General features: G+C 43.7%; 1 protein-coding gene and 1 long non-coding RNA gene across 3 annotated transcripts; one reads left to right on the top strand and one right to left on the bottom strand.

Annotated features, from left to right (window-relative positions):
* The first annotated feature begins 1,552 nt into the window (after positions 1 to 1,552).
* LOC139078629 (uncharacterized) lies at positions 1,553 to 65,386 on the top strand. 2 transcript variants are annotated; one of them, XR_011531652.1, is made up of 4 exons: positions 1,553 to 1,847; positions 47,537 to 47,733; positions 63,479 to 63,634; positions 64,041 to 65,386. It is a non-coding gene; the product is annotated as an uncharacterized lncRNA (long non-coding RNA). The 2 variants fall into 2 exon arrangements; XR_011531653.1 differs by lacking the exons at positions 1,553 to 1,847; positions 47,537 to 47,733 and adding an exon at positions 56,737 to 63,397.
* Positions 65,387 to 101,051: 35,665 nt separating this feature from the next.
* On the bottom strand, positions 101,052 to 107,700 carry TMEM215 (transmembrane protein 215). The gene is made up of 2 exons (XM_008507136.2): positions 106,410 to 107,700; positions 101,052 to 106,154 (listed from the first exon to the last, which is right to left on the bottom strand). Exon 2 carries the CDS (start codon positions 106,094 to 106,096, stop codon positions 105,389 to 105,391), a length of 708 nt encoding a protein of 235 aa, XP_008505358.1. The 5' UTR covers positions 106,097 to 106,154; positions 106,410 to 107,700; the 3' UTR covers positions 101,052 to 105,388.
* Between the last annotated feature and the right edge of the window lie 14,196 nt (positions 107,701 to 121,896).

The raw sequence follows: 121,896 nt of genomic DNA, 5'->3' as shown, positions 1-121,896 counted from the left end.
GTCTGGGGCTCAGGAAGTGACAGCCTAATGAGCTCCCCAGCTGATTCTAGTGCAGTTGGTCCACAGACCCTATCATAGCTGTGGGCTATGAAAGCTTTTAAGAACAGGGAGTGACATGACCCAATTTATTCTTTAGGAAGATAATTCTGCCAACTGTGTGGAAAATGGACTAACTTCACCAGCAGGGAAAACATATAGGAGGTTGCTGCAGGCATCCTGATGAGAGATGATGAGGGCTGGGGCTAAAGTGTTAGTGGGGATGGAGAGAAGGGCTGAATCTAAGAGACCTGTCTGGGTTAGAAGACATAGTTGACCTGGGCAGGAGAAGAATGAAGGCTGATTCTCAAGTGTGTAGCTGGCAAGAATGAGTGGTCAAGAATGGCTGACACTTGGCAACTATTTGTTGAATGAATGGATGAATAAATATAGGATAAAAAGTAGGTGAGATGGGGTAAGAAAGGAAAATTCCATTTTCGATGTGTCCATTGGAAGTCAATACAAGAGCTACAGACCTAGTATTTGTGAGGAGAGTTCACTCAGGTTTGGAGACATGGATTTGGAAGTGGTTCACACAGAGAGATTTTTGAAGCAATAGTAGAATCTGAGTGCTCATCAGAAGGTGTAAACCTTAAAGAGAAGAAAGGCAAGGATGTGAACCTTTTGGGGCTTTTAAGGGGCAGACAGAGGAAAACTAGCTGGCAGAGGGGAAAGTGGCCAAAAAGAAGTTGGGGGATTGAGAGGAGGAATGTTTTGAAAAGTTTTGAAAATAAAGGGAAGAAACAGTTTCAGAAATTATGTGTGTACGTGTGTGAGTGTGTTTGAATGTGTGTGTTTGTGTGTTTGTTGGAAGGCTGTATTGAAAGTGTGTTGTCAATCTGAATGCTGAAATATGTTCCACCAAAACTCTGTTCTCTAATGTTGTTTGCCAGTAGATTTAGCTCTCTCTTAAGATCATCCCTGAATCGTGATAGAAAAACCAGGTCAACAGCATAAAGGAAGATTTGTGGTCTTCCTATTTGCTATAACTCGAGGGCAGTACTTATTTCAAGGAAGCCCCATTTCCACTTATTTAGACATGAGGTGGGCTAGTGCATATTAACCCCGTCCCCACAGCATTTCTTTCTTTATGGCATTTAGGTTTGAATTAGCCTCGTTAGGATCTCTTTCTTATCCCTTAAGCTCCTACAGATTTTAAAGATCTACCCAGTGCCCATCTCATGTTTCTTTTGAAAATGATTGTTAACAAAAAAAAATCTGCAAATATGTTTGGCATAAACAAGTAACTCATTTTAATTTTAATTTTGATTTCTACCCCAGGCAAATACTTTTCAGATGGTTATTGGACATTTGTATTAATATTTTTTCTGTAAATTCCATTTGTCTGTCGGGGGACTCTGAGAGGTCTTTAGGATTGAAACTTGTATGTTCCTTATCTATTAAGGGCATTAATGACCCTTCATTACACTTGTCATAGTCATTTTTCCACATAGTCGTTAGCGCAGTGGTGGAAGGGAAGTGGTCTTCAGAGCAGGCTCTCCATCAGATTGTCAGGCTCACCAGCCAGGCTTCTTGGCCTCTGGCCCTCCTCCTTTTGCCTACATTTCTGTGAGATTCTCCAGCCAGGCCCAAGGCAGGTCTCCTTATATGGTCAATGCCTCTTGTAAACAAGGGGCCCCTAAAAATAAGCTGAGGCTGAGCTTGTGGATAGGTCTCAGCTGTATAAGCTTCCTTTCTTCTCCCCCTGAACTCAGGCAGACACACCTGGAACTACTGTGGCACCTGGGATGCTCCTTGCAGCCAACGCCAGGAGAATCGTCCTGGAGGCTTGTCTAGAAGAATACACGCAGGTATGCATGTTTGTTGGATAAACAGAACTCCAATTGTTTAAGTATAGACCTTTTCTTATGATGACTTCCTCTGAAGTGTTAAATTCACCATCAGATGATTATTTTAAAAAAATTAAATCTGAGCTCCCTTGGGGAGGTAAGAGCTAATATTGTATCATTTTTCAAATTTCATTTTCTAATAGTTTATTTTTGGTATTTTGTTTTTGTTGTATATTGACCTTGTTTACTGGTAAACTTAAGAAATTCACTTATTATAGACTGTCTTCTTTGAGAGAAGTGTTCTTAGTATTTCCTCTCCTTAAATGGAAGAATTGATCGGTGAAACCAACTGGATCTGAAGATTCTTTGGAAAGATTTTAAATGATGGATTCAGTGTCTTTAATAGCTAAAGCTTTATTCAGATTTTATGTTTCTTCCTGCATCACTTTTGGTAAGTTGTATTTTTCTAGGAGTTTGTCTATCTCATCTAAACTTTCAAATCTATTGGCGTAAAGTTGTGCTAATATCTTGTTAGTATCTCATTGATGTTTGCAGGCTCTGTAGTGAGGTCTCCATTTTTATTTCTGCTATTGGTAATCTGTGCCTTTCCTCTTTTTTCTTGATTAGTCTTGCTAAATAAAGCATTGTCAATTGTATCCGTCTTGAAGGGAAATCACTGAATGTCGGTCTCTTTCCAGGCCTCCCATCTTCAGGAGTCTTGGCTATTTAAGTCCTGGCTGCCTTGGCAGGCCCCAGCTCCTCTGTTTTCCCTTCCTAACTCTGTGAGAGTACTGGTTTCCCTGCCTCTCAGCATACATTCTCTGCCTAGCTTCTCAACACCCCCATGCCTCAACCCCCTACAACCCCGGCCACTGTAAGAATCATTACTCCCTTAAGGGGAAAAGAGATCAACAGAATATTGGACTCACTTGAGTGAGTTTCTCTTTTCTCTAGAATCTTGGGGCTTCAAATCCTGGTTAATTTGACAATTCTCTGATGTCTTTAAGCAGATGGCTTAAACTTCATACCATGTAACTATCATCCTCTAGTTCCCTCACCCTGCCATTCCTAGGCCACCATTAATCTACTTTCTGTATAGATTTGCCTATTCTTGACATTTCGTGTTAATGAAATTATATAAGATGTAGTCTTTTGTGGCTGGCTTCTTTCACTTAGCATGACGTTTCAAGGTTTATCTATGTTGTAACATGGATCAATACTTTATGCTTTGGCAAATCGTCATAATCCTTTCTGAGTTTGAATCAGCTTTCAACATTTTATACTTTGTGCTTTCAATCTCATAAAATATCTCTGAGTGTTCCCTTAACCTGAGGTCTATTTTTTTTTTAAAGATTTTATTTTTCCTTTTTTTCCCCAAAGCCCCCCCAGTACATAACTGTGTACTTCCAGTTGTGGGTCCTTCTAGCTGTGGCATGTGAGACGCCGCCTCACATGCCATGTCTGCACCCAGGATGCGAACCGGCAAAACCCTGCGCCGTTGTAGTGGAGTGTGCAAACTTAACCACTGGGCCATGGGGCCGGCCCCTAACCTGAGGTCTTTTTGCCAGTGTCATTTCTGTGACATCCTCTTGCTTTTGTCATAGCCATTTGTATTTGAGAGCATCATAATCACCTGCCATAACTAATCCTTGGCATCTAGGTTCCGATTTCCCAGCAGCCTCCTTATTTGTGTTAGCTGCTTCATCAGATAGCTTAATGTTAATCAACTCCTGCCGACATCTGAAATGATGAAACCAGCCTTAACTGGCAGTAAAAAGTTCTTCTTTGATCTCCCTGTATTTACTGTTTTCTTTCAATATGGTGGCTAACCTTAACTCTTTGGCCTGACTGCTCACCAAACTGATTGGGATTATTCTGTATTGCCTTCAATCCAAAGAAGTAAGTGCTCCATTTTAACCATAATTGGCTTGCTGTTCCTACTACAATTTAAACTAAAATATGTTGAAGCAACTTTACCTTGTTTTTATGCTCACTGAATTTTGTCAATGTAGTTTCTGCTGTAGGTTCATGAAAGCCTAGATCTCGTCCTGTCCTCGCTTTTCTGTTGTCATTTTAAAAAATCTTGGAATTGCATACATTTCCACTTCCAGCATCATCACTTCTTGTTTCTTTGCTGCACTTGAATCTTTGTTGTAAATGTTTCATGAATGTATCAGTGGGAGACAAGGAGGCAACACAATTATACTCTTTAGCGTCTGTGCAAGGACTGAATGACGGTACACGGTGGCCAGTCATGGACAGACCTTGAAAGAAGTGATGTGACTGGTCACTGGTCATGATGCCCATCTGTTACTTGTGTAGTGATTTGTGGACTGAAGGTTAGCAGCAAAGGTTGTACCTTATGTGATTACTCAGGTTAATGTACGTGGTAACTGAAGTTTGAATTGTCTTATTGAATGACTGGTTTATTTAACTAAACCATGGTAACAGAAATTTGTACATTTTGGGACTGTGCAAAGCGAGGGATGCGTGTAATCTATTTCAATGAATCACCTGTCTTTAAACCTCATCTACTTAATATCTTGCGTCTCAAACTCACTCTAAACATTTTGAGTTAGAGTCTTGAGGCTGTACCATTCTAGCCTTTGAATTTAAAGGTTGTGATAGCTGTTCTGATCCCTGTGATTGTCCTCTCAAATGAGGTCTGCTCCTTGCCTTCTATCTCCATTGATGAGGCCTTGAAAAGCTCTGCCTCTGATATATGTGGTTTCCTTCTGTGGATGAAACAGCAAATCCTTCTTTATCTCTGATATCTCCTGTCCTCTCTCTGTTTATGTCCTTGTGGTTTAGAACTGCCCTCCAGAAACACATGGCAGCCTTACTTGGCTTTATAGCTCTTCTCTTCCAGCCAGGATCAAAGTTTTGCCTCAGCACCCTCAGCGTCAGCTAGCTAGACCCTGCCTTTCTAATGAATAACTCATAAACACCAAAGGCATTGTCTTCCCTGAAGAATGCCTCATGGCAGCTGTTACAACCTCTTTCAAACCTCAGGCCAATCTGGGTTTTTTCCCCCTTTAAGAATCTAAGTTTCAAAAACTCTTCTGTAGTATTTAACATGAGCTTCAAAGGCTCACAAAGGGAAAAAAAGTTCCTGAAGAGGTTCTGTCTCTCCTTTTTCTTTGGAACCTTTGAGACATTTTCAATGTGACAAAATCGGTTTTAAAGGGATCTGGAGAGATTCCCTGAGGTTCTTTTGTGCCTCCAAGCTCTCAGAACATAGCTAGGCACACGGGAAGCATTTAACAAATGCTTGTCACTTTACTGATTGACATGACAAGCTACAGGCATACTTTGATTTACACATAAATTTATTTCTGAAAATTGATTTTTGAGGATGAGAGGGAGACATGATGCTGGGTTGGCAGGAGATAAAGAAAACCTGCTCTGAGTGGATTCCTAACGTGAATCCTCCTCACCGTGAAAACTCACCACATCTTTCTCATGATGCTTTTGAAAATGAGTAGTTTGCAGGGGAAAATATCTATTGTTTAACTTCATATTTTAAATATTTGCTTTAAATGCGATAGCTATCTATTAGTGGAAAACTTTTGCAGTCAAAACAAAGGATTGGTATTTAAAAAGATAAAGCCATGAGACTTGGGAAAAGGTATTGCGGCTAGTTCTCTGGAGGGAAAAAGCATGAAACCCAATGGGAATTTCTCCTGGGGACATCCTGATGGCCACACTGTCAAGTCCTCCCACTAGTTGGAAGTTCGGGCTATTTTCCTTTTCCTTTTTACTCTCCTATGATAACTGTGAATGCGGTAGACACCTCAGTGGGTATGTAGTCGGGTGGCCTCCTCCTTCTGCTGTTATTTCTGAGCAGCCGAAGGGCTAGTTGAAGATGGGATCAAGTCCACTGAGCAGTCTTGTCTTTGTTTTCTAGACCCCCTCGCGGAGAAGGGGACCCTGCACACACGGGGTGTCTAGAAGTGTTTAGGGAGTGATTACATCATTCTTTCTTTAACAGTTGCTAAGATCCCCTCGGGGAGAATCAAAGGTCGGTTACAAGACCAGTTCAGGGCCCAACAGGAAAGCTCTGGGAGCTCATGGTGCCACGTCATGCGCTTGGATTCAGGAACAGAAAAGCATGACTCTGGGAACTTCTCTGTGACATGGTTCATCACCTGACGGATTATCCGTGGGTACAGTGGCAGCTGCACACAATGAAAGTCTCACGTGACACCAGCGCTAATTCCACGTCCAAGCAGCACGGTTCAGGGTTCCTCAGTGCGACCTGAATTCGGTTTTGTTCATTCATGTTAGTTTATGTTTTAGATGAAGAGTTTCTAGAAAGCAGGGTTCAGGGCTGTTATGGGCTAAACTGTGTACCCCCGCAATTCACATGATGAAATCATAATGCCCAGTACCTCAGAATGTGACTGTATCGGATCATAGGGCCTTTTAAAGATCTCCTTAAGGTAAGATGAAGTCATATGGGTGGGCCCTAATCCAAGTATGACTGGTCCTTATAACAAAAGGAGATTAGCACAGACATGCGCGGGGGAAGATCATGTGAAAAAACTGCACAAAGACGGCCCTCTACAAGCCAAGGAGAGACGCTTCCGAATAAAACTAACCCAGCTGACACTGCGATCTTGCGCTTCTAGCCTCTAGAACTGTGAAGAAAGAAATTCCTGTTGTTTAAGCCAGCCAGGCTGTGGTATTTCTTGTGACGGCCCTAGAAAATGAGTACAAGGTCCATCCAATTTCTATGAAGAGCGTCAAGTCTCAAGACCATGTATAAAAGAGATACATTTAATGGGGCAGGTAGAAATGCAACAGATGGACAGAATTTTTATTTCTTCTCCCTTTTAGTGGCAGATATGGCATGTAAAAGTCAGGAACTGAATCACACAGGATTGTAGATTTATTGTCCTTTATTTTACATCTGGAGACCTCTCAACTCCCTCAGAAATAAGTCTTTAGTGGGAGGTGGGGGCAGGAGGGACTTCCGGGCCACTTTGATCCCATTAAGGGCTTAGTGGAGATTACGTTGAGAAACGACTTTGGAGAGAGATTTGGGAATGATCGTTGTCTACTCTTGTCTAGGCTAAGCGGTGATTTTGAACAGCATAGTCTATAGCGGCACCTTGGTCTCATCGATGTTCAGGGAAAAATAAGGTGGTAATAACAGAACATGCGGTGTGTATCTGGCTTCCCCCCACTCCCTGTGGTAGGGCTTCCTGCCCTGCTGTCACTCTCCCTACCTCCTCTTTAGAGCGATTCTCCTGTATCTTCATGAACTCTATCACTGTCTATCGAATTACCATTCTTTAACAATTTAAAGACCTGTTTAATACACTTTATAAGTTTTAAATTAGTATGAATGCTAATTTGTTTACATATACTTCATAAGACTAATATAACCACAGTAAGAGAAAATTTGGAAAACAGATAAAAGAAAAAAACCCCACAACACCCAGAGTCCCCTCATTCCAAGGCAAGTGTTATCATTTGATTGATATTCCTTTCAACTTATTATCCCATGAATGGGAACTTTTCTCCAAAGCTGTAATTCTAATATATACACAAGTTTCTATACACCTTAAGAAGAAAAAAAAAGATGGTATCATGAGCCTTTGTCAACAGTGCAAAAGATTTTCTTCAACGTCATGTTAGTGATGGGTAATAGAACGTTGAGTTGACACAGTAGTTTACTTATCAGTTTCCCAATTCTTGGACATTCAGGTTTTTTCTAATTCTTTGAAGATAAAGGACTATAAACAGCATGGACCTCTTTGACAATGGATGTCTTTGAACATACTTTTGTTTTTTCTGTTTTGCATCTCTTGGAACACATCCCATTGGTCAATTCCCAGTGGCGTCGAGGGGCTTGCTCATTTTTGTGCAGGGCCTCAGAGTACGATCTGCTATTGGCAGTAGGCTGTCTTACAGAGAATTTCTATCTGGGGCCACTCTTCTTAGTCGAACCTCTGCCAAGATCCCCGGTGGCTCGGAAGACTGCTGCTGCCTTCGGGGGAGTCATCTATTTAGTTCACAGCTAGCGCGCTTTGCCTAAGGAGGTTGCAGGATTGGTCTGGTGAAATTCAGGGATAAAGATGAGACCAGATGGGGTGTGTCTAAGACTCACCTGAGGAGTTGCTGGAAGTGTCTGGGGTACTTCAGGTCCTCAGTGACACCAGGAATCAGTGAAGGGGAGTGTGAGCACAGGAAAGGGGGCGCAGAGCAGCAGCGCTGTCACACTGACCAGGGAGGAGACCCTGGGTGTGGGGGACTCAGTGAGCAGGTCACTGGGCTGTGAGTCTTGCTTGGGGAACAAGACATCAGATTTTCCCCAACCCACCATATTTCCTTTGTTCTGAATAACCTGATTGTTGTTTGGCTGCTCCAGTGTTTTGATACCAAGATGGTGGCGATGCACCATGTAACTCATGGTGTTTGCCTCTTTATTCCAGCTCTGAGGAGGCTGCTCAAGAAAGAACACAGGGCCCCCCACTATACTTGACGGGCTGACTTCACTCCCGAGGCCGTTTTACTTTCTTATTTTTATTTGCTCTTTGCTTCTTCTTTTCATTTTGGATTTATATTCTCCTGTAACAGGTTTGCATAGTTCTTAGTAGCCTTAAATTTGTTTTGGGATAAGTCAAGGTTTGAATGAAACATGAATGATTGGCTTTCTGGGTTGAAAAATTGGTCTGGTCCATGTAGTTTATATCCGTTTGTGGCCTGGATTATTCTGCTAAGTGTTACAATTTAATAATTTAGAATTTTGGAACTGAGCCCTTTTAATACTTAGTAACTATTGGGGAAGCTCTGGAAGGCAAGGACCTCTTCATCTTTGAAGTCCTCACAAAACTGAGACTAAGTCTTTGCACAAAGCGGGAGCTCCAGACATGTCTGTGGAGTCGAATACTCTCACCTCCAAACAAGCTTGAGAAATAAAGATGTCAAGGCGCCCTCATCTGAGAATCAGAAGCAATCCTGCTAATAAATATGTATAGGGTTGGTAACCTTTACCAAAGACTCCACTCACTCAGTGAGGGCAAGGGAAGCCCTGCCCACCAGAGGCGTCACACTAGGCTCTGGTCTAAATTCCGTCTGCAATCAGAGGAGCTTTGTTAACGTTCAGATCGAAAGGTTTTTGTATGAAGATCGCCATGAAGATTGTGCTTACTTTTAATTTGGTAAATGTCATTTCTAGTCAGTTGTTTGAAATTAAATCTTTTTTTTTAATGCTTCCTTTTTTTTTTTTTGGTGAAGATTGGTCCTGAGCTAACATCTGTTGCCAATCTTCCTCCTTTTTTTTTTCTCCTTCTCTTCCCAAAGCCCCAGTACATGGTTGTATATCCTAGTTGTAGGTCATTCTAGTTCATCTGTATGGGATGCCACCACAGCATGGCTTGATGTGCCCCGTGTAGGTCCGCGCCGAGGATCCCAACCCCAGGCCACCGAAGTGGAACAAGAACTTAACCACTTGGCAGCAGGGCCAGCCCCCTAAATCTTTATGACAGTAAGAAACATCCAAATATTTCATATATGATGAGAATAAGGGCCAAAGCTTGTAGTTATGGCAGGCTGAGAGTCTCTGACTTGAGGTGAAACTCTGATTCCTTTGGAAATCCCTTCTAACACTCCAGTACGTTTCTAAAATTTCCTCCAGTGGCTCAAATAATTTTGAGAGCATATGTAGGCCAAGCCATTTGAACATTTAAAAATAATAACTATAATTTGGGTATCCAGCTCATTACTGTGATATTCCTTGAGAACAAAGGCACAAAAAAGGATTTTTTTTAAAAAAGGTGAATTCCGTTCAGGAATGACTTCAATTCTTTCCTACACTAGATTGATGAGGGTGTTAAAACCCCCCCAGTGTCGGAGCTCTTCCGAGTGGTTTCCCTCCGCGTTTGCTGCGCAGTAGCCCTGATCAGGAGAAAGGGTTAAATAGCTCCGCAGTGGTCATGTTTTTCTCGCTTGCTCTTTGCTCTGCACTTTCTCATCGTTATCGCTCGTGCTTTCTCAGCCTGTCTCTATTGTTAATAAAACAGTGTCTTTCTTTTGGTGAAGGGTTTGGTGGGACACGTGGCCCCTGGATTCCTGATGGTGGACAGATATTCACTCATAGTCTGTCTGCTGCTGGCAAAACGGTGCTGTGAAACTGGGCAGCCAAGGTGCAGGGTGTTGCTGCCTGAGCATCTGCACAGGACACGCACTGTCAGCCGCGGTCGCCGCACAGGAAGTGAGGGCTGTATGAGATAATGTTCCACGCCTGTGTGTAACCCTGATGGAGTGGTGGCTATGACTGGAATAAAATTAACTCTGAGGTGAGACTAGAGCGTTAGCTCTACGTGTGAAAGTCCTTCACTGTTATTCATGTTCAATCTAGTGTAGGAAAGAATTGAAGTCAGAAGTGGTACAAAGTGCCACAGGATGTCATTGATGTGGTTAAGTTGATAAAAGCAAGGACTTTTCAAATAGTAGAATCATCCCAGACTTTGTAAAAAGAAAGGGAGTGACCATGAATATCTTTTGTATCACAAGTTTTCTGGTCATCTTGTGGCAAAAGAATGGTCCTTCTTAAAGATGAGTTATACATCTTTCTCTTTCAACAAATATTCCAAATTCACTGACGTTTTCTGTGATACTTGCAGCTATTTAAAAAAAAGAGTTTGTTCTGTTTCTTCGAGGCAAAGTTGACATTTTATCCAGGAGAGAGAAAGTATCTGCCTTCCAAAAGAACTCTTGCTATGGAGAGAACATCTTGAAATGGATGCTCGGAAATTTTTGTGTTGTAGAGTTGAAGGAAGTCTCTTAAGACAATGATAATAAATGAATAATAAAAAATTTAAATATTTTACTAATAATTTTGTTCTAGAGAATAAAAGGGTTTTTATATTAGTCATAAATTAAAATATTAAAAATATTTTAACTTGCATTTGAAATGTTTGAAAGATTAATAATTATATTCATGTAATTTACAAATAAATATAATTATGAATGCAATTTATAAATAAAAACATATCTATTGAAGGTATAGTTAAGCCTTTTTACTGATAGGGATGCACAATCAAAAAGGTTCAGAGATCACTGCTGTGTACACACATCTGTGTCTCAATCCCAGATTCCTGGGAAAGAGAAGCTGATTGGCCTGATTGGTCAGATGTGCACCTCTGATCCAGTCAGCTGTGGCCCCAGGAGGAGGCTGGCGTATTACAGGCATCCTGAGTATCTAAGTATCCTTGCTCCCAGTCACGACATTACATGATTTCATGAGGAAGCAACATTTATCATCACATGAAAATACTCACCGTTCAGCTTGCAGAATTTGTCTCCTCTCAAGTATCAACCCTGCTTAAGGCCAGCACTTGCCTCTCCTCGCCCATCAGCATAGTTTTCCAGTCAGTTTCACTGATGGATATTGCTACCTTCAACAGCGTAAATGCAAACTCAGTGAGAATAGGTTGTGACGTGAAATTGTCACTCTTGCAAACGTTGCAGGATTTCATGAAGTTGAAGAAAATGATATAGGAATACTGCTCAAATCACACACAAATGAGGTTTGGGAAAGTCAGGAAGGTTACAACTGAAGAGAAAACCAATAGGGTTATGACTTGACAGATCTTCAAAGCAAATGATTTGAATATCAAAGGATGTTGATTTTGATAAGTGAATATGTCCTTGAGTATTTTTTCTAGAAGTGACCATCTTTATATCTTATGACAAAAGCTGACCATGAAGTGAAGGATATTATATAAGGCTACTATACTCTTTTTCTTGGGAGAGTTATGTCCCCTCACATAAATATTTGAGTTGTTCAAAGACTTAGTACATAGTCATGTCAATTAGATTCTAATTAAAAAAAGTAAGATAAAACAAACCTATTTTCTTAAATTTTAATTTCATTTCTTAAAGAAGCAGCCCCAGTCAAATGTTCTCCCGCAGTCATCTACTACAGGATTTTTTCCGTATTTGAGGATCTGATGCTCAGCTTACTGGTTGTAGGGCTGGCCTTCCCAAGAGCTGTGGGCGGGAAGTGGTATTCCTGTACCCAGCCCTTTGCACCTTCTTTGAATAACCCCTGATCATTTGCCTCTTCAAACCTGACCCCGCTTGAACCCTAATCCTTCAGGGTCCTCCTAGGTGTCTCATTTGCTGATGTGAAAAATTAATTTGAGCCAAGGTGTTTATAAAAGACAATAGCTGAAAAGGTTATTCCTTCCTGAAAATACCTTCTCTTGAACAGCAGCCCTCAGCGTCTAAAACTGAGAGGGGGAAATAGGAGAGGCTTGGGGATTGTGAGAGAGGCTTATGGGCAGGGGAACCCTTTCTGCAACCTGCCATCTATAAGTGCCCTATCTTTGCCCTTTGCAGGAGGCCAGCTCTGCTGTCAGTTTGTCTCTGCACCATCAACTCCAATACCCCTGTGGACCCCTGAGGTGGGATCTTTGCACACTCATCCCTGCATTGTCATTTTGGCCTTAACCATCCCACAGAGCAGGAATGGGAAATAGATTTCATTTCATGTGCTAGCTCTGATCCACTGGGAGCGTCTGCCTGGAGAACTGCAGAGAGAAGGTTTCTGGGACGATGCCTGGCTCAGCAGGAAAGATTGTAGTGAATGATTAGTGATGTCTGCTGTGGTCACTGGAGATGGGAGGGTAGCACTCATGCCACGTTTTTGCTATCTTTGTCCTAGACTGTGCCATGGCAGTGAATGTTCCTGCACCACATCAGGGAAGTCATTTGTCACCATTTAGTTCTTGACTGTTTACCAAGACTCAGGGTTTACTGTTGAGTTCTTGTGACCCCCAGCAGGTCCCAGTGTGCACCTATGACTGTTCATATAAGATTACTAGCACCATCTTGCTGTACACAGAATGGCTCTTTATTCCTACTTATTATGGTAAATACAACTGACTTCACTAAAGAGAGCCTTGCTTTCATTAGAGAGCACCAAGGTATGAAATTGTCAAGCATCTTGCTCTAGATACCAAGAATATTGCAGATTTGGTCATTCATCCTTTAAAACATACCCAGAGCAGACATTTCTGTACAGCTCAAGCTTAGGAAAGATATTATCATTTTTTTCCCCCTGTCACTTCCAACACGATGTGCTCTTATACCTTCTCCACTGTCAGAGAAATTTGAGGAGCTTTCACAGTTAGGAGCTTCAGGGACAATTCTGTTAGGAAAAAACCCCAGGGGGAAACAATAAAGGTTAAAGGCCCTTATTTTAGCCAATACGTGCAAGGACGTTGGGAAGTAAAGGTTTGCTGTAGTTTTATCGGACTCTAGTTAGCTTCGCCCCTGAGCCCTAAGGTCCCTAGAGGAATGAGGTGTGCCTCATTGCTGTGTCATCTTTTTAAAGCCTGCACTCTCCTGGGACGGTCTCAGAGCACTGCTGTGGTTCAGATAATATACAGCCCAGCATTTAAAAGTAATTTCCAAAGTTCTCCGCCCTTTACTTGCCTTTCTTGATTTCCACAGTTGAGACACGGAAGCCACAGGAATATATCTTCAACACCTCCTTTTCTCTTCCCTCTATTTCCCTTACACTGCAGCAGCCCCATCTCCCTGACCGCAGCCTCCCTCCAACAACCACCCCATACCCCACCAGCTCTTGCCCCTATGCCTCTTGTCATCCTCACCACTCCTTCACATTACAAGGTCCCAAGAGCTTATTTAGCAAAGCAGGACCATCCGGGGTGAGGAGGATCAAGACAGAATTCTCTGAAGCATGGGAGGAGGAGAAAGGCTGGGAATCCACATCCGTGGGTGGTTTCCCTCTTACCGTGTACTGTGTACACTCACTCTCAGGTTGTCAGATCCTGGGTTGTGTTGTAGCCACTGGGGAAGGAGGATGGGGTGGCAGCTGTCCCCCTGGGCGATCTGCCTTTGGGCTGTCATCGCTCCTGCTGCGTCTCTGAGGGTAGAGCGCCATTGCTCTGGGCCATGTGTTTCGGTCACTCGCTCTGGGTGCCGCCCATCTGCTCCTGAGATTGTTTGTCACGGCCTCTTTCCCGCTGGCACTAGCGGATGTCCGTTTGGGACGGCTGTCTTTCTCTCCACTCCTCCTCCGCCCTGGTCTGGAGTGGGTCTTGAGTTTGCACATCCAGTTGGTAGTTCAGGTCCAAAGTCTAGATTATCACAATGTGAGGCGATTTGGAGCTACCAGTCCTCACAGGAGGGTCAACTACAGTTAAGAGCCTCACTAACTAGTCCATCGCTTTTACGGCCCCTGCTTTGTGTCACCCCCAGAACTGCCTCTCAACCCAACCCTGACCTCACTTTAGGTGCCGCATCTCAGGTGGATTTGAAGGTTTTCTCTACTACCGCCAGCCCCCGCTCCTTAACCGAGTCTTCTTCTGTTCGTCTGCTCTTCTCAGGGGGATTTCCCTTCGCCTGCTGATTCTTGATCTCAAGCCTTTTCTTTCTTTTTCTAAACAAAACATTTCCTTGTTATATAAGGAAGCCAAAGATGCATGCTCACTATAGAAATTAGGAAAATACAAAAAAGTGCTAAGACAAACCATCCACAGTCATCCACAATCCTAGAAATAACCAAAGTTCGGTGAACTTCCGTTGCTTTTACATAATTGCAAATTTGCTGTATATTCAGATCTGTATTCTGTTTTTTCTCCTTTTCTTTTCTTCTGATTTAGTCTGTACCAACCCCAGCAAAGTCCTGTTGCTGTTACTACATTGTTATTTGCGTGTGCACGTACATGTGCGTGCATGCACACACACACATATGTGTGTGTGCCCACACACACTGTAAGTGGTGTCTTTGGGTCTGGTGCTGAACTCCTGTCCACTCTACAACCCGATTCACAAAACTCTACATTTTGTCCTCCTTTTACCAGACAATAATTTTTTTCTTACCTGTTCGGTCCCCCCTTCTCAACCTTTATGGATATATATGGATTCTGCTTGATTAAAGGAATTATTATAGGATGTCTAAAGCCCAACTTTAAATTTGGGAACAGGTATTACTATGAACACATAAGAGGGAGGCCCATTTTTTCATAATTGCCTATTGATCCACGTCCTGTGGTATTTAGAACCTCAGTCTCCACTCTCCTCAGCCTTGGCTCAATTGCTTATTCCTCAGAGCCTGCAGCCTCCATCAATTGCTAGGAAACAGGGTCTGAGCACCCAAGGAGAGTTTCCTGTTATTCGCTTGTAAAATGACAGCACGGAGATTTGATAAAAGCTGAATGAATTTTTAGTCTAGGGTGTTCTGTTCTTAAGCTATAATTGCTGTTTTCCCTTTAACTCTAGAAGTGATTCTGCCAAACAAAAGAAACTTCAGTCTTCATGTGCATATTATTATTATTTTATAAAAAAAATTCTCCTTTAAATGTGTGATTTAAAAAAGATTTCTGTATCATTAAAGGCGATTTTCTTTTGTCTTGGGATTGGTTTTATAGGAATATCAAAGGGGGAAAATTCACCTTAAAAGTGAACCTCTTGGGGTGCATTTATTCCACAAAGTGAGGTACACCTGATTGCAGTAAATATAGAGAAGACCATGAAATAGCCAATTTGAAAGTAATTCCAGAATTTAAAAATGCTAAGTCAAACTCTTGGTTATTTAAGTGTATTACCTATGTGATCTTCAAAATTTAATATTGCCGAGAGCAGCATAAGAGAGTAAGGATTCAGTGGTATTTTGGAGGGATTTCGGTTAGACACTAGAAGCTTTGCAAAATTCAGAGAAACCAGTATCCACCGTCATTGACAAGAGAAGCCTAATCTCGGGCTGTGTAATCAGAGAGCAGACGACGTCTCCTTGTATTACCCTTCAAGGAATCAACTTCGTGATTCAGGCAGCCCTCATTCTAATCAGCCACATGCCCTGCAGGTGACAAATTGAGTATTTTAATCTGGATAAGGGATGTTGTTATAAGATTAATAGAAAATAAATATGGTTTCATGAGCTGTGTTTTTCTTGCTGTCATGTATGCTCCAATGAGCGAAATTCTACTTATTCCAGTGGAAAGATCAGGTTGGACGTGCACTACACTGAATAGCCATAGGGTATTTATTGTGTCCCACATTTTTTTCCTTTGCACTAGAGCTGTAACTTGAAGTGACTGATGGATAGATGCCGGAGATACCCATAGATCACGCATATCCTGGGGCATGCGTGAGTGAACTAGAAAGGGAATCGGGTAGAAGGGGTGAAATGAACCTTGGCTGTACTGAGTCCTTGCTGTGCTGAGTCCAGGTGGTGTTGGTCCAGTAGAGCGTAACCTCGCTTATTGCCCATGTCAGAATCAGAAAGATGAAAGCCCATCTGGAAGCCAAAACTACCGTGTCACCAGCAGTGGGCGTGGAGGGAGAATGTCTGTTCACCAGGGCAGAAGGTGACTCTAAGCTCTGTGAGGACAGGGCCCAGGTAGGCCTTGTTTCATGCTGTAGCCCAAGTACCTAGCATTGTTCCTGCATAGCGCAAGCACCAACGGGCACTATTGGATTACCAAAGGTGGTTTTCCTCTGTGGCCAAAACTGACCCTGTCCTCAAGAGTCCTGGCTGAGTCTCTATGTGGAAGCTCTAGAGGTCTCTGCATGAGAGCATCTAGAGTCTTTACTTGGACAACCAGAAGTGTGGCTGTGCAGCCCTGGCTGGGTTCTGGGACCAGGACTGCCTTTGGGAGTACAGACAAGGGAAGTGTGCAGACAGCACTGAGGGAAGCCAGGGTCAAGAGCCAAGCTGATTTCAACATCAATCTGAAGGGCCTGGGAGGAGAGGCAAACTATGGCTTGAGGCACAGACATGGACAAGCAGACGTGGGAGATTAAGTAGGAGGCAGCCCTGGACCAACTCTCGAAGTGCTAGATGCAGACAGGGAGCTTTAATGAGGCAAATTCATCTTCTCCCAGGCCTCTGAGCCTCTGAGACAGAGAGTACCTCTGGGTAGAAGCTTTTTCTACATGTCCTCTTGTTGAGGGCCCCGTGTCCGCTACCCATCTCTCTCAGGAACTTGCTTTAGCTCCTGCCTCAGGCAGAAAGAACTTGGAAGTCCCCCTTGAACCCAAATAAGGTTCAGGCTCTCCTTTCCCATGCAGGGTAGCAAGTTTTAGCACTGGCTGTGGCTTCACCAGGTCCCATCGATATGTCGCCTCAGTAATCCCGCTCCCCAGGACTCCCGGAAGGCCTGGGATTGAAGCCAAGAGTCACAGGCTCAGCCCTTCAGGAAGCGGGTTTGTCATCATTTCCAGCCCTCAGGACTCACAAGCTGATCCCCGCAGCTTTTCCCATTGGTGGCTTCTGAGGGCAGTGAGGGTAAAGACTTCACGCCAGATGGTCTCACCTTAGGCTCCATGAAGGCAGCGCTCCCAGAGCCTTTGAGCCTTTAAAGAATGGCCCATTTTTGATGCCAAGCGCATCACTTGAATGCAAGAAGTTTAACAGAATTAACAGCAGTCTCTTTGTCGGGATGCAAGCTGGTTTTTAACATACAATATTTTTAAGATCCTGCCAGTGCACCCCAAGGCTTCTTGCAGCAATGAAACCATGCCCTTGGCAATCTGCGGACTGCAGCGGCTCTCCTGGCAGAGTTACGGATTCTTCAGAGCGCTTTCTCATCACGTCTGGAGGACGGGTTTGGCTGATGCAGAGATAGGGAGCTTCCTCTGGGGGTCCTTTTGAATTCTTGATTGCCTACAATCTCTGGCACATTTTAGGCCCTGTTGGCAATACTGTGGCAGGGCCGCAATGCTCCCCACACTTTATTTTCTTCCAAACCAATGGGGTTCAATTTACTGGGCAAATCCAGCAACTAGAAGAAACTACAGACTGTTAGGCCACAGGGAGCAATCTTACTAGAAGGTGCCTGGTTGGTCTGCCTGGAGACTCAGGACCGTTTTAAACTTTCTGTAGACTTTTCCGGAGGCTTCATCACTTATACCAAACATATTAAAATACACCCACATCTCAATTAAGTGTACAATTGTCCATAAAAATGTTGAAAGGATTTTTATAATTTTGCTTTTGAAATTATTTGCCTATGAAAGACCTTAAATTTACAGTTGTCTTCTTATCAATCTTTGTGCCTACTCAAGAATTCTTGAAAAACAAGAGACTCTAATCCACAAATTGTTCTCACATGTAATGAAATTTGTTGTGAGTAATAAATTTAACAATTAATGAAGTTGAAATAATGTTGCATTTTGCAAGCAGTTAATTAAATGCTTATTACTTTCAGGGTGTTTTTCTGTAGCTTGGAGCCAGTTCAATTTTTTTTTTCCCATAGGCTTCAGTTAGATACTGGGCCTCTTGTGTCTAACAGATAAAACAGCTCTGAGGGAATTTGACTCTGATGTTTGGCTCGGGAATAAAGATTTAAAGGGTTCAGGACTGCTGTTTCAAACATTAGAAGATCTGTCATGTCAAAGAGGAATGAGACCAATTCTGTGGTACTTCACAGGACGGGAGCGGATAACTCTCAGGATGACACGTCGAAGAGGAGATGTATGACCCGGAAGTCTTCACTGGGAGCTGGAGGGGTCTTTTATAGAGACTGGGAAGTTGGAGAAGGCCAAGGGTTTAGCATCTGAAGATCAGAGTTCAGGTCCCTGTGCCCAGCATTACCTGTGTGACTTTGAACAAGTCACTTCATCTCTTTGTGTTTCTGTTTCCTCATCTGTAAAATGGAGACGTGCCCCTGGTTCACCTGTCACATGGGGTTGCTGAAGATCAAAGTGTGGTAACTTCAGTCTCTTAGTCAAGGTGATAAGTACTATACAAATGTTATGCCCTATTCAAATGTTAGAGTTATAAATCCAATTCTAGGATAGTAATGGAATGCCTAAGAGGATCAGAAGGAATCTGTAAAATGAGTTATTTAAAATTCATCAGTATTACTAACAATAATGTTACAGAGCATAAATGACTCTCAGTCAAAGATTAAGGAAAACTTAAAACACATTGGAGAACCCAGTGCTATTTACATATAGTAAGTCATCCTCATATGGCCTTTGAGCTTTAGAAGTCAGAGAAGAGAATGAACAGGATTGGGGCTGACAGGAATGTTGGATGTTGAGTCTCAAACTCTTATGTTACACATAGAGAAATGACGTGTAAAGTAATGGAGTGACTTGAAAAATGATTTCTATTTATTTATACCCTCCTTGTTTCATAAAGGATTTCAAGTGGATTATAAGAATAGCTATAATGAAATAGCAAAATCTAAAATAAAACAAAGCTGTGATCATGGAAAATAAGTTAAAGTATAATGGTCAAGTGAAAGGGCGAGTGGAGTTACAGTGACAATATATAACTTCTCTACAGTTATTAAAAATGAACAATAAATTTGACTATGAGCTTCCTGGTAGCCAAAGCAACATTGGAAACCAAGCTAGTGATAGAACCAGCATCAGAACCAAGTCTTAGACCAGTTTGCTTTGTGTTCCATTTAAAAATTGTTTTTTAATTGAATTTACTTATTTTGGTCTTAAAAATATTTTTTAAGTTCTCTTTTTCTTTCTCTCCATTGGTTCAGTCTGTGGGGGCGGCCTTTGTGAGGAAAGCGAGAGCTGCTCATTGTGCCCAGCTGACTGTGGGGTATGTCCACTTGCTGCAGATGCCTGTGTGATGATTGCCTTTCCAATCTGCTTGGTCTCTACTGCCTCTGCCGTGACATTTGGAAGATTGAGTCAACATCTCATGACAAAATTTCCTTAGCTATTTGTTCCTTAAGTTTATTATTCTCTGTCAGGATCAGATATCTTCTTAGAGTTCCCTATTGTCAAGAGTCTTTGAGATTATGTAATCTACCCCCATTACTTTACCAAGGAGAAAGATGAGGTTCAGAGATGTTAAATAACCTACCCAAGGCCACACAGCAGCAACTGACTTTTAGTGAGCACCTACATATATCTTATTTAATTCTTATGACAAAACCTGATAAGTAAATATTTCTGTTCCTTTTTACAGATGAGGAAAATGAGGCACAAAAAGGTCAAGTGCTTTGCCCAAGTTCACAAGAAGAGTAAATGAGGGAGCTGGGATTTGAGCCCAGTCTGTTTAGCTCCAAAGTCCATTTCTTTGCTCATCCTCTTGCCCAGTGTTGCCTCTTGGTAAGATGGCGGCAGAGCTTGGATTGAACCCAATCTCTGGGCTCTGTGTCTAGTGCTCTTCCCACACACTTTAGAGAAGACAGCCTTGGGCCCTAACTCCCCTTGGGCTGGAGAGGAGTGTAAGACTAGTCCTGGAGTTTGGAAAGGTCCACACTGAGCTCAACTGTTACTGTCTGGCCCTGCTTTTTGGGAATTGTTTCTCTGGCCAAAGGAGTATGGGTCTATAGACATTTCTGATTTTCAAATGGATTCTTCAGTTGCCTGAAGCAAATGGTTTCTATCCATGGTTCTCAGCCATGCTATTAAGATGCATTGGTGCAGGGCAATGAGTTGTGAGGTGCCAGCAATTAATAACAGTTAATGTAATCTGAGACTGGAGCACCTGGGGATTTCAGAATTGGCAGCTGGGACTTCTCTCCCAGAGCCTCAGTGAAGGGATCGGGGCATGCAGCACCTTCTGTTTGTTGTTAAATGGCCTCAATCCTATCTCTGCCTCAAGCATAAACTTTAATGAGCATGTCCTGCCACACCGTGTGTAGAACTCTGCACTTTGTTCTTATTTTACAAAAGGCAGAGTACGTGATGTGAAAGAACCTAGTGTCTAATAGAGGAGAGGAGAGCAAGCTAGAAAACACACTGCACCTTGTGGTCCGTGCAGCGTGGCATCCCGTTCAATGACTGCCTGACCAGCAAATAATAATTATAAACAAATTAAAGCATTCTTGCTGTTTCTTCTGAAAACGCCATAGCAGAACTTCTGAAAAATCCTATTTTTTCCATCTTAAAGTATGTCCTTAACACTGCAGCTTTCCAAAGTCTCTCTTCTCCCCCAGCACAAGCTGCTCCCCAAATCTCTACCCAACTGGACCCCCATAAACCTGCCTGTCTCTTCATTTCTCCTTCCTTGCTCAGCCCTTCATTACGTAGGTCAATGCAGCCTTTTTAGTGACTTTAATTTCCCTTCTTCCCCCGTCATCTTGGTTCTGCACAGTAAAGAAAGGTCTAGGAGCTGATGGAGAAGTTAAGATAACTCCCTCCTTAGATGGAGGTGGGGTGGTTTGAGGCAGAGACTGGGGCTGCTCGTGCATTTCTTTTTGGTCAAATCAGCTTTAAGTGCATCCGCATGGTATTAAATTTAAAGTCTCCAATTCTTACCAGCTCCTGCTCTAAAGTGTGGGCTCCTGCTCCCCTTGTCACTGGTGTGTATCTAGAAAACTGTGAAAGTGCATCTAAACATTATTCTAGAAACTGTTATTAGACAGGCCCATTTACCCCCCGAACCTAGACAGTATATTCTGAAACTGAAAGTCCATGGTTTGGCATTTTCTATTGTTTTGGATTGTTGATGCCACTGTTCCCCTCCCTGGGGTAGATAATAGAGCTTGTTGACTGTGGGGGCAGAGTGTGTGGGGGGTGTGAGAGAGAAATAGTTCCCCGGAGCCTTTAATAAGAGAATGGAAAGGAGTTCACAAGATTGCTAGAAAATGATTCCAGAGAAGTAGGGGCAGGACAGGGAGGGAGAACAGCAATAGCTTTTGAAGGGCGAGAAAATAGAATATTTTCCTTTATTTTGATGCTGAAATGTGCAATGTATCAGAATTAAAGATCTGATAAATCTGAAATAAAGTCATGTGATGTTTTAAAAATTGTATTGAATTCTCAAATCTTTGGCTTCTTGTTTATGTGACTTTTTAATTGAGACCCTTATTAAACCCACTGCAATCGACTTTGCTAATGAGTTCCATCATCTAATTGGTAGTCTGTTGCTAATGATGAATAATTAAGTATTGATTTTGTACTGAATGCTGTTTTAATTAATTTTTACTGCAAAACATTAAAATCATATTTCAATCTTTGTGTGTGTGTGTTTAGTGGTTTAAGTATCAGGAACAAAAGATATTTTGGGATGAAAGTTGGACAGTAGATTTCACTCATATCAAACAAGGTTTGTAAATGATCAGAATCAGAATTTTATTCCAAATTCCTCACAAGCCATGTTCCCAAATGAGGACTCAACATTGGTTGAGATTAGATTAGTGAGGGCCTGGGAGCCTAGGCTCGCGCTGTTTGGTCCTGATAGTCTGGGACCCGTGGTTCTTCGACCAAACTCACAGGAGGCGCCTGGAGAGTACCACCCAGATTGAGAGAAGACGAGAGCGAGAGTCGGGCCAGTGTATATTTAACTCACCTGCTGAGAAATGCTGACTGGTGGTAAAGATGCATGAGAGATAGCATTTATGTCACACTCCTAACTTTTGCAAGGACATTGTTGAAGGTTATAGATCTTGTTCCCTCTCTTATTTTTATAGCAACACACTAAAAAAAAATGGGAGAAGTGGACAAAAGATAAAATCTCCCTTTGGAGGCTGATGAAAATTGTCAGATTAGATGGGCTCTTTGGAAATCATTACTTATAAGGCTCTGCATGTACCCAGAGAGCACAGGAAGTTACATGTCAAGGGCACTCTGCTCAGCCGAAAATTTCCCTAATGCCACATAATAATGAGTGAAATAAACGCAAATAAGGCTTTGACCCCCCAGCCCGCCTCGTTAGGACTGCCTGCGCGCCCGCTCCACTTTCTCGGCCAGCCGCCTAGCCTCAGTTCAAAGGCCCCGGCGCTCCTGAAGTGATGGTTCCTGCATCTCTGCCGAAGTTCTGTCAGCTTAAGTGTCAGCCAGGTTCAGGTTGGTGCCTCCAGGTTAGAGCCCACCCTGTCCCCAGCGGGACCCCCAAGGCCGACCAGACTCCCCCTGGGATCACAGAAACTTGCTGTACTTAGAAATCCAACAGCAAGGGCTCTGCTGTTTCTATCAGCAGTTCTGTCTTGATGTTCAGAATGCCCATGTCTCCTAGTTATGGTTCAGATAATCAGGCTCCCAGCCAAGTGTGAAGAAAAACATGGTCCCAAATTCATATGCAGAACAGCTAGTGGTGGGAGTGGCTCCAGGGGATAAACCAGACACATTTTCACCAAGGAAAGCCGCGGGTCAGCCTTTCCAGGTTAGTTTACTTAGTTTACTCACTGCTCCTGTGGAAAAGGAAGGGAACTTACACTTATTAGGTGATTACTTTGTGCCCTTGCTGTGTTCGATGCTCTGTGTACCCTGTGTGTTCGTGTTAAGCCACAGCACAGGCTGTCAGATGGGTGTCATTGTCCCCTTGTAGAATGAAGAACTGGGGCTCAGAGAAGTTGTCACTTGGTCAGGAATCTACAAGTAGTGGAGCTGAAATTCTAGCTGCCTCTCATCTTCAAGCCTCGTTCTTTCTCATGAGTTTCTTTCCAGAAAAATATAAAAATTGCAGAATATTGCATTGGTCACTTCAGTGCTGTCTGACCATTCAGCTGGGAACTAACTCCTTAAGTAACAATCAGAAAGTCCCCTCACTGGAGATATTGAAGGGGACGTTGGCTGATCAAATTTTGACAGAGTTGTGAAGGAATCTGGGCATCTGTCAGGCAGCTCGTGCCGGTAGTAGTTTATGTATTACTGAGGAGAAATTAAAAAAGACTTTAACAGTTGTATGTTTACGTTAATGCATATTGGAAAAAAATTAACCAGTATATCAGCTTGTGATTTCACAGATATTACTGTTTAGACACAGCTAAGTAAAAAATAAGCTATTTTACAGAAACACATGAAGTAGATAATAGTGGTCCATAGATATTCCAAAAATTGTGAGGGTAGCATGTGACTGACTGATGTCTGGGAATCAGTAAGATGAGGAATGGACAAATAATGCTCCTGCCCCTCCCGACTCCGAGAGACAGTGAGTCTAACTAAGTAGCTTGCAGTCACTTCTCAATTCCCCGGAGATTGTGTTCAACAACGTAGGATCTCTAACCAGCTGCCTGCCACCCAGCCCGTTCTTGGGGCACCGAATTCCGCTGTCAGCTCATATGAACTCAGGTAATTCAAATTAGTTTGCTCCTCAGCCTATCCCAAACCTAATTACGCAGATAAATGTAACGCAACAAAAGTGAAAGAAAAGGGTTTTTAGATGGCCCCACTTTTGGGATTCTGAGGATCATAACTATTATAAATAGCTATATTTCTTTGCCAAGAAACTCTGCCTCTATCACCAACCAGGTGTTGTTGGGGCTTGTTCTCAAAGACAGTTTCCCTCTTCAGCCTCTGTGAACAAGCCGTAGGCAAACGCCTCAGCTCCCACGTGGTCTGGTATTATGAATCAGAGAAGCCCTACCTGAGGAAGGGATTTGCGTTTGTTAGTGCTGTCCAGTAGAGTCCGACTCCTTGCGCCATCCTCCCACCTTCTGGTGCAGTGCCAGACAGTGCTCTGCCGCTATTCATGGGGTTTTCATGGCTAATTTTTTTGGAAGTGGGTGGTCAGGTCCTTCTTCCTGGTCTGTCTTAGTCTGGAAGCTCTGCTTAAACCTGCCCACTATGGTTTTGTCTCATAGAGGCCTCTTACCATCACAGGAACACATAGCTGTCACATATGACAACCCACAGACGGGTGGTGTGGTTTCCTGACTGGAAACAAACCTGGGCCACAGTGGTGAGAGCACAGAGACTTAGCCGCTAGAACCCAGAGGTAGTGGGAAACAAATCAGGAACTCAGAGCTAGATCTTGGGTAGCGTCTGGGTAGGAGGCACCAGGGAAGACTTGAGTTAGCATTGGGTTAGGAGGAAAGTTTAAATGAGTTTGGGACAGGAGCTTAGATTTACTGAACCCTAAGTACATTCAAGGTACTTTATGTCCTACCTCACGGAATCCTCAAAATCCACTTTTATGCATAAGAGTATTGAGATTCAGTTTAAGAAACTTGTCAAGGTTACCCAGCTCCTAGATGGCGAACGTGAGACTGAATTCAAGTCTGGTGGGCTATCACCACTGTGCTTTACTGCCTCGTAAGGTTAAATAGGCTTGGGAGCGCAGCCTGTAGAGCCGGGTTCTGAGTCCTGTAAATTTAGTGCAGGTGAGGAGAAGGAGCCAGCTGTGGCAGACCCCCGAGCAGGCTGAGCTCAGCTCCTGCGGAGGCGGGTGACTGGCGAGGAAGAACAGATGGGGAGTGTTTTTCCAGGTAGACCTATTGGATTTAAGGGTTCAGGGGCTCAAGCACAGGCATGAGGGAACAAAGACCTCTGCTTGGTCAAGCAGGCACAGGTGGCAGTGGTGGCAGGAGAGCCTGGGGACATGGGGACCTGCCCTGACTGGGCAGTTGAGGTACAGCCTGGACGGCAGGGGCAGAGCTCAGGGCTGGAGGCCCCCGGAGAGCCCCCATCAGCCAGAGGCCTGCCCTGCTTGCCTCTCGGGAGAAGTCAGGAGGGCTGAAGGGGGTCCAAACAGAGACCCTCGCCTGCTCTGAGTGGCTTTATAACTGGCTGGCTATGGAAGGCGGCCTCATTCCTTCTGTTTTTGTCTGTTGGTTGAGAACTCAGAATCTGAGTCCCATGGGCCCAGAGTCACTTATTTACTCGTTGTGTGGCCTTAGGCAAATCACTTACTTGCTCTCAGCTTCAGTTTCCCCATTTGTAGAGTGAGGTAATAATAGCAGCTTCTTATAGGGTTGCGAGGACTAAATGAGATCACACAGGTAAAGCACAGCGACTCGCTCAGCACGTGGTGATTATTATTGCTGTTATTAAGTGATGATACTCACGTGGGATTAAGCTGTTTGGCTGCCCAGTGACGTGGGCTTAGCATAGCCAGCTATTTCATTTTAATCAACAGGACCACGACATTATTTGAGTTTAATCACAAGTTAATTTGAGTCCAAGTCCTTGTTCATAATTCTCAGATATTGAGGGAAATTATTATAATATGATCAAATCCCCACATCCTCAAAATCCACCAGCTCTCCTCCTCTGGGCCACCTCATGGCTCAGGAGTGGATGGGGCCTCCATTGCTCTGGGCCACGCCTAGTCTCTTAGAGGACAAAGGCCCGCCGTGGCTGGTGACTCCCCTTGCGCCCCCACATACAAACTGGCCTTCAGGCCCCTTCATGTTGCCTACCTAAACCTCCAGGGAGCGAGAAGGGTTATTCATAGTGTCAGCTCCAACCGTGGGGCCTGAGGACATGACGTATTTTTAGTATCTGCTCCCTGGAGTCTGGCTGAAAATGTTGTGTCTATTTTTTATGCCTAATGTCGACTTCTGAATAAACGGGGCGAAGAACTCATTTGTTAACAGGGCCCAAGCAATGTCAGGGTGTGGGTTTTTTCTCCCCCCTTTGGAATGCCATTTTGCTAATGAACCGTAAGGAAAGTGCTCTGTGAACCCCAAAGCAGTTTAGAGGAGTTCTCATGAAGGAGAGGAGAATGGGGGCCGTGTCAAAGCCTGCCCCGGAGAAGGGGGCTAGGTGAATTCAGGCAGCTTCGGGGGGCTGAACTAGGAGCACGGAGATATCAGGCGAGGTTGGGGCCATGTTTCTACTCATCACAGCGGGAGTGGAGCGGCAGAGTGACTAAAGTGAGCTCTTCACCCTGGCATGCTTTCAAGCAACCCCTGGAAGGCTCAACCGGGATGTTGGGGACTAGCGTCCCATGGGAGCAGGACACTGGATGAGAAGGGCTGAGGGCCCTTCCATTGCCCAGATCCAGTGATTCTGGAGGGGGTGGTGGGGGCTATTCTGCATGTTGGGACTGGGCACTGAACGAAGTGGACACCAAAAATGCAAGGTGCAGCCGCCCTGAGAATAAACCTATCTGTGACAATAAACTCCTCTTCCTGGGCTGATTGCATGTTTCAATTTCCCCATGTCTTGTTTGAATCAGGGAATTTCATTTGTCTGCTACAATGGTTAAATTAAATAGGACTAAAATACATTTTTTCTTTCTTACCCCAGATTTACATAATAATCATACTAGATTCATCTCACGGCATCTTAACCTATCGATTCCTTTGGGCACATGAGAAAACTGAGGTGGCGAAGTGACTCGCCTAAGTCGTATAGGGATGAGTGGCAGAGTCCAGATTTAAACCTTCTGGCTCCTGGTCTAGTGCTCTTTCTAGTAAACCAGACTGCTCCCGCTGTGCAGCACTGGGAAAGCTGTGGAAACCAGGGCGCTGTGCCGAGCAGAGGTCACACACGAGCCCAGAAGGCCCCCTCCTTTCGGCATGAGTCCTTCCTCTCCTGGAAGCATTTGCAAAGGACAGGACGGCCGCTTCCAGCAGCATCCCTGGCATAGAACCCATCAATCTCCTTCTGTGATTTACCGACTGCCTCTTAGCTGTGACCAGTGGAGCTCCCAGTCCAGGGAGCGGCTGGACGTCAAACCCAGCTCCTTGGAAGTGCTCAGCATGTATGTGCTGACTGTGTCAGTGCCCAGCACCTGGTTAGAGCTCCAGAGGTGGTTACTGAGTGAAAGCAATACACCTTTCAAAGGCTTTAGGGAACTGACTGCTCAAGCTCAAGACACGTGGAAAGGCCCATGGCTGGTTATCATCATGTTCTCTACCCCTGGATTTGTGGGTAGCTTCAACCCTGGGATGGTAGCAAGGCTCTGGCATGCTCTGAGGCCTTTGCCTTAACGTCCATTCTGGGCTTGAGCTAAGAGCTAAGATGAATTTCTCTGAGGATGCTTCTACAAACAAGGGCACTGAGCCCAACAAGAGCCACTGGTCATCTACGTTGAGTCGTTAGTAGACAACAAGCGGCTGCTACTCCCCCCATGGCCCCTCCGGGCAGCATCCCTGGCATGGAAGCCATCAGTCTCCTTCTGTGATTTACCGACTGCCTCTTAGCTGTGATCAGCGGAGCTCCCAGTCCAGGGAGCGGCTGGACTCCAAAGCCCGCTCCTTGGAAGCTCCTAGTTGGACTCCACCTGTCGGAAGGAATTAACGAGAGACTCATTGATGTTTTTGAAGTGCAGCTTTGTACTTTTCGATAACCAGTAAATAGCATATTGGAGTTTTCTCATTTTGCAGTCCAGTCTACAGGAGGCTTATGAAAGGTGTTCATAGCTTTCATACTGTGATCTTACTCCTTCCTAATTACCAAGCAGTCCTCCTCTGTTTTTGTCTGTGAATTGCTCAGGACTTGGAGTCATCATGATTGTCCTCCAGAGGGGCTTCAGTCATCCTGGAGATTCCTGGATAGCGTGGGAGACAAATCAGACAATGTCAGAGATAGCTGTGTTCTTCCCTTTTGGTTTAGGGACTTGGTTAAAGAAATGTTAGTAGGTGGAATGATATTTAGGTTTCTATTCTATGCCAGGAGTCCTAAGAAAACATTACCGGCTTCAAGAGAGCAGCTCTAGAAGGGGAGGGGGAGATCACACAGCTAGGAGCTCCACCAGCCCTTGAAGATGCGGAGATGTTTATAGCTCTGCGTCTCTCGGTTTGGGGAGACAAGACCCTGAGCACGGAGTAGGGGTTAAGAGGCCTGATTTTGCAGTTAGGCTAATTCAGTTCAAATTGTACCTCTGTTACTCATTAGGTGGGTGGCAGTGGGGAAATCACATGACTTTTAAGCTCCGATTTCCACATCTGTTTGGTAGGGATGATGGTATGTACCTCATTGGGTTGTAACACATTCTAAGTATGTAAATGGTGAATTAGAATTGTTATAAATTCTAACACTAACTGGCTATGTAAACTTAAGCAAGTCACAACTTCTCTGGGCCTCAGTTTCCTCCCTTAGAAGGCATTAGAGTAGATGATTCTTTGTGTCAGTTAGGGTCCAGTCAGGAGATAGGAACCAGGCCAGTTATTTTCACAGAGAAATTGGTGTAAACAATTCTAGGCCAGGCAGTGGAGAGCTGGAGATGCAGAGGGCACAGAGGGAGCAGCTGCAGAGGGCAGCTGTCGCCCTTGGGGCTGGGGAGCAGAGGGCAGACGTTGAGACCGTTGAAGCTTAGAAGCCTAGAGAAGGGGACCCATTCCTCTCAGCACCAGTAGGTCTTGGTGTCTCCGGAAGGGAGGGAGGGTGGTACAGTGTGGCTGGCACTGAGAAACTCCAAGCAGGATCTCTATGCTGTAGGCAGAGCCGCTGAGGTCCGGGGAGAGAAGGAGTGTTCCTGGGGCCGTGCTGACCTAATGGGAAGCGGGCAGGAAGTAGCAGGCCACCTCACCCTGTGTCTCTCCTTCTAGCACCACTCCCCGCCTCTTTGAAAAAGCCTCACAGGAAGCAGCTGGCAAAGGAGCAATGGGGTGTGTGGGGTCCCGTAGAGCATCACAAGACCGGAGGTGGAAGGTGCCTTGGAGCTGAGCGGCCACGCCTTAATAACTGGTGTAATCTCTCAGGTCCCTGCAGGTCAGAGTCTATGAGTCAGGTTGGGAAGCCCGTGTAGAAAACAGCCAAACTCTGTCCGTGGGCTCTTGGAGAGTTGGCGTGGTGTGGTAGAATGAGCTTTGTAGTCATACAGATGGGTGTTGGAATCCTATCTCTGACCCTTAGCAGCTGTGGGATGTTGGGCAAGTTACTTTGAATTTCTCTGAGTTTCATTTCCTCCTCTGTAAAATGATGATATCAATATCTATCTCTCAGGGTTCTTGTGATAATAAACAAGAAGAGGCCTATGAAGTGCCAGGCGGGAGTGTCTGGCACATAAATGGTGGCTGTTATTATTATTAAGGATTCTTGTTCAAGGAGTGTCTGCTGATTGACTTGTTTCCTTTGTTGGCTGCACAAACTGATGTGGTGGTTCGTTTTTTCCGCTGAGAAGTGGCTCACTGGACCGTGGTGTGGAGCCTGGGCAGCGGGTCTGCAGAGGCTGAGGAGTCCATGCCAGCTGGGTCGCAGGGCAGCATCTGCACGGCTGCTCCAGCTTCCTCTGGGAAGCAGCACTTCACCCGGACTGGGATCCAGTAGGCTGGATCCTGAGTGTGTGTTTGGCACGGGGCATGGGCGTGCTCCCATCCTCGTGCTAGGTTTGACCTGCCACCAGTGGACTCCTGCAGATGCATTTTAAGCCAGAGGAAGGGACTGGTTTCCTAGGCAGAAACTCTGAGGACTGGGAGAATTGTCTATAATCTTTTCTCCCCTCAGCATAGTTGATTTTCTTTTACTTTTTCCAGTGAGCAGACTATTCATATTATTGGTGGCATTAATAATGAGTATTAATTAGGAACCTACTTTATGCCAAGTATTGTGCAAGGCCTTTTTTTTTTTTTTTTAAAGATTTTATTATTTCCTTTTTCTCCCCAAAGCCCCCCGGTACATAGTTGTATATATTCCTCATTGTGGGTCCTTCTAGTTGTGGCATGTGGGACGCTGCCTCAGCGTGGTCTGATGAGCAGTGCCATGTCTGCGCCCAGGATTCGAACCAACGAAACACTGGGCTGCCTGCAGCGGAGCGCGCGAACTTAACCACTCGGCCACGGGGCCAGCCCCTGTGCAAGGCCTTTTATATGCATTATCCCTAAACCTTAAATCCTACAAAGTCAGTTTTATTTTCCAAACATTGTATACAGGGAAACTGAGGCACAGAGCTGTTAAATAAGCTTACCTAGGCCTTTCAAATAGTATAGAGTGGAGCCAAGACTAGAACTCAAGTCTCTTGGATTCTAAGCACATTCCCTTACTGTTAAGCCAGGTGTTTCCCAGCTCTGGTCAAAGTCGTACAAATTTAACTTAGAAATGTCTGGACTTCCGGGTCCCATGGGGGCAGGTTGCTTAGCAGAGGGCCTGGTGTGATCCCTTCTGCCTTCCCATTAGAGTAACGGTTATCGTGGTTAAGGCATCTGTTTCACAGACCTGACTCATCTTTACCTAGCTTCTTAAGAAAATCCCTAAAAAACAAAGAAAAGGATGAATGCTCAAAACTCAAATTGACAGTTTTGGGTATGATTTAAATCTGCTATGGAGACTATTTTATTTGGCCTTTATTCTGTCAACGATTGCGGAGGAAGTCTATTTAACTGAGAATATTCTCTTATCCCAAGACAAGGCAGCCAGGTTTTTGTAGTGAAACGATTCACCTTAAAGGTACCTCTCTGACACCTTTTTCCCTTTAGATTTCTGAGTAATTTTGAGATTGTCTTCCACGAGCGTCACAGGCATTGTGATTAAGCAGCGCCGTTTCTCAGAAATCCCCCGCGCTTACCATAACCATCCAGCTCATTCTAACCGGCCTGCTATAGCTTCAGCTAGAACAGGTTTTGGTAAGTTCTGCTTGATGTGAAAGAAGCTTCTGAAAATACAGATTTTCAAAAATTGTAGGAACAGTGAAGTTGGGTTGAGGAAAACGATTCGTGGGCTGACTATCTTTGCCTCAAAGAGCAGCTTCCCGGAGAGACGGGGAGGCGCCTGTGGGTGCCCATCGCTTGCTCCCGCCTTGGAAGCCTCGGGCCATGCTAACAAAATGATTCTCAACGTCATTGGGAAAAAGCAACAGATGAGAATATCCAGGGACATTTTCTTTTGGGAAAAATAGTACCAATGGAGAGTACTTTCACTCTTTGATATTTAAAAAAATAGGAAATTAAAGTAGTTAGAAGAATGTGTTACTGGAAAAAGACTTGGCAAATAGATTTGGAATAGAGTAGATAAGTTTGAAATGGACAAATGGATGCACATGAAATAAATGCACAAGTACCAGTGAGGGAAGGAATGTTTGTTCCATAAACTGTGCTGCAACAACAGATTAGCCTTTTGGGAAAAATCAAATTATGTTCTCACCTCACTCCATTTCCTAAGTTAATTTTAGATGGTTTACATAATCCACTGTAAAAAATGCAAGCCAAACAAATTTTTAGAAAGGAGTTTACAGGCTTTGGATAAACTCAAAAAGCGTTATGGATCAACTCAAAAGGAAAATATTGATTGTCTGCATTAAAAGATGAAAATATTTAACTCACTTGATTCTTCGAGGAAGATCAAATGAGATGAACATGTCTCGAAATGGTTTGCACCCTGCAAAGTGGAATAATCTAAAAATATTTGGAGTCACTGACAGTAGGACATAATCTTTTCACTTTGCGGTCCCAATTCAAGTTCTATCTTTATTCCAGTTTTCACTTGAGTGTGCTAGGATTTAGTTTATTAGAGCTGTTTTGTTTTAACAAAGCACAGCTGGAAATTTATTCCCTCTGATTTTCACAGCAAAGGTATTCATCATTTTTTTGAGAACGGAAGTATTACCCAGCTCATGTATACTAATTCATTCTCTTAGATAGTTCCTTCTTGAAGAGCACAGGAATGCCTCGGCTAGATCCTTGGGACCTGGAATTGTAGTAACACTAACAGGACTCTGGGTCGTTGGAGAGGCTGTAGGGACGGGGAGGGAGTCATGCAGAGCGGAGAGAGGGCAGAGCCGCCAGGGAAAGGGGTTGGGCTGGCTTCTATTTTCTCAGAGAAAACGACCTGGGCTTTGGAACAGGCAGGTGTGGGTGGATCTTGACTCCTCACTCATTAATGGTTATCTCTGGGCAAGCTACTTTACCGCATTGTTTTGTTCAAAGAAAATAATAATAGTGTCTGTCCTGGTTGGGTTCTTATTAGGAATAAACCATCACCCAAGAGAAAGTGTGGAAAGCAAGGAGTCCGTGCCCCGTGGTTGTTCCCTGCTCTTTCTTTCGTCCTTCCTCAGCCCGTTCGGCCCCGGCTCTCTATCCAATTTATTCGATGACCTTACATCAAAAGCGTACTCTGTACTTGGCTTTTGGAAGGTGCAGGGAATACAAACAAAATCCCCCACATAGTTCCTATCCTCAGGTTGCTTGCAATGTCTAGAGACCTGGATACTTAAGCAGACAGTCCAAAATAAGGCATTAAGAGGGATTTATACAATTCTGTGGGAGCGCTGAGAAGGTGACGCCTGGAGAAGCTGGAAAACCATCCAAGAAATGTTAGCAAAACTGCGGCCTAAAGGGGTAATCCCCACCTCTGCCTCCTCACCCCTGCCTCCCCTCAGAGGCTTGAAACTGACAACTCGACCCGTTAGTAAGGTTTGCAGCGGGAAGGGCTGCAGCGTGCTGTGTTCCAGCTCCAACGTCCTGAGCCTCCCCCAAACTGAGTGTTTCCCACACTCAGGCAAATGCTGTGCCCACCAAACCAGCTTGTCCTAGGAGGACACTGCTTCAGCTTTACCCATGGATGGGGGAACACAGTTCTGATCGCATACAAATAAGAGCTGAAGTGGCTTTTCTTGTTTCAGTGATGGTAGGACTGTGGCATCAGGAGGACCAAGAAGAAGACATTCACTCTCTCCAAGGTGCTCCGTAGGGAAGTGAGGCACGTGGGATAAGCAGAGACCTGGAGCTGGCGGCCTCGAGGAGGGACCCCTATTGGGAAGCCTGAGCTGCACGAAGATTGTTTGCCGTGCACAGGTAGCCTTCATCTGATGGAATGGATTAGGAGCCTAATTTTGGGGAGGGAACCATTGTCTTTGAACCTCTGGTTCCTGGGTTATCGTTTCTCCACAGCTGTGGTTTTGCAGAGCTAGTCTCTCTGTGGGGGTGCCTCTTCCACTGTTGGGCGATGCCAAGTTAGCAAGTCTTCCTTGTCCTGAACGCCAGTGGGTCTTCCTGCAACTTCCACCCACTGGTCCTTATGCTGAGTCTAATCAATCCTCAGCTGCCGTGTCAGCCACTGGGTGCTTTCTACGCACCGTTTCTTCTCCTTACCTCCAACTACTCGCCTCCTTTGATGGGTAGACGTGACGACTCCATCTTGCAGAGGAGGAAACTGGGATTCAGAGAGGTTTATCAACTTGCTTGAGGTCACAGCAGCCAGTAAGCGGCCCAGCCAGAATTTATGCCTCTCTCTGACGGACTTAAAAGCCTGTACTTTTACCCCTACACCACGCTGTTTTTTGTTTTTACTTTTCTGTTTATTGTGGTAAAATATACACGACATAAAATTTACCATTTTAACCATTTCCAAGTGTACAGTTCAGTGGCATTAAGTACATTCAAATTGTTGTGCAGTCCTCAGCTATCTATTTTTTAAGATTCGCGGGGCTGGGGGATCCAAGTCTAATGGTGGTGGATCGCGTGATCATTAACTAAGCTACTTAATGTACATGGGTGTGGGCCAGTGAATTTCTACTCGGTAGCAATGGTTTGGTGAACAATTATTTGGATGTGACCCAAATGCTCATTTGATTTTAGGAGCTTTATTTATATTTATTATCTTCTGTCAGGAACGTCAAAGTCTCCCGATTTCAGGAAATTAAACAGGAATATCTCACTATTGTGTTGTTAATTACATTCAGCTTTAATTACACTTGCTAATTGATCCCAGTCTACTCACTCGACATCTGGGCGCAGCAGGCAGACCATGGTAGTGACAGGCAGGTAAATACACCAGAGAGCTCAGGTGGGCTACCTAATTAGACAAATTAGTGGCGTTGGAGACCTCAGGCGGTCGACTTTGGGGGCTGCGGCATGCTGGGTTTCTGGGAAGGATGGGTATCAGGACTCCCTTAAGCTTTCTCTTCACCAGGCTGAACATCCTTGTTTTTTCTCATAGATCACAGATTGCAAAGCCCTTTATTGAGCGCTCTGCTCTCCAGCCTGTGGACTAACATCTCTTTCCAAGTGTGGCATCCAGACTGGAACCCAGAACTCCCACCATGACCCTGCCAGTGTGGAGCAGAACGCACCTCCCTAACTTTGGACTGTATGCCTCTGCCCGTGCCACCCTAAGGAGCACCAGCCTGCCTGTTGGCACCTTCACGTTGCAGGCTGATATTGAGCTTGTTATCAGTTCAAACTCTAAATCTTCCCTTATCTTATTGCAACATAGACCTCCTCACCTATGTCCCTGCGAATTTGCTTTTTGGACTCAAGGATGAGACCTGTTTCTATCAAGGATGGAAAATATGTGCAATGCCCGTGCCCATGGACCTTGCTTACATCCATGGACCCTCTTATTTCCACCTTTTCCTCTGAGCCTGAATAGGCCTCAGAATCCTTCTCAACATAATGCTTCGGTTAGTCATTACCAGTCGTCTCTCAGAGTTGGTACACAAGGACAAACGCAATAGCCTTTCTTATTTTTCATTGATTCACATTATATTTTATATTTAACCCATCATGGCAAAGGATAAATCAAGGCATACTGAGGATAGAAAACTGGTATAATGATCAACGTAAGAGAGCTTGATAAAATTAATACCACATGTGTTTAGAGAATTAGAAGGTTGGTGGCAGCAAAGGTGCGATAGTTTTTATTATTCAAAAAGTCTTCATTTTCTTTAATACCGAAGGCTTTATTTTGTGAACAGGTTGTGCCAGAAACCTAAACATTTGCAGAAATCATGATTGCATCTCCCCTCAGTGATTTAGCTTCTTTCTACTGCCTGCCACCCCTCCCCACCCTATACAGCTGACTTTAGATTCAGGAGAGGGAGGAGAGAAGGAAGCAGGCACATTGCTTTTTCCCTCCTTTCTTACTCCTAAGACTAATGGCACAATGTGTCAGTCTTCTTTTCTCTTCAAATAAAAAAAAGGCAAGTAGTGAGTGGTGGGACGCTGGGTTGGCAGCAGTTTATATTGATTAGGAGAGACTGGGTTGGGTGCAAGTTTGCAGTTTTGTGAAATAGTCCTGACACTGAAACTGGTCTTCCAGGTACGGAGCAGCCTGCAGTACCTGGCGGCCACACACCGTTTAACTCCCAGGTCTACACCTTTGCAAAGGGCTCTGTGTTGCCCGGTTCAGCAAACCAAAGCATCATTGACTTGATGTGTATACAAAAAGCAGATCATGGATTATAAAGCAGGGCATAAAAGATTGTTCTTTCAATATGCCATACTTCAGGTATTTTAAATATCTCATCTTGAGGTCAGGAGGGGTTTCCTTATGTGTCTTCACTCAGTGCCATGCTAACGTTGATAGAGAGTATTTTCAGAACCTGGTTTCCAAGAGCTCAGTTGTTAGATGTTCCGATTGCTATTCATCTCTCCTTCTCTTTCTGATTCTGACCATGAGAAATAATAGTCAGAGAGCAAAGTACCACTTTTTTCATAGACAGGCAAGCTCCTGATACTCAAAGTAAACTTTGATAATAAAAGTGGGATTGGAGAACCTGACTCGGGGGTGAAACTGAAGAGCATGCTTCCACCACGTCAAATCTAAGTCGTAAGGTTCACAAGCTCAGCCACGTGACAGAGTGAGCTAGTGAGTAACTGGGCCTGCAGAGCAGATGCAAAGTCACTTATCTAACCATCCACATGCCAGAACTACAGGCCTGCCACACCCGCTCAATGGTTGAACAAGAAGAATGGCAGGCCTGCCCCACCTGGAGAGACTGCCCGGGGTGCTTCCTACATGGAGCAAAACAGAAGAGGTGGTCTTTGACCCAGTGATGCTGCCCGCCAGTGACTGCAGCCCAGTGAGTGTGAGCTCTCACCCATCAGACGGTCTACTCCCTCAGTGGAAAGTGAGTCAGTGTTAAAGAACAAAAATTCAACCGAGTAAATTTAAAGATTGAATTCGCCTTATTCAGCAATTCGTGAATTGGGCAGCATCCCATCCAGCAAATAGATGGGAGCTCCTAAGAGTTTACAAAATGGAAGGTTTTTATAGGTAGAAAGAGGATGGGACAAAGAAAAGAGTGGCTTATTTCAGGCAAGGTCACCTTCCCTTAGGGCTGGCCAGGAAATTCCAGACTGATTGGCTTAAAATTTCACTCCTGGGAGACGCTGAAACTGCAGTCAGGTTCGGGATTAAGTCTTGGTGGGGTTCAGCACAAGGGACTCCATTTGGGGCCTGTTGTTTCTTTTTAACAGGAGAGACCAGAGCATTCCATCTAACCCTCCTAAGAGAGGGGAGAGGAAGCAGAAGGCCTTTCATCTACCAGCTGGAACTGTACAACAAGCATAAATAGTCCTCTCCTCACCAGCATTAGTTTTGAAAAATAATGCTGCTGTGCAATGTCTTGGAGGATGGCTCATTTGTGATCTAATCCAAGGACTGGTGATTGGGGAAATAAGCTTTCAGCCGAAAAGATGGTGGAATTTTGATTGGAGAACAGTGTTACGACTGGAGGACTCCCCATGGATCATCTGCAAGTCAATCTTTGGTTTATGCAAAGCAGCACCTGTGCCTCCGCGCTGATGGTGCAGATGTAGTAATTAACCACGCCGACACGCCAGCTGCACGCCTGGAACTCAGGGCGAGCCTTCTCCCGCTCTGGGAGTGGGGGTGGGGGACGCCAACCTAAAGAAAAGCATATGTCTGAGAGGCAGTTGTGGAAAGACTGAAACGTCTGTGACTACCTGGTTTGTGGAAATCGCCTTTCGTTTCCAAAGCAGCATTTTTGAGAAAAACTTTTCTCAATGTAAGAACTTTTCTCTTTGTATTTGTATTTTATCTTGGAATGCACAATGGCAATGTTGAAAAACCAGCAGTGAATTTTGGAATTAGGCCAAGTCAGGCTAGGATTTGGCTGTCTTACCCGTGGGGGAGCTCGACCAAGTCACTACCTCTCTGAGCCTCAGTTTCCTCGTTTAGAGAGGAGATAATCATCGCTGCCAGTCAGAGTTGTTGTGCAGAGTAGAGATATTGGATGTAAGGTGCTTGGCCTAGAATAACTTATGATGATGATGGCATTTTTTTTCTAGATACTTTATTCTGCATCACAGTAGGTGGATTTACAAGCTTTATTTGTGTGCACAACACTAAATCCAGGAGGATATATTTCCCTTTATGTGGTCAGAAAAACTAGGTCAATTTTAAAGTGGGAATTAGGAGATCGTGTTCCACATAATCCTTTCTGGCCTGTAGTATTGATTTTCCCAGAGAATTAGATCATGGAAACACTTGCAGATTCATTAGCGGCTGCCTTGAAGCACCAGATGGGGTTATTGTGAAAGAATACTGCCCAAAGGGAAGTGTTCTGTCAGTGAGGACGTTCAGTGAGGATGTTCCTCTCAACTGGGGTTTCCAACTGGAGCTGGGCATTTGAGTGGTAGGAGACACAACTAGTGAAATCCTACAAAAAGCTCTCTTTCCATCCACATGCCTAAGGATCTACTGCCATCTGAACGCTTATCTTGGAAGAGGATTTGTGTTATAACCTGGGGCATGCATGGGAATGGGTGGGTCATTGTATCTAGACAAGGAGGCCCAGAGGGAATAGGATTTTGAACTAGGCCCACTCACTGGTGCTGAGGGGAGACCTGGCTAGAGATGCTGTCAGAAAGTCCTGTTTGACTTCTGAAGAGTATAGCTATAGGCAACAGCAAGCAGTGCTGGCAAGTAGTAGGCACTGCCTAGGTCTAATTAATTTAACTAACAAACACTGTGCGAGACACTGAAGGTTACAAATATAAATAAATATCCCCTGCCCTCAAAAACATCTTAGACTGGCAGGGAAGACAGATAAGAAGAGTCTAGAACAGTTGATGGAAGCCCTAGGGAAGTGTCAGGTGCACAGGAGTGGCATCTAGTTCTGGCTGGGCATGGGGAATGGGCCACGGACGTTTTCTCAGGGGAGGTGAGCTGAGGAAGAATAGAAGTTTGTCAGGAGACGGAGAGAAGAGAGGTCATTTCAAGCAGACAGAACAGCGTGTGTAAGAAGTAAGAGAGGATGGTCCAGTCTGAGACTGTAAACAGACTAATATGGCCAGAACTTAGAGATGAAGTTGGGGAAGGGAGGTAGGAGTGGTGAGAAATTATATCAGAAAGATAAGCAAGGCCAGACCAGAAAGGGTACCTTGAACAGCCAGTCAAGTATTTAAAGTTAGGGTAATATCATGATCAGATTTTCATTTTAGAAAGATCACTCCAGCACAGGGAATAGCAATTGAAATGGGAAAGACAGTTGGCAGTGAGATGAACTATCAGTTCACTGCAGTCATTCTGGCCAACAGTGCTGGTGGCCAGAAAGGCAATGGCTTTGGAGGTGAAGAGAAAGATGCATTGGAGAGACACGAAGGAGGCAAAATTGAGAGGACCAGGTGACTGGCTGGATGTTGAGAGTTGAGGGAGAAGGAGGAGTAAGGGATGGTTTCTGTATTCTGGTGGGACAACTCGGGAGAGGGCAATGTCATTTATGAGGTAGGGTGAGATTTCTCTCAGTGTGCTTTGTGGAACGACCACTGGCTGAATGGGCCACGACGAGGTGTTAACTGAAACACTAGTTTCTGTGGAGAAATGTGTTTGGGAAGTACAATAGTAACAAACTTAGACAAGTCTTGCATGTTTAGTCCTGAATAGGCTAATGTTCATTGAAAATCTTCAAGACGGTGTTCCAAACTATTTGCTTCTTGCTTTCCTGGCCCATCTTGAGAGAGAGGTATTCTGTAGTACATGGTCTGGGACATGCTGACCTAGGGAACTCAGCAGGAGCAGAAGGTTGTGGACAAGATGGTGAGATCACCTATACATATGTTGAATTTAACTCTCTTGGACATTCGATTAGAGACGTCTAGTTTAGAGCTCTTTAGCATTTTGTCTGGAACTCAGGGGAGTGGTCTGGACTGGAGATAAATATTTAGGAGTCAATAGCTTATAGATGACTTTTGAGACACTAAGAGTCAATGAAGGGAAGCGTGGGAAGAGAAGAGAAATGAGTTTGGAACCCTAGGGAATATTAACATTTAAGGCTTGTGTGTGGGAAGACGAGAGAGAACAGAGGAAAGAGGTCCCATTTAAGAGCCTGAGAAGGGGTGGTTAGACATGGCAAGGAGGCCAAAAATGAGTATTTGGGGATGAATGATCCAACACTGTCAAGGGCCACAGAGGTCAAGATCATCAAGGAGTGAAAACTGTGTGTTGAGTTTGGTCACACGGAATTTGTTAGGAGTCTTAGCTAGATCCATTGCAGTGGAGCAAAGGTGGGCAAATTTTGGATTAGAGTGGGAAGTGGAGGAAGGAAGTGACAAGCCTTTATAGGATTTTGGCTGTGAAGATATGGCTGAGGGGAGATTATTTTAAGATGGAGGAGACATTTACATGCTTAGGAGAAGGAAGTACCGGTAAGGAATGAAGAGAGGCTGAAGACGCAGATCACTGGTAGGAAGGGTTAGGATTATTGTCAGTGACAGATGGTCTGAGGCACTGGCCATGTCCAGAGATCCATGCCAGGCTGGCACAAACACCCACTGGCAGAAGTAGGGCTGGATGCAGGCCTACACACCAGTCCTTCATGGGTTGAGGACTTTCAGGAACCGAGCAGGGTTCCTGATCTGGGGTTCTAGTCTGGGTTCTTAGATGTGCTCCAGCGCAGGACTCAGTTGCCTGAATAGGTGTGTGAGGTGGGGAACAGGCCAAGAGGCCAAGCCAGAACTTATGTAGGCACAAACTTGGAGATGGCCCAGAAGTCAGGGGGAATTGTCACTGAGTCCCACAGTGTTAGGCTGGAGATCTTGTAATGTCTTCTGCTTTGGATCAGGGTTGGCGCTTTCATGGCAGCTGTAAGTACACAGACAGATTCTGTTGGTTACTCTTCTGGACAATACTTTCTTTTGGAAACCCTTCCATGTTCAGGAAGTGGAAGAGATAGAGCTCAGTAACACCTTAAGAAAGCTGGATTCAAGGAGTTTCCTGAAAATGTCTGTGCCTGAAGCTCTGCTTCCTTTCTCTTCCTGCTCCTCTTTCTTTTCCTTAATCTCCCCCTCCGTCTCCTTCTTCTTTTCCTTTTCTCTGTCTATATCTGGTTTTGGAGCACCGTTGAGGGACGTCAGTCATTTATGCCATGTAAATTCCTCTTCAAAACACGTGGGGAGCTTTGTTCTTTTTGCACAAGCTCTTTGATTTTGTTCTGGCGTTGACTAAAGTGTGGCCCTTCGGAGAACATTTCAGGCCTGAATACCGCTCTTAGCTCACACAGGCCTTTTGTGTGTCTCAGGTTTTCCTTTGCCTTGGACGTTGCGCAAGGAATGGCCTTTCTCCATCAGCACAAGATATACTGTTGAAGCTAAAATCTACTAACTGTGTGATTGATGACGTCTGGGTTTCTAAAATTCCAGATAAAGGGAAAAGCATCATATTGGTATACGTATTTTCCCAGCTACAGGGTGTATTTCATTCAAGAACACTTTTTAGACATGGTCTGATCAGTTCTCATAACAGCTATCACTTATGGAATCATTCCTATATGCTGGTGTGGGAGGGGAGGTCAGCAAACTACAGCCTGTTCTTTTCCTTTGGCAACCTGTTTTTGTAAATAAAATTTTATTGAAACACAGCTATGCTCATTTGTTTACATATTTTCTGTGACTGCTTTTGTGCTACAATGGCAGAGTTCAGTAATTGATACAGAGCCTAAAATACTCAACTATTTGGCCTTTAATGGAAAAGTTTGCAGACCCTTGCTCTGTAGTAAGTGCACAGGGCTGCCATGTATGGCTGCTCAGGCTGTGCACTGCATGGAGAAGGGTGTGAAGGATGCCGCTTGGGCTTGTGCAGTGGTGGCCCTGCCGCTGAACTTGCACGTTTGTTGGGTATGGATTGAAATTCTTTTCAGGTGAAATGATAAAGTTCTTGGGATTTACTTTAAAATACCCCAGTAAAACAAAACGAAACAACTGGGTTGGAGGTTTGGATGAAACACAAATGCCAGACTGTTGGTGATTGTTGAATCTAGGTGGTGAGTATGTGGGGTTTATTTATGGTCTTTTTATTTTTGTGAATGTTTGGAATATTTTATAATAAAAAAGGTAAGACAAAAAGAGACATGCATCAATGACAGGTAAAAACTAAGTCCAAGGTGGGAGTGGAGGAGTCACCTGGAGGTTGGCGGATGACAGAATGCCGGGGGGACGAAGGAGAAAGGAGGTGTAGTGGATGCAGGGACTCTAAGGAGTAAGATGGTCTGGATGCATGGCCTCTCTTAGCTCATCCTGCTACATGTGTGAAGATTTAACCTAGTCTGTTCCTTTGCTCCCAGACCACTGTGTTCTCCCAAGACTTGTTTGGCTAATGTGGTCTGCTCAGAGTTAACAAAAGGGGGAAAAGCTGTGGATTACGGAGTCGGTGATAATTCCCTGGTAATTTTGGGGTGGCTCTGAAGTACATCGTGCACCTGGACCTAAGAACGCACTCTCTCTGCTTTGTTCAGATTTCCCCCTTCATCCCGGCTCTTGGGAACCTACAAGCTGGCAAAGAGGCAGATGAGTATTGCTATAGTAATCGTCTTAAAATACAGTCATGCAGATAATCTGGAGTTTGTGGATTAGCGCTTAGATTTGGACAATGCTCTTTGAATGAAAATGGACTCGTTTTTCATGTTGTCTTCTCGTTCCTCATATGTTACCTTTATTTTTAATTTTCATTTTGTTTGCGCATTGCCTTTCAGTCCAAGTTTGGTCAGGCACAGAAAGCTTCTCAGTTAGTTCAGTCTTAGGAGGTTCTTCTTCTTCTTCTGCTTTTTTTACTTCTCCATGAGTTCTGTCCTTTCCATTCTTCAGGGACTTAACATGACCTTAAATCACAATGACATCTAGGTCAATTATGATGATGATGCTTCTGATGCTCAGCAGTTTTACAAGATTGTACATCCTCCTTGAAAATGGACTTCTTTTCTTTAGTGGTAGACTTTGGTTTGCAATTGTACAGAAAAGAAAATTCCAATGAGAATTGTAGTTCATACCAACAGTGCCTGAAGCAGATGTATCTGGCCCCAGAAGCTCATTTCGTGTCAGATTATGAACAAGCCGCACCAGGAGAGGTGTACAGGTGGTCCTTGGTCTTTTTACTCCCTTTCTCCATCCATTAGCCCTTCTTCCTTTAATTATCCTTAATGAAGTCTTATTCTGAGCATGGCACAGTTCTGCACACTAGGAATAAAAAATCAAATAAGACCGGTTCTGCCCTTGGGGAATAGATGGAATTAGAGGAGTAAGCCAATGAACACAAGGGTGATAATTGCTCAGAGAGAGGTGAGTTCTGGATACTAGAGATGAATAGGAGGAGCTAAGGGAATTATATGAATCATAATAATGAAAATAGCTGACAATTATTAGCACACACCTGCCAGGTTCTATGCTCTATGTCATGACCTCATTTAATCCGTTCATCAAGCTTGTGAAGTAAACGCTGTTTTCATCTCCATCGCATTGGAATCTGTGAGTTACACAGCTGATGAGTGGCAGAGCAGGGATTCAAAACTAGGTCAAAGGCACACTTGTCCAACATGTTGTGGGTGCTCAGGGCAGAGGCGGCATCAAGGGTGAAGACTCAGGGATGAAACAGTATAATGTTGATGAACTCTGCGTGAATTCATAAAAGGTTGGTTAAACATGAGCACTGTAAGGCTATTATTCACAATTCCAAGATAATAAGAGAGTGTCTCCAGGCATAAAGTGGTTAGTTTTGATATAACATCTATTTTGATCTCTTAGAGACATAATCTCAGATTATCAGATAAGACTAAAGAAAAAGTAGAAGGTCAAAAAATTGGAATATATATTCTTGTAATAGAAGTGTAATCTTCATTTTTGTCTGTTGTCTCAGAGAAAAATTAAATGGTTAGAATGAAATTGCAACATTTTGGGTGAGAGGGTGCCATCATGAGTAGACTTCGTGTGGCTCCATTGGGTTGAATGTGGGAATCTTATAGACGGAAGCTTAGAAACACAGGCTGTTTGTTGTCTATCAGTAGAGAAAGTCTTATACAAACAGTTTAGCATTAGTATAATTATTCACTGAACACTGAGCAGGTGAATTAAAAAATATTCTCTTTTGTTCAAATGTTTTAAAAGTTCAGAAAGAAAGGACAAAGGCCTTTAACAGAGGAGGCATTTGGGAATGGAGATTACTTCTCAGCTGACAGAAGCCGAGGTCTGGGGAAGGAGGGTGTGGATCATGGGGCCATAAAGCTCTAAGCCTAATGCTCTGGAAGCACCGGGGGGCGGGGCGTACTTCTGAGTCTGGTTGCTAAGAATCCTTTTTCTGATTAAGTGACAACCATCAGAGGACTGGACAGCAAGGAAATGAGCCAAACTGCGACTTGCTTTGCATCCTTCTTTCTGCTTTCGCCATAAAAACAAAACAAACAAATGAACAAACCAAATTTAAAAAAGGGGAAAAGATGGAAGGAAGTGGATTTGGGACCACGTTATGAGGTTCTCAGAAGCTGATCATTGCTGTTTTCTGGGAGCAGAGGGCACAGATAAAGTTCACAGGTCAACATGAACTATGGGAGACTAACCAAGAAGAAGTTAGAAAATGACTAAAACATTATAAAATTATAATAATTAAAATAGCTTGATACTGCTGCATGACTCCATTTATACAAAGGACAAATATAGACAGATGGGTAGATGGATTGTCACGTGAACCTCTGCTGTTGGAAGGCCAGACAGTGGTTATCCTGTGCATGGGGAGAGCGAGTGGACGGGAGCTGGAGGGGGGGTTCTGGGGGGCTGGGGGTGTTCAGTTTCTAATCTGGATGCTGGTGTCACAAGTGTGTTCAGTTCATAAAAATTCATCGAGCTGTATACTTAAGATCTGTGCACTTTTCTACATATACTTCAGTAAAAAGTTAGAAAATTAGTATGATACGAGTGCCTGGATGGATAGATAAAGGGATCAGAAGACATAGTTCTGAATTGGCCAAAGCAGATAAGACAATTTAGTTTTTGCTAAAAATGGAATTTCAAGTGAGTGAGGAAAGGAGAGGTTGTTTGAATAAAGGATTCATGATAACTGACTAACCATTTGGCAAAAATAGCATTAGATGCCTAGTGCACACCTTAAATAAAATTAATTTGGGACAATTTTAAATTTTTAATATGAAAAAATGAAACACCCATATATGCTTATATCACACCACAATGAAAATTAACAGGCAAATGAGGAATTGGGAAAAGTATTTCTATCAAGATGTCTCACTGAGTCTAACTAAAGAGTTCAGGTTGTTATCCATAAAGTGTCGGATATTAGTAATGTAAATAGCATAACTTCTAGTCTGTAATTATAGACAAGTCTATGAACACAATTTTATTTAACAAATGTGACATATGTACAAGTGAATCAGATTTATTTGGAAGAAATATTCAGCTTTTTTCTGGACAATTATGACCTCACAGCATTCACAAATGTGGGTATAGCTGAGCTCCCCTAAAGCAACGTCTCCACTGTTCCTGCGAACAGTGGCTCCGCATTTCACAGAGAAGAGCAATCCATGCGGGTTCCTAATTTGCTCTGGATGAGGGATTTCACGTCAAAAAGATCTGTGTGTCTTTTCACAGCCCATCGATTTGTTGGAGATTGCCACACGAACCGACCCAGTCTCGGTGAGACTCTATTGATCATATTTTCAAGTGAAACATCAGGCAGTCTGTTTCTCCATTGCTCAGCAATGAATGGTGCACCCTACCCTAGCCAGAGAATGATGCTCTGGCTGAATTTTTCATATATGTTTAAGAGAGAATGAGACACATATTATCTATCTGTCTATCTATCTGATTATCTATCATCTATCTGTCTGTCTACATTTGAATAGCATATACTTTTGGTTTGAAAGAGCACTGAACGAAGACTCCACACTGTAAAGTCTTCTGGGTATTAAAGTGAATTCCCCCATCCAAATGTAGGCATATTGAGTTGAGGGCTAAAAATACTCTGGCTACATTTGGAACACGGGATCCTTTGGGATTTGTTTCATTTGACCACATTCTAATCATAATGATGTTAAAGTGTGCATTTTGTGCCTCAGGATAGGAGTCTTTAAATAAACTCTTCTCACCCTTAGGTTCTGTTTATTTATTTTAAGAAATTTCCCTCCAGGTTTATAAATTCCAACAGATTGCAAAAATTAAACACATTATCAACAGAGACCAAAACTGTCATAAAGACATTATCTATAAGAGAAATAGGAGGTGCGTGAGGGTGGTGTATGGTTCTTTGGAATTACTTTTTCATTTCATTATTTTAAATGTAAAACCTTGGGAATTGTTTTCCTTGACCAGTAGTTTCATGTGCTTCTGCTGTGTAATAAATAAATTAAGGGACATGGGAATTTCAACCAGAACAATCAAACATCATCGTGTGATCTTGCTGCTTTTAAATAAATGCAAAGAGGAACAGAAGGAGAGATGAAGGTATGTAGTGAGAAAAGCTGCCTCAACTTTCAGATCAGAGGAATCAGCACATTTTGACTGCAACGGAGAATTTACGTTATACCAATAAATATACTATTTGGGTTTGTAGACTATTCCCATGCCCCCAGTTATCTGGTTACTGCTCAGCTTTAATCTATGTTTAAGTAAATTAATTTTCAACATCAACTATGCATTTAAGTGTAATCCCACAAAGACCGAAGACAAAACCACACAACACACTACCACTCTTCATGGGGATTGGGACATCCGAGTCACCATTTGTCATCCATATCGCTTAGACAAGTGCAGATGAGCAAAGTCATTTCTACACTGAGCAGTAGCCTTATGTGGAGCTCGTCTAAGGCAGGGACTAGGCTGACATCACCATGTCCTCCACAGCAGTGTGTACGTGTTTGGGGAGAGAAGGTGTGGATTGTGGGGGCAGTGGGGAGTAAAGGGCCAGACCACCATTGTTAGAGTCAATCAGCCCATGTTGGGGAGCACTGGGAACGACTGGATGTCTAGGAGGATGGATTCTCAAATGCTATGTTGAGAAAGTCACATGTGATCAGAAAGGAGCACTGTCAGCTCTTGAATGGTGAGAATGACATGGTAGAAAGAAGAGAGAGACAGGTATTGGTGGCAGAATTGAATTTTCATTCCCTCCTAGTTAATTAAGGCACTTAGTAAGGGCTCCCAAGTGGATCTCATAAAGGAAAGCCTAATTCACAGTGTAATTTTAAATGTTGTTTAACAGATAAGTTGATACACTTGCTAATTTGGCCCTTTTTACCTGTCAGGAGGCCAAGGAGTTGTATCAACCCTCTCACTTTGTCCCTTTGTGGGCCTCCAACACTAGAGCTGTTAGCTGGAAGTCACCTTGTAGATTATTTATTTGTGCCATTTCATTTTCAGATGAGGCAACTGATACCCAGAGAGATTGAGGGACATGTTTAAAGCTCTAACTCACTCCCTTAGTCCCATTTAGTTCTCTGGTGGAGGAACACAGATTCAGCCCTGGGCTGTTTCTCTCCCTCCAACCCTACTTCCATTATAATTTGGGGTGATCTCAATATCTGTGAGGATGATGTGTCCAGTACTTGTCCTGTCAGGTCTTTGACCTCTATCTTCTCCCAAGATCTTGTCATTCACCTGCCTCAGCTACCCCTTTCTATATCACACCTGAGATATCATCATTACCCCTAACTGGATCCCCTCCACAATGTCCATGTAAGCATCTTGCTCTTTGATCCACCTCCTACTTTTCAGTTTCCCGACTCCACCAAAGTATTAGGCTGGGACGTCCAATTCACTGGCCTCACTCAGTGGATTCCTCCACACTCCCTTCCATAGCCCTCTTTCCTCTTCACCTGGCTTAGATTCCACAGTCCGTCTTTGATACAGACTGATTTTCCTAAGCTCTCTTCTTCTCTTGTCTTATCAAAAACTGACATAGATTGCCGTCTATCTCTTCCCTCTAGACTACAAGCTTCTCCGGGGCAGGGCCTTGGTCCGCTTGCTCCCTGCTGTATCCCGGGTGCCTAGAATGTGGTTGGCACAGGATAGGTGCTCGGTAAATACTAGTTGAACAAATGAATTAATAAGTCAGGGAAAGTGAGGGTAGCTTTCAGAGGTGTTAAGTTATATTTTGCTCTGGAAAAGTTTGGCACATGCTTCTGTTGGGATTATTTCTAATGCTAAGTTGTTTTTGTTTTTCTTCATTTCTTTTCTCCTCTCCCACAGGAAGAAGAGCCTCGTTCCTTGTGTCTCCCTCCTGAGGAGCTGATTACAGGGCAGCCTGGGAATAGCTGTCCCTGCCCTCAGAGTGTGCAGAGGGAAGGCGGTGAGGAGGGAGGGGAACTCGATGAGTGCTGACTCTGAAGCCATCACATCCACTGAGCATGAGCTCATGTTACATAGAAAGAGAGATATCAACAAGGGTAAGCTGTTGCCTCAAGTAACAACTTCTTGGCATTTTTCTGGCTTTTCTGAATCCAGCTTCAGGTGCAGATGATCCAGTAGGCATTTGGAATCAGGAACTTGGAACAGAGACTCATATGGAGACAGAAATTTGGGGATGGAGATAGATGGAGATGAAGCCTCCTAGGGAGAAGACATGGAGAAAAAAGAACATAGGGAAGGGACGTGGCAGGATCTTGAGATGGGAGCCCAGCTTTCCTGAAGAGCTCTGGTGCCATAAAAACATGGAGACCAAGTGACACATCTGATGATGAAAATAAAGCAAGCATGTTCACATGCAGCATGTCCCATCCACAGAGGCAGCCATGGTGCCATAATACCCATCACTTTGGGATTTAGTCACACGTGTGCACTTCTGATAATTTGTATCATTGATAGGAATTAACTTACTAAAACACAAAATGAGAATGGTGACTTTGAAAGGGTTAAGTACAGTTCATGGGACAGTGGTGGAGTGGAAAGGACTAGCCGGTGGTGTTAGAGAGCCCTTTGCTCTAGCCCAGCCATAGCATTATTTGCCCTCAAGAACTTAAATCCCCAGGCCTCTGGAATCCTGGCATCTCTGGGCTTTAGTTTCCTTACCTTTAAAATGAAAAAGGGATCCTACATCAATGAGTCCAAGGGGGCAGATACAGGTTGCATATCAGAACTGGAGATGGTCTCCTGAAAGAGCGCATATTGCGTGTGATCTGAGAAAGCATATTGGATTTTATCATCAAATTTCCTATTTGTAAAATGAACAAAAATCAGACATATTGATTTGGTAGTTCAAGCTACTGAAAATAAAGCTCAACCAAATCTTCCTGGTGGTGGGGCTAACGTTAAGAAAGACAGAGAAACTGGAACTAGATGATTCCAGATTGTTCAGTTCTGCAGTTCTGTTTAGAACCCCAGTGAATCAGTGCATGATTGTTTCTTTTGATCACTGCAGTTGATTGGGAGGTGCAGGGAAAAACAACCCATCCCAAAGACCCATGTTTGAATAGTAAAGAAACTCTTATACAAGACAAATCCAAACAAAGCTAGTCCAGTGGGTGTGATGATGTCTTTGGTAAGATGGGTCCTAATCCTCAGTAACTGCACCCATTCAGGTGTGGATTCACAAGAACATTCAGGGCAAGTCTCAGTGGTGCACCCCCTCATAGCTGGTTTGGTTATTGGATCCCAAAGGGGTGATAACTATAAGCCCAAGGGCCCCCTGTGGAAATCCCTCCTGCTTGCTAGGAGCTTTCAAAGAGTCAGAGATTAACACACAGGGAGCACAGTGTTCCCATGAAGTAATTTCTCTTTGTGATGGATGCTTAGATGGAGAAGTAAAGCAAACACCTGGAAGTACTTGTGGCAGAAAGAACCCAATACCTAGTGCATGAGAAACAAAAAACCGACTGCCTGCTCTACAGTTAGCAATGCCTTATTGAAATACAACGTCAGTAATAAAGACTGATTTGGTTAGCTCATGCATTTCTATTTAACTTGTTTCTCTGGAATGCTCTCTTCTGAGAGCTGATTGCTGAAGCCATGGAAATTACAATTTTCCATCTTTGTTTTAGAATTCTGCGTTCTGCTTATGTGGACTTTTAAGGGTCAGTTTTCACTTGCATTAGGATTTTGGTAACTCTGAGTTCCTTTAACAGAAGTTAACGTGTGTCAAAGGTTAAAGGTAGAAGATAAATCTTTACCTGTCATGCCAAGGAAAGGAGTTAATGTCAGCACTGGATCTTGGACAGCTGTGCACGAGTCTTACAAGGAAGTGCCCAGCCTAGGGGGGAGGTGGAGCTGGGAGAGTGGTCCTCCTAGGAAGCTGTGGGGTAGGGGGGTCGGGAGAGGCTCTCAGGCAGGTAGAGGATTCCAACCCCAGCAGAGGAGTGGAGCAGTATGCTGTAGACATGGCTCAGAGCTTGGGCTCTGGAGTGAGCCGGAATTGGATTAGTGTCCCAGCTCTGCCTTTTTCTAGCTTCCTGGCAAGTCCCTTATGAGCCTCACTTTCTTTATCCCATGAAATAAGGATTAAAAATGGCACCTATTTCATAGGAGTGTCATATTAAATGAGTTAATGCAGGTAATGCTCTTAGCAAGTACCTGGTACAATGAAGAGCTCAACAGTGATTATTACTATTATTGTTACTGTTATTATTATGTGAATAGACTAGGATCTTTGTTTGAAGAATCTGCCCAACCAAGGAAGCTAATAAACAGATGGTACCTGGCAGAGAGAGTGAGCATGATATCCCCAGGCTTAGGTGCCTAGGCAAGGTCCATGAGCATCCCAAGAGATTGTTTCCCTTATCCCAAGGACCAAAGCCTTCTGTCCTCTGCCCTGTTGGGTGGGGCTAGGGTTGCCCAAAATGTGCTAGGATGGAGGCTCCCCATGTAGTTATTGTAGAAAGCCCAGTTTCTCCTAGCATAGTACTTCTCAATCCTGGCTGTGCATTACAATCCCCTGGGGCTTTCATAATAAACTAATGCCTGGGCCCCACCTCTCGCACATTTGCTGTAATTATTCAGGGGGAAAATGTAGGCATTAGTATTTTAAAAGCTCCCTGGTGAATTCTAATGTGCCGCCCTGCTTGGAAAACTACTGATTAGCAGTTTAACAAGTAAACTAAGCATTGTTTTAGTGCAACAGAAGCAGTAAACATCTAGGAGCAAGATAATTGCCAAACCCATAATTCTTTAATAACCAACTGGAATAATTTGTTTTTCCTCCATTGGATCTCTTTCTGGCACTTGACACTGGTGACTCCTCCCTCTTTTTGAAACTCTCTCCTGCCTGTATTTCCCTGCTCTGTCTCTCCTCTTCCCCTCCTACTGCTCAGCAGGCTCCTTCTCCATCTTTTCAGCACCTCTGCATCCTTCATGCACACCTTGGACGTTGACAATTTTCTGGGGTGTGTCCTTGGTCTGTTTTTCACTTGTTCTAAGCCCTTGCTAATTTAGCTCCTGCTCCCAGCTTCCAGTACCACCTACATGCCAGTGATTTCCAAACCTGGAGTTTTAACCCTCCAACTATCTTGAGGTCCAGGTGTGTGAGTTCCAACCATTGACCTGGATGTTCTGGGCCACCTAGACTACAGCTGTGTGGCAATCTTTTTACTTATCCCTAATTGTCTTGGTGGCAATTCATAACCTTTACTCCTTTCTTCATATTCTTTCTCTCTCTTTTTTTTTTAAGATTTTATTTTTTTCCTTTTTCTCTCCAAAGCCCCCTGGTACATAGTTGTATATTCTTCATTGTGGGGCCTTCTAGTTGTGGCATGTGGGATGCTGTCTCAGCGTGGTTTGATGAGCAGTGCCATGTCTGCGCCCAGGATTCGAACCAACGAAACACTGGGCCGCCTGCAGCGGAGCACGCAAACTTAACCGCTTGGCCACAGGGCCAGCCCCTCTTCATAGTCTTTCTTAATCTCATCTATCCTCACTCTCAATGGATCACCTTGCTCCACCATCCCTCTTTCCCAATTACAGCCTCTGAAGTCTGAAAGTGACTAATGCCCCCAACTCCAACTATCACTAAACTTATCAAACAAAGGCCCATCTTCCTCTTGTTTCTTCTTTTCTGAGAGGAAGGGCTGTGCCTTCTACTTTCCAAGACCAACCTCTCGACTTGGGTTCTGGATCCCATCTTGCTGCCTCCTTTCATTTAGACATTGAACCACTACTTATTAATTACCTACTTTGTGCTAGGCATTTTCCTAGGCAGATAATACAGCAATACACATAACAGACTGAGTCTCTGCTCATGTGGAGCTCATAGTCTAGTGGAGGAAGACAGAAAATGGACAAACTAACAAATACGTACGTGATATGTCAGGTGGTGATACGTGCTAGAAGAAAAATGAAGCCGTGTAAGGAGTGAGGGAGTAACTGGGGCTGCTGTTTTCTATGGTGTGGTCAGAACCCTGAATGAAGTGAGGGACATCTAGGGGTAGAGGGAACATGGGGTTCACAGGCAGGAGCATGGCTGGTGTATTGGAAGGACAGCATGGGGGTCAGTGGAGTGGGACAGTGGGGCAGAGGAGTAGAAGATAAAGTAAAAAGTAAAAAGAAGGGCAGGCTTAGGCACGAGCTCTGTGGCCCATCAGTGTCGCAGGGAGGGAGAAGACAAGCCAGCAAAGGGGACCGAGAAGGATCAGTTGGAATCAAGATAGATGGTGTCCCAGAAGCCAGATGAGGATAGTGTCACCAGCAAGAGGGAGTGATCAACCGTGTTAAATGCTCGTTTTGGTCAAGTAAGATGAGGTTGATTCTTAAATCAACCAGTGGATGTGGCAATGTGGAGGCTCCTGGTTGCCTGAACAAGCGCAGTTTTGGTGGCGCATGGAGGAGAAAAAGCCTTTCGAACGTGTTCAGGGGACAATAGGACAAGAGGAAGTAGAGGCAGCAAGTATGGGCAACTCCTTCAAGGAGTTTGTTCTGAAGGGAACTAGAGTGTGGCTGTAGCTGCAGGAGTCAACAGGCTTTTTATTAAATATACGACATGTAATTGTTCAAGGAAAGACCCAGTAGAAAGGGAAAGAATTGAAGGACCTTGCTCCATCACTTGTCTCCTCTCTCCGCTGTACCTGTCCCTCCAGGCTGACCTTTGGCTTTAGCTCCTTCACCTTGGCTCACTAGTAAATGTAGCCCTCCTTTCCTTCATGCAAGTGAAATCTCTAGAGCTGTGGAGTCAGACCATCCTGAGTTCAGATTTGGTTTCTTCTGCTTCCTGGGCTGTGTGACTCAGTCTCTTTGAGCCTCTGTATTTTCATCTGTAAAACGAGGGAAATAATTCTAACAAGGCTAGTGTGAAAATGAAGCGGGATAATGAATATAAGGAATTTAGTGCCTGGTTCTTAGTAGGAGTGCCATGAATGGTGGTTCTCCTACAGAAGGGTGAGGTGGGGAGGTGGGGGGAGGAGTTGGGGTTAGGGATTGGGAGAAGGGTTTAATTGGAACTTTCTTATCCTGAAGTAAATTTGTTTTCTGTTCTCTTAGCTAAAGAACTTCTTGAAAAGGTAGCATATACTCAATGATTTATTTTTACTTCTCATTCACGCCTCACCCCATGGCAGTATGGCTTCCCTTCTCCTTCTGTAAGAATTGCCCTTACCAAGGCTGTGACTTACACACAGGTCACTTTTCAGTCCTCTCCCTAGGTGTTGTCTCTGAAAACTTTGTGAAGTGATCACTCTTTCCTTTTTTGTCCCTTGGCTTCTAGGACATTGTGCTCCTTTGTTTCTCCTTCCATCTACTCTGACTCAAGGAAGGTTTACGACATGGGCTCAAATAAGACATTCGGGCACCCTGGACAGACCAAAAATTTTCTGTCCTTTCAAAACGGTTTTACTTGAATGTTGTCAGTATCGCACTGTACCTGAGAAAGAGGGCTCTCAACTCCCTGTGTTTAAATCTCAGCTCTCCCACTCCTCCTCATCTGTAAAATGGGGATCACAATAGCTGCTTCACAGGGTGGTTGTGAGGATTCAATGAGTTAGTCCTTGTAAAGTGTTTAGACCAGTGCCTGGAGCAAAATAAGTGTTAGTGATGATGTCGGTGATGATGATGACGTTGATGATGGGGATGATGATGGAGAGGAGGGGCTGAGCACTAACTATGTAGGTTTGAAGACAGAGAAGCCTCCCAGGTTCCACCACCCCACCCTGACCCCAAGCAGTTCAGCTTTGGCCCCAAATCTACAAAACTTACTCAGCAAAAATAAAACTCTCGTAGTTAATCTGTGCTGCCTTCCCTAGGAGGCAGGTAGAGGACGATCTTTTATTTTAGAGCATGTCCTTTAGGGCTGTCACTCTCCTTCCCAAGTGGATTATCTAAGTATTCCATTTCAATCATATATGGTAAGCCCTTCTAGACGAGTTTTGGTGAATATGATTTTCTCCATCTTGTTGCGTTTGCACTGATATATTATCAACCACTGGTGACTGATGACACAGGAAGCTGCCCTGGATGGTCAGCCCCCACAGTCCAACTTAACTCTGATGGCGCCACAGTTTCCTTCAATGGCTCTTCTCTGGTTGGTGTCCCTTAGATGCTTTTTCATCCCTAAATATTGATGTCATTGAATGCCATAGACTATCGTTGTTGGCTCTTTGGTCCACTCATCTAAATTTGGTGCCCTAGGCAGACCAAGTACAGGGTTCAGGTAGTCCATGAATCCTTGAAATTGCAAGCATGATTGGGTGTATATGTGCATTTCTAGGGGAGGACCCATGTTTTCATCTATATTCTCAATGAGGGCTCAAGAATGAAGAGTCAAGGGCATCTGAGGGGTTTATTTTCATAAGCTTTTGGAGTCCTTGTCTGTCCTGCTCCATGCACACAGAGGAGTTACTCTCTTCCTTTTGCTGGGCTGAGTAACCTTCCAAGTCTTCCTGAAACAGTCCCTCTTTGAGCCGAGAGAATCAATACTTCCTGTGGAACCCTTTAAACCTTCTCCTGGCCAGAGGAAGCCAGAGTCGTGCATTTAACCAGGACACATACGTGATTAATTGTATATACTTCTGTTTATCCAGCAGGATTGTGTGTTCTTATTGTGTGAGGGGACTGAATTTTGTTCATTTGTGCATCCCCAGTGCCTAGCCCAGTGCCTGGGACATGATAGGTGCTCTGTAGATACTGATTGGAAACATGACCACATTTTATATTCTTCAATTAACAATGAATACAAGAAATAGCTAGATAGCCAGATGATGCTGCATTTAGAAGTATTTAGCATCTTACTGGGCTAGATTATGAATATGTATATCAAAAGTGGCCTATCGAGACAGAAATTCCTGAGGGAAATACAAAAATATCACCCTATTTCTTTTACTGAAAAAATACAGTTTGATTTTCCCACTATTATTAGACTCCAATAAATATTCATCTTTTATCGCTCCAGGGGGGTCCCCAGCTTCCTGCAAGTGAAAGGAGTGCCAAATGTGCCCAGTAAATCACTCTGATTGTTTTTACCCTGTAGCCAGAATGGAGATCTTGGTTTGCTTCTTCCAACAGCCTCAAGATTCAAATAACTTTAGAGTTTTAATCCCCAAGACTAGAGGAGGCTGGGTAAAATTGCTCATAAAAACTCCCCGTGAAGAAGGTCACAGCCTGCTCTTGGGGACAAAAGTTCCCACTATACCCCACCAGGTGCAAAGCCCAGGAACTCTCTGGGCTAACGATGCTGCTCGCAGCTCACAGCAGCTACATTGCAGATCCCTGCGGGCCGGCAGCTGGGCCTGCTTCCCTCACGCTGAGCGTCCCTGGTCTGGTGCTCGTTAGTGGAGGCGTCAGTCTCGGTGACCAGTGCTCGGTCAGGAGAGCCCAGTGCCAGTGACCAGTGCTCTGTCAGGAAACCCCAGTGCCAACTCTCCTTCTTTCTCTACCCTGACAGCACCTGTGAGCCCATCTCCACACTGGTGTCAGGGGAGCCTGGTTAGGGAATGTGCTCGACTTGGTACAAATCCATTATGTCCAGGCCAAGAATGTGAACAGTACCCTACAACTGTGTATGGAGGAGAGAACAATTGAGGGCGCCAACGGTTGACAAATGATGCTACAGACATGAAGATCGGACCCGGTGCATCCCTTTCCTTGAGGACAATTAACTGTCCTAATTCACACCTGAAAACAGGCATGTTCCCAAACAAGGGATGACGCCCTGAGACCAGGGTGACCTGCCAACCTCAGAGGTACTGGAGTGCCGCCATCTTTTTCAGGTAAATGAGCATGACTGGAGTTAGGATTTCAACTCAAAAGGCAGAGAGATGGAGCAGAAGACAGTATGAAAGAATTTGTGCATGACTGCTAGTAGCTGGAGAGTAGATAACATCTGCAAAATAAGAAAACGCGCGCTGCCGAGTGGAGCGGCAGGAGCTCAGCTGGGGCTCGCTGTTAACGAGGCCCGGCCCTGGGACTTGGTTAACTGCCTCCACCCCCACCACTTATTTATTTTTTTATCTTAAATCAATTTCTTAGAGCTAAAAGGCATCTGGTTTAGCAAAAACAGCGGGAAATTGCTTTAGAAAGGTATACTTCACTTCAGGGAACGCGTTTTAAAATCTGAAGTAAACAGGCCTATAGTTCTTCCCTTCCATAACAAAGGCTATAACGGCCGCCCCAGCGATGAGGCAGAAGTGAGGCTGTCTTGCGTGGGGGCGAGTTTTGAAAGCTCAAAGGAAACCCCATCCATCGAAGTTGTAAGCTGTGAGGTTGAAACATTCTAAACGATTTGCACACGAGCGGTTTGGGGCAGGCGCTCCGCGCGGTCAGTGCCTGGCTGGGGGTCCAGGGACCGTCCCTGTCTTACAGGTGGAGAAAGTGAGCAGCACAGAGTTTAAAGACACGCTCAGGCCCTGCCCTGTGGTTGACGGAGACTCTCTCCGAGGGTGGGGGGAAAGGCAGGAGAGCCTCTTCCCAGCAGGGTCTAGGATAAACTCAAAGCAATTTATTGGAAGAAATGCAAGCCCCATCAATAACCAAGAAATAAGAGATGGAGATTGTAGGTAGCAGTCAAGATACCTGGCACGCGATTTCACCTCCACCTGGGACTTCTCTAGCGGAGCTTTGCACAGCGTCTCAATCTAGGTAAATCTCTTACATAAACCCGCTCGCCTGATGGACAGAAACAGGGTGAGTCCACATGTTAAGGGGCAGAGTCTCATCAAACAAGCGGCGCTAGCTTTGAATATGCCGACACTGTCGAAAACAAAGCTAAGCAAACCAAAAAACAAAGCCCCCAAACCCCAAACCCAAAACTGAACACAAAAAGCCAACCTGGCTCAGAATTCTGAGAGCTTCAAAGGATTGTGCTGACCGAGGAGGTGCCACTGCTTAATCAGGTCTTGCCACTTATGTTTGCCCGATTGAGCCTTTTCCTACCTCACTGCCCTTTTCCAGCGACCTCGTGGGCTTCGCTCAGCTTTCCAGGGCCAGCTCGCTGCACGGGGGCGGGGGTGGGGGGGGGGGGTGGGGGACGACGACGGACTTCCTGCGCAAGCCGCATATCACCTTTGGTGACGTTATAGATCGTTGTGTCCACAAGGAGGAGCCGATCGGAGGTTCGGAGACGCGTGTGAGTGGTTACTGATGGATGGGCATTCCCTTTGAGTGGAATAATATTAAACTACAGCGGGAGCAAAGCTAGGAATGAACGGAAGCTAATAATTTATATAAAAATTCTACCTTTCCTAGGTCATAAGCTCTTAGGAAGCAAATCTTCTTCGCAGCCTCTGTGGTACCTGTGGCTTTTCTCATAGTGGGCACCCAGAAAACGTCCACTGATTCGATTCGAGCCATCTTGGTTCAATCATAAGGGAAACAAACTGGTTTTATACTTTTATTTTTACGGTCAGCGTCTCGGGCACTTAGCTCAATGACTTCTAAGCCCCATTTATTCACACTGATATTTCCTGTTCTCCAGAGCCAGTGAGGGAAGGAGGTGAATCCTGAAAGATGAGGTGGAAAACACAGAACAATCATTAGATGAAATGATATCAATAATCATTGCAATTGCTGATTTCAGTTGTAACTGTCTAAATTGAGAAGGGAACAAGGAAATGTTTCATTAGGCATCAGGCAAACTGAAAATAGATTTAGAAAATATTTACAATTCGTCTGTTCAATGCATAATTATTAGGAATCCAGTATGCAGAGGACATTGAGTTTGCATTGAGCTCTGGAGGTTATAGGGCTTCATTTGGCAGACGAGATCTCTACCCTCAGGGACCTTATAGTCTAGTGATAAACAGAAGGACAGGGACCAGTGACCATGTTGACGGGGACTGACACTCTCCCACTTCACCTTCCTTCCTGACCTGCGCTCACGCAGGCCCCTGCAGACTTCACTGCAACTCACCCAGCCCCTTTTCTTTCTGTTCATTGCTGGAAAATGCTGCATCATGAGGTTAATGTTGATGAAACTAGTGTGCTCGTACCGTTCCCTGTGTTTCCTCTCATTACTGGAAAACACCGCATTCTGAAATTAAAGTTACTATCATACATGACCGTGTAATTAAACCGCATTTGATCTGCATTTCACTTTTATCCCTGGTTGGGTTTTTCTTCCCTGGGCCTCTAATTTAGAACCAATGCACAGGCGTTTAGACCCACACATGATGCTTTTGAACAGATCTCAGTTAATGGGTAAATATAGGGCATGAGGTACATAGTAAGCATGGATGCTGATTTGCAATAATCCCCAGATTTAAGGGATTTTCCTTCATTCACCAAGGGTAAGCTCATTATACAGAAATGTGGATGAGGTCATAATACTATCTCTGTTGGCTGCTATGGAAGGGAAAAAAAGAAAATCGAAGTAATCCTTCGGCTAAATTCTAAGTAAATTTTGCTTGGAGTTGACGAAAAATGGCTTAAGTACTTGGGCATCTAGGACCTCATTGTAACCAAGGTTCTGCTTAGTTCCACTTTAGGGAGGTGCTGGTTCGCTTGAGTTTTGATCAGGTCCGCTGTGGTGCTGAGCCTCCTTTCTCGAATGTTGTCTGTTTTATTGTTGTTGCACAACCTGGTTATGTGTCGGTGTGAACTCCTATAATGATCGCATGTATCACCACACTCCGGACAACAACGACCGTCACAGTAGAATACAGGATGTATGTCTGCATGAGGGCAGCTGAAAAATGTTAGTTTCTTTTACACCTTTATTGAGAAGGATTGATAAATTAATTGTTCACCTTTGAATTTGGCCAGTGGAATTATTTGGAACGGCAGGATCAGGGCTATCAAGCTCTGTGTTATCTCATAGCTTGTTAGAGCTGGAATACGAACAATAAATCCACCAGGTACCAAATGCTTAGTCATATGCCGGGCATTGCGCTGAGGGCTCCACATGGATTGTTTCATTACAGTAAATATCCTCACAACAGCCCTGTGACCTGGATCTTATAATCCCTATTTCCCAGATGAGAATGCTGAGGCTCGGTTACTCGCCCAAGGTCGCAGAGCTCGTAAATGCAGAGGCAGGACTCAGACCTGCCTGATTCTAGAGCTCGTGCTTCTGGCTGCTCACTGTGCTGCTTCTCACAGCTGGCAGCAAATTTAGGGGTTGATTCCCACTGAAGACTCTGAGGCCAAGGAAAGTTAAGTGACTTAGTGAAGCTCCCTTTGTTAGTGGCACATTTGGGCCCATGCCTCAGATCTCCTGGGCTTGTGTCCTTTTTGCTCATGGTGAAATAGAAGTACCGGGCCGTAGGGGCATCCACATCTTTCTCTTTATCAAGGTGCTAAACCGTGGACCCGTCCTCTACTCTTCCTGACTTTCTCCTCTCATGTCCAGTTGGCCAGAAAATACTGTTGATCCTTTCACCACAGCATCTTGCATGAGGTAGAGCTCATGCAACAGGATGGTTACGGATAGGGCTCTGCAATCAGGTTCGAGCTGGGTTCAAATCTCTGCTCTGATACTTGCCAGCTGGGTGATTTGGGGCAGATTAAATAATCTCTCTGGGCTTCAGTTTTTTCATCTGTAAACTGGGGATAATAACATTGGCCACCTTGCAAGATTGTTTGGAGCATTAGAAGATATGGAGAGAAGCCAGGCCCTGCCTCAGGCAGCACAAGCTTACCTCTTGTCCCTAAATCTTTCCCATTAAAAACAAAACGTCTTTGTGTTTTGATCAAAGCCATTTTCAACAGTTGATTGGTGTTGTTTTGTTCTGAAGCCTAGGATAGTCTTTCAGCCTGTGAGCCCCTTGTTTTAAGCCTTTCTAATTCCTGATGTTTGGGTATTTTGTGACTGCGTGAGTGTGTTTTAAAGTGTGTGTGTGTGACTAAATGATAATAAACCAGGGACCATAAACGTTTTTTCTTTTTTCTTTTGGTGAGGAAGACTGGCCTTGAGCTAACATATGTTGCCAATCTCCCTCTTTTTTTTTTTTTTGCTTGAGGAAGATTGTCGCTGAACTAACATCTGTGCCAACCTTCCTCTATTTTGTATGTGGGATACTGCCACAGCGTGGCTTGATGAGAAGTGCATAGGTCCACACCTAGGATCCGAACCCGCAAGCCCCAGGCTGCCAAAGTGGAGTGGGAGAATTTAGCCACTACACCAGCAGGCCGGCCCCTGTGCACATTTTCTTTTTTTTTTTTTTAGATTTTTATTTTTTCCTTTTTCTCCCCAAAGCCCCCCGGTACATAGTTGTGTATTCTTCGTTGTGGTTCCTCTAGTTGTGGCACATGGGACGCTGCCTCAGCGTGGTCTGACGAGCAGTGACATGTCCGCGCCCAGGATTCGAACCAACGAAACACTGGGCCGCCTGCAGCGGAGCCAGCGAACTTAACCACTCGGCCACGGGGCCAGCCCCCCCTGTGCACATTTTCTTTTTAAAGGCAAAACAAAGCAAAGCAAAAAGGGTGCAGAGTACTTATGATGCCCGGCACACACATGCTCTCAACAAACATTTTTCTTCACACGACCCATCCCTTTCTTAGCCTTAGCCCTGATCCAGACTTCATCTTCCTACATCTAGACAAAAGCAGTCCCCTGACTAGTCTCCTAGCCTCTGTCTTTTACACTATTGTGAGATGAAACTATGCTTATCTTGTTCCCTTGCTCAAGAACTTAGTTGCCTGCAGCGTCATTTCCAAAGTCTCCAGGCTTGCAGGCAGTGCCCCACGTAACTGACTTCCTCAGCCTTTGCCATGAGTCTTGCCAACTGTACGGTCTGAGGGAGCAGTCCCCACAAGACTGCCCTCACTTCAGACACCAAGCACAGGTTCAGTGCTCCCAGGACCATGCTCACTTCGGACCAGCTGGCTACGAATTTGGGAGTCCCCACAATTACATTCAAGTTTGATAATTTGCTGGAAATATTCACAGAACTCAGGAGTGATACACTTAGTATTACACTTTTATTACAGCAAAAGGATACAAGTGAAAATCAGCCAAGGGAAGAGACTCATGGAGCAGAGTCCAGGAGGGGTCCAAATGCAGAGCTCCCAGCATTCTGTCTCCATGGAGCCATGCAGTCATGGACAGCGTCACCTCCTTGCAGTCACCATGTGTGACAATACACATAACATATTGCCAACCAGGAAAGTTCACTCAAGCCTCTGGTGTCCAGAGTTTTTATTGGGGCTCCATCACATACTGCTCACATGGCTGACCTTTATTTAGACTCCAGCTACTCCCAGATGTTGGGTTAATACCTTTAGTCATCAGTTCTTCTTCTTTCTTTTTTTCTGGTGAGGAAGATTGTTGCTGACCTAACATCTGTGCCACTCTTCTTCTATTTTGTATGTGGGATGCTGCCACAGCATGGCTTGATGAGTGGAGTGTAGGTCTGTGTCCAGGATCTGAACCTGCAAAGCCCCGGCCACTGAAGCAGAGTGTGCAAATTTAACCACTATGCAACCAGGCCAGCCAATAGTCATCAGTTCTTCTGGAGGTCATAACTGATACTGTGTGGCCCCGAGGTCCCCATCATGAGTCACATTGTTAGACTGTTTGTGGCCAAAACTCCCTAGCATCAACGACCCCCCTATCAGGCAGGACATTCCAGAGTCTTAGAGATCAACTCCTGGTAGCTGAGGGCAAAGGCCAGACCTCTCTCTGGTCAAGGTGAACTCTTCACTACACCGCCTTATTTCCCATTGCTCTTCTATAGGACATCACCGCCAAACAGGGCAACACCCAAACCACCCCATGCTTTCATCCAGCTTCTTTTATCTGTAACATTTCCTCCTTTACTCCCAGGGTGCTTAAATGTTATGCTTTTTATGAGGCTCAGCTCAAGTCTCATTTGCCCTATGAAATATTTGTCATTTTCCCCAAGCTTTCCTAATCACCCACTTTTCTAGCTAGTGGGTATTTGCCTTGTGTGGCCCTTGATGTGGCCTATATCTATAGACTTCCCTGAGCTTTGTGTCTCTCTGTAGCCTGTGTCCACCATAAAGTAATTGCTCAGAAGATGCTTTTTAATAATGACAATAATTTTCTTGGTGTCTGAGGCATTCAATAAATCTCTGTGGAAATGAACTGAACTAAGTTTCTCTTTGATTGTAAATTAGGCACATTTGTTAGCTGTATCTCACTCTTTCTGATTATTTGGGCTCTAATTTAGACGTGTAGCTACCTAAGTGAGTCAATAGATGCTGAGATAATCAAATTCAAATTGAGCTTCAGAATATTTACAAGTCAACAAAAGCCAGTGGTAGATCGACATTTGTGGACCCTAATGTTTCCCACAAAACAAAATGGCCAAAAATGTTTCCTGGGGGGCAAAAAAACACTTCCCAGAAACCAGAACTTTGTGCTAGATTGGTTTGGCACTTATTTTTACTGTGGTCCAGTTCCTATGACCCCTGGTGAGTTAGAACCTAGAAGAGATGGGCAAATCCCATCCAGAGAGTGCTTTTGAAGAATAATTGATGCCTTAAATACCAACACTTTAATTTTAGTATCTCAAGATCCCAGGATTCAGCACTTAGGCAGGATCACTGTCTGCTGTGTAGACAGATGGATGTTTATTGCTACTGGGCAGACAAAAAGTTCCCTTATCCACACCAAAACAAAAATGTTTTTACCAAAATGTCTGAATTACTGGCTTCATTCAGATATGGCCTCAATCTGTATTTTATTTAGACCAGGCCTCAATTGTCATGACAACCATGCATGTGTATATGTGTGTGTGTGTGTGTGTCTGCTGGATGGTGTCTGCAGGCAGCACCTTCAGTATGAAGGCAGAAATAGAGTGGGTGTGCTGAGCAGAGAGTGTCTCCCTATCCATTTAAATGACAGTGTCAGAAAAGGTTTAAAACTTCATTCAGCATCATTTCTTCAATTAAAATCCCCAACAATCAGCTATTGTCTCCAGCAGAGCAGAGTAGTCATACATTCAAGGTCGGTGTCTACGTGTCTAAATTCTCATTCTGTTTTGTATCAATGCCGGTTACGATTCAGCTATGTTCTGATCCTGCTGCCTCGCTATGTCAGCCTTCTTCCCCCCAATTTCTCCAGGCTGATCTCTTGCAGGAACCTCTGGCATCCTGGACCCCACTCTGGGGAATCACTTGCAGATTATACTGTTTCCAGCTTCTGATATTTTGTCACATTTCTCTAAAGAAGGTCAGCTTTTCAAGACAGGTCATTCATCTTTGAGCCAGGAAATCCATTTTGTTCACACTGAGCCCAGGACTTGATCTTTCTGAATTTTCCATATCTTTGGAAGCCCTGCTGCTCTTCCAAGCTACTGGGCTACTATTCCATAAGTACCCCTCTCACTGCATAAATGGTCTTGTGGAAGTCAAAGAATTAACATTTGATACATCAGTTCATTATTTCTTGTGACCCTCAGTAGCTTTGGCCCAGAGTCCCTATTCTTGATGTGAAGGCAGACATAAGAAATTGACTCAAATGTGGCTGGTTGCCCCAAACTCTTTCTCTTTATTGTCTTGAAACTGAGTATGAGAGGACAAGGCTGTTCCAGAACAATGCTACGTGAACTTAAGGAGCATTGACAGCAGCTGCCAAGAGGCGATCTATTCACGTCGTGGGACCAGAAAGATTTACTGGATCAGTTCGTGTCCAAATCACCCAAACATGGAGACTTTTGCTTTCAAAGACCCATTCCTGGAAGTTTTTCTGGACCCTATGCCCTACGTGAACTTTCCAAGCTGCACGGGAAGGTCCAGGTAAAGGTTTGGGATGGCAAGCCTTAAAAAATCAGTCTGCTTTAGTTGACTCAGGGGTGCCATTGTTTCATGTGTTTTCAGACATGATGGTATCTGGGGTGCCCAAGGTCAGTGGGAGCCTCCACGCTGGAGAAGTAGCAAGCACGGCCCCGGACCTGGTGACTGTGCAAGACCTTCGAGATTCCACACGAGCCCAACGTCCAGCTGAAAGTTCGCGCTGGGATCCACCGGAGTAAGGCAAGACAGGATGTATGGAAATCCCGCCCAGCACCTCCCCCATAGCCCACGACGCACCTGTTTGCAGGGGAGACAATGTGACCACCCCCCCCCCCCAGGCAGGCCAAAAAAACAGAAAAAGAGAACATTTAAACTCCATGATTGTAATGTTAACATTGTGCCAAACATTTCCCTTGGTGATGAAAGCAAGGGAAAGAAATGAACATCTATTAAGCACTACTTATTATGTGCCAGGTATAATGCCAGGCAGTCATACGTATGATCTCATTTGACCCAAGATTAAAAAATTTTATTATTATTATTATTTGCTTTTGACTTTTTTTATTGAGGTAAACATACGTATAGTAAAGGGCACTAATCTTAATTGCACATTTTGATGCATTTTTATCTATGTATCCCCTCACAGAACCAGCACCCAGATGAAGAGAGAGAACAGTTCCAGCATCCTGAGACTCCATCACAGCCCCGCCCACCCCTCCTCCCTGCACCTGTCATCACCACTGACCCCTGCGAGAGGCTATCACTCACCTGACTTTTGCCTCCCTAGATTAATTTTGCCTGTATTTGAATTTATGTATTCTTCTGTTCCAGATGCATGGATTCCCATCCCCTACATGTTGTCGCAAGGAGCCATAAACGATTATTTCTTAAAGAAAATCAAATGTCCTGGGGCTGGCCCCGTGGCTGAGTGGTTAAGTTCGTGCACTCTGCTGCAGGTGGCCCAGTGTTTCGTTGGTTCGAATCCTGGGCGCGGACATGGCACTGCTCATCAGACCACGCTGGGGCAGCATCCCACATGCCACAACTAGAAGGACCCACAACGAAGACTACACAACTATGTACTGGGGGGCTTTGGGGAGAAAAAGGAAAAAAATAAAATCTAAAAAAAAAAAAAAAAAACCAGAAATTTATTAAAAAAAAAAAAAAAAGAAAATCAAATGTCCTTAAGTCCACAGGGAAGCATTTTACATCGTCATGAAGATTTGATCTTACCTGCTGGGGAGATCTTGTTTAGAGAAAGCTGCATAGTTCTTGTGTATTTACATACACAGTACACAGTAAGACACCAAGTATTGCATGGGGAGAGAAGTTATATAAATCTTGGTCATTCAAATGGTAATTATATTCATTTATTCCAGGTTCCACTTACTCAGAAAGGTGATTCTTCCACATCCTAATTTTAAAAATGGGAATACATGTATCTGGAACAAAATTTAAAGGGTGCAACACAAAGGCTTACATGCAAATATTGACAACAGCATTATTCATAACAGCCTCAGACTGGAAACAACCCAAGCGTCCATCAACTGGTGAAAGGATAAACAAATGATTATAAATCCATACTATGGATTATTACTCATCCATAAAAAGGAACGAAATATTAATGCATGCAATAAGGTGGATGAATTTTAAAAAGATACTAAGCATATGGGTCAAATGCTACGTACTGTCTGATTTCGTTTGTAAGACATTCTAGAAAATGCAGAACAATCACGCCAGAGAGCAGCTGAGCGGTTGCCAGGGCACTGGCGGAGGAGGGGATTGACCATGAAAGAGCAGCGGGGAGTTTTCAGAGTGCTGGAACTGTGGTATGGTTGATTGAGTGGCTATGTGATTACATTATTATATACATGACCCAAACTCAGTAAACTATGCACTTAAACATGGATGGATTTTACTGTAGGTAAATTATACCTCCATAAAGCTGAAAAATTTCTAAGCATGCAGAAGTGTATAAACAGTGAAAAGTAATTCCCCTCCCACACCCGTCTTTTATCCCCTCTGTCCCCTGGTCTACACCCTCTCAAACCCTGTTTACCTTTTGTAGTGGTTCTTTGGATTTACAGAACGGGCACTTGAATAGTTTGAAAATTAGGCTAAGAATACTGAATTCAGATGTCAGTTTTAAGAAAAATTTTATTGAGGTCATAAAGTTTATAACATTGTGAAATTTCAGTTGCATATTGTTATTTGTCAGTTACTATATATATGTGCCCCTTTACCCCTTATGTCCACTCCCCAACCCCCTTCCCCTCCGGTAACCATTAATCTGTTCTCTATGTCTATGTGTTAGTTTATCTTCCACACACGAGTTAAATCATACCGTGTTGTGGTTTATTTTGCTTAACGTAATACCCTCAAGGTCCGTTTGCTTTGTTGCAAATGGGACGATTTTGTCTTTTTCTGTGGCTAAGTATTCCATTGTACATATATACCACATCATCATTATTCAATCATCAATCAGTGGGCATTTGGGTTGCTTCCACATCTTGGCTATTGTGAATAATGCTGCAGTGAACATAGGGGTGCATAAGTGACTTTGAATCGTTGATTTGAAGTTCTTTGGATAAATACCCAGTAGTGGGATAGCTGGATCGTATGGTAGTTCTATTTTTAATTTTTGGAGAAATCTCCATACTGTTTTCCATAGTGGCTGCACCAGTTTGCATTCCCACCAGCAGTGGATGAGGGTTCCCGTTTCTCCACATCCTCTCCAACATTTGTTATTTTTTGTCTTGGTGATTATAGCCATTCTAACGGGTATAAGGCTGTATCTCATTGTACTTTTGATTTGCATTCCTCTAATGATTAGTGATGTTGAACATCTTTTCATGTGCCTATTGGCTATCTGTAGATCTTCTTTGGAAAAATGTTCATATCCTCTGCCCATTTTTTGACCTGGTTGTTCATTTTTTTGTTGTTGAGTTGTATGAGTTCTTTATATATTTTGGAGATTAACCACTTGTCGGAAATACGATTTGCAAGTATTTTCTCCTATTTGATGGATTGTCTTTTCGTTTTGTTCCTGGTTTCCTTTGCCTTGCAGAAGCTCTTTAGTCTGATCAAGTCCCATTTGTTTATTTTTTCTTTTGTTTCCCTTGCCCGAGTAGACATTGTATTTGAAAAGATCCTTCTAAGACTGATGCCAAAGAGTGTACTGCCTATATTTTCTTCTAGGAGTTTTATGGTATCAGGTCATACCTTCAAGTCTTTGACCCATTTTGAGTTAATTTTTGTGTATGGCGAAAGATAATGGTCTACTTTCATTCTTTTGTATGTGGCTGTCCAGTTTTCCCAACACCATTTATTGAAGAGACTTTCCTTTCTCTACTGTATGTTCTTGGCATCTTTGTTAAAGATTAGCTGTCTGTAGATGTGTGGTTTTATTACTGAGCTTTCAATTCTGTTCCAATGATCTGTGTGTCTTTTTTCTTTTTTTTTTACCAGTACCATGCTGTTTTGATTACTATAGCTTTGTAGTGTATTTTGAAGTCAAGGATTGCGATGCCTCCAGCTTTGTTCTTTTTTCTCAGGATTGCTTTAGCTATTCGGGGTCTTTTGTTGCCCCATATGAATTTTAGGATTCTTTGTTCTATTTCCATGAAGAATGTCATTGGGATTCTGATTGGGATTACATTGAATCTGTAGATTGCTTTGGGTAGTATGAACATTTTAACTATGTTTATTCTTCCAATCCATGTGCATGGAATCTCTTTCCATCTCTTTATGTCATTATCTATTTCTTTCAATAACGTCTTATAATTTTCATTGCATAAGTCCTTCACCTTCTTAGTTAAATTTATTCCTAGGTACTTTATTCTTTTTGTTGTGATTGTAAATGGAATTGTATTATTGAGTTCTCTTTCTATAAGTTCGTTGTTAGAGTACAGAAATGCAACTGATTTTTGTAAGTTGATTTTGTACTGCTGCACTTTACTGTAGTTGTTAATTATTTCTAATAGTTTTCCAATGGATTCTTTAGGGTTTTCTATATATATAAGATCATGTCATCTGCAAACAGTGAGAGTTTCACTTCTTCACTCCCTATTTGGATTCCTTTTATTCCTTTCTCTTGCCTAATCACTCTGGCCAAAACCTCTAGTACTGTGTTGAATAAGAGTGGTGATAGTGGGCATCCTTGTCTTGTTCCTGTTTTCAGAGGGATGGCATTCAGTTTTTCCCCATTAAGTATGGTGTTGGCTGTGGGTTTGTCATATATGGCCTGTATTATGTTAAGGCAATTTCCTTCTATCTCCATTTTGCTAAGAGTTTTTATCATAAATGGCCATTGGATCTTGTCAAATGCTTTCTCTGTATCTATTGAGATGATCATGTGGTTTTTATTCCTCATTTTGTTAATGTGGTGTATCACATTGATTGATTTGCGGATGTTGAACCATCCCTGTGTCTCTGGTATAAATCCCACTTGATCATGATGTATGATCTTTTTGATGTATTGCTGTATTCGGGTTGCCAATATTTTGTTGAGGATTTTTGCATCTATGTTCATCAGCGATATTGGCCTGTAGTTTTCCTTTTCTGTGTTGTCCTTGTCAGGCTTTGGTATCAGAGTGACGTTGGCCTCGTAGAATGTGTTAGGAAGCATTCCATCTTCCCTAATTTTTTGGAATAGCTTGAGAAGGATAGGTATTAAATCCTCTCTGAAAGTTTGGTAGAATTCCCCAGGGAAGCTGTCTGGTCCTGGGCTTTTATTCTTTGGGATGCTTTAGATTACTGTTTTAATCTCTTTCCTTGTCATTGGTCTATTCAAAGTCTCTATTTCTTCTGGAATCAGTTTTGGGAGGTTGTATGAGTCTAATAATTTATCCATTTCTTCTAGATTGTCCAGTTTGTTGGCATATAGTTTTTCATAGTATTCTTTTATAATTCTTTGTATTTCTGTGCTATCCGTTATAGTTTCTCCTCTTTCATTTCTAATTTTATTTATTTGAGACTTCTCTCTTTTTTTCTTAGTGAGTCTGGATAAAGGTTTGTCTGTTTTGTTTATCTTTGCAAAGAACCAGTTCTTAGTTTCACTGATCCTTTCTCCTGTTTTTTTTTTTTTTTTGGTTTCAATTCCATTCATTTTGCTTTAATTTTTATTATCTCTCACTTTCTCCTGATTTTGGGCTTTGTTTGTTCTTCTTTTTCCAGTTCTGTTAGGTGTAGTTTAAGATCGCTTATTTGAGATTTTTCTTGCTTGTTAAGATGACCCTGTATGCTATGAATTTCCCTCCTCAGACCACTTTTGCTGTATCCCATGTGAGTTGGTATGGTGTATTTTCATTTTCACTTGTCTCCAGATATTTTTTGATTTCTCCTTTAACTTCTTCAATCATCCATTGGTTATTCAGTAGCATGTTGTTTAGTCCCCACATATTTTTCCTTTTCCCAGCTTTTTTCTTGTAGTTGACTTCTAGCTTCATAGCATTATGGTCAGAAAAGATACTTCATATGATTTAAATCTTAAATTTATTGAGGCTTGATTTGTTTCCCAATATGTGGTCTATCTTTGAGAATGTTCTATGCCTACTTGAGAAGAATGTGTATTCTTCTGTTTTTGGATGGAGTATTCTAGATCTATCTATTAAGTCCATCCGGGCTAGTTTTTTGTTTAATTCAACTATTCCCCTGTTGATTTTCTGTCTGAATGATCTATCCATTGATGTAAGTGGGGTGTTAAGTTCCCCTGCTATTATTGTGTTGCTGTTAACACTTCCTTTTAGGTTTGTTAATAGTTGCTTTATGTACTTTGGTGTTCCTGTGTTGGGTGTGTATATATTTATAAGTGTTATATCCTCTTGGTGGAGCATCTCTTATATCACTATATACGGCCCCTCTTTGTCTTGCGTTGCCTTTTTCATCCTGAAATCTACTTTGTCTGATATAAGTATGGCAACATCTACTTTCTTTTGTTTGCCATTAGCTTGGAGAATCGTCTTCCATCCCTTCACTCTGAGCCTGTGTTTGTCTTTAGAACTGAGATGTGTTTCCTGGAGGCAGAATATTGCTTTTTAATCCATCCAGACACTCTGTGTCTTTTGATTGGAGAATTCAATCAATTTACATTTAGAGTGATTATTGATATATGAGGGCTTAATACTGACATTTTATCACTTGTTTTCCAGTTGTTCGGTATTTCCCTTGTTTCTCGTCCCATGTATTTTGGACTTCCAATTCAGTTTGGTGGTTCTTTATGATGGTTTTCTCAGTTTTCTCTTTATTCATTATTTGTGTCTTTGTTCTTATTTTTTGTATAGTGGTTACTGTGAGGTTTGTATAAAAGATCTCATAGACTAGATAGTCCATTTTCTGATAGCCTCTTATTTCCTTAGTCCAAGAAGCTTCCATCCCTTTTCTCATCCCCTTCTAAGTTATTGGTGTCACATCTTATTCCATTTTCTGTTGTGAGTTTGTGCTTAAAAATGAAGTGATTATATTTGTTTTTGATATTTTCCTTGCCTTTATCTTTAACGTTGTAATTAAATGTTTTCTAACCTGTCCTGATAGAGAGCTGTAATTTTCTGATTTTTTTCCACCTATTGATCTCCTTGCTCAAGGCTTTGTAAAAGCTGTTCTTTTTTTTTTTCCAGGTATGAGGAGCTTCTTGATCATTTCTTGTATGGGGGATTTGGTGGTGATGAACTCCCTCAACTTTTGTTTATCTGGGAAAGTTTTTATTTCTCCATCACATCTGAAGGGTATTTTTGCTGGATAGAATATTCTCGGCTGGGAGATTTTGTCTTTCAGAATTTTGAATATATAATTTAACTCCTAGCCTGTAAAGTTTCTGCTGAGAAATCTACTGACAGCCTGATAGGGGTTCCCTTGTAGGTTATTTTCTTCTGCCTTGCTGCCCTTAATATTTTTTCTTTGTCATTGACTTTTGCCAGTTTTACTAATATAAGCCTTGGAGAAGGTCTTTTTACATTGATGTAATTAGGAGTTCTATTAGCTTCTTTTACTTGTAATTCCAGCTCCTTCTCCAGGTTTGGGAAATTCTCTGCTATTATTCTTTTGAACAAGCTCTCTGCTCCTTTATCCCTCCCTTCTCCCTCTTGAATACCTGTAATTCTTATGTTGCATTTCCTAATTGAGTCAGATATTTCTCAGAGACTTTCTTCATTTCTTTTTAGTCTTAGTTCTCTCTCTTCCTTCTGAAGCATTTCTATATTTCTGTCCTCTAAATTGCTAATCCTGTCTTCCATAACATCAGTTCCGTTATTTAAGGACTCCAGATTTTTCTTTATCTCATTCATTGTGATTTTCATCTCTGACATTTCTGATTTTTTTTTTATAGTTTCAATCTCTTTTGTGAAGAATTCCTTCTGTTCATTGATTTTATTCCTGATTTACTTGAACTGTCTTCCTGAGTTTTCTTGTAACTCACTGAGTTATTTTTCTTTTTTTAAAGATTGGCACCTGGGCTAACAACTGTTGCCAATCTTTCTTTTTTTTTTCTGCTTTATCTCCCCAAACCCCCCCCCCCACCCCCCCGTATATAGTTATATATCTTAGTTGCAGGTCCTTCTAGTTGTGGGATGTGGGATGCCTCAACGTGGCCTGATGAGTGGTGCCATGTCCGTGCCCAGGATCCGAACCCTGGGCCGCTGCAGCGGAGTGTGCGAACTTAACCACTCGGTGATGGAGCTGACCCCTCGCTGAGTTTTTTTTTATGATAGCTATTTTGAATTCTCTGTCATTTAGATTATAAATTTCTGTGCCTTCAGGATTGGTTTCTCGGTGCTTGTCATTTTCCTTCTGGTCTGGAGTGTTAATATACTTCTTCAGGCTATTTGATGGGGTGGACCTGTGCCCTTGCATAGTGGTAGTATCTGGTCACAGATTCCACCTGCCATCCCTAGGGGATGGAGAGGCAGGGATCTGGGCCCACCATGATCCCTGGCAGCTGTGTCTGTCCTTTGGAAGCTATGCTGAGAGGGCCTGTCTGTGTTTGCATGCTCACTGTTGCTGCTTTACAAATGTATGTGCAGGCAGTTTGGTGGGTGTCCCTTGCTCTGGGTGACCAGTGGAGCTAGTGTTCCAGGCAGGAAGAGAGGCACTTTGTTTCATGTGTGTGATGCTTGGGGTGTTCCTCTTCTACACTCACTCTCTGTCCTCCTGGGGTGCCTGGCTTGGTGAAGATGCCCCCATGATTGCTTAGCCTCCTTGGTGTGGAGCTTTCCCACAGGCTGGGAGGCAATTCCAAGAGCGAAGGTGTTTCTGTGGAGGGCTGACCCCTCCTCCCTCTCCTCTCAGAGCTGCATGTGGTCCTGTGCCCTAGGTCACTGCCATTCAGGGAGAGAGAGGAGATCCCCTTACCTCCTTCCACTGCCTCCCGGTGGGTGTGTGTGGGGGGGTAGTCCAGCACCTCCCCCTTCAAACTTATGGCTGTGTGGATCTCTCAGACGTCTACTGTGTTGTGTGAATGTCCTCTGTTGGTTTATGAGTGTCCTTTTCATAGTATGTTAGGGGGGAGAGTCCAAGGGAAGAGCTCATTCCATGATGCTGATGTCATTCTCTCATGGAATTTTCCAGATGTCAAATTTTGATAACTGATATCATAAAAAGATTCCCCCAATTTTTTGACCGTATGCTCAGAAGAGTTCAGTGTGTTTCTTGGTGCCTCTTACTGAACACTTGCTATGGATCAGTAACTCTTCAAGGCTTCTCATTCCATGCTCACCACAACCTTCTGAAATGCGTATTAATAGCCTTGTTTGATAAATGAGGAAACTGAAGCTGGGAGACGTTAGGTAACAAGGTTACCAGCTAGTAAGTGCACAAGGTTACCCAGCTATTAAGTAGCAGAGCTGGGGTTCAAGTCCAGGTCTGTCTCAGGCAAACGAAAGCCCATGATCCACAATGCACTGAGCTATGCTGCTGTCTTTATTTGGAAGGGAAGAATCAGAGAGGACCACTGAGTCAACAGAGCAGCCTGTGCAATCTCCCTTCTAAATCTAGTCATTGTTTTGGCCCAGAACCTAGAACAATCTGTGTCCTCTACCTTGATTCCACACTCCTTCTGAGTCTTTGATTAATACTAGTTCTCAAAACAGGAGTATTCTAGTTCAGTCTTATTATATGAAATTCTTTGGGACCTCAGCTGTTTTTGTCTGTTTCTTATTCAATGAAAATTAATTCTACTGCAAAAGAGAAACGTCTTCCTTGTGTGTGAAATGTCTTTTTCAGTCCACACTAAAAGTTTATCTAATTTATTTTTCCTACTCTCTCTGCAGCAGGAACAGAGGGAGACTCAATAGTGAAAAGCCCTTCTGTTCCAGGAGCACCTTCTCCTTAAAACAGTACCCTCAAGGGACAAGGCAGGCAGCCGTGCTTACACTCGCCAAATGATCAGCTGCAAGAGTTTTAGCAAAACAAATAAATCTTCTGAGGTCTATGGGCCATACCTCCTCTACTGTTTTATTCTCTTTTCAGTTGAGCCTGGCAAAGACAAGGTCAGATGTTGGCACAATATTGGTAATGACTCAGCTTGTAAAGAAAAAGGGAGAATCCAATGAGATGGCTCCTGCCAAAAACGTCCCCATGCTCTTTTAAATTCTCTAGTTTTGTGCTAAACCGTTCTCCCCTGGCCTCTTCATTCCATGGTCTGGCCTGACTCCCAAAGCAATGTGCTGCAACACAATGTCAGACTCCAGGAAACTCATGTCAAAATTTCTATAGCTAGTTGAGCATCATTCTGAATGTGCTTTTGTTCATCAGTGTGTGTGTGGGATGAGCAGACAGCTGGAATATTTTCTAAATGCAAAGTTAAATCCGTACTGTCAAAGGGTGCCAGCAGCCCCATATTTTTGAGAGATTTGTTGAGATTAAGGTTCTACCAGTCTCTCCAGCTTCCTTGTCTGTGAGCAGGGACAGTGTTGCCATGTTGTCTCCCCAGTACCTTAGCTCTCTGCCCTGCACTTAGAATGTGCCACATATAACAAAAGGCAGGAACAGATGGCAGAGCCATCTAACCCAACCCTGTGCCCAAGTGGAAGAGTCCCCCTATAGGGGCTGAGCAGGAAATGAAAGAGGCTGGGCAAGGCTGGGACAACCTGGAAAGCACTTGCCCTTTTCAAAGAGGTAGCAATCTCTTAGCTCATCTGATGGACGCCATGTGGTCCCAGTGTTTCCTATTTCAAGTTTTCAAGAGAATTCAAAAGTCTAGATTTTTACGTGAACTTTCCTGAATTTTATTACACTATTTATGCAAAATATTAGCCTGCCAGCTGGATTGGACCTACAGGTTGCTAGTCTGGACCCCATTTCTAAGCATTTAAAGGCTATAAAGACTTATTTTGGTCAAAAGCCAGAAGCTTTGTTTCATAGAATAACTTAAAATGAGTCTTACTCTCATTTCCTCCAAACGGTGGTGCTTTGACTAAAATTGGAGCATGCTCCACTAGGTTACTAATCTCACAGACTGGTGTGGCCCCAGCCATCTAACTTACACATTTTCCTTAGCGCCTCCCCAACTCTCCCTTCTCCCCCTCTCCTCTGCACTGGAGCAGTGAAGTCTGGGGCTCTGAGACCCTTAGGGTTCAGTTTCCATCCTGGAGAGGTGATTGGAAGCCTCGGGTCCATTTCAGGCACAGCCCCGCCCCCATTACATCTTTTTACTGCTCCCTTGGCCCCCCACCTCTAATGGCTCCTCCGTGTCAGCGTTTTAACATGTGCATGTATATCTAAACTTAAAACAAAGTAGAACAACCCTCCATTAACCCCACATTTCATGTCTAGCTACTGCTCAATCTTTCTGTACTTGTTCACCATCAATCAGCAGGATTGTCTACACCTGTTGCCTCCACATCCTTCCTCCGCTGGCCCCTGAAGTTTGGCGTCCATCCCCATCACACCTCTGAAATATATTTTGCCAGGGTCAGTCCAGTGATGTTTCTCAGTGTTCCTTTTCTTGATCTTTCAGCAGCATTTGGCTTTGCTGACTGACTCCTCCTTCTTACAACAGACTTCTCTCAAGGTTCACGATTCTTCATTTACCTGGTTCTCCTTCTACTTCTCTTATTGCTTCTCCTCAGGTGACTACAGATGCTTCCTCTTCCTGGGGCTTAATGTTGGTGACCGTCAGAGTTCTACCTTACTCTCCCTCATCTTCTAACTCTACACACCTCTGTGGACGGTCTCAACGGCTCCCATGACTTATGCTAAGACCTGTATGCTAGGGGCTCTGAAGGCTTTATCTCCAGCTCAGATTTCTCTCCTGAACTACAGGGGGTATCCCACTCCCTTCACCTCAGCATGACAAATACGGAACGCCATGCTCTTCTTCTTCCAGAGCCACTCTCCTTCCTCTGGTTTTCAATAGTTCAGAGAATGGCTCCCCGTCTACCTGGTGGCCTAAGTCAGACACCTGAAAATCATTCTTGACCCCTCCTTCTCCCTCACCCCGATTCCTCTCAGTCACCAGGTCCTGTAGCTCTAGCTCCTAACCATCTTGCAGATCTGTCTCCTTTTCTCCATCCCGACTAGACTCTGGGGCGGGTCACCATCATCTCTTGCCCAGATTATAGTAACAGCCTTTAAGTGGGGTTCTCTGCCTCTGTCTTGCCCATCCCTCCCTACTACTTCTTTATCCACACTGTAGCTAGGCTGACCTTTGTTTTCTTCACTTAAAAATCTTGTTTTTAACTACATAGTTTTTGCAAGAATGATTTTTCTAAAAGGCAAATCCAATAGTCTTAGTCTCCTCTTTAAAACCCTGCCCTGGCTCCCCTAACACTGCTCATGAGGCCCTGCGTGTCCTGGTGGGGTCAGCCTCTCCAGCTGTGCCCTGCCCTCTATGCCACACCCACCCACACTAACCTCCTTTTAGTTTCTGCTCTTACACCTCCAGGCCATAGTCCCTTAGCACCCACCACTTCCTTCGTTCAACACTCTCCCAGCCTCTTGTTTCACTGGGCTGGCTTCTGCTTCATCCTCTAGATTAGGAACCTTCTCTGAACTCTGGTCTGGATGAGGTGCCCATCCCTGACCTTCCTTGTGACATTGCTCTCCCCACGTGGCTCCTACCTCACAGGCTTGTAATGGCTGTTTAATCATCCATCCGCTCCCTGATGGCAAGATCCAGGGAAGGAAGGGCCATGTCTTCTTTGTGCATTTAAAAAATCCCCTTTGCACAGTAGATTCTTGTCCCATAATGGAATAGAATAGGTGTTTGATGTATGTGTGTGTATGTGTTTCTCTCTTTCTATTTATATATGAATATGAATAAATGGACTCTCAAGGATTCTTGGGGGAATTCTCAGATAAACAGTCAGCGGTGTACAGGAGCCAGCTCATGTTGATTCCTGAGAGCCAAATGTGCTTTTAGTGATGTCATGTTGGTGGCTTGAAGCAGTCATGGTGGATGTGTTTATACCATGGAAACTGGTAACCACTACAGTCAAGGCTCTCCTCTCCTCCTTACCTTTTCCCCAACCAGTTTGTTAGCATATCACTTCATATATAGCTTTGGAGAGCCTTCCAGAGGCTAGCACCCCTCCGCAATGTCTTGGAAGTGGTTCCTTGTCCTAAGCATACAATTCGAGAACTTAATAATAATAATAGTTACTGTTTAATGAACTGTCTGGTACAACGTGCCAAACCTTGTCTTTAGTGCTTTACGTAATTGATCTTGTTTAATCTTTGTAACAAGGCAGGCAAAGTAGGTATTATTAGTCCACAGTCTAGAACAGGACATTGAGAATGGGGTTTGTCTGCTCAGCTGGCAAGTAGAGATGGAGTCTGATGCCAGATCTGACCACCAACCCAGTGGTCTTAACTCTTGGCGCTTGCACCTTCAGTTCCCACTTCTCACCCTCACTTCTTCAAAGCAGACCTGGGGTTTTCAGCTGAATCTCGTGGCCAACCCTTTGGTTGACTAAGAAACAAAAACCAAACCATCAACCCATGGGTAATCATCTTGCAATAGGCCAGCTGAGGTCTTGACAGGCATTTCATCCAAGATTGAGAAATAACTGCTTTTCACCCATCTCGCCAATGCAGGCTGGAAGTTTCCTGGGGTCAGGGCCCCATCTCTTTGTTTCACCACTGTATCCCTAATGCCAAGCAGAGTCTGATGTGTAGGCATTCACTGAGGACTTGAGGAATTAATAATAGATAAAGAATAGCTTCTGATCCACTTCTTCCTATGAGACTTTCTTCCATTGATTTGCTTTTCTTCCTAGGATCTTCAGATTTTCTCCACTGATCCCTTTCCCTCAGTCTGAAAACATACTCAAAATGTTCCTGTCCAGAATCAAACATGTATAGAAAGCCTCTCTTGGCACCCCTCTTTACTTAACTTTAGTTTTGTCTTCCTTCTTCTACAAAGAGAAGTGATTTACCCTTAGGGTTAGAAAGTTGGGATCTGAAACCAGATTGCCTGGGCTCAAATCCTGGTGTTGCTATCTACTAGATTTGAGATCTTGGATCAGTTCCTTTACTTGCTTGTGCCTCATTTTCTTTGTCTATAAAATGGACTAGGTAGAGTTTTCAAGTGCTGGGATGAGCCAGTGATGGAGTACTGAGGATGTTAGGGGGCAGGTTAGCCAATGCAGTTAGGCCATGGTGTTTGCTAACTGGTGCTTAAGAAAGTTAGGCTCCCACCCTCCCCAAAGGACTGGGAGGTAGGGGCATGATCTTTCTTGATGATTACATTTCAAAGGGATGGCTCCCAGGTCTTTGAGAAAGACTTTCCTGGGTTGTAAAAGTGGCAAGAGGCTGGGAGAAGATTTATGTCTGAAAGGCACAAACAAAGAATTTACAATGTCAAGTTTTCTAAAGGAAATGCTCTAAGAGAAGGGAGATCAGGGGCTTATAGTCAGGAAGAAGCCTGTCTGGACTTTAGTCAAGCTGAGGGGACTGTTAAGGCTGACTTGGTCCAAAGTCAAACACCAACTGGAAACTTTCCAGTTGGATTGTTATGATGCATACCACCCAGATTATTTCACTTTGTGAAAAACAAAAGATGATATTCAAGGACCTATGCCCTTTTCTAAACCACTTTCCTTCATTAATGGAAGCTCTTTAACTAAAAGTAAAAGACTTAGCGGCAAAATATTAGAATTCTACTAAAAGTCTTCTCTCCAATCCTCTACTGGGTTGGTAAAAGCTCAGAATAAGGCCTTCCTTTTAGGAAAATGTGTTCTCTGCTCTATACAGACAGTAATATTTAAGTTCACCCATTTTCTGCTTCCCACGACTTTTCTTTATGAAGGGGTGGGGATAGTTTAGGATTTAGAGTGATATTATTGAAGTGTTTAAAACATTGGCTTTGGGATCCTGGCTTTGCAAGCTATAAGCTGTGTTGTCTTGGGCATGCATTTAACCTCCTCAGCCTCAATTGCCTAGTCAGTAAAATGGAGGTGAGTCTATTTACCTCTGAGGGATGCTATTAAAGTCTTAGCACAGTGTCTGGCACATAGTAAGTGCCAACGGATGGTAATAATTATTAATACGACAAAAGGCGTTATGGGGCTTCAAAAGAGAATTTTAATGTAAAAATAGAAAATAAGTGCTATGTCAAGTTTATTATCTGCTTTATAATGAAATGAACACACTTTTCATTTTTTTTTGTTTATTCATGTTTGAGTCCTACAATTAATACAATTATTCAGGAACCAATTATTCTGGTTGACATTACCCAAATTTTGCTTACCTCCTAGCTTTATGAAATGTAATCAGGTGGGCAGGGTGATTAAAACAGGAGTTAGGGCCCCTCAGTGTTGTCACTTGTTATCAAGGTTAAGGGTTGACTGTGTCAGAGGAAAACAGTGACATCTGGATCCTGCTGACTGAGCAGAACAGTTCTGAGCCGGGAGGACTCCTTTGCCCTATAGCTCAAGGCTTAGATGTGGGGAAGGCATGGTGAGGCCTCCTTGGTCCTTTTCCCCCAGCGCAAGGTCCTAAGGCTCTGGGTAAGAGAAGATCCAAAAAGACTCCTAAGGAGAACAGATTCCTTTTTTGTGAGGTCTAGAACAGGCTGTCCTCTCCATGCCTCCTCTAGTTTCCTCCAGTTTTCTTTGTTCATGAGGGCAAAGAGTGAGTGTGGAGGATTGGGGGGCCCTGAGAAGTGGGAGACAGCCTCTGGCCTGTCTGACCACCCAGTAGGGTGGGACAGAAGGGAGGGAGCAGAAGTGACCTGGAAGAGATGTGGAAAAGGGTCCATTTCCCATCTAGACTGAACCCTTTGGTTTAACCATCCAAAGTTCCAACCTCCAGTGACTGCCGTGGCCCGCTTTGGGGCACTTGAGGATGGATCAGAGCTCCACTTTGGTGACGGTGTGTGTGTGTGTGTGTGTGTGTAGAGGTGTGGGGAAGGTGCTTGAGCTTTCCCTAGAGCCCCTCACCCCCAAGTATGGGGTCACACTACTAGGTGATTTTAGGAGGTCAAGGAACAGGCTTTAAATATCGTTAAATCACATCGTGAGAAAGTTATTTCCTTTTCAGTTCTTTTGCAGCCCTTGTGAGTAGGTCAAGGAAAAGGGAGACTCATTTGGTGCTAGGATGTTTTTAACTCTATAAGTTTTGCTATTCTTTGTTAAAAAAAATTATGTGAGTCCACTTAAAGAAAAATATTAACTCAATCATAGTACAGGTTATGACTAAAGTCATGATGCGCGATGTACCTGACCAGGTAGAGGCCCACCATTTTGGATGTAAGGAATGGTTAGGTAAGACTGTACTGTTTTCACGGGGTTTCTATCTTTCTTCTTGCTCTGAACATTCTTATTTCAGGTAGTCCAAAGCTGGCTGCCGGCGGGAGGTATGTGATAAGAAAAGGGCAGATATTCCTGGAGAACTGTCCAAAAAGAGTAGACATCAACTTGTCTCTAGAATACGCAAGGTCTTCCCAGGTCAGCAGCCCCTGCCACATAACTGCTGTGGGAAAAGCTAATCAGGTGTAGGACATTCCATGAAGCACTTAGGGATGTTTGCTGGGATGTGCCCTGAGGTTCTTCTTTACTTGGTGAGATTCTTGGAGTTGAATTTCCTTGATCATGCTTTAGAGTTGCTTGACTTTTCAGGGCAAGGCAAAAGCAGGGGATGTTGACTGGGTTTGTGTAACTGTGTTCCTTCCTCTTCTGTCCTTCCGCTCTGAAAATCCAGTGTAGGTCAGGTGCACACCGCCTCCTGGAGCAACACACTGATGCGTGTGGGAATCTACAAGTCAAGGTAGCTATTGGCCACCTGTACCTATGGAGGCACACCTGTGAGAGAATCACTGCAAGGAAACTAGCCACTACAGTCCCATGGGTCTCTCCTCTCAGTAAACCCATTGGTAGAATTTGCAGCAGGTGAGGTTTTCAGTCCCTAAATCCTTGGCTCCATCCATGGGGAGGTGAGTCTGGGAAAGGGACACCACTGTCTCTCCCTCCACCAGAGCCTGGTTCTTTCTCTGCTCACACTAACTCTGCTGTGACCCAAGACACTTCACTCTGCTCCAGCTCCCCCAGAGGAAAGCCACAGGAGTAATGATTGTGTGGCTTAGTAAGACATTCAATAAATGAGTTCTGCTTGAAGCCAATTTAACCAGCTGTAAAATAATGTGAGATGCGTGTGCATTATTTGTGGGTGGTTCCCTCCAGACATTGTCCAAACAGTTTCTGTGGTATTTTTGTATATTTAAAATATGAAATATGTTCAGAGGGAGTGCCATGGTAACCCACGGAGAAAAGCCCAAGGAAAAGCAACTTGCTCCTGTGGCTTAGCTCTGAAGTTTGTTTTGCACAGAGTGCTGCCTGCATGAGTCTTTCTCTAATGAAGTGGATCGCGATGAATTCAGTGAGATTTGATCAGCAATACAGGTGCATGTATATATTTTTTCAGAGTGCATGAAAGTGAATCTAGAGCAAAAGCTTCCGAAGACCAGTTTCCATGTGAATGAGAGGCCAAGGCTCTGCCCCGTGGGCTGGGAGGGTGTTATTGATCCACAGGAAAGGAGGGGCACTCATTTTTCACTTGGGGTTACTGCCTGCTTAGTAACCATCCTCCAAAGAAGATGTCAGTCCTCAGAGTTACTGGGTCATCATCCTCTTTTAGCTCTGCAGGAAGGGCTGAGTACCTGCAGAGCCCAGTCTGTCCCTCCCCTCCTGGTTGCCAGCACAAGTGGGACTCCCCAGCCACGGCAGCATCAGCGAGTGCATGCAGGGGACCGTGACTCATTAGTCAGCCGGTGTGTCGAGGTGCCCACGGAGGAGTCGTCACTGCCCTGAGTGCAGGGCGAGCTCTCGGCAGCTATGTGGGGAGCCAATTAAAGAGCAGTCTCTCAGGGGATGCTGGCCTCTGGGGACCCCAGGGTTCCCTGGGCAGCTGAGGATGTGTTCTGTCATGTCCAATGAGTTGGCCAGTCTGTCACCAGATGGCTCCCTTTCTGGCTGAGCTGGCTATTTCTTCCTTAATTAAACACTCCCCAGGGAAAAGGGGGCATGGTCACCTATGGGCTGGCAGTAAAGAAGTTTGCTGCAGTCCCCATGGAGGTCTGTGGCACCACCGTCCCCATTCAAGGACGAGAGAGAAGCTCTTTTAGTTTAATTCCCAGAGTATTTAACAACGAACCTTTCTGTAACTCAGCTTAGGGTCATTTCTTTGTTATATACCTCGTTTTCGACCCTTTCTAGCCATGTAGGCTGTCACAGTCTTCTCAGGAAGCACAGGAGGGCCTGGAATTTTGACATTTTAGTGGCGTCTCAGGCCAATGGGAAAGGGAGACATCTACTCCTTTAGGATCATTTGAAACCACTGAGGATTAAAACTGTAAATGGCTGGTCAGTCTCCCCTCCCTTCTCTCTCTTTTTTTTTCCTTTTTCCTAAGGAAAACGAGTGAGTAGAGGTCCCTGGCAGGAGTGTTCATGCAGCCAAAAGGAGAGAGTGCTGAGTCAGGTAGCAGCAAGGATCAAGTTTGTCCAGTTTGGGTGGCAGACATAGGTTCATTAAACGTGTCAGGGCTGGTTTTCAACAAGATTTTGAGATTGGCAAATCCCCAAATCCCTGTATTCTCTAAGCCCCTTTGCTCTTTCTACATCTGCTTCCTTCCTTAATGTGGCCTCCCCCCGACCCTCCTGCCCTGTGCTTTTGCTTGGCCCCACACTCACGGCCACTCTCCCATCCCGAGTTCTGAATCGTGTCCTCCTCCAGGCTCTCAGTCAAACCCACCCGTCCTGTGGGGCCTCGTTAGTGACTGGCTTATTGTTAACTGAGTAATTACTTTTGTTGTGATATTAGATTTGGGTGGGAAATGTGATATTTTACATTTTAATAGGGGTCACCATTGTTTTATCTCATGGAAGTAACACATGATGAGAACCCAGGTTTGTGGGGAAGCCTATGGAAGGGGAATTTCAGCAATCTTTGCCACCTTCCGCGGAGGACAGTGTCTGTTCTTGTGAAGAACTGTGTGTCCTTTTAAACAAGACGGTTAATTTCCTTTCAGCCTTGGCTGAGGCTACAGAAGGGAAACTGGAAGCTTTTAGAGGCTGGTTTTCCTTTTGATGTATCAAGAGTTGCTTTCTATCCTTTGGTTCAGGCTGGTAGAAGCTTCTTGCCACAGGTGTTAAATCCTTTTCAATTTTCTCTACATTTTTATCAGGTGGTTGAATCAGGAGGAGGAATCTGAAGGAATGCAGCCACCCACACACTCAGGGCCCCCTCAGAACGGCCCGCATTGTCTTCGGGGAGAGAGCGGGGCCCCGAGCCCATTACCTGCACTGTGTTCACTCACTAGCACCCCCACCCCCCTTGCATTCCGTGGCCTCCAGCTTACCAGACTTATGCTCTTAAAATCCAGTTCTAGCCTTATCACTTCCCAGCTCAGAAAAGCGTCCCTGGCTCTCTGTCCAAACGGAGTCCAGACACTTCCCTCTGGCCTCTCAGATCCCCCCATGGTAATAACGTTGGCAGGTGCCACTCATGCTGCGTTTGCTCTGTGCCACCCATTGTTCTAAGCACTTGGCACATGTTCGTCCATTTCATTCCCACAACTCTGTGAGGCAGGTACGATTATTGTCCCCATTTTACAGCTGGAGAAACTGAGGTACAGAGAAGTTATACTTAAGGTTGCAATCTCGCGAGAGGCAGAGTGGAGATTTGAACCCTTGTAGTGTGGCCCTGGGTGTGCATGCCCTTTAATACCACAATTCCCGCTTCTCTAAGGTGGGCCCCATGTTCCTCTCCACCCTCCCTTTTCACTGCTTGCTCATCGTGTATCCCAGGGAAGTGAGTGGTGCACTGTTTCACCTCTCTTCCTTCCTGGGGTTCCCGCCTTCGCTCTTTCCTTCGCTCGCTGTGCTCTCCCAGCTCTGCTGGTTGAATTTCCCAAACACTAGTTCCTCCATGAAACATGATGAAACCTCTCTCTTCTTTGAACCCCAATGACGCTGTCATAGTCACTTCTTAGCAAGTACTCAGTTTCACTAGATAATCATTTGTGTACTTACTCAGTTGTTCTTTATCTAGATTGTAGATGCCTGGAGAGCAAGGCTTGTGTCTTAATCATCTTGATGTGTCCAGCACCTTGCAGTTTTTCAAAAGATAATTTTTGTATTGAATGTTTACTAAGACAATTTTAAACTGTGTCTGGCAGTGACTGGCTACTCTTATCCCGGATGTCTGTTGTGAAGTATGTTATGTTTCTCTTGAGTCTGACATGCGATTTGTCTTTCCACATCGCGATGCGCACTAGCTCACCTTATTTCTTGGGACTGGACAACTTATAAGTGCTAAGCAGTCTGCTGGTTTAGCTTTCACTTAATGAAACAGGCAGAAATAGATGTCCTGAACTCCTGTTTTCACCGTCCCCTTGGGCCACATTTTGGTTATTGTCCTGAGGGCTGATGTTAGGGTCAGATGGCTGAGCTGCTACAGCTACGAGTGCCAACACCACGGGGCCAGAGGTCTGGCTGTGCCAGCAGTGCTAGCTGGTAACACCAGCAACCAGAGGGCAGGCCGCAGGGGGTCAGGTCAGGTCAACGCTTGGCCGTGTCAAAGCCGCTCTCGAGAAGAATCAGCAAATAAAATGGCTGCAGGTGATCAAGGCCAGTGATTTCTTCTTGGACTTCCATCAAGGACTCTATGAATGTTTTCTGAAAAAAGTTTTTCCCTGTAAAACTGTACTTATTAAACATGCTGAATTTGTTCTCTAATCTTTTATTAATCAAAAGTCTATGTCACTGCCAACTGGAGGCTCTGATTAGCAGGAGCAAACCCCGTTACTTCATGGAGTTGGGATAGCCCCAGCCAATGGCGTAGGCATTTTAATTAGCCAATGTGGGTTTGTTGAGAAGAATGCACCATTTTTGTCAAGTTTGAAGATAAAAGGAAATAGCCCCAACCCCTGACTTATCGACCACTGGTCAAAACAGATAGAGGGCTTGCCAAAGTTTGGGAGGCCTCTCTCGAGTCAAACTCAAGTGGACTTCTTGGCTGTGTTCTACCTTCAGCGTGTCTGTCTAAACGTGTCAGTATAGGAGCGTTGTCATCTGAGTCCATTCAGATCCCTTGCTTGTGTTAGCACATAGCCAGGACTTAAGGAAACTCATGAAGGGGGATTTGGTAGACTTCTGCACACCTCTTTTTCTAATCATCTTGTCATCTTATCTCTGGCGGTCCTAACAACTCACACCTTTCGTGTCGGGAGCTTCAGTGTCCTACTCTGTAAGAAGGAAGATGATGCTTACTTCCCAGAGTTGTGTTCAAGTTCTTACGCCCTACTGAGGTACACAGCAATCACTTAATATTGTATTTTCGAATAAAAGAGAAATGTTGTTATTGTCAAGACAAGTGGTAGGATAAACTGATGGAGGGAGCAAATGTCATCAGCATTGTTGCGTGGCGTGCTCTGGACCGTGCCAGGGTCGGGAGAGAGGAATAACTAGATGTGAGAATTGTTGCTATGGGAGACCGAGAGGGTTTGGGGACTGGCTACGTGAGGAGTGTGAAGAGAATGGGGAAGTCAAAGGTGAGAAGATTGAGATTTCAACTCCATATGATTAGAAAAACACATGGTGACCTGGAACTGTGGGGTTAGGAGGACTGGTGACACGTGCTGGGGAGAGGTGGATGCCTCTGCAAGGGACAAAGTAGGAGAGAACAGAGATTTTCCCTCTGCATTTTCTTTAAACCATATTTACTTCGTAGCAGGAAGAAAATACCACACAATATATTGAGGTATGCAGGTTTTTAAAAAAAATCGTTTTAGGTTAGACTCTAAAAAGTCAAGCAATTCCAGGAGGGGCAGGCACAGCTGTAACAATATTGATAATTATGAGCTTATGCCATACATTTTCCTCCACCTCCTCTTTTCTCCCGAGGGAAAGATGTCCTGCAACTGGTCACGTCTGAGTCTGAAGATGCTACTCTTGAGTGTCACCATGTGTTTCCTGTGCTGGGGGAGTTTCCAGATTGAGAACATCTGCAGTCTCTCTTGTGAAGGGATGTGAGCTGATGCTCTGTTAGGGACAATCAGCCAAAATCTGAGAATGGCAGGCAGCCTGCAGACTGGTGTCTTATGTGGGGCTGGCGAAGGACCTTGTGACTGCACCATTTGCTGACTGTGTATCAGCCACTGGGGCAAAAATGAAGATGTTGGAAGCAGATACTCAGAGCTGACTGTCACAGGCTGGGATCCTTAAGATTTTGGGAATGGAGCGGTGATCAAGCGTTAAGAAAGTTGATAAAAGTTTTGGAATTTTTCCCAAGGGGAAAGGTGCATGTATGTATGAACACACACACACACACACACACACACACACACATTTTTATAGAGTTTGGTCATGGATTCCAGTTCAAGAACCCATTATGTAGGATATACTTTCTAGAGCTGTGTGGATTCTTATTAGCTTTCAGAGGGCAGAAATGTTTTGTAATAATTTCCATTCAGCGAAAATCAGTAATTTCTGTTTCCTTTTAAATAGACTTTATTTTTTAGAGCAGTTTTAGGTTCACAGCGAAATTGAGTAGAAGGTACGTGCTTTCCCATAAACCCCCTCCCTCACACATGCATAGCCTCCCCGACTATCAGCATCCTCCACCAGAGTGGTACATTTGTTATAATCAGTGAACCTGCTTTGACATACTCTTATCACCCAGAGCCCATCGTTTACTGTAGGGTTCACTCTTACTGTTGTACAATCTATGGATTTGGACAAATGTGTAATGACATGTATCCACCATGAAAGCATCATACAGACTAGTTTCACTGCCCTAAAAATCGTCTATGCTTCATCTATTCATCCCTCCCTCCCTCTCCCCTACCCCCTGGTAAAGACTGATCTTTTTACTGTCTCCTAGTCTTGCCTTTTCCAGAATGTCCTATAGTTGGAACCATACAGTATGTACCCTTTTCAGATTGGTTTCCTTCACTTAGCAATATGCATTTAAGGTTCTTCCCTGTCATTTCATGGCTTCATGGCTCATTTCTTTTTAGCGCTTTTTAGCCATTGTCTGGATGTACCACAGTTAATTTATCCATTCACCTACTGAAGGACACCTTGGCTGCTTCCAAGTTTTGGCAATTATGAATAAAGTTGCTGTAAACACGTGCGTGCAATTTTTTGTGCGGACGTAAGTTGTCAACTCCTTTGGCTAAATACCAAGGAGCACTCTTGCTGGATCATATGGTTAGAGTGTGTTTAGTTTTATAATAAACCCCCAAACTACCTTCCAAAGTGGCTGCACCATTTTGCATTCCTACCAGCAAAGAATGAGGCTTCCTATTACTCCACATCCTTGTCAGCATTTGATATTGTCAGTGTTTTGGATTTTGACCATTCTAATAAGTGTATACTGGTGTCTCACTGTTGTTTTAACTTACAATTCCCTAATGACATGATGTGGAGCATCTTATGCTTATTTGCCACCTGTGTATCTTTTTTGGTGAGGTGTTTGGTAAAGTCTTTGGCCCATTTTTAAAACATTTTTTAAAATTTAAATTTTTTCCCAGCTTTATTGAGGTATAACTGACATGTAACATTGTGTAAGTTTAAGATGTACGATGTGATGATTTGATATATGAATATATTGTGAAGTAATTACCACAATAAGATTAGCTAACACATCGCTTACCTCACATGGTTACCATTTCCCCCCGTGGTGAGAACCTTTGAGATCTACTTTCTTAGCAACTTTCAAGTCTATAATGCAGTATTAACTATAGTCACTGGGCCGTACATTAGATCCCCAGAACTTATTCATCTTATAACTAGAAGTTTGTGCCCTTTGACCACTTTCACCCATTACCCTCACTCCCTGCCTCTGACAACCACCAATTTACTCTCTGTTTCTTTGAGTTTGGTTTTTCAGATTCCACGTATAAGTGAGACCATACAGTATTTGTCTTTCTCTGTCTGACTTATTTCACTTAGCATAATGCCCTCAAGGCTCCTCCGTGTTGTTTCAAATGGCAGAATTCCCTTCTTTTTTATGGCCAAATAATATTCCATTGTATATATATACATAACATATTTTCTTTATCCATTCATCCACCAATGGACACTTAGGTTGTTTCCATGTCTTGACTATTGCGAATAATGCTGCAATGGACATGGAGTGCAGATGTCTCTTTGAGATAGTGATTTCACTTCTTTCAAATATATACACAGAAGTGGAATTGTTGGGTCATGTGGTAGTACTACTTTTCACTTTCTGAGGAGCTTCCATACTGTTTTCCATAGTGGCTGCACAATTTACATTCCCACCAACAGTGCGCAAGAGTTCCCTTTACACCACGTCTTCGCCAGCACTTGTTATCTCTTGTCTTTTTGATGATAATCATTCTGACAAGTGTGAGGTGATAGCTTACTGTGGTTTAATGTGCATTTCCCCCACGATTAGTGATGTTGTGCATCTTTTCACGGACCTGTTGTTTGGCCCATTTTTAAAATTGGGTGGTTTGTATTCTTATTGTTGAGTTATAAGAATTATTTGCATATTTTGGATAGTAGTCCTTTATTAGATGTGTCTTCTGCAAATGTTTTTCCCCAGTCTGTGGCTTGTATTTTCATTCTCTTCACAGTGTCTTTAGTAGAGCAGAAGTTTTTAATTTTAGTGAAATCCAGCTTATCAATTATTTCTTTCACAGGTTGTGCCTTTGGTGTTTTATCCAAAAAAAGTCATCAGGTCATTTAGAAGTTCTCCTACGTTATCTTCTCAGAGTTTATAGTTTTGCATTTTACATTTAGGTCTCTAATCTGTTCTGAGATGATTTTTGTGAAAGGCATATAGTCTGTGTCTAGATTCACTTTTTCTTTTTTTGCATGTGGATGTCTAGTTCTTTCAGCACCGTTTATTGGAAAGACTATCTTTCCTGCTTTGTATTGCCATTGCTCCTGCAGCAAGGATCAGTTGACTATATTAATGGGAGTCTATTTCTGGGCTCTCTATTCTGTTCCATTGATCTATTTGCCTATTCTTTCACCAATACTACACTGTCGATTACTGTAGCATTACAGTAAGTCTTGAAATCGGGTAGTGTCAGTCCTCCAAATTTGTCCTTCTTTTTCAGTATTGACTCGGCTATTCTGTGTCTTTTGCCTCTCCATATAAACTTTAGAGTCAGTTTGTCAACATCCAAAAAATAACTTGCTGGTATTTTGATTGGGATTGCATTAAATCTGTAGGTCAAGTTGGGAAGAACTGACATCTTGATAATATTGAGTCTCCCTAATCATGTACATGGAATATCTCTCCATTTATTTTAGTTCTTTGATTTCTTTCATCAGAATTTTGTAGTTCTCTTCACATAGATTTTGTACATATTTTCTTAGATTTACACCTTAGTATTTCATTTTTTGGGGGTGTGAATGTAAATGGTGTTGTATTTTTAATTTCAAATTCCACCTGTTCATTGCTGGTATATAGGAGAGTGATTGATTTTTATAGATTAACTTTATATCCTGGAGTCTTGCTGTAACGGCTTCTTAGTTCCAGGAGGGTTTTTGTTGCTTCGTTTGGATTTTCTACATAGACAATCATGTCGTCTGTGAACAAAAACAATTTTCCTTCTTCCTTCGCAATCAGTGTGCCTTTTATCTCTTTTTCTTGTCTTAGTGCATTAGCCGGGACTTCCAGCACAGTGTTGAAAAGGAAAAAGAGTGGTAAGAGGAGACACCTTTGCCTTGTTTCTGATCTTAGCAGGAAAGCTTCTAGTCTCTCACCATCACTGATGGTTGTATGACGTTAACTGTAGGTTTTTTGTAAATATTTCTTATCAAGTTGAGGAAGTTCCCCTCTGTTCCTGTTTCCCCTCTATTCCCTTCAAGTCTTTATCTTGAAAGGGTGTTGGATTTTGTCAAATGCTTTTTCTGCACCTATAGATATGATCATCTAATTTTTCTTCTTTATTATTTATTTGTTTTTTGGTGAGGAAGATTCACCCTGAGCTAACATCCATTGCTAATCTTCCTTTTTTTTGTTTCACTTGAGGAAGATTAGCCCTGAGCTAACGTCTATGCCAATCTTCCCCTACTTTCTATGTGGGATGGCTCCACAGCATGGCTGATGAGTGGAGTACGTCCACACCTGGGATCTGAACCTGTGAACCCAGGCTGCCGAAACAGAGTGCGTGAAACTTTAACTACTCGGCCATGGGGCCAACCCCTAATTTTTCTTTAGCCTGTTGATGTGATGGATTACATTAATTGATTTCTGAATGTTGAACCAGCAATGTATACCTAGGATAAATCCCACTTGATTGTGATATGTGATTCTTTTTATGCATTGTTGGATTAGATTTGCTAATATTTTGTTGAAGATTTTTGCATCTATGTTCATGAGAGATATTGGTCTATGATTTTCTTTTAAAGTCATTGTCTGGTTTTGTTATTAGGCTAATTTTGCCTCATGGAGTGATTTAGGAAGTATGCCTTCTGTTTCTGTCTTCTGAAAGAGATTGTGGAGAATTGGTACAATTCCTTCCTTAAATGTTTGGAATAATTTATCAGTGAACCCATTTGGGCCTGGTGCTTTCTGTTTTGGAAGGTTATTAATTATTGATTCAATTTCTTTAGTAGATATAGGCCTATTCAGATAGTCTATTTCTACTTGTGTGAGTTTTGGCAAATTGTGTCTTTTAAGGAATTGGTCCATTTCATCCAGGTTATCCAATGTGTGGGCATAGAGTTGTTCACAGTATTCCTTTATTATCCTTTTAGTGCCCATGGGAGCTGTGATGATATCCTCTCTTGCATTTCTGATATTAGTAATTTGTGTTATCTCTCTTTTTTTCTTAGTTAGCCTGGCTAGAGGCTTACCGATTTTATTGATCTTTTCAAAGAACCAGCTTTTGGTTTCATTGATTTTCTCCGTTGATTTCTTGTTTTCAATTTCATTGGTTTCTGCTCTGATTTTTATTACTTCTTTTCTTCTGCTTATTTTGGGTTTAATTTGCTGCTCCATTTCTAGTTTCCAAAGGTATAAGCTTAGATGATTGAGGGGCCGGCCCAGTGGCACAGTGTTTAAGTTCGCACATTCTGCTTCTCGGCCACCTGGGGTCCACCAGTTTGGATCCCTGGTGCGGACATGGCACCGCTTGGCAAAAGCCATGCTGTGGTAGGAGTCCCACAAATAAAGTAGAGAAAGATGGGCATGGATGGTAGCTCAGGGCCAGTCTTCCTCAGCAAAAAGAGGAGGATTGGCAGTAATTAGCTCAGGGCTAATCTTCCTCAAAGAAAACAAAAAGCTTAGATGACTGATTTTAGATCTTTCTTCTTTATCTACTATGTGCATTAAATGTTATCTATTTCCCTCAAAGCACTGGTTTCACTGCACCCCACAAATTTTGATAAGCTGTGTTTTCATTTTCATTTAGTTCCAAATATTTAAAAATTTCTCTTGAAATTTCTTCTTTGGCCCATGTGTTATTTATACATACGTTGTTTAATCTCCATGTATTTGGAGATCTTCCAGCTATCTTTCTGTTACTGATTTCTAGTTTAATTCCATTGTGGTTTGAGAGCATGTATTATACGACTTCTAGTCTTTTTTTTTTTTTAAGACTGGCACCTGAGCTAACATCTGTTGCCAATCTTTTTCTCCTTTTTCTCTTCTTCTTCTCCCCAAAGCCCCCCAGTGCAAAGTTGTATATTCTAGTTGTAGGTCCTTCCGGCTCTGCTATGTGGGACGCTGCCTCAGCATGGCTTGATGAGCAGTGCTAGGTCCGCCCCCAGGATCCAAACCAGTGAAACCCTGGGACGCTGAAGCAGAGTGTGCAAACTTTACCACTTGGCCATGAGGCTGGCCCCTGATTTCTGTTCTTTTAAATTTATTGAGGTGAGAACGTGGTCTATCTTCGAGTATGCTCCATGTGAATTTGAGACAAATGTGTATTCTGCTATTGTTGGGTGAAGTAGTCTATAGATCTCAGTTACATCCAGTTGATTGATGATGTTGAATTGTGCTATGTCCTGACTGATTTTCTGCCTGCTGGATACGTTCATCTCTGATAGAGGGGTGTTGAAGTCTCCAACTGTAGCAGTGAATTTATCTATTTCTCCTTGCAGTTCTGTTAGTTTTTGACTCATGTATTTTGACACTTTGTTGTTAGGTGCATCCACATTAAGGGTTGTTATTCTTCTTGGAGAATTGTCCTGCTTATCATTATGCAATGCTCCTCCATCTTAGCATGGGCTGCCATAACAAAATACCATAGACTAGGTGGTTTAAATAAGAGACATTTATTTCCTCACAGTTCTGAAGGCTGGAAATCTGAGATCAGGGTGCCAGCATGGTCACTTTCTGGTGAGGCCTCTCTCCCTAGCTTGTAAGTGGCTGCCACCTCACTGTGTGCTCACATGCCCTCTTCTTTGAGCACACTTGGAGAAAGAGAGAAAGCAAGCTCTCTTCTCAGAAGGACAGGAATCCTGTCATATGAGGACCCCACTGTTCTGGCCTCAGTTAACCTGAATTACCTCCTTATAGGCCCTGTCTCCAAATATGGTCATATTGGGGCCCTTCGGACTCAACATATGAATTCTGGGGAGAACACAGTTGAGTCCATAGCACTCTCTTTATCCCTGATAATTTTCTTTGCTCTGAAGTCTGCTCTGTCTGAAATTACTACAGCTACTCCAGCTTTCTTTTGATTAGTGTTAGCATGGTATATCTTTCTCCAACCCTTTGCTTTTAATCTGCTTCACGTTTGAAGTGAGTTTCTTAAAGACAACATATAGTTGAGTTTTGTTTTGTGTTTCTGTCTTTTAATTGGTGTATTTAGACCATTGTTTAAAGTGGTTATTAATATAGTTGGATTAATATCTACCATATTTGTTACCATTTTCTATTTCTTGTCATTGTTCTTTGTTCCTAATTTTGTCTTCAACTCCTTTTCTGTCATTTGTGGTTTTATTTTTTATTTATTTATTTATTTATTTTAAATGATTTTTTTTAAAGATTTTATTTTTTTCCTTTTTCTCCCCAAAGCCCCCCAGTACACAGTTGTATATTCTTCGTTGTGGGTCCCTCTAGTTGTGGCATGTGGGACGCCGCCTCAGCGTGGTTTGATGAGCAGTGCCATGTCTGCGCCCAGGATTCGAACCAACGAAACACTGGGCCGCCTGCAGCGGAGCACGCAAACTTAACCACTCAGCCACGGGGCCAGCCCCTCATTTGTGGTTTTAATTGAGCATTTTATATGATTCCATTCTTTCTCCTTTCTCTCGTTAGCATATGGGTTATACTTTTTTTTTTGACCTTTTTTAGTAGTTACCCTAGAGTTTGCAACATACATTTACAACTCATCCAAGTGTGCTTCCAAACAACACTGTACTACTGCACCCGCAATGCAAGTACCTTATTACAAAATATCCCTGACTCCTCTCTCCTGTCCTCTGTGTCTCCGCTGTCACTCATTTCACTTATACATAAGGTATAATCATCAAATACATTGTTGCTAGTATTATTTTGAACAACTTGTTGTTCGTTAGATCAACTAAGAATAAGAAAGATAAGAGTTCTTATTTTGTCTTCACTTATTCCTTCTCTAATGCTCTTCCTTTCTTCATGTAGATCCAAGTTGCCGACCAGCATCCTGATCATTCTCCTTCTCTCTGAAGAACCTCTCGTAACATTGCTTGCAAGGCAAGATGCTCTTTAGGATCACGTCCCAAACAAACTACGTGCGCTCGGATCCTTGGTTCAGTGTGTGCACTGGGGAGAACTCACTAATTAATTGTAAAGATCCTATGGAGCAGATAGGCTTATGAATTGTCTTTAATCCTTTTAGAATGTAGTGGAGCATAAATGAATAAAAATAAACAAATGGTAGAAGTGATTTTTTTATCCAAATCTGTTTTTGTAACTCTTACTTTTGAAAATTTCAACTCTTAGTTGGAAAAGCTGCAAGAGCAGCACAAGGAATGCCCACATACTCTCCCCTGGTTTGCTCCTCAACCAAATTTCCACTTTTGCGTTATCATTCTTCTGAACCTTTCCAGAGTAAGGCGTAGATGTGATGCTCTTTCCCCCTCAGTACTTCAGCGTCTAAATTCCTAAAAATGAAGATATCCTTTTATATAACCATAGCACAATTATCAAAATCAGAAAATAAACATCGATATAATACTTTGTTAAAATTTCACTAGGGGCCACGCTGAGTTCGAGTGGTCACGTTCACGCGCTCCGCTTTGGCAGCCCAGGGATTCACTGGTCCGGTTCCTGGGTGCTGACATGGCTCTGCTCATCAAGCCATGCTGAGGTGGCATCCCACATGCCACAACTAGAAGGACCCACAACTAAAATATGCAACTGTGTACTGGGGGGATTTGGGGAGAAAAAGCAGAAAAAAAAGATTGGCAACAGTTGTTAGCTCAGATGCCAATACTTAAAAAAAATTTTTTTCACTAATTGTCCCAATAATTTTTAACAGCATTTTTTCCCCCTTCTGCTTCAATATCCTACCCAGGATCATGCATTGTATTTACTACCATGTCTCTAGTCTCCTTCGGTCAAGACCATTTCTTAGCCTTTTATCACCTTGACATTTTTGAAGAGTATAAGCCAGTTATTTTGTAGAATGTAGAATGTCCCCGAGCTTGGACTTTTCTGATCTAATCCTCATGATTGGATTGAGGTTATTCACTTTTTGGCAGAAATACCATCAGGGTGACGTGTCCTTCTCACCGTATGATAACATCAGGCGCCATTACTGGTGATAGTAACTTTGATCACTTGGTTAAGGTTTTGTCTACCAGGTTTATCCACTGTAAAATTACTATTTTTCTTTTTGTAATTAATAAGTGGAATTAGTAATTCTTTTGTAATTAATAAGTGGAATTAATAAGTTATGGAAACATCTTGTGACAGAGAGTAATGTTTAAAGCAAGATGGAGACATGTCAATGTGACACAGAAGCAAGCTTGAAGGGGCTCCCCCTGGCCAAATCTGGGACAATATGATCATTAAAAAATGATGGTAACAGATTGTAACCCATTGCATAAAATAATAATTCATGAGTCCATACTCATTTATAAATAAATAAATATGTGAACAAATCAATGGAGGAGAAGGAAAAGTTCTTTCTTAGGGTCGGATTCCAACTGATGAAAGTAGAATGAGTGAGAAAAATGAATATTTAGCAACCGTTAGAGTCATAACCAATTCAGGTGAGGCTCATCAATGAATGCTAAAACTTTGATCAGTGGGTTAAAATCATGTTAATCAATAATTACATAATCGAGCTCACTTTTATCAAGCAAAGGGCTTTGCTAGGGCTCTGTAGGGAATACCAGACACAAGACCACGTCCTTCCTAGACTTTAAATAGCCTAAGATCTAGTAGAGAAGATTTGTGTATACAAATCATTGCAACACAGAGAAGAAATTGATATTGTGTCATATACAATGAGGAGGAAAAATGAAACCATCCTAGAAAGAATACTAGACAGAATGCACAATGTATCTGAACCACTGTGGTAATGTTTTTTTGTGTTGTCCCCCTTATGCATGCCATCCAACATCAGATGTTTTCACTGAACCAGAAAACAGGCTGCTAATCCCTGGGACTGATGAGTGAGGAGGGAGAGAAGAGGTTTTTGCAGGCAGCTGCTCCTTCGGTTTCCAAGGGAAACAGTGGTAGAAGCTGCAACACAAAAGGAGTGGGAGGGCTGGGGCTTAGCACAGATGGGTCATTCTTCCATCAGGTGTCTAGACATACGTGGTTACCTGGACTTCCTTAGTAGTGTGGGATTGTGCAGAATATTAAAATGTTGGGATATTGATAAACAATAGATTTTAACTTTTCCTTCTGAATTTCTTGGAAAAACCTGCATCCTTGGAATTTACTTCTCCCATCATCCATCAAAGCCTGGATATATTGCTCTCCCAAGGCCATAGTACAATTTTCTTTTCCACATAGTTCACAAATATGGGTCACAGGGAGGGAAGAATGAAATTAGCTATTGGGGTCTGTGCACTTAAAGTATGAATAAGATAGTACAAAAGAAAATGATGAAGTAAACCATTCTTTAGTCTGATTGATTGAGAAAGCTCCCAAGATAGTCCAGGTCTATTTCAAAACCGTCGTTGGAACCTGGTTCAGATCCCTGCCCCGTGATCCCAACATGGCGGTGAAGCTTCAGCCAGGGTCCTGCTGGGAGCTCACGAGTGGTCTGGCCAGGAGAGGAATCAACCAGGAATGGCTGGGAGAAACCAGACTGTGATGGAATTGGCTTTTACCAGGAGGCCAGAAGTCTACATCCTAGGATCTAAAGAGGGCCTCTCCCACTTGGACTCCTCATATCTCCGGTCACTAGTCAAAAGGTCTGGCTTTTGGGCTCATGTTCCCTGTAAGCTCTGGAGACAGGCAGGGGGTTGTGAGTCCACTTGATCAAGTTGAGGTAGAGGAGTGGATTCCAGTTCCATCAGGGAAAGTGGAGTTCACTTCCCCAAAGTAGAACCCCAGTCTTAAGGAGTAGATACTTATTCATTAATCCAGTCACATTATTTACTGAGTGCCTATTAAGTACAAGCCATTAAATCCAAATACTGCTGCATGGGCACAGCTGGACCCGTGGGTCTACACTAGGCTTGTGGCTATAAAAAAAATTGAAAGCACATGTAGCGATGGGAAGCAACTAGGGACCAGCATCATTGGCATCACCTGAGAATCTCTCGGAAATGTGAATTCTACTGAATCAGAAACTCTGGAGCTGGGTCCCAGCAATCTGTGGTTTAACAAGCCCTGCAGGTGATCCTGGTGTATGCTAGAGTTTGAGAACCACTGGCCTACCCTGATGATATTTGCTCAGGTCTGGGGTGAGGCTGAAAATGCTGGTTCAGATGGGGTGGGACTAGGGGAGGCAGGGATTACAATTTCCCATGGGTTGCTGGTTCCACAGCACTGCATCATGGAGCTTCTTAGAACTCTTAAAAAAACTCCTCACCAATTACTGGTATCTAGGATCAACTCAATTTCTGAGTTGAAGGCAGGACCTGGCAACCCTTGTTGGGCGAACCTGGGGAAATTAATACAACATGACAGCAGATACGTCTTTGCCCTCATCGTCCAATTCTCCTCCTGAGGGAAGAGTGGTTTGTTGGGAAACCGCCTTGGGTGAATGGCAGGGGCCGAGAACTTGAGGGTAATTCTGGGGGTTATGTAACTTGCCCTTCTTTCCTTTGACTCTTCATTCTTTCTGATTTCTGGAAATTTGGCTTCTTAGTCATGATTGGTGCTTCTAGATTTAGGGATTAGGGCAAGATTTCACAAAGTACATTTCATTGAATGCTGATCCTGAGGGAAGCCTCATGGCAACACTGCACACTCGGTCCCTTCCTGTGTGTCCCAGAGCACGTGAACAAATGGCTCCATTGGAGTGCTACGTTCCCCGCTTCCATAAGGACTTATCTAGTGCCCACTCTGTACTAGGTCCTCTTCTGACTGTTGAGGATACAGACAGTAAAAAAAATACCTGTTTATCTTGGTTTAACCCAGCAATTCCCAAACTTATTTCACTACTAAAACCTTTTGTTACGTAACATTTATTCATCTCTCAAGGAACTAACATTCAATGGGACACTCTGAAAATGATAGATTATCTGTGCGGGGTTGTGCCAGGGACCTGAGTGCCAGGGCCGAAGTAAGGAAGAAATTAGGGAGATTTTGAAGCACAGAAGGCGTCGACCCTAGAGACGTACATCTGGTTAATGTCATAATCATTGTTGGCCTCTCCACAAGGGAAAAAGTTTTCCCACGTGTCAAGCTGTCTGTGGTAATTATAAGCATCACAGGGATGGTGATTTTAGAAGCTGAGTTCATATCAGCTATTTTCATTTAAGAGCTCCGAGTTCTTTTAGGGCACGCAACAGCAGGACGACTGTTTGGAGGGGAGGACTGCTTAGTTGGGTTAGTTCTTTGCCCCCAAGTGGAAAGGAACCCCACCCCTGAAATGCAACCAAACCCAACAGTTGCCTGTTGAATGAATTCTTAAAGAGAATTCAGTTCAACCTGCAAGCCCTAGTCAAGATGAGTCTAACCGTCCTTCCTTTTGCTGTTCTGGAGACAAGCAGGCTGGCCAGGGCTTGTTTCCCTGCAGAATAAGAGGCCGACGGGATGATCTCTAAGCTTCCTCCCATCTCTGACAGTCCATCCAGCACAGGGTCTCTTGGATCAGCAAAGCCTTCATGTAGAGGAGGAGAAGCCCAAGCCATAACTGCCCTTCCCTCCCTGGTTCCATCTCCAGCCATTTGATGATCCTTTGCATTTCTCCAAACAAATCTGTGTGTTATACTCTCTCCCCTCTTGGCCTTCATATGCACGTTTTCTTGGCTTGGAACACTCTTTCTCCCTTGTCTTTGGTCAGCTATGTCTTACGCATCCCTCAGTTCTTGTATCAGATATTTTTCTTCTATGCCACTGTGATACTATGATTTATTATAAGAAATATATATTTGGTCTTGGGCCCGGCTTCTGGCACTGAACTTCTTAAACCCTTGGAATTTCCTAAGTGATGAGAGGGAGGAAGGTGTCTTTTGTTATGTTAATGAGGTGACTTTTGGACCTCATCTCAGGATGGGTGCTGGTTGCCAGGGGAACCAACCTTGTGATTTGAAGTTTGGATCTCTGGTGAGCAGGGAGGAGCTGGAGACTGAGTTCAGTTAGCAATGGCCGATGATTTAATTAAGCACGCCTATGTGATGGAACCTCCATAAAAACCCAAAAAGACGGGACTGGGAGAGCTTCTGGGTTGGTGAACACGTGGAGATTTGGGGAGATTTGGTGTGCTCTGGGAGAGCATGGAAGCTCTGTGCCCTTTCCCCATACCTTGCCCTGTGCATCTCTTCCATCTGGTTGTTCCTGAGTTATATCCTTTTATAATAAACCAGGAATCTAATAAGTAAAATGTTTCTCTGAGTTCTGTGAGCCACTCTAGCTAATTAATCAAAACCTAGGAGGAGGTCGTTGGAACCTCTGATCTGTGGCTGGTTGGTCAGAAGCACGAGTGACAACCTGGACTTGCGACTGGCATCTGAAGTTGGGGGTGGGCCGTCTTGTAGGACTGAACCCTCATCCTGTGGGATCTGATGCTGTCTCTGGGTAAATAGTGTCAGAACGAGGGGAATTGTAGGACACCCCGCTGGTGCTGGAGAATTGCTTGGACGTATGAGAACACCCTTCCCACACACGTACATTGGAATTGGGGGTGGAACCCCTTTAGACACCTCTTCTGTTCACCACCCTCCCCCAAAAAGGTGAGGGTTAGGTGGCCCTGCCGAGTGCTGCTGTAAGCGTCTTCATTTCAGGTCGTTTACTCATCAGCTTGCCTGGCTCAGCTGTGAGCTCCATGAAGCCAGGAGCTTGGTCTGTTCTGTTCACTGTCCGGTCCCAGGCCCAGCACAGTGCCTGACTCATACCTGCCCCTGAACCAGGACTTGGTGAGTGAAGGAACGGACGCTGGGATGGCTTGTGGGAAGGAGAGATGAGGAGGACGGAGACCTGGCACAGCTGACACGAGCATTGTCAAGGGCATGTCTGTGTGAGGACCTCCCCACGGCCATGGGAGCCCATTACGTTTAAACACATTTGCTGATGGCCTCTAGTCTGCTGCCGGGAGGGTCAGAGGTGAGCTTTGGAGGGACCTCGGGCTGGCAGGGGCTGCATTTCTGGGCTCTGAAGGGGGAGAGCCTGCCTGGGGGAGTCCCGTCAGCAGGAGAATGAGCCCGCCCTGTTCCGCGTCTGTCCTTGCTCAGCGAGCACACCTCACCGGGCTCTCAGTCCTGACCTCGGTGACACTGCTTGCATCTAACACCCCATTCTTCTTTCAGTGGGACATGTGGGCTGAATTTCTGCATTTAAAAGCATTTAATTTTACTATCTTTATATGTCTAATACTTTAGCTAATAGTATTCACTTTACACTCCTTTAACTTCCTAGTTTTTATTGTACTTTTCAGTCTATTATTGAGGTTTTAGACTATTTGATCTTGTTTATTGGATGCTATTTTATATTCCTTTTCACTCCGTTCAGCAGGATATTTTTAGCTAAATTTTGCCCTTATTGGAATATGCTTTTAAATTAATGTGTATATTTCTTTTCTTGGCCATTTAAAAAATGTATCAAAATTCTCTGACATTTTCCTTTTACTCTTCGCATTTAAAAACACTTTTCTGTTTGGCTTATCCTCTTAGTCCATTTTCTAGCATTTGCTGCCAAGTTCCAGGTGAGAAATGTGATGTGGGGGGCACAGAGGAGGTGACTGTCTTAATCAGGGGGTCTGGTTCTTCCCTCTGTGCTGACAATTCTGTCAGACTTGCTCTCCCTTTGCGGCCCACTTCCCCACCCACACTCGAAGCAGAGCCTTCTCGCTCTTGTTGGAGGGGAACCTGATGTTCACCATGGTCAAGGAAAAGAGTTACTTAATTTAAATCCCACTTTTACCAGGTCAGATCATTTGGGAAAATCACGGGACAAATTATACCGGTCGAAGTTATTAAGACTCTGCTCAGGGGGATTGCTGAGCAATGCGATGATCTTCTAGAACAAGCCAGGGCTTTTCCAGGCCACAAATCACAGTCTCTGAGCATCTGCCAGCCTTCTTGGAGAAGGGAAGTTTCCCTGGGGGTCGGGAGTGGGGGTCTGCAAGTTGGTCCTGACTGATCCCAGAGAATACCCTGGTGGCCTTGAATGTCTTGTGAAGAAATATTGGATGGAAGCATAATAGAGGGACAATAGTCAAAGGCGAGGAATTATATTTTGTTGACCTACTTACAGGATTAACCTGAGTACATTGCTTCACCTTCTTTCTGGTCGGGGATTCAAAAAGCTTGGTTGTCAAGTGCTTCTGGAACCACCCGTTCTTGTCACGAGGACGGTGTGGCCACTGACTCACGGAGAGAGGCAGGGAGTGGGAGTCAGGTCAACCGTGGCGGGAGGAGAAAATGTCCTGGAGAGGTTTATCTCTTTCTTCTCCTCGTTATGTAAGATGTGGTTTCCCCAAAGAAACAATATGCTAAGTCAAAGTGAGGGTCCCAGCCCAGAGAAGCCTATTTTAGCCCACATTGTTGCTGACTATATTCAATTTAATTTAATTCAATTCGACAAGGCAGAATTTTTTCTCCTGCCAGAAAGGGGAAGTAAGCTTTGACGGTGACCCAAATGGTGCGACTGAGAGTTTTCACTGAGCAAGGCAGAGTGTGTGTGCGGAGAAGGCGGAGTGGAAAGATGAGTAAAATGTTGCCCCCGCCCTTAAATAGCTCACATTGTAGCTGGAGAGGCAGACACATACGCAACTAAGATGCACAATGGTAATGGCGGAGGTGTCAGACCAGAGAAGAATGGAAGTGTCAGTTCTGAGTGGGAAAATCTGAAAGACTGTGGAAGCTGTGGCAGCCGCCCCTTGAAGGATGTTAGGGCATCAAGCAGCAGAGGGGCGAAGGCAGGTTGGACATTTGAGGCAGAGAAAATGATTGGGGCGCAGGCTCACGGTGGTCAGCTGCAAGGCATAGTTGGAACAGCAAGATGCCGCTGCAGTCGGGGGAGGCGGTTGGAAGAGCAGGGGGGCTGGTGGGCCGTTCTGAGTTGGTCTGATTGTCTAGTCACTTACATCGAAGGTAATCGTCCGCACTCTTCATGTTGAATTACATGTGATTCAGGTGATTTTCAAAAGCCTAATTCTTTTAAACAAATATGGTCTTGCCTCAGACTGATGAGTTGTCTCATATACAATAGTTCGTTACCATGAAAAATAGGAAAGTGATTAACTGCAAAACTATCTTTTATATTTAACTTTCTCGGGCCAGATTTGTCCAAGAGGAGCACAAGAGATGTTTTAATAGCTTTATGTCCTGTTTCATAACCGGTCCATTCTGTCACTCTGTACCTTATTGTGAATAAAACCTGCAAAGCTTGGGCTGTTGCTGAGGCTGCCAAGTCTACCGGCTCTAACATGGGGTCAGGAGGAAGAATAAAGGGAAAAATAAGGAAAGGATCTCTAGCAAGGGCCAGGTCCAGGAATAACTTGCCAAAAACCGTGGAGCTCTAATGCCAGTGCCGGTCTATTGTGTGAGTATCTGGACAGCGTCATGTACAAATTTCTTTCCTTTGGGTTCCATGGAGTAAGGACCCTGTGGTCGGTGGTGAGAAATCAAGGACACGACCTCTGGCTCAATGGTGCTTACATGATTTTATGTAATCTGGACAAGAGGCTGAATGGAGTTCAGTTCTTTATTGAGATATTTAGTTGAACCAAGCATTTGTCCATATCTCCGTCTTCAGTTTAATTTTTCCAGTGAGGAACTGAAACATAGAAAACTCATGGGTGGAGTCTATTGAGTTTCTGAAATTCCAGTTCATTTGTAAGTCATTGATAGATAATCATATACATACATATTAAATATAATATAAAATGTATGGTGAGATACTTTAAGAAAATGCTTTTGAAATATTACAAAGTAATTATTATTGTCTACATCTATATTTCATTTTGCTTGTTCAACATTATGCTCTTGAAGATTGACACCTCTGTCATCTGATTTTGAAATACATGCTAGTAATAACTGCAGAAATGTCTCGTCTCACTCCTAAAAATCCTGGCTCTGGTCCTGAGGGGGGACCTTTTCGAAGAAGCATTATTTTGTCTCTTACCCTATGTCTTGCGTCTACACGTGTGAAGAGAAAACCAACAATATCAAGCATTTAACCCATTCACACATTTCTGCCCCCTTACTCTCGTCTACGAGGAGACAGATTTTCAATTGTAAATTTTCACCTCTTCGGGCAAACGACAAATAACGTAGCTGTGTTACCAACAGTAGAAAAAAGTAACATACGAAACCACCTATAAAACATGGTTTCTGGCTAGCAATGAGGAATGGCATGATAAATTATGGCACATCACTATGTACATCACTATGTACATCACAATGGCATATTACACAATTGTTGAATGATAATTAGGAACACTGCATAGAAACATGAAAGCATACTTAGGATATAATTAAGAGAAGAAAGAAAAACACATGATTATAATATGTAAGGTACCTAAGCATGTGGAGGAGGCCTGGAAGATAATATACTAAAATGGAAATACAGTAGTTCTGTTAGGATAGTGGGACTGTGGATTTTCAAAAACATTTTCTTTAATGTTATAAAATAATAGTAATAACAGTGAATTCACCAAATAAATGGTACTGTTGGTACAGAGGGGCGATATTAATAAATAAGTAGAGGTTGGATGTTACAAAAGAGAAAACATTTAAAGGAATGAATCTTCCTTCCCTACATTTGTCAGCTCAGTGGTTATTAAGATCCACGGTTTTGAAAACATTTTCAAAGGAGCTGGTTAGTCGGGTTTGGAAGAGGGCCTGAACCTAAGTGTATCTGGATTTTGTTTGCTGTGATGATTGCAACAGAAACTAAATCTCGAAACAGTTGTCTAAATATACTCCAGCTTGGGTATCTTGGCTGAATTCACACCTTGGAATCAAGAAGCAGTTCGGAAAAAGAACCCGTCTGCATAATAAGTAGGAATATAGAGCAAGGGAAATTCAATAGAGAAATTTTGAAAATAAAATGCCTATTTAAAAATCAAGTTGAAATGACTATTTGCTTTAGCAGCAAATAAAAAAAAAATAACTAATGCATGCTTAAATTTATATCTGTCCAAAAGTTCCAAAGGATACCAGGAACAATCCTCACATCTATTAAATTAATAAGAACAATTTACTAAAACTGTTGATTGGCATGAACTGCTCTGTTTTCCTCTCAAGTGCTTAGACATTTCTCTCTCCTGTTTTCCTTCACTTCCACTTCTGTTCAAAAGAATGACAGTCTGACCCTGAATAGTAGTTGATTTGGGGTACCAGGCTACCTTGTTTCATGTTAGGAGGGGGTTGCTTAAAATAAGATGTTAAGAAAAATTCACACACACAATCACACATTTTATTCTTTCTGATCAAAGTTAAGCCTCCCAGCACAATACTTGCATGCTGATATTTTAGCCCTGCAGAAAATTCCCTCAAATGCATACTGGGATACCTTCAGTATCTTAAGTAGGTGGATGCAAGAAGAAACCCAAAGTAAGCTTCTTCTGAAATAGAACTTGAAAATATGATAAAACACCTTATATCTCTAAACTAGTAGTTGACTTTGAATTTGGAAATTGGAGTGTGTGTGTGTGTGTGTGTGTGTGTGTGTGTTTGTACGATATCCAGGAGTTTGAGCTGGTTCCAAGAAATCAGAAAGTAACTTTTCCAAACCCCAAACTACACCTGACTCTACAAGCATCTGTTTTCAGACCCTGTGTAGGGTTTGCTGAGGCTCTGTGACCATCTCTCTCTGAGGGCTTGCTGTCTCCTCATCTCTAAAGATGTTCACAAATGAGGAACAAATTAGAGGAAGATATTCCTAAAAGTTATCCAATAATTTTCACTTTGATAAAAACATGAATTCCATCTTTCAAAATGCATTAGAAATATTAAGGGGTATCGTGATTTTAGGAAACGGTTTTCCCTCCATGCCAAATCCAAAGTAAAGTACATTTAGTGCAAGGGGATGTATTAGACTATTTGGGGCTATGCCAATATTGAAAATCTTCTCTTCAAAAATATTTTACTCTCAACATCTTGATTTTATTCCCAGAAATGTATTTGGTTGAATAAATGATATTTGGTAATGAAACAAATCTGCTTTCGTACATCTACAAAATTCTTTTGAGTTTTGTAGCAAGAATTCACTCCACGTTGCATAAGTGTTTTCATGAATTGCGTAACTTTGGCATGCATTTTCTGTAACTCATTTCCTGGCAGTATATAAAGTGCCTTTGACATAATGCCATAGAATATTCAAACTGGGAGTGAACTATAGAAATAATCTGGTGTCAGTCGGTTCCACTCCTCCCGCTTCAAGGAACTGAGGTGAGAGAAAATAAATTTTGCCCAGGATCACACATCTCATTTTCTGACTTTTAAGCCCTACTAAAACAAAAATTACATACTTTTGATGTTGAATTTGATTTGAAAATGGTGATTTTTAAGGGCATGGGTCTGAAGACAGCATAATTGCTACACCTGAAGAATTGCAGAGTTGGGCCTGAAATTCACAAAAGAGGTATACCCCAAATTTTCATCCTCAATTCCCCTTTTGGGAGAAAGTGGCTGAAACTATCTGATGATTAAAAATAAATCATCATCCTTTGAAGGATGCAAAATTATCCTGATCTCCAGGATGAAATTTACCACTATTTCTATACGTAATTCAACACTTCTCTTCAACGGGGATCACATGGTGTTCTGGCTGATTGCCGTCTTGTCTATTACAGTTGAGCAAGTGAAATGAGAAATACATTTCAGGATCCCACTGTGATTTTTTTTCCTCAGCAGCAAAAAAATAAAGTACGAAATAAAACTGACCTTTGTCATGTAATGTTCACTGATCAGGTGAACTTAATAAAATCTGGGCTTTAGTTAAATCTAGTAGGTTAACTCTTGTTTCATTGGCATTTGCAGTCTCTGGAGGTGTTCGACAAATGTACAAATAATGACATTTCCAGAAGTTTAACCATTGCATTTCACGTAAATTCTGCATAAAGTCAAGACTAATGTATTGACTTCACAGTCTTTAGATTTTAAAAGGCATATAGGAATGATAATTATCAGTACATGTCTCCCAGAAATGTTAAAAACACTTTGATACATATGTAAAATCCATTTTGACTTGATGAAAACAAATTCTAATCTATGAAGATATTATTGTTATTTTGCACCTGATGAGGAAATTGCACATGAATGATCATCAATGTTAAAAAACACTTCAGATAAAGACTCAGTAAATCAATTTAAATGAAGAGTTTAAGAAGTAACATAGCCATTTAAAAATGCTAGTTTTTCACACAGCTGGTCACACTTATTTTACTTTATTTGAAATCCCTGATCTTGTCAGAGGATAATATCATAAAACTCAATTATATAATTCAACTGTCTTTAACTCCCCTTTGTCTGAAAACCACCCCACCTGAGGAGGGATGTAGCTGTTTTTTCTTGATTTATCTTTCTTTCAGCAAATGCTAAGTGTGAAAAGCTTTCACCAGATAAAAATCGTTTCACATAATGAAGCATTAAACTGTTTTTTCTTTCCATTTCTTCAGACCGGAAGCAGCTCTGTTTCCCTGTGGACAGCCCCTGTATCATTTCATGCCTGGCATCTGCAGCCCACTCTAGACCTATCTTACTTTGAGCAGGTGCCGGGTAGCACTTTTTTGGGTTATTTTACAAAACATCCAGCACAGTTTAAATCGTTAAAAAGTGATTGGAACTGCTTCCTCTCCTACCCACTGCCTCTTCCAGTGTCCGTAGCCCTCATCACCCTTCCCTGAAATGTGTCTCCGACATGCCTATGTACATGGCTCTCAGGCACCAGAGGTTTGCACACCCGTCACATACCAGGTCCATTTCTAACAGTGTGAAGGCTGTTGGAGCAGAGCAGTTTCCTTCTTTCGGGAGCTGAGTGTAGTCATGTGTCTATCAACACAGCAACCTTTGTATGCAAAGCTTAGACTATTGTCTCGTGGTCCCACCTGCCTTGGCTCTGATTGATGTAACAACAGTATCTGTCATAGGGACTGTTCTGCTTGTAGGAGCAAACGATGATACTGTCCTGGGGCACGAAGAAGATGCTGTCCTCAGGCTCAGGGCACTGGGACCGGTCCCAGGCTGAGCACTTGGCTTCCAAGGCACTGTAGGTGACGGAACTGCCCGAGGGACAGTAGCCATCCAGGTATCTTGATGCCTCCTCCCGATGCCCGCTCTGGACCAGGCTCTGGCATTCTCCTTCCTCCGTGGGGGTGGGGGTGGTGATGGAGCTGGCCATGGGCACCTCAGCCTGCCCTTGGAGGGGAGGCTTTCCCCTGAGGCCCACCTTCTTAGCCAGCTCATCTGAGCTTCCCTTGCCCGACTCCAGGTCCGAAGGGGTCCTCAGCAGCTCCACCACCTCCTTGTCCTGGGGTTTCCGGAAGCAGGGCAACTTGCGGACCCAGAGCAGCTCATTTTCAGGCCACTTGGTGCATCCCTCCGTTTTCCTGGCCAGGGCAATGGCCGCGATGCCTGGTAGGCAGATGGCTGGCCCGATGGCCAGGAGGGGGATGTTTCCCAGAGTCTCTCCTTTCATCCCAGAGACGGTGAACATGAAGCCAAAGACCAGGAAGACACTGACCAGGGCCACCACCAGCCCAGTTCTCGGGTTAATGTCATCAGGCCGCATCTTTCACTCCATCCAGGTTGGGGGCTGCTTGTTGGCCAGGGAGCAGCGTTTCTCTCTTCTGTCAGAGGCAAAACCACAGAGGGTTTAAAAAAAAAAAAAACGACCAAAACAAACCTAAGTCAATTTCCCATCCACCAGCTCGCTCTCTCTTACTCTTATCTCTCTCTACTTGTCCATCAGTCTTGGTCTCTGAATATGACACTATTTCTCCGTTTGTGTTGCTCTCACTCTCTTTTACTCTCTCTCTCTCTCTTTTACTATTATAACCTCTGTCTCTCATATAAACATCCACCCACTGGGGTCACCGGGGTACCTGAGGTATCTTGCCGTCTCCCGGGAGCAGGGAAAGAAGCCAGTCTGAGTCTCCTTAGAAACCTCCACAGCAGCTGTCTCCTCCGCTCTCTCCCTTGTTTCTGGAATGAAAACCTGGCTTTTCCTACTGACTCTGCATCCAGGAGGTGGGACGTGGGAGCGTATCTTTCTCAACAGCGCCCGTCGGTCCCCAGGGCTCTGGCAGCGGAGCGGCGGCGCAGCCCAGCGCCCGGCTTTGCGCGCAGAGCTCCGGGTGCTGGAGGGAGGGAGGACTTAGTCTGGGAAGAGGGAAAGCGGCGCGCGAGCTTGGCCTCGTTACATCACTTTCAGAGCAAGCTCAGAAACAAAGAAGGACGCGCCTGGGCGCGAGGGGGTCAGACCCCGGGGAGAGGCCACCGGGGCAGAAGAGGCTGCTCAGAGTCCAGCTGGGGTGCTTGGAGCAGCCGGGAGTCGTTGCGCCGCTGCTCGGGAGGGCTGAGCGGGGCGGCAGGATCCGCTTCCGTGCCCGGGGGGATCTCGGGTGCCAGGCTCTCGCTGGCCGGAGACCAGAACTCAGATCGGTTTGCCCACGGGGCAGCCGGGGCTCCGAGTCCACGGTCCGAGGGCCAGAGGTGCCAGCTGGAGATGTCCCTTGGGGAGCTGGACCCTTCTCCAGTTACAAATCTGGGTCTCCCCGACCCCGACGACAGCTCCCAGGAGGTTCCCGGACCACGCGTCTCTCAGCCTCGAGGCTCTCGGGGCTCCAGGGCGGCCCTCCTCCAGGCTCCCGCTGCCCGCGGGCGCTCTCGGTCCGGCGCTGGGCGGCAGCGGCGCGCCAAGCGCTCTTGCCCCGGAGCAGGCTGCGCAGCGGAGCGCACACGACCAGCGCCCAGGCTGAGTTAGTGGTGAGGGTTAGTGGATGCCCGGTCTTGCTCGAGCCTTGGGGGAGTCACCAGAGTCCTTTCCCCTGGTCTTCCAGCTCCGGACCCGGGAGAGGGTGGTCTTGGAGCCCGGATCCCACTCCGACACGGCCGTGGTGCCAGCCAGGCCGGCTGGGTCAAAGGAGAAGGGCTCTCGGCCCCCGGATCCCCATCTGGGCGCTTGCCACCCAACACCCAGGTAGCGAGGAGAAGGAGGGGCCTTGACTGGGCGGGACAGGCCGAACGGCCAGCGCTGCCGCTCCAGCCCGGGGCGATTCTCTCCTCCCTTGCTGAAGCTGGAGTGGAGAACCGCTCTCCTTCCCACTGCAGCGGGGGATGGAGTCTCTGGCCGCGGGGGCAAGACCTGCTTCGGCTGTGGTTCTTCAGCAAGGCTTCGCGTATAGGGTAGAGGGGGAATAGAGGTACAGGGCCGCAGGGCTGGGGGTACCTTCTTTCTTGTCAAGGCACTGCCTTGGTGGAATGAACTTGGATATCCAGGCCTTCCTCACTTAGACTAACTATGTGGTCTTGGGCAAGTGACTTAACCTCTCTGAGAATCTGTAAAATGAGAATATCACCATCAAATATGTGAGGGAATGTGATGAAGACTAAATGAATGCATACTTCCTAGCACAGTGCTTGGTACGTGGTCCTTGTTCACGAAATGGTTGAAATGTATATTTGCATAGCGTGTCATAATCACTGTAAGGCATGAGCCAAATCATGAAGGGCCTGTCTGTGGACCTTTGACTTTATCCACTAGGCAATGAAGGACCGTGGAAGTATTGTAAACAGGAAACAACACAAAGTATTCCGTTTTTAACAGGTGGTGGCCGCAGGTTAGAGGACAAGTTAGAGGGGGTGGCGTGTGGAAGCAGGGGACCTGTTAGGAGGGCAGTTCAGTTAGCCAGGCGAGACATGACGTGGGCCTGATCAAGGCGGGGCTGGTAGGGGTGGTTAGAAGAAAGGGATTTAGAAGGAGTTTTCAGGGTAGAATCCAGTGTCTTGGGTCCTAGGGAGGAAGGTGGCTGTAGAGTCAAGGTTGACTCCCTAGTTCCTCACTGTCAGGATCAGACTCAGGATCAGACTCCTAATTTTCCACTCCAGCATCTGTGGAGTGTGTCTTTTCTACTCAGCTCATTAGATAGCTGCTATTTTCTGAACACAGAATCATTAGTCCAGAAGGAAGAAAGGGCAAAGGGCAAAGGTGAGATGCCAGCTGTTTGATCACTTGTATCAAGAAAATAACAGTTTCCCTGGCAGCCCCACCAAGTGGATAGACACCTGCTTATATCTAATTGGCCAGAAGATTGTCATTGGGGCCACCTCTGGATGCAAAGTAGCCTGGGAAGTCATGTTTTGTTGTGTTTTTTTGACCAGATTTATTGCCATTCTGAAAAAAATCAAGGTTTTGTTAGCAAGGAAAGAAGGGGGAATGACGATTGGGGAAGGAGCTAGCAGTGTGTGCTGCACCTGCCGGACACGGTAGCCTTCTGGAAGTTTCTCTCCTGCCTCTGCTGACACCAGTCCTTCCTGTTTCCCTCCCATCTCCTTGGCCACTCATTTGTGGGTCAATTTGCAGACTCCTCTCTACGTTGTTTATTTTTATTTTTGACAAAGCCCTTCGATGCTGCTGTTCTGCTGGCTGCATCTCTGTTAGCCCCTCTCCGATTTCTTTGCTCCTCTCACTCTGTGGTAGTTGCAAACACCAACCAGACAGGCTGAGGACTCCTACATTTAGCTGTTTAGCCTCATCTTTTTTCCTCAGTTTCCGATTTATAATATCTAATTGTCTGCTTGATATCTGTCTGTATGACACACAGACGCATCACCCTCAACATGGCCCAGATTGAGCTCATCAAATTTCCTTCACACTTGCTCTTTCTCATTTGACCCCAACTGAGAAACTTTGGAATTGTCCTCTACTCTTTTCTCTCCCTAACAACTTATATCCAGGAGTCACCAGGTCATCCTAGTCTTCCCTCCCATAACCCTGGATCTCCTCCTCTCCCGCCTGTACCTGAGGCAGACCACGCTTCCTGCCTGGGTTTCGCTTTCCTGTGAAGCAAGGGCTTTGGGTGAGGAGGGCAGAGGTCCGTTTCAGCTCTACTAGCCCCTGGATCTCTGACGTCTCTTCTGCAGGGTTGAACTGATGTCGGCATTGTGCAGGTGCTCCCACGATAGTGCTGGAAACCAAGCTGGGTCCTAAAGAAGCCACGTGCTTGAACAGAGACCTCCACTCACTCACACAAGCATCTAATTCCATTCTGACTTTTAAGCCATTCAGTTCATCTACTTAAGGCATTAGAGAAGGCCCATGCATAAAACCAGAGGCCGCTTCAATTACTGTTTAATTATAAGCCTCATTCTCAAAGCAGTTCCATCTTAGAGGGAGTTTCCGATGGTCTTTGAACAGCAGGTGTACCTGTCCACGTCAGCAGCACCCCAAGTGGGTGGAGGTGGGAGACATCACTCAGGGTCACAATATTCAGAGACAGAAAAGGCATCCTTGGTATTTAATTTCTTGCCTGTACAGGCTGACTGCACTAGGATTTTAAGACCTTAAGTAGTGCTTGCAATGCTGAAAGCATATACAGGCATGTACAAAAGGTTTCATCAGAAGAGAAAGGAAATTCAGATTGGAATGAGGCTTTCATTTGAGAATGAAACACAGAACCTTTTATTTCTGAAATTATAGAGATCATGAGATGATAGAATTTGAAGATATCTTACAGAATGTCTACTCTGACCCCCTTTATTGTACAGATGAAACCCAGAAAGGTTGTATTCATTCACTGTTACTTGAGTATTTATTGTGTGCTTGGCGCTGGGCTCAGTGCTGGAGACACGGGCGAGATGAGGTACGGTCTGCTTTACGGAACTCACATTCACAGAGCAGGATATGGGGATTAGTCAAGACAGGCTAGATTATGCCATGGCAACGAAAGACTTCCAGATCTCAAAGGCTGTATGCTCGTACCACATGCCCACCATGAGTCAGCTATAGCCCTGCCCCATGCTGTCTTCACTCTGGGCTCCAGGCTGACAAGCAGCCTGCATCTGGGACATTGCTAGTCCCTTGAATCCAGGCAACTGGAGGCCCCGTGCTGAGCCTTCGCTTCAGTGGCTTCTCTCCAGCACCTCCAGCTCTGCCCCTCCCTATAGGCCAAAGAATCTGCCAAAGTGATGTGCCCCATCTGCAGACCTTTCCTCCCTTTCTAGACCATGGCATGGGCATCTGGGAACTTAGAATTCCCTACCTTAACAACTCCATACCAGCTCCCAGGGCTCATGAACAATTCTTTGCTGGGTCCATCCTCTCAAGGGATGACCATACTGCAGGTGTGTGCACCCCTAGACCTGTGGGATGGTCAAGGGGCCACTGTGTTTTTGTATAGATAAAGTATAGATAAAACTCGGCATGCCAGATAGGGTGTCTACGCTCTGCAGGTCAGCCCCTCGATGGTTCAGAACAGAGCCAGGGGTGGGAAGAAAAAGGCAGTGTTCATTTTCACTCTTGCCTGGGGCCTCACACAGGGAAGAACCAGACCAGTTAGGGGGTTTGGAGAAAGGAGGGAGAAATCCCAACTCATGTTTTAAAAGGCTCAGTCTGGGGCCAGCACCGTGGCCTAGTGGTTAAGTTCAATGCGCTCTGCTTTGGCAGCCCGGGTTTGGTTCCTGGGCACAGACCTACGCCACTCCTCGGTGTCCATGCTGTGATGGCAATCCACGTACAAAATAGAGGAATGTTGGCAACAGATGTTAGCTTACGGCGAATCTTTCTTAGGGAAAAAAAAAAAGGCTTAGTCTAGCTGTTGTGTAGAAAATAGACTCAAGACGGCTCCAGGGCAGAAGCAGGGAGACCAGCTGGGATACTACTGTAACTATCCAGGTGAGAGATATGGTGGCTTGGGTCAGGGTGGTAGCAGTGGAGGTGGCAAGAAGTGGTCAGATTCTGGATGTATTTTAATGTAAAGCTGACTATTTGCTAATAGATTTGGGATGTGAAGGAAACTGAATAATCAAGGACGATTCCAGGATTTCAGGTGGGAAATCAGGAACTTGGTCTGGGACATGTTCACTTGATGTATCAAAGAGGAGATGTTGATAGAGTTGGCGTGCAAGTCTGGACTTTAGGGGAGGAGTCTGGGATGGAGATAGAAATTTGCGAGCTGTTGGGATACGGCTAGCAGTTAAAGCCCTGGGCCATGGAGACAACTTAGGGAGAAGCACCAATAGGTTAAAGAAGTTCGAGTACTAAGTACTAAGGAGCATCAACATTTTGAGATTGGAAAGATCAGAAGGAACCAGCCAAAGAGACTGTTGAAAGATTGGCCAGTGAGGTGAGAAGATGAGATGTCCAAGAAGCCAAAAGAAGAGAGCACTTCAAGGAGGGCGTAGTGATTGCATCAATTCTGTTGATAAGTCAAGGATGAAGAAGACTAAAAAGTGACCATTGGACTTAGCAACATGGAGGTGATTGGTCATCTTTACAAGAGCAGTTGTGGTGGAGTGGGTGGGGGTGAAGACTTGATTGAAATGAGTTCAGGGTAAGAAAGGAAGGCAGAGAGCAAAGACACCTCAAAGAGTTCTGCTGTTAAGGAGAACAGAGAAATGAGATGATAGCCAGAGATGGCGTGTGGGGTCAAGAGAGAAAACTTTTTAAAAGATAAGAGCTATCTTAACATTTTGCCCATAGAGAAATGTAAGAAATATAAATTTAAATGACAATGATAAATCATTTTTTATCCATTAAATTTGTAAATATAAAAAATAATACCAGTGCTAGGGGTGGTGCAGTAAGATGAGCACTCCCACACACTGATGGTGGGAATGGGTTAGTACTGACTCCTGAGTGGAGGAAATCTGTCCACACATGTCAAGACCCTTGAAAAAAATCATACCATTTCATGATTGTTATATTGAAAAATGTCAACCACAGGTATGCATTGATGGAAAGAAAAGACCCAGGCACCATCTGAGTAAATTAATCAGCATTTACTTATCTCAAGGCACAGAAGAAAGTTGCCACAGCTCTGCCAACAGGCACACAGCTGGGGATGGTAATCTTTGAGTAAGAGAGACTCACGTCTAACCCAATAGAAGTAGAAGAGTTTTTCTCTAGGTTCACCATATATACGTAAGACTTATCTTCATGAGGCAGATCCCGGCCTCCTCATGGCCTGGCCTCATGTCTGCTGAGACCGCCTGATATGACAGCAGGGCATGGTTCATGAGGCATAAACAAAATCCTCATTATCATCCTCAGACTCTCCAGGCCCCCACAAATGGTCTGAGTACTTTCTTGAACTCAGTGCTATGGAAACAGAATGAGGGCCATTTTGTGGAATTCTCCAGAAGTCAATCAAATGAGGACCTCAGAGCAGCTGCTGCTCCACTGTCCAATTCTGTAGCCTTTAGCCACAGAAGGCCATTTAAATTTAAAGTTAAATAAAATAAAAAATTCAGTTTCTTAGTTTTACTTTCACATTCCAAGTACTCAGTAGTCACATGTGGTGACTGGCGACCATATTGGATAGTACAGATATAAAACGTGTCATTATCACAGAACATTCTGTTGGATAGTGCTGAGCTGAGGGCTTATCGTGATCCACTTGGCTCAGGCATTATGATCCTAGCAATCTAGAATCTAGGGGCACAAAAAAATATTTATGTGAAAAAAACTAATTTACAATATCCTAGTAGTAAACCACTGGAAAGCATTGAAATGTCCAATAACAGAGGAAAGGTTGTATACAGTATGGCACATCCATTGGAGGATAGACTGCATGTTCAACTGAGGGAATATCATGCATCCATAAAATTATATTTTAAAGATTTTTTAATGACCCATGACAATGGGCTCAATAACGATAATGAAAAGAAATAAGAATAAAAAATTCTGTTAAAATAACTTGAAAAATATTCTATATTTAATAAGACTTTGATTACTAAAAAAACTACAATAGAAAAAAATAAAAACGAAATACTCTCAAAATATTAACAGTGGTTATTTCCAGATGGTGGAACATCACATAATCGTTTTTATTTTCTCTATATTTTTATGAAATAGTCAAAATTTCTAGTCATATTTTATAAGAAGATAAAGTTTTTTTAAAACAAAAGAATGGTCTCTTGCACATATTAAGTGCTCAATAAATGGTTGTTGATTAATGATTCATGAGGATTTGAAAGACTGAGTGAACAAATTCAAGGGTTCTCAACTTTATATTTTCCCTGAGTTCCCTGAGCCCTTCCTCATTCTGGCACGTCCTCATACAAGGGAAAAGGATGTGGATAAATTGAGAAAAGATGAAAATTGAAAGAGAACAAATAGGTTTTCATGTTGGACTGGGGTGGGATCTTATGGTTCCTACTAAATTTATACTAATCCACTTTTGAGATTTCTTATAACCCTGTTTTCAACCTAAACAATAATAAATATACTATTATCCCCCCCCCTTTTTGATTTAAACATGATTGTTTCGAAGCACTTGGTTAAAGGCTTGATTTTTTTTCTTCTTGGCTATAATTCTGACTCATTTGTATATCAAGCCTCTATTGAGAGCCGCCTGCTTTCTGGCTGTGTTCACGCCTGCTCTGTACCTCCTCCCATCTTCTCTACCTCTTGGGAGGTAGCTCAGATCCTCACTCTAGGCTGTGTTTACACCTCTAGCTTTCCTTATTCCACGTGGGGCCCCCAGAGATGTAAAGTAGCTTCCATTGTTTTTCCAGTGCTGAATTAACAGAGTTTGAAAATCTCTTGCAGCTCATTAGAGTTCATCAGATTGTGCAGAACTCAGTACAAAGGAAGCCTAGAATTTTTGCAAATCTTTTCTTAAGTTAAAAAATAAAGCTGGTGCAAGGGAAAATGTTAGATTAATAGTTCCAAAGATGAAAACCTTTTAGGTATTGGAGCGGTTCCAGCCCAACGTCCTGCTCTCCAGGACCGGGCTGACTCAACGGCTTAGATCCTTCTGCATGTGGTCTTCCTTTTGTTTCTATACAGGATCTTGGATAAGGGACTAAAGAAAGGACAAGAAAATGGACTGTTAGGAATCATGAAGAGTTGGAGGTAGAGAATTCTGATGTGGTTTGATCCCCAAACTAAAGATTGATCTGGTTTTCTAATTCTCTTGTCCTTAGATTGAACATCCTGCACTGACGGTCAAAACTTTTGATAAATATATATTTATGAAAATCTAAACAGAGATCACTAACTCGTTTTACTACTTTATTCAACAGGCATTAAAAGGGTTTCTTTAGAAACAATCAGAGTCGTATGCCAAGATTTATACGTAAGGATGTTGATTACAGTGTTAATTTTAATATGGAAAAATATGAAACAGTTATATTATGTTACATCAGCACACTGGGATATTACACAGTCGTGATAAATGAAGTTTCAGATTGGATCAAGATGGCAGACCATCACACGTCTCTCTCCTTCCTCATGCTCCCAAATCTAGAAATGGCATTAGAGATTTATGTGAGTGTGTATTTTGAGACTAATTCCACCACAGTCCTGGAAAACAGGCAGAAGGCCGTCAGCAGAGCAGAAATCTCTGAAGACGGAAAGCCGATGAGATCTAATTGATGAAGAAACACATGTGATCTTCCTAGATTTGCCAAAAATCCCTGATGCTGCTGCACCTTAGTGTGCTGTCAGTGTTACTTGGGCCCGAGAATGACGGTTTCCCCAAAACTTCAGAAATAAGATTACCCTTTGAGTGTTAAAATATTCACATATGATGAAAGAGTATTTGGCTGTGGGGTGAAACCAAGAGTTGGTCAGAATATTTGTGACTGAAGAGTTTTGGAAACATTACAAATCATAATTAGGGCAGTCTAGATATATTTTTAGGGGAAAGCTACTAGCAAGTCCAATCATATTTCACCATTTAGACACAGGGTGTGTAACTAGAGGATATTCGCCACCAACCAAAGGGAAGAGAGAACCTATGGGCCAGACATTTGCTGGGTTTATCCAGCCCTCTCAGAGGAAAGGTGGAGGCTACAGGGAAGGGGCGGTGGTTTATCCGGTTCAGAATCTGCAGCATCTAAAATCTTTCAAGACCTTCCACCTCTCTCTCACCAAGCAACATTCTGATCATGATTTTGGCTTCTCAGACCTTCTGGTGCTGTGAAGACTGCGACCATCATGGCGACGAAAATCTTCTCTTCCTTCCCACTTTCCTTCTTCTCCTCCCTCCTTCCGTCCCTCCTTTCTTCCTTCTTTCCTTCCTTCTGCTCCTTCCTCCTTCCTTTTCAAAAATAGCTTTATTGAGCTATAATTCACATTCCGTACAATTCACCCATTTCAAGTGTACAGTTCAAAGAATTTTAGTGTATTTACAGAGTTGTACAATCTTCACCACAATCTGATTTTAGAACATTTCCATCACCCTAAAAAGAAACCTGATGTCCATTTATAGTCACTCCTCATTCCCACCCCTGGTCCTAGGCAACCACTAATCTACTTTCTGTCGCTACAGATTTGCCTTTTCTGAATATGTTGTAAAAATGGAATCATACCATATGTGTTCTTTTTTGTCTGGCTTCTTTCACTGAGCATAACATTTTTGAGGTCATCCATGTTTTATCATGTATTAGTACTTTGTTCCTCTTTATTGCCAAATAATATCTCATTGTATGGTTATACCACATTTTGTTTATCCATTTATCAGTTGACAGATATTTGAGTTATTTCAACTTTTGGACCATTATGAATAATGCTGTGGTGAATATTTCTGGGCATATTTTTAGGTGCCCATATCCTTTTGTTTCTCTTGGGTGGACACTTAGGAGCGGAATTGCTGGGTCATATGGCAGCTCTAACTTTGTAAGAAACTGGCAAACTATTTTCCAAAATGATCACCTCCCTTCATTTTTATCCTTTATTTTTTATTCTGAACTACTTTAAAGTAAATTATAAACCTCAAGACATGCCACTTAGCCAAACAAGCATTATGCCACCTAAAAATTGTCAATAATTTCTTATTACCACTAATTGAAATTTCCACTAAGGTCCTTTCATAGACATGAACCATTGAGTCACTGGAAAGGAACATCTCCCTTTGTAAACCAGTGAAGTGGCTTTCTGGTCTACACAGCCTCCTGTGGGTCCTGTTGGGATGAGCGAGCCTTCCTGGTTGAGTTGCTGAATAAGTTGACCAGGTGCTGGCTTGAATCTTGGGCGCCTGGTTTTAAGAGTTGGGCCATTCCGACTCTTCTCCCATAAATTTGGGGTCTGGAAACTGAAAGGACAAGCGTGTCAGCTTTGGGGACCAAACTGAGTCGTGAGGTGAATATCAGGTGAGTATCAGGCCATGAGTGAGAAGAATAAGAAGAGGGAGCCAGGGCAGAATGAAAGGAATGAAGCAGATGCTCTGGGAGAAGTTGAGATGAGGGAACATGCGGACCTCGGGAGAAAGGGATAGCCTGAGTCCCTGGTGGTTCTGTTTCCCAGTCACAGCCTTAGAGAGGAAGGACTTTTCCCCACTCCTGGTTTCCAGAATGAGAGATTTTCCCTAATACCATCTTGGCCCCTCTCCACACTGCACAGGTGAGTTCCTTATCTACCTGGTAAATTTGAGAAGACTAACTGAGCACACTCAGCTCGTTCTTCCTCCTGGAAGTCAGCTGCCCAGAAGGAACCAGGATCCAGCTCTGACTCTTCATATGGGAAGCGTGTTCTGCTGCTCTAGTGTGCTGGGAATGGGGTGGTGCTACTGATGGAATGTTTGTGTTCCCACCAAATTCAAATGTTGAAACCTAATGTGATGGTATTTAGAAGTGGGGCATTTGGGAGGCGATTAAAAAGTTTCACCAAAATTTTAGGCTTTCCCCTTAGGAAAAGTCCCTTACCATTCCTGTGATGGATTATGATTTCCCTTTCTCAGGGTCAACCAAATGCTCTGTTTCCATTTCACCAGGACTCTGTGTACTTACTATGTACCCGGCACTACGACGGGTGCGAGGTCTCATCTCCCAGATGCTGTTGGGTGGAGTGGAAGGAATCCTGGCCTAGGAGTCAGAAAATGTGGATTCTTGTCCTGCTGTTCAACACCTTGCTTTGCTGTTCACAGGCCAAGTGTCCTTGGCCAGTTCATCTCAGTGCCTCATTTGGGTGCCTCGTGCTAATGATGGAGAGTGACATTGGTCCTCCTGACGGAGGTCTTTTGCTCTTTCTAATACTTTATTTTTAAAAACAGATTTTTATTGCAAACTCTTTGTGTGCCAGGCACAAATACTTATATTTCTGGCATAGTCCTTACTATGGTAAGCTCATTTGTCTCTTTACATGTCTGTACACACTGTGAGTTTCTCAAGTGCAGCGAGGCCTCATTCATTGGTGAGCTCCTGCACCTGGCATGGTGTCGGGCCCAGAGTAAGCAAACACTCAACACAGGTTTGGTGAAAGAATAAATGAATCTCGTTAGTAAATGGGGATCCTAGCAGACGCTGTTGGTGCCCAGCCAACTCCCTGGGCATTCACCTCCTCACTTAGGCTGCTTGCTGAAGACACCTGTGGTTCCGTCTGAGGTCTTCTTCTGGCCTTGGAAAGGCACTGGCCTCAAGGGCGGGAAAGCTGGAAGTGCCAGGCAGTTAACCTCCCAAAGCTGCCTCAATCAAGGCTGCATGGGGGAGTTGGTGGATAAATGCCAGCTTCTCAGCCCCTGGTTGGAATAACTGAGGTCTCTATTCTGTCTCTGAGTCTCCTGGGGAGTTGAGCCCCAGTGTCCTACAGTGGTAACCAGCCTGATTCCACACCCAGCACTGGCTCTTTCCTCTCCCTGTCTCTCCTCCTCACTCTCTTTCTGTGCTTTTCTAGGGTCACCTCCCAAATAAACTAGATGCACTTAACTCCCTGCCTTAGAGTTTACTTCTGAGGGAACCCACACCTTGCCTGCCTTGAGGGATGGTTGTGATAGTCAAACAAAAAGCACATATAAAAGACTTTGTGGTCTCAGAATACAAGTGGTGTTACTCTTGGAACCAGTTCTCCAGTGGAATGCAGTAGGTTGAGTGACAGCCCTCAAAGGAATCCGGGTGCTAATCCCCAAACCTTGAGTGTTCCTTTATATAGCAGAGGTGATTGAGTTAAGGATTGTGAGATGGGAGATGGTCTTGAATTATCCTGGTAGACTCTAAACGTAATCACAAGAGGCACTAGAAGAGGGAGGCTGAGGGACATGTGACACAGAATGAGAAGGCAATGTGACCACATCTGGCTTTGAAGATGAGGAAGGGGCCGTGAGCCAAGGAGTGCAAGGAATGCAGCTCTAGAAGCTGGAAAAGGCAAGAAAATGGATTCTTCCCTAGGAGCACTGCCCGCCAACACCTAGATTTTGGCCCAGTGAAATTGATTTTGGATTTCTGACCTTCATAACTATAAGAGAATAAATGTATGCTGGTTTAGGCCACCGAGTGTACGGTAATTTGTCACAGCAGCCATAGGAAACGAACACAAAGAGGGTCCTGCTTACTGCCCCTAACCCACTCCAGCAGGTGGCAGTGCGGGGTGAAGTGGTCGCAGTAATTCCCACTGGGCTTCAGGGAATTCTGCTCACTCTTCAACCCGCTGCCCTCAAGTGAACTAAGACCAACTGGTGCTGTCTTCACCCGCTGGGAGGCCAGTCCTTAACCACAGACTCATGAGGAATTTCTGCATTTCAAGGACAACAGAAAGAAAGAGTCAGGGTTTTTATGGGCTAATAGAAGTAAATCAACAAGCACTAAAGTGAAATCATAAATATGCATGAGAAAGCTGAGCAGAGGAGCGCCGAAGGCCAGCCCCAGTTCCCTGCTGCTGTTAAAATTAACTTTAACCATCAACTGCGTTCCTTCTCACGCCAGGACTCGCATCTCCGGACCAGCGATAGGATCTCTGTAGTTGTGGGCCGTGTGTTTCCTTTCATTTTCAGCCCAAACCACCTAGAGAGTTTCTAGGGATGTGCTTGTGTGACTACCCTTTCTTCCATTTAGGATTCACGATGCGTGGGGAAGCATTGCTTCATCCTTCTTGGTCACTGTCCAAAGCCGGACATTGTCAAGACTTAAAATGATGGCTTTGAGATAATCAGGGAAATTTGAATATAGATTGATTCCAAATAATGTTAATTTTACTCTGTGTGATGGGCATTATGGTTATGTAAGAAAATATCCATAGGTTTTAGAGCTATGCAGGGGATGAAATGATATAATAGAAAGGAAGAAAGGAGGAGGGGAGGGGAGTAGAAAGCAAATGAGAGAGAGAGAGGGACCACTGAAATAAACATGGGAAAATCTTGATAGTTATTAAATTTAGGTGATGACTATATGGATGTTCATTGTATTATTGTATGTGTTTGAAAACATTTTACAAGATTTGCTGGAAAAAGTTAAATGGCTAAAAAGAGTCTTTAAAAAAAACTTTCAATGAGAGGCAGCTGCAGAAAAATGATTATGGACACAGGCTCTGGAGTCGCCTGGGTTCCAACCTGGGCTCCTGCACTTTCTAGTTGAGTGACCTTGGGCACGTTACTCAACCTCTCTGTTCTCAGTTTCCTTATAGGTAAAGTGGATATAATAATAGCAACCACCTCAAAAGACTGTTGAAAACCATCAGTAAGGTAATACTCCCGGAGCAGTGGGAATAGTGTCTGGCACAGAGCAGTCTAAGTGTTTATTGTTAGTATTAGTCATAGTTTTGTCTCTTAACTAGTGCAGTGGTTCTCAACTGGGGGCAATTCTGACCCCCAGGAGATAACTGGAAATACATAGAGACATTTTTTTGTTGTCACAACCGGGGGTGGGGGCTATTGGCACCTAGTGGTTAGAGTCCAGGGTTGCTGCTAAATGCCCTATGCGACACAGGACAGGCTCCTCCAACAAAGAATTACCTGGACCCAAACGTCACTAGTGCCAAGGTTGAGCAACCTTGCACCCGTAGGACAAGGACTTTGTAAAAATCTGAGAAAATACAGACAAGCAAGGCAAAGAATAATAATATTCCATAATTTCACCATGTAGAAATAATCACTATCCAAAGCTGAGAATTTACAAAAGGAAAATGACATCTTCCTCAAAATTAAGATGCTTAATAAAGAAAAAGTCCCTTTATGTCACTGCTCCCAGAGGGGACATGTCCCATGTCCTCATTTCTTCAGAACTATCACGACTTCCAGAATGCTGTTGGACCTCTTCAGACCTCTGGTAAATGTACCATCCGGCATTCAACTAGGCTACTGGCTTCTGAATGAAACGCGAGGAAACTATGTGAAGTCATTAATGATCCTCCTCAGAAATCTTGTGGGAACCTACTCTGATACCACTTATCTGGAGAAAAATTTGGCAGATTGTATCAAAAACCTTTTAAAAGTCCATATTCTTTGATTCGGCAATTCCACTTCTAAGAACTTATCGTAAAGGAATAACCAGATGAAGATGTTTGTATAGCTGGTCACTGCTGTATTGTTTTTAAGTGTGAAAAATTGGAAAGATCTAAACCAGAAACAACAAAGGAAGATTGTCTGATTACATGCTGGTGTAAGTCTGCAGTAAAATACCATGCAGTCATCAAAAAGGCAATGTTTGGGGCTGGCCCCGTGGCCGAGTGGTTAAGTTCGCGCGCTCCGCTGCAGGTGGCCCAGTGTTTCGTTAGTTCGAATCCTGGGCGCGGACATGGCACTGCTCATCAGACCACGCTGAGGCAGCGTCCCACATGCCACAACTAGAAGAACCCACAACGAAGAATACACAACTATATACTGGGGGGCTTTGGGGAGAAAAAGGAAAAAATAAAATCTTTAAAAAAAAAAAAAAAAGGCAATGTTTATCTATGTATACTGTGGGGGATCAGAATTGGCCACCCCAAAATGTGTCTCTTTGCCTTGCCTTGATTATTTTTGAGAACAAAGGACTCTGAAAGAAACTTTGACCTTCCCCCTAACTGCTTAAAAGTATTTAAGACAAAAGGCCTGTCCCCAGGACAGGCCATCACCATACATAACTCTGTGTATTGGTAAACTGTGTGGGTTCCTGCTAAGCCCATTCTTATCAAAGTTCTATCTACGAAACATTTGCTTTTCTATGGAATTTGGAATGTAAATTGGATGGATCTCCACGTAAAGGCATCTCCATGTGAATTGCCTTTCTCTCCTTTGAAGACCCAAATCACTACCCCCAACGTCCTCCTTTGTCTTTAGCTGAAGATGGAATTTAAGGTGGCAGGATTGGCCACTCTGGTGAGTTACTCAGCTTTCTTGAGTTTCTCCCATGTATACACGTTATAAAACTTTGTTTGATTTCTCCTGTTATTCTGTTTCATGTCAATTGAACTCTTAGACCAGCCAGAAGGACCTAGAGGGTGGAGGAATTGTCTTCCTCCCCTACAGTACTTACATGGAAAGATATTCATCATGTATTCAGTGAACAATAACTACAGGAAAGGTCTGGAAGGGCGAATGGTTAATAGGCATCATGCAGAGGGTGTGGCCCAATGCCAGCAAGCGTTGCTGGTAGGGGCAGGGGTTATGGGCAGAAGGGTCAGAAGACACACAGGTCCTTTAGTGTCCTATGGAGAAGCGTCCTTGGGCCAAGGAGCAG

This window comes from Equus przewalskii, chromosome 22 (genome assembly GCF_037783145.1).
Source record: "Equus przewalskii isolate Varuska chromosome 22, EquPr2, whole genome shotgun sequence".
Taxonomy (NCBI): domain Eukaryota; kingdom Metazoa; phylum Chordata; class Mammalia; order Perissodactyla; family Equidae; genus Equus; species Equus przewalskii.
The sequence above is the reverse complement of the archived record's forward strand: the minus strand, read 5'-3'. Positions and strand labels throughout refer to the sequence as shown.

Coding starts and splice junctions, on each gene's coding strand:
- TMEM215 (XM_008507136.2), bottom strand. CDS start 106,096: ATGCGGCCTGATGACATTAACCCGAGAACTGGGCTGGTGGTGGCCCTG.